We start from the raw sequence: 141,816 nt of genomic DNA on the forward strand, positions 1-141,816 counted from the left end.
ATGGTAGTTTCAGTAATCCCATGGTAATTGAGGACACAAGTTATCTAAATGACTAATGTCATCTTTATGGCTTTCAGAAAGGACAGGAGACCGACAGGTGACTATAGGACTAGCAGCAGCAGCAGCAGCAGCAGCAGCAGCAGGATGATGATGATGATGATGATGATGATGATGATGATGATGATGATGATGATGATGTTAAATGTGTTGTTTTAGGAACATCCATTGCAAATACATGGAATTCAATAAACATTGAATAGCATATCATGCAGTTTGTCTGTGCCTTTTCCTCCGTGTTGTCCTGGTTTGCTGTGCTGCCTCCTAGTCGCCACCATGGTTTGCTGTGCTGCCTGGGGATGCTCAAATCGCTCCGAGAAAGGAGTACAAATGCACAGCTTCCCCACTGACACAGAGCGGAGGAAAAATGGCTGGCTCAAGTCAGCAGGAGCAATTTCACGACCAACAGCAACAAAATATGTGAGGTAATTATATACAAACACTGCATTTGCACTTTTTCACAAAACGAACACCACACCATTGGGAAAGCTTAATGTTTTGTTTAATACAAAAAAACAGGGAAAGGCTTGAAAAACACTGAGAGTTGAGACTCAGGGTGCAGGGTGAGGGTCTCAGTGCAGGTATTCAGGCTCCATTGAATCCCCCTCTGGTTCTTGTGCTGAAAGAGGGAGTAACAGACAGGAGAAAGGGTTATACATATAGCACACCTATTGGATGGGAAATTGCCTTGGGGAGATAAGGTGTGGTCTTTGTTCCAAACTGAAGTTATGGAACTTTATTATTTGTGAGTTTAACAAAGTATGACAAATGGCATCAGTAACAGATGTGATATGAATTTCTATAAAGTTGTCTCACATTCTTGGTCATATTTTATATACAGTATGTAATGAGTATAACATGTCCAGTAAGTATAAAGTGTTTCCTAATACTGTGTATTCAACCACTATGGAATATGTATGTGGGCAGACAAAACTGATTTGTTCTGTCTGTGAAGTAACCTCAAGTCACTCCGCAGGCACATTTTGATGCAGACCAGTTTGTCACGACAAAAAAGGGCAAGACTAGGCTGAGAGCAGAGGCTATACCCACCATCTTCGTGCATTGCCCTGTGGTCAAAAAGAGAAGGGCCCCTGCACCACGATTCACCCCGGGACCTGTATCTACAAAGCCCATAGCTCATGATCGTAAAAAGATTAATACGGCTGAGGCTGAGAATTGAGGCCAAACAAATCAGAAATGACAGAAAAAATAAATAATTAAAAGATGGCCATTTTGGAAGCAAGAGCCAATCCAAAAAGGTTAAAAGGAACAACAGCAGCCAAGCTACCACATCCAGCAACCCCCAAACAGATCCACAGCTGCAATCATTTCCATTAGTCGTTGCAATGGAAATATTTGGACTAAACATTGCTCTTCCACCTGCCAGCACCCAGATAACATCACTGCCCCTCCACCCGTAACATCACTGCCCCTCCACCTGCCAACATCACTGCCCTCCACCTGCCAGCACCCAGCCAGAGGAGCGCAAACAACAAAAACAAGCAAGGTGTCCCGTCATGTACCTGGAAGTTTGGGTTGGCAAAATGGATTAAGAGAGGGACTTGAAAAACCTTGGTGGCTCTCTACTCATGTTGTTACAGTTGTCTTGGTTACAGCTCTCAAGTTTTTTTTTTGCCATTTCCACATCTTTAGAAAATATGAAATACAAAATTGAAGTGAAATCAACCTCTTCTCTGGAGAACACACTTTGATTTCTCTGTCTTGTGAGTTTGCAGTCTTGCAGTTTTGCTCCTCCACCTGTAACATCACTGCCCCTCCACCTGCCATACAGCAGGTTACTAACAAGATTACTTATATAATACAGTGATAGAATACATCTTTAGTATGCTTACTTTTATAAAACAGTAGTATTAAACTTACCTTGTGTTTTCACTCTCACTTAAGTCCCTCTCCCTTTGCCATCAATCCAAAATCAGCTGAGCTGCAACATTATACAGACAGGTAATAATCAACATAATCACAAGGACACAATATGGCTCTGCTAAAAACACTCACTCTTACACGCACCAAAGTTATATTTATCTAATATTTAACTCCCTCCAACCCCGCATACAATCCCGTTTAGAAGCCCCTCTTCTCTAATTCAACAACGTTGGACGAAATGACATTAAGAGAACGGAATTTACAATTAAAAGGCTTTTCAACGTGTGTTGCTAACTTGATCCGGTATCATAGCTTAATCTGTTATCTGTAAACGTTCCCTAAATCTACAAATTTAGGGATAAAAAGTGGTCCATTGGAGTGAACGGAGATGACGTAACTCTCAGTCTATATGGCGCTGACTAAAACCAGAGTCATAGAGATATAAGAGTTAGGACACTCCCATAGACCTCCGTTGTAAAAAATGTCGGCGCCTACTTCCGGGTCATGGACATCGAAATAGTTCCAAATATAGTCATTTGGGCGTTGGACCTCATTCACTTACATTACGGCGCCTCGATTAGTTCCAGAGGTAAGTTGCTGAAATATCGAACTCTTTTGAATTGTCAACTGTCTATATTGTCTCAGAGGCCCTTTATGATGCTTATACTGGTCTTCATTTGTATATGCACAGCGCAGTTATCTATATTTTATCTTGGTTGTTACAACCAATTTTGCTAGCATTGCCTGCTAGTTAGCTAGCGCGACTTTGTCAGCTTTGAAGGTAAGATTTCAGTAATGAATCGCTAGCAGCTTATATATCAATGATGCTGGGTAACTAACAAGCAGGATTTAGATTGATTATGTTTTTTTTTTGTTATTTTGGCTTTTATCTGCTGAACCTGACCGTGTCAGCCATCCTTAGACGGCTTTTTCTGTATGATATGGCTTAACTGCTAGCACTAGTAGAAATTAGGTGGCGTTTGTGATAAATATTTCATTTAATATTTAATGGAATTTTGGGATATACTAACATTTCATTACGTGACATGTTGACTTTACTTAGTTTTTTTTTGTACTGTTCTGTGTTAACTCATCTGTACTGTACAACTAGCCTAGCGCTACTTTTTAATGCTTGATGGCATGCTAGGATAGATTCCTTTGTATTGTAATATACACACTAGTTTAATGATTGTTCTTCAAAGGTATTATTCAGTCTTAAAAAAATAATAGCCTACTGAACAGGCTACTCTACAGCAGTGAATGAAGGATGAGCCTAAAACATGGTCATGCATCCAAAATGTGTATTTTTAACAAAATAAACACTTTAAAAAAAAGAATAAGCACTTTTTTTTATTCAGCCTCATATGTCAGCCATGGCTGTTGCTGCTGCTGCTGGCGGAGGCTGCTGCTGCTGAAGGAGGCTAGTGCTGGCAACGGCTGCAGTTGATGACTGCTGAAAGAAGAGGAGGTTGGAGGCTGCTGACGGTGGACCGGGAATGGAGATGTCAAGTACATCGATGGCAACGAGTAAGGTGTTTGGCAGTGGCCTAGATGTTATGACCTTCGGTGCAGAGGTCTGTTGGGTCTTCTTTGCCTTCTTACTCTGACTCTTGCTGCCAAGATACCCTTTATGTTTATCCTTCCTCTCAGCCCTGATGCACTTTGATGCAATCCTTAACCTCAGCCTGATGTATGCTTTGTTTTGTTCTAACACACATCACTTTTTCCATACACTGTTCTTAATACTTGTTCACACATTTGTTCGTCCCTTTTACTTTGTTCTTCCTGTTGTTATTGTTCAAACACATATATCAATTGTTCATCCACTGTTGTGGTAAAATGATATTCATAGTCTTAACATGATCATGCTACCCATGCTAACATGAACACAAGCGTTTCCCTCCAAAAATGTAAAACGTATCTAAGTAATAGGCTACCAAGCTTTCCGTTGTCACCCTGCCTCTCCAAATGCAAAACTGTCAATAAAAAATATGCAATAATGCAATTACAGCTGAAAAAGTACTTTGGTGTGTGTTTTTTTAATATATATTTACCATTCAATAACGCAATCGCTGCTGTCTGTCTGTGACAGTCGCAGTTTGATCTCAGTGTGTCTTATAAACTGTAGGGGCAGGGGAAAAGGTTAAGACATGTAGTTTAGAATGAAATGAAAAATCTATGATGCATGTGTATTATCCTCGCAACTACAGTCATTAAATGTCCACTTTTGTGTAAGGTTTGAGGGTGTGGTTCTGCAAGCCTCATTTGCAGATTCACCTGTCGCGGCGCGCCCGGAGGCTTTTTAGTGGGCGCGTCACCGGGATACTAGGGGTGGTTCTCACGGGAGGAGGAAGCGTATGTGTGGTGAATGCGGCTATTCAGCAGGATATTTAAGTTTCCTCAGCATGTCTATATATGCAGTGTGAGAAAAAGTTTTTAGAGAGTACTTGTCCATGGACAAGTGAGTTTGGCAATTTACTTGTCCGAATACATTTTCACTTGTCCAGAATGGACACAAATTGGGGCCACTGGAATCTTCTTCTTCGCCATCGTATTTCACATTTTCCCACGGTTTTTACGACACCGCTCACGTGAGTGAGCGGTAAGATTTTACTGCATCACACATAGGGCTGGGTATCGTTTAGATTTTAACGATTCCGGTTCTGCTTTTCGATTCCAGTTATTTTCGGTTCTCGATTCCGGTTCTTTGAGAGGGTAAAAATAAGTCCCATGACAAACTGGGAGAAAAATATATTTAAGAAAACATTAAGTCAAATCTGTATTCCTATTTACAAATCAGTTCATACTGTTAAATTTATTACGGTTATTGAATACAATTACATAATCTCTGCATTGTTTTGTTAGTTCTAAGTGGTGCAGTTTAAGAATGTACAATTGGCCCAGTCTCCTCTGATGTTACACTGCAACCTGCCTGTGAGACAGAGTCCAACCACACAATCTGTGTGTCCAACACATGTCCTGCAACACACATGCTGCAACCTGCCTGTGAGACAGAGTCCAACCACACATGTCCAACACATAGGCCTAATAATAATAATAATAATACATTATATTTATAGCCTATAGGCCTAGCGCTTTTCTAAAACTCAAAGACGCTTACACATGTCCTGCAATACACATGCTGCAGCTGCCCAGCTGTTCACTGTTTGTAAAAGTAAATAGATAGTATTTTAATTTCAATCATTTCTATACCCTGCCTTATAAACAATACTGACATCCCTGTGCTCCTCCGAGTATGGGGGTCCGGGGATATGATTACAGCGCGAGGACACAGGGAGGCTGCTTCACTTCATAAAGGAAATGGCGGTCAATATTAACAACAAAGGAGCTAAAAGTCCTAATAACCTTCATTACGTGTTAGAGAAAGAACATAAGAAAGTTTGACAAAGATGAGGCTGTTAAACGGGCAGTGAATCCGCTGTGTGTAGAAAGAGAGAGAGAGAGAGAGAGAGAGAGAGAGAGAGAGAGAGACGCTGAGCTGCACCATGCAGCGATCAGCTGATCCGGAGCAGAGAGAGGGAGCTGCGGTCCGCGGGGCTCGGCTTCGCCTCCTGTCCTCACAACTCTTATCAATCCCGGGAACGGACAATTGTTATTTGTTCCTACTCGGAACCGAGTTTTGCTTCCCAACCCTGCCACTGTGCTACACTTCCCGCCCCGCCCCTGCACAGAAAGCGGCGAGATGCATTTCATTAGGAATCGACAAACAGAACCGAAACTAACATTTCTAAACGAACAATGGCGGACACGTCCAATTTGCGAATGAGTTCTGCCTTTTGTAAACTGAATCTATCAATAATATAACAATAAATCCGGGCGAAAAACGTCACTTGTCCGCCGGACAAGTCAATTGAAAGATCTACTTGTCCGATATTGTAAATAACACGTCCCGGACGGTGGGACGTGTACTTTTTCGCACACTGAATTATGTTAAAATGCAACGGGGGAAGTAACTGAAAGTAACCGTATGTGGATATTGCATCGACCAACCTCGAAGCACGTCTCCCTGGAAAGGACACGCACAGTGAGAGAGATTCTCTCCAACACAGGGTGAGATCGCTCCTTTGTGCCACGCCGATCATCGTGTTTTCCTTTTTTGTGGATTATAGCCTGAAAAGGCCTACAAACATTTCTGTTTTTGCCGCCGACGGGCACAGGAGCAACAGCCTTTTTTTTGTATCAATGAACTACACTGTGGCATGGATTAGGCAGTAAAGACCATTTCAATGTATCGCGAGTGGACTTTTTGTTGGGTTTTATTTGTTCTGTTTGGCTCGAAAAACTGTGAATACATTTGAATAACGCAGAAAACCTGTCTTTGTTTATTTTGTTAATGTGTGCATATAGACTAGTTAATACATTTCCGTGGGGACTATTTTGTGGGAAGAGCAGATTATCCGTTTATTATTTCTGTTTACCTTTTTATAATATTATTTCATTCAAGAACCCCTTGTGCGTTTAATTAACACAACTATTTTTAGATAGTTGATCATTACATGTCTGTCCCATAGAAGAACATGACAGCGCAGCGCAACTATACTACGGACGTGACCGCCCTGGCAGTGACATCAACATAGCCTGCTCTCTACCCACCCTGGAACAACGAAACTTGGAAATAGTGCCAATCCATACAAAGTGTAACCACATCATGTAAATATGAAAGCAATCTTTAAAAAATAACAGCGTTGGTTTAATCTATGACTATTTTGACCATGTTCGTGCTGTTTTTGCCATAGAGAAGCATTGTCCCGGAAGTGTGTTTTGAACTATCCCGGCATACATAAACCACGTGACCGGCTGGTGGCGACATCAAAGAGTGTCGTAACTCTTTCTCTCTAGGGCTCTGACTAAAACGAGAGAGTAATGTCAAATGACAGTACAATTGACCAATCATATCTTCCCTCTAAATGGGTAGGTGTTATTATCGCAGACTTTATGACAAGTTCCGCCCGCTGTGCAACTTTTTTTGTTTCCATAGCAACAACAACTTCCTGTCAACAGCGTTAACTCGCCTTCAAAATAAAAGCATGCCAAATTACACTTAAGAGATACAACTGCAACGAAAGTAACAAACACAATGCAATATCCTTTTCAATTTCAAAGAACACAAATAGGGTTATTTACAGGTGTTGTTTTGTGTGGTAGAGGGTCGCTTTCATTTATACGTTTTGCGCCCCGGGCCTTGTTTTGATATTCCGCTGAAGTATTCGCTGCTGTGACATAACTCGAGGGAAGGGGTGGGGGTCAGAGGGCCTAGGTATAAAAGTCACGGCTCGCCACTGCAAATAGCCAATCACACAAAAAACATGTTGCTGTGACTGTGAGCATTAAACAATTAACATTAAACTAAACAAACACAACAGTACGTTATTGCCCTTATAAAATAAAAACATACATTTTGTCCACCAACATAAAACAGGCACCTTACCCTCAAGAGATCCTCACGTGCTATGAGAATCTCCCACAATCCATTGCCGTAATAAAGCTAATGAAGGCATACGTTTGTGACACTAGATGACGCAATTGTGTATGTGCGTGTGGGGAGTCTTGCAGTAGAAAATTCGACTGTAGCACCGCCACTGTGGGCTAAGCCCCGAATGTTTCCAGGTCCAGGCGACGCCCCTGATAGAGACAAGTCCTTTGTCTGAGGCTATTAGAATGTCATTTGTGACTTTAACCAGAGCTGTCTCTCTGCTATGATGTTTTCTAAAGCCAGACTGAAAATCTTCAAATAAATCATAGTTTTTTAAGTAATCACACAACTGTTTTGCGACTGCTTTCTCTCATGAATTAATGCTTGCATGATAGGATGGATGGGAGTACCCATAGAGTCCAGTAGAGGGCTCCGCCTTTGTTTATAAAACAAGGGTTACCATACGTAACCCCTCGTTGTGTGGGATTAAAAGCCGTTGTAATACTGGTCTCATCACCAATAACACGACGATGACCTCAGGTGATGTATAACAGTTACATAAGATTAATTTTTCTGTCTGTGCAAGAAAGGAGAGAATATTGCTCCAGACTTTACTCACTGGTCGGTTGTGAAGATGTATCCGAGGACATTTCTGGTACTGCTGGCGATGACTGAAACAAAACATGCAATGAAGACTGCCATGGGAAAGAAACAAAGAAAGTGGTTATAAATTGAACAGATTTTTTTTTTTGTTCACAGCTATGCTATTTGTCTCAAATTAAATGTCACTGGATTGATACCGTTATATACTCCTACAGCAGTACCCTAATACCCCTAATTCAGTGGTTCTCAAACTTTTTCTGTCTAGCCCCCCCTTGGAGGAAAAAATTGGAACTTTAAGTATATTTGGAACTTTAAGTATATTTGGAACTTTAAGTATTTTTGGAACTTTAAGTATATTTGGAACTCTAAGTATTTTTGGAATTTACGGTATATTTGGAACTTTAAGTATATTTGGAACTTTAACTATATTTGGAACTTTAAGTATTTTTGGAATTTACGGTATTTTGGGAATTTACGGTATTTTTGGAACTTTAAGTATTTTTGGAATTTAAGGTATTTTTGGAACTTTAAGCATTTTTGGAACTTTAAGCATTTTTTGGAACTTTAAGTATTTTTGGATCTTTAAGTATTTTTAGATCTTTGGACCGTTTCCATACATTTTAAGACCTCATCGCCACTCATCGAGTTCTAACCGGTCACATTGGCGACACACTTTACCTCACATTTATTTTCCAGTATTGATTGTCCTTCCTCCTTATCTTCCAACCATTGGACATTTTAACAACCGGCGTAAACGGACCTTTGCGCGCTATCAAGCAGTGAGCGCGCGATGTCCTGTTCAGATGATGTAAAATCCAACGGGATGCCACAAATAAACTACACAGAAACACACTACACACCTACTCAATGATTACATGCAGGCAGACTTTAGAATACAACCTCTTTGGACAATTTTATATACTTAATGAAAACAAGCTACAAAATGTAAAACCTTGGAAAATGCTGTTTAATACTTTTTAATAGCCTTCATTTTCGCTAAATTGATTGATCAACTTTTAATACTTTTTAAGACCCCGCAGACCCCTGATTCTGTACTTCGGGCAAATTATTTCTAGTTTTAAACAAATGGCTTCTCACAGCTCCGAACAAATTCAATAACTTAAAAGTAAAGCCTGACTTGAGGCAGCTGAGTCATCACAGTAACTTCTCCTCCAGAAAACATTACTCAGTTATAGAGTGTAACTAATCTTGTCAAACATTAAAATGTAGAAGCCGCACAATGAAAAACCAAGATGTGTGAAAGGGCGGAGACTTGCATGATGAAAGACGATGACATTACTGGACAGAACAAGAAAGTCCACAACGTAAAATATGTCAATGACAATGAGAAAACTACTGACCTCCCCATGTGGCCTTATGCAGACCCTTCCAGCAGATGTATACGTATAAGGCCAAAGACAGCACATACTGGGAGATGGCATTGGCTGCAGAGGAGCCGCTTCACAGCACAGGAAACATAGAAAGCATTATTATATTCACATTTTTGTTGACAGCTGCTCAAGGAAAGGAAACTACTGTAGAGTTCATACTACATTTTGTGTTCAAATGGTCATCAGATTAATATAAAAGACACTACTTTATATATATGTATATATATATTTATATATATATATGTATATATATCTATTCTTTATAAATGTCTCTGTTCAAGGCGATCCATTACAACAATCCAGTGATAAACACTAGATCGCAGTAACCACAATATGTATCAACTTGAATAACTTGGGTCGACCCATTGACCTTTTTGTAGATTAGCATCTGCACCTGATTTTGAAGATACCTCCCTTGCAGCTGGTACATAAAAGCAGCCTGAAGAAGGAAACGGAACATTTGAATCAGTGTCATTTGGCTGGTAATTGAGAGTCAGAGCAATGCCGTTATATCAGATGTATGTGTTGTGTCATTAGTTTAGAATGCACCACACTCACCGGCAGAGCGGGCATGAAGATCTTCACATAGAGCTGGGCGGGACTTCATGCAGGGAAAAAAAAGAAATATGCAAATGTCATTGTTGGGTTGAACCATAGGACTGTACATATCTTAGCTTTATAAAATAAAAGGTTATAAGTAATTCTCTGTTGACAAAGTTGGATCTGGATCTATACCAGTGCATACATCCAATTAAAAACGAGTTCAATCAAATTAATAAAACGGCCAAAAACACAACTCTGAATGTTGGTTTCTCCGTATCTCGTGGAAGAGTTTAAATCAACTATTTTTCTAGAATTTGCACTAACTATACGTAAAAGCTGACCATGTTGTACTTTGTTTTATCTTTGTTTCTGCTGCCACCAAGTGGCAAACAAAGTTTCTCTGATGTCCATTGAGGATCAAATGTAAATCAAAAAGGTTCCATGAAAGTGTGTATTATATTGTTTTAGCTTTCACAGGGTTTAGTTTTTAATCTTTGTTCCTGATTATCACCAGATAATATTCATTGATTTCAATATTTTTAACACATTTTAACTCAAACTGTTACACTAGGCAGGGCTGATCAAATATGATTTAAGATTCTGCAACTGTATTGTCTATTTAAATGTTTTCAAACAAGTATTTTAGTGTTTTGTTTGCTGTAAAAGTTAAAGAAAATCAAGCTCTGTCGACCATCCAGAGCAAAGACTTTGTTTCGAACAGTAACATTTGAGACAAGTTGTAGACAATACGGGAAAACAATTTTTTGAATGTAAAGTTCATACATAGAAACAAATTGGCGGGGGCGCACTTTGCACGTGCACACACAAAAAATGTCCACACGCTCAAATTATGCTGGGCCCACGTGCCTTAGCACCGCTGCTATGACTCCATCCTAGGGGAAACACTGGGGGCATATGACAAGCATGATCCTTTCTGATGTGTGCAAGGCAAGTTTATTTATATAGCACCTTTGAACACAAGGCAATTCAAAGTGCTTTACAATAATTGAAGATATTAAGAAAGAGTGCAGTTGTAACACATTATAAAAGGGCATTTAAAAACAGTCAAAGATAATAAACATAAAAATACATGAATAAAAGTTACAGTGCAGTATAAGATATTAATAGTTCAATTAAAAGCAGCGGAAACAGAAAAGCCTTCTGCCTGGATTTAAAAGTAGTAAGAGTAACATGTATGAAGAATCCTTTCAGGCTGGATCTCTCCCACCCTCACTCAGATTAGCAATGATAACTGTAATCTTGAAACCTGGCAAATCTCCTACAGAGCCTTCCTCCTATAGGCCTATCAGTTTAATCGGGGTGGACACAAAGATACTTTGTAAAGCATTTGCAAGGAGACTAGATTCCTATATCCCACAAATAGTTAATAACGATCAAAATTGTTTTGTGCAAAAACTCCAAGGGTTTCACAAAATTAGAATAGTCCTCAATATAGTTCATCAAAAATGTGATGCTAAAGATACAGCAATATTCTCACTCTATGCTCGTCAGGCCTTTGATAGAATATAGTGGCCATACCTATTAAATGTCCTGGCCAGATTTGGATTTGGAAATAATTGTCTTAAATGGATCCAGGTATTATACACAAACCCAACCGACTGTGTTTTAACAAATAGCATAGTTTCTGAACCAGTCACCTTGGAACGGTCTCGCCAGGGATGCCCGTTATCACCAATGCTGTTCATTCTGATTATAGAACCTTTGGCTATAACAATAAGAACGCAGACAGATCTGTTTGGGGTCCAGATCGGAGAACAGGAACATAACATCTCCTTGCACGCGGACGACGTAATAATTTTTTTAACAAGGCTGTCAGAAAGCATCCCACATGTAATGCAACAAATTGGAAAATGTGGGCATTTCTCTGGTTATAAAATGAATGAATCAAAATCATCAATACTGTGTCCAAACAAAAATGAAAGATTAAACCCTGTCATAAAAACCTAATTTAGTAATGCAAAGGATGGATTTACCTACCTTGGTGTTCAAATAACCCCCAAAATTAGCACTATTCTCCTGTTTTGATGCCTTGTGTTGCTTGTCCTTGGCAGAGGGAACAGATTGATGACGCATGCAGTTTCATACGTTAGAAATAAACAATTCTACTCCGTAAGATAACTTTATGTTAGGCTTGGTCAATGCAAGGCCAACCTGAACAATACTTTGCAAACATGACAAACAATGACATACAAGGATCTGACAAAGGCTATCGAAAAAACAGTACTTAAATACAAACTGGAAGGATCAAATGGACAAGATACAGCTTGAGAGGCATAAACACACAGGCAACAGTTTGATTACACATGTGAAAATGATCTGGGCAACAGACGGGAAAACACAAAGATAGGAAGTGAAAATGGACATGGCACAGGGTGAAAAAAATGTACGAAATAAAACAAGAAACACAAAAACTAAAATCACGACACACACAGTGGAGGAAATAAGTATTTGATCCCCTGCAGATTTTGTAAAATTGCCCACCTACAAATAAATTAACAGTCTATCATTTTGATGTTAGGTTTATATAAACAGTGAGAGTAAGAATATCAAAAAGAAAACTTACATTATATAAAAGATATACATTTATTTGCATTTAATTGTGGGAAATAAGTATTTGATCCCCTTGCAACCAACAAGAATTCTGGTTCCTTCAGACCGGTTAAATAAGTCATCCTATTTTAAAAAAGTACTCCTAATATCAACTTGTTACCTGTATAAAAGACACCTGTCCACAGAATCAATCAATCAGATTCCAACCTCTCCACCATGGTCAAGACTAGAGAGCTGTCTAAGGAACTCAGGGACAAGACTGTAGACCTGCACAAGGCTGGGATCGGCTACAAGACCACCAGAAAGCAGCTTGGTGAGAAGGCCACAACTGTTGGTGCCATTATTTGAAAATGGAAGAAAGACAAAATGAGCATCAATCGCCCTCGGTCTGGGGCTCCACACAAGATCTCGCCCGTGGGGTATTGATGATCATGAGAAAGGTGAGGGATCAGCCAAGAACTACACGGGAGGAACTTGTTAATGATCTCAAGGCAGCTGGGACCACAGTCACCAAGAAAACTATTGGTAACAATACACCATGATGGATCAAACCCTGCAGTGCCCGCAAGGTCCCCTGCTCAAGAAGAACATGTGAGGGCAGTCTGAAATGTGCCAATGAACATCTGAATGATTCACAGAAGGCTTGGGAGAAGGTGATGTGGTCACATGAGACCAACATCGAGATCTTTGGCATCAACTCGACACGCCGTGTTTGGAGGAAGAGAGGTGCTGACTATAACCCCCAGGACACCATCCCCACCTTCAAACATGGAGGTGGAAACATTTTGCTTTGGGGGTGTTCCCCTGCTCACTGCATCGAGGAGAGGATGTACGGGGCCATGTAGCATGAACATCTTGGCCGATAGCCTCCTTCAATCAGTCAGGACACTGAACATGGGTCATGGATGGGTCTTCCAGCAGGACAATGACCCTGAACATACGGCCAAGGCAACACAGGAGTTTACTTTTTGACATTCTTACTCTCACTGTTTATATAAACCTACCATTAAAATGACAGACTGTTAATTTCTTTGTAAGTGGGTAAACTTACAAAATCTGAAGGGGATCAAAGACTTATTTCAAGGGATGATCCGATCGATCGGTCACCGATTGAGATCGGCCGATACTCACAAAATACATAACACTTTTCTCTGTGCGCGGCAAAACAAGCTCGCCAAAATGGCTTCACCAGTCTGCCAGTATTTTTAGGTGTCCAAAAAAGACATTAAAATAGCGGTATGCAACGTGTGTGAAGCAGAAATCCTGCAACTCCGCCCGCCGGATCGGTGAGCGGAGCGAAACACACAAGAGTTAGACCTAACACACTTAGCTATTTGATCTACCTCTGGAACAAGCTAAACTAGTTATAATTAAGCAATAGCTCAAGACAGGCCGTGGTATATGTTCATTATATCACAGCTAAGGGGCGTGGTTCGGCCCGACGCGAAGCTTTGTAAGTTTGTTTCGTAACGGAAGAAATTTAAATATATTTATAAAACTGACAAGTCAAATCAAGCAATCTGATTGGTCGATAGCGTTTTTGCAGACCTCTTTGATTACAGATTTGAAAACATTGTTGCTTGCTTTAAAAGTAGCACAATTCATTATGTCAAACCTTGGAAAGCATCTACAGATGTAGCGATTCATTTCAGACAGTTTGAAACGCGAGAGCCGTGATTGGTACGTGATCTGCCCTCGCTCAAGGGAAAACCTCCAGCTTGACTTGAGACCGCCCCCGTGATAGATAAATGTAATTATAATGAAGCCAGCTGCAATGGATCATTGATCCACCAGGGGGTGCAGTGGGGTTCCACACTGGAGCTCATGTGAAATAAAGTGAGATACAGTATGCTGGATGTACAGCGGAACTTTGTTAAGATCCATATGTCACGGATATCATACTACTGTGCTAAATAAGAGACATGTAATCATTTACAAAACATCACCATGTTGTTATTTAACAAAATAATGTTGTTATTCGAAAAAAACGAACGGGAAGAAATGCAGCCCGGCTCTCGATTTTTAATCCTAATTTAATCATCATCTTCACCACGATCATTTATGTTTATGTTCGCCGAATTGACATGAAATCACTGACACATATGAATATACTGTATTCAACTTCATTAAAACGTTATTAACGTGCCTAAACTCAGTAATTCACCAAAAATATGTATATTTTAATGGAGTTTCGTCGGTCGATCAGGATCCCAAAGTGTAGCGGAGGGATCCTCATCTGGATGAAGGGTGTTATTTTCTCCATAAGGAACAAGTCGCTGCAAATTATCCCACTTATTACATGGCCACATTCTCAACAAAGTAACGAAATGACTCCCAATATTAATTTAAATGCTTTTATGGATTTAGAAAATGTTTTTATTGATTTAAAAAATAGTTGTATGTATTGATTTAAATTGACATGCATCCGCTAAGAAAAATAGTCCGTTGTTACAGTTTTTTAAACAGTCTGAATGAAACGGCAGCTCTCAGCTGTGTATTTACACAACGAATGGCCCATCAACCACAGCTCTCCCCCCTTCCCCCCCCCCTGATCTTTCTTCTCCAGCAGCTAAATTAACAGTAGGTTACTCTGAGTGACCATAGACTGTATGTGACAAGTTTACAGTTAGTGACGTAACAACACCATAAAAGCTGGTGGGTTGAAAGCAATACGGGAGGTAAAAATAACTAGAATAATTGTGATTTATTTATTGTGGCTTTTATGTTTTTAGGTATAAAATGTTATGTAATTCATGCTTATAGTTCACCCTTCTCTAAAAACCTTCAACAATGACAATATTCATTGTAATTTAATAAATCCTTCCAACACACATTGTAAAAAATAGCCTACTGTAAGTTAAGAAATCATTTCAATATGTACATCTTCTGATGTAACAACAATAACATTATAAATAGTAACATAGCTGAACATGGTATTGCACATTTAGCTTTGAGTGTTACTGACCTGAGATGTTTTTATTACATGAATTAAGGTGACTGAGGCTTTTTAACATACAGGGATGCAAACTCATCAGGTATGAAAAAGGTGACAAGGATCCAAGCCCCCGGCTCCCCCACCCCACGGAATGACAGAGGATTTTAGCAGTCAGAACAACTAAAGCAGCAGTGTTAATAATAACAGAAACGCCAAAGAGTCACATCTAATAGAAATATATAAAAGCATTTATTTTAAATTGTGTAGCAGTCAGTTTATAATTTTGGCAGCACTGTTGAGCATTTTGAAAATGTATTTTCGTGCCTCTGTGCAAGGCTTAAGTCTTTTTATCTTTATAGCCACATGGTGTAAAGTAACTAAGTTCATAAACTCAACAAGTACTATACTTGGGCACAATTTTGAGATACTTGTACTTTATTTAAGTATTTCAATGTTTTGCTACTTTGTTCTTCTACTCCACTACAGTTCAGAGGTACATGGTGTACTTTGACTCCACTACATGTATTTAATACCTTTAGTTACTTCACAGATCTGGATTAATTAATTGAAATATAATCAAGTGTTAAATCAGACTTTAGTTCCACCTGGAGTAAATCCACAAGCTACCCTGCAGTATACAAAGTCATTCAAACTAGCTGCACCTTTACCAGCTTTGAGAACACTTTCATGATCAATCATTATAAAACATATCATATATATTATTCTGAAATGGACCAATCTGCACAATGACTACTTTTACTGTCGCTACTTTCACTATATTTTGATGATAATACTTTTCTACTTCTACTTGAGGAACATTTTGAATGCAGGACTTTTACTGTAACAGAGTATTCCTACACTCTGGGACTATTACTTTTACTCAATTACAAGATCTGAGTACTTCTACTTTTACTCAAGTACAAGACCTGAGTACTTCTACTTTTACTCTAGTACAAGATCTGTGTGCTTCTACTTTTACTCAAGTACAAGACCTGAGTGCTTCTACTTTTACTCAAGTACAAGATTTGAGTACTTCTACTTTTACTCTAGTAGCCTACAAGATCTGTGTGCTTCTACTTTTACTCAAGTACAATATTTGAATACTTCCACTTTTACTCTAGTACAAGATCTGTGTGCTTCTACTTTTACTCAAGTACAAGATCTGAGTATTTCTACTTTTACTCAAGTACAAGACCTGTACCTCTAATAGTTTTTTCCATAGGCTATAAACAGAGGTGGTATAAGTATATTTATACCACCTCTGTTTATAGCCTATGAAAAAAACTATTAGAAATAGAAGGCTAAAGCTAACGTTAGCAGATAGTGACAATGTATGCTAGCTAGCTAGCTCAACGATTCCTTAAATAATATTGCCACAGAAAAACTTTTCAGTTCACATCACGCTCTGCCGCTCCGACAGGGAGCTCTGCTCTGAACACCTGAACGGCCCGTTCTAACAGCTGTTCACCAGCGGTCCAGTCTGTGCCACAGTGACTCCGGACGCACAGTTAATATTAACGAACGCACCCGTAGGTAATATTGCTGCTGAAGCTAGACCATCATCTCGGAGCAGCAGAGCCTTATTATACATCCATGAGCAGAGCCGACAGGCAGGAAGACTCGAGCACACAGCTCGTACTTCATTATAAAATATAAAAAAAGAACACCATGCGTGTCATGATGGCACATAACAGCTCACGGCCGCAGATTACTCCGGGTCCCAGCCCCCCCCATACCCCAACAATATTTGTATTGCAGATCTACATGAATCACACAAACGACTTATTTTGGATTCAAAACGGCGAATTTCGCCGAAAGGTGACAAGTTTGCATCACTGAACATAGACAGAGCACAACTGAAACATAACATCTGAGATGTAACAACATATTACACTTTTCGGGGATGCTTGGGATGTGAGGAGTGAGGGACACGGCTTAGAACGGGCGTGTCGCCTGGCAGGACAGGAGAGTGTGTGCACCAGTCTGCCTTGATCTATGAATTCATGTCCGTGACACTCACTGCTGCCCACAGCTGTTTTATAGAAGGAAATTCCTTCACTTCATGAAAGTGTTTTAACCACACACACCTCTACACACACATGACGGGTGTTATTTTCCCAGTAAGGAACAAGTCGCTGCAAATTATCCCGCTTATTACATGGCCACATTCTCAACAAAGTAACGACATGACTCCCAATATTAATTGAAATGCTTTTATGAATTTAGAAAATGTTTTTATTGATTTAAAAAATAGTTGTATGTATTGATTTAAAAAATAGTTGTATGTATTGATTTAAATTTTAAACAGTCTGAATGAAACGGCAGCTCTCAGCTGTGTATTTACACAACTAATGGCCCATCAACCACAGCTCTCTCCCCCCCTCCCCCTTGATCTTTCTTCTCCAGCAGCTAAATTAACGGTAGGTTACTCTGAGTGACAAGCTTACAGTTAGACACAACACTGTAATTGCAAGTGGCCCTCAGTTAGTTGACTTTTATGTTCAACTGCTAAATTCGTTACTGATAAAAAAGGGCTTCTACTGTACCTAATTACCTTAACACTAGAACCGCCAGAGGTTTTTGTATAGGCCTACCTAAACCCGTCAAATCCCGCTATTAGAATGCAATTTTTAACAACATAGGTTGCAACATAACACACTTTCAGGAAAAGTCACGGACTGGGAGACTTTAATATTTTATTGAAAAAAAGTTACATTGCACACACACAACACACATCACACAAATTGACCCGATTGGCGGTTCTAGTGTTAAATAAACTCACTAATTAATGAAACCAGTTCAATACGCATTATTCTTATTCTTATCATTCTTTATGAGCGCAGAAATAGTCTTAAAATCAGATCTGTTTTTTAAATGAAATCTGACGGCAGGCAGTTAGCTCTGATCACCTATGATAAATGCGCCGCACCTAATCGCTGGCCATTCAGCCACAGACACTGTTCGAAATGGGGGGAAGCTAGGGGGAGCTTGGCTCCCCCGAAGAGGGAGGGAGCTCCCCTGATGGCTGACTTTGAGATAAATAGGGGGAGCCCAAAACAATCGTGCATATTTGTGTCACACAGATTAGAAATGTTGAGTTTCTGTAAATAACAGTTCTTGAAATAAATAATAGTTATTGTTCATTACAGTTTCTGAATATTTGTTTTATATTTGTGAATATGTCTGGGTGTTGCCATCTGTACGTGGCGGCGCTGCATTCTTACTTACGTTGCTATGGTTATGGCGGTGATGCCGGCGCGGTATTTTAAATGTTCATATTGATATTTTTTTAACTCTGGCTGTGTAATAAAAAAATATGGCAAAACGAAAACAGCCAAGCGTCACAGCTTTTGGATTCACAAGTAAAGAAGCGAAGGAGTCTAAAAATGACAACGTGAACGGAAAACAACTTTTAGTTGGCCGGCTGTAAACGGCGTTAGGGTCGAGCTTGACAGCTCCACACCGAGGGAGAGGCCGGCCGATGCGGAGCCTGAAGAGGCTTCAACAACGGCCACATCCGCCGGCATAGTGACACCGTCTGTATTAGTAGAAGAGTGTTTTTATAGCAATTGATCGCATCCGCGCTGCTGCGCAAGTCAACAGAGCGTGCGTGTGACATATTTAGTAGCAGGATGTGCTCTGAAAAATAGGGCTCCCCGAAAGCAAATGGGTAATTCGAAAACTGACAGAGCTCCCTCTATACAAATCAAACTGTAGACGGTGTGAAAGCACCTATTGTTTTAAATAATGGTCGGAATGTGACCTGTGAGCCTTCTGAATTACCGTGGGACAGCACATTCTAAACTAAAATGTTCAATCAATAAAGTAACATCTGATCTTATCTTAATAATATCTTCATATTAATAATAAATCATACAGTATGTGTCCGAAAGGGAGCAGGAGGAAGCAAACACAAAAATATACTGCATATTAAAGCAAACGATTGTAAAGGTTAAAGTATGAGCATAACAAATAAAGAAGTGTAATGTAAACATTTACATTATGATTATTTAATATATAAAGACTATATATTATTGAATTACAAGATTAGATATACTTTAGTTGATCTAAAATATTGATGTGTTCAAATGCTCTTCAAAACACAACTGAAAGTCCATGAAACTTGTCTTTCTGTATTTGTGAATGAAGCGCCATCTCCTGGTTAAAACCTGAAATTGAAAATCTGGCAACGCCCTCTTGGAAAATAGTGGGAGGGCTTAACATTCCTCTATACTGGTATTTGGCAGGTAGTAGGCAGGAAGCTGTAAGCTGGAGTCCGAAATTCAGTGCTACATCTGTAGATATCCCTGCCCTAATGCCAAAGGAACTGCACACTGAATATGTTTTGCCGTTTGATGTCTATGTCTGGACCGCTGTGTAAAAAGGAGGGTTTCTGCCCCGTTACTTCTCCGCTGCTTTCTTGTTCCAGTTCAAAGCCCTACTGTATACTGTTTTTCTCAGGCGCGTAGGGATACTGACTTGTTGTGAAAAGTAACTTACAATTCTACCCGTGGTATACGCCCAGTATATCACGGCTCAGAGTCAATCAGATTGCTTGGTTTGACTTGTCCGTTTTATAAATATATTTATTCTTCACTGTCGGGTCATTCATTACTGGATCAGTGAGACGCATGAGATACTGACAGGCTGTCAGGAGAGGGAGAGAGGGGGAGAGAGAGAGGGAGAGAGGAAAAGAGAGCGCTTCTGATCATTTCTCCCGTGTTATTATCCAAAGTGAATGTAAACTTGAATAATGTACATCATTTGAATGTAATAATTAAGTTGATTGTTGTTTGTGGAAGCTCCAGTGAATAAGCCCCATTAACTGAGTTTTAAACATCACTTTAAATGGAAGATTTAAAGTGATGTTTAAATCTTCCATTTAGGCCTCGCCCACTCGATATGATCGGCGATCGGCCGATACTGATTCCGGCGATCGGCCCCAAAATTGGCGATCGGAGCATCCCTACTTATTTCCTCCACTGTATGGCAACCTTCAGATATAGAGTAAAGAAAATGGAAGCATCTTTAATGCGTCAGCAAGGCCGATTGTTAGGGCTGCTATTGCACATTGAACAAAACTGAAGGGAGACCTTCACCATTTAAAGGTGGGGTAGGTCATTTTGGAGAAACCCGCTTGAGTGCGCTAGAATTTGAAAATACACAACCAGAAAAAGTCTGCCACTTCCTTACAGAGCCCCTCCTCCAACACACACGAACACGCACATGACCAATGAGGGCACGAGATAAGTTTGTGCACAAATGGAAAGCTGACAGGCAGGTAGGCCATCCAGTTACTTTAGCCGGGCCGGCTTAGATGATTGGTCGTGCTTTTTACAGTACTACGGCTTCCACAGATGACATTTTTTTATGGATTTTTTATCAAAGCACTTCAGATATTCATTGCTATCGGGATGTTAAGAGCATTCCATTGAATATAACAACAAGTTTATCTCGAGCCGGTTTCTCGTCCCCACCTTTAACCTTTACAAATAACACAGACATATAAAATACAGGAAACACAACTAAGTAAACAAAAATACCAAAAGCAGTCACTACACATTTGGGACATTAAGGTACACTACAACAGCAGCTGATGGTTGGACAATATGTTAACAGTAGGCACTAACCTCAGACAACTTCAATTTAAAACAGGCTATAGTTTGAGGCTTGATTGAAAAACATTAATTACAAAATAAATCATACTATCAAAATACTACAACGAATGAAAATAAGCTTGGAATAATTGAAACTGTGGTTTAAATTAGTTCTAATAGACTATTGTTGTTTTTAGATATAGAAACGAAAATACTTTTTTTATTATTTCTGGCGTTGCTAATTACGACCTTACTACCCACGAACGATTAGCGAACGTTGCAAGCAAGCTAAAGAATGAAGAAAGCTGAATGATGTTAAAAACGTGGTTCAAAATGGGAGGTATTCGGAAGAGAGGTACAGAGGAGAATATTACCAGCGAAAGTGAACAAGTGAGTGAGGAGGAGGACAGTCATCAACCAAGCATAAGCGCAGGTTCCGCCAGCAACACAAAAGTGATATGCACAGCCGCTGTGATGGAGTAGAGAAGTGACTCAAAAAGAAGGCATTTGCTCAAAGGATGGAGAGAAGGCTGTGACCGAGGTCAAAAGCTGAACAAGCACATACTTGTCCTTAATTTTTATCTTTTTCCTTATCTTTTTTACTTTGCCACTACAGAAATGGCAATAGCAAACATCAGCAGACTGAAGATGAGCTATTAGCCCTTAGGCTCATCTGCTCCTGGAGACTTCATTATTATTGTGGAACTGAATTCCCAATAGGACATTTTCTGTTACAATGTAGGTTGTTGCAGGAGGCCTACATTCACACTTTGGTATAGGTCCAGGAAATGACATGTGTGTACAGTTGACATTTGTTGTGTGAGAATAAGTTATTATTTTGTTCTTTATATTCTCACTTGTTGTGTGTGAGTGAGTGAGTGAGTGAGTGAGAGAGAGATGGAGAGAGAGAGAGACAGAGAGACAGAGAGAGAGACAGAGAGACAGAGAACAATAAATCATGTTATTATGAATACATTTGCCTCCGAGTCCTGCATGAACTGTGCATAGACTGTATTTTAACATTGGTCATATGGTGTTACTTGGAGAGCCAACTATTTTCTCAGGTCGTACTTGGTGTAAATAGGTTGAGAACCACTGGTCTACGTGATACGCTGATATACGCCGTATACCCACTAGAAAATGCCAGTGATTTCCGTATGCCCTCTTAAAAATGAGCGACGATACGTAACAACATCATTTTGTGACTGCACTTTCACGCTTTCGCCCCTTCTGTGTTAATACTTTAGGACGTCTGGGGCTTCCGTCGCCTGTGGCCTGTTGCTAAGCAACAGCAACACACTTTGTTCGGCTCTGACAAACCCCACGTTTCTCTAACGTTATCAGAATTTCATCTGTCCACCATTCAAGTTTGCGGAGCGCTAAACAGGAAGCAAACATGAAACGAAAACAGACGACAATATTTTAATGTTTTCCGAAGTTTTCCCCTATTACCACTACAGAAGAAGAGCCAGGTCAGGCGGCTGTCCTAAAGGTGACAGAGAACGAGCCCGGTGTTGCAGTATAAGTTGAGTCATGACAACTGGCGACATTCTATTATTTTCGTCATAGGAATCCGGGGCGTGTACATTGAGGACCCATTGTTGACTTACAAGCAAAGAAACATCGTTTGTCGTTTACGTTCATCTTTTGCTATATCTGCCTTCCTAAGATCACTTTGCTGCACATTCAGTACTCGTATATGAGCTTGTGGGTGAGAGGCCGATATCGTGACGCTTACAGGGAGGTATCGAACATTACAAAGTAGGTGACTGTGTGGATGCCTGTTCAAAACATTGCAAACTTCAATAAATCATTTAAATTATATATTTGTGTCCGACTTTCATTTGTTCATCATTCTTAATGTGATGTATATTAGCTTTGATAGCTGTCCATACCTTCAGACAGCCTAAAAGTAAAACACAAGTTGTTTATTCACAGCCCGAACGCTCATCGAGATGACTGGATCAGTCATGTCAACTTGTGATCAGCTCCGATTAAATTGTGATATCAATTCTGTAGCTAACCTCCAGGGAGCACGTTTATTTTATGAAATACCTGTATCCCTCTCATCACAACAAGACTCTACACTGTGCAGGAAAAACAATTACATACATGAAAATAACCTTGATGCATGGGAATTAAACACACAAACTATCTTCCGTGGCTATACTGATATGTCACAGTAACGGTAAACCACAGAAAAGTAAGTCCAGCGGGGCACAAGTTGAATACTACGGTAGTTCTATTATGCCTTTAAGCCTATACGTTTAACCCATAAGAACCCGGACCCATTTCTACTTTTGGGGAAATTAAGGGGAACGTTATTTAGACTAAATAGACACATTTCTGACAAGTAACCCCCCTCGTGTCAAATATCTGGGCTTTAATGATAAAGTAACTCTTATTTATAACTTAATTAACAAGGATGATGTTTTGGTTTGCATTTGTTTGAACATACTATGAATTGAAGAATAAAGCATATGTTAACTAAATATAATTGAATCAGCTAAATTAACTGACCAGACCATAATCATATTTCTAATTGTTTTGGTTTACTGTGAATGTTTAGAGTTAAAGTCCCGATGTGACACCATGTGTCACAGCAATATTTATGGCATTTGTTTCATATCAATTTCATCAAGAAATGTTTCCACAACAGGTTAAATGTAATCAGAATCAGAATACCTTTATTCGTCCCACAGAGGGGACATTTACATTTGTTACAGCAGAAAAGAGTCGAAGACAGCTTAATGTTTAACAAATGACATGTCATGTAAGCATTTTTATTCTTAAATGGCTTGAATATTAACTTTAGCAACAAAAAACCTTTCCAAATCTAGCTAGTTCTGTCACATGTTTTAGCCTGACACATGGACATCTTGGACATGTTGTTATGGGAAGACAAAAGCAAATGACAAGGACCATGACCCCAGACTGTTCAGTGTGTGTCACTTAGGGACTTCATGAGATAAAAAAGGCGAAAGCTGTATAAGGAACTTTCCAGAACATTAACATTTCATGTGACACCCGTGTCTAAGCAATTCTGTCTGCCTTCCGTGTTCCTGTTGTTATTTACTTCCTCTCTGCCTTCTTCTGATGATTTATCTGTTAGTTTGTGTGTTTAATTCCCATGCATCAAGGTTATTTTCATGTATGTAATTGTTTTTCCTGCACAGTGTAGAGTCTTGTTGTGATGAGAGGGATACAGGTATTTCATAAAATAAACGTGCTCCCTGGAGGTTAGCTACAGAATTGATATCACAATTTAATCGGAGCTGATCACAAGTTGTCATGACTGATCCAGTCATCTCGATGAGCGTTCGGGCTGTGAATAAACAACTTGTGTTTTACTTTTAGGCTGTCTGAAGGTATGGACAGCTATCAAAGCTACTATACATCACATTAAGAACGATGAACAAATGAAAGTCGGACACAAATATATAATTTAAATGATTTATTGAAGTTTGCGATGTTTTGAACAGGCATCCACACAGTCATTTACTTTGTAATGTTCGATACCTCCCTGTAAGCGTCACGATATCGGCCTCTCACCCACAACCTCACATACGAGTACTGAATGTGCAGCAAAGTGATCTTAGGAAGGCAGATATAGCAAAAGATGAACGTAAACGACAAACGATGTTTCTTTCCTGGTAAGTCAACAATGGGTCCTCAATGTACACGCCCCGGATTCCTATGACGAAAATAATAGAATGTCGCCAGTTGTCATGACTCAACTTATACTGCAACACCGGCGCTACCGCAAATTTACCCGGTAAGTGAAATTAGCATGGTTATCATTAACGTAACAGTAGCTAACGAGCTAACTTGGTAGCTAACTTAATAAACGGTAGTGTGGTGGATCAATGGAAGAGAAAGGGAGCGGGATACTGTGTGTGTGTGTGTGTGTGTGTGTGTGTGTGTGTGTGTGTGTGTGTGTGTGTGTGTGTGTGTGTGTGTGTGTGTGTGTGTGTGTGTGTGTGTGTGTGTGTGTGTGTGTGTGTGTGTGTGTGTGTGTGTGTGTGTGTGTGTGTGTGTGTGTGTGTGTGTGTGTGTGTGTGTGTGTGTGTGTGTGTGTGTGTGTGTGTGTGGCTGTAGCTGTGTGTGGCTGTAGCTGTGTGTGTGTGTGCAGTCATAAACAGAACACAATGTTTATATTATCTCCTTGTTTCAGACACAGATGAGAGCTCCTGGCCAGCCTTGTGGAACAGGCATCCTTGGTTAGAGTGGAGGGACAGAAAGTTAGGTAAATGTCAGCACACATGCAAAGGAAAGCTGATCTAAACAACATAAATTCATAAAGTCAATGACTATGCAAATGAGAGTTAATTCATGGTCATGTTAAAAGTGCAATTAAAACATTTGCAACATCAATCAATCAATCAATCAATCAATCAATCAATCAATCAATGTTTATTTATATAGCCCAATATCACAAATGTTACAGTTGTCTCATTGGACTTCACAGTTTGTACAGAATATCAGTATGACAATACAACACCCTCTGTCCTTAGAACCTCACATCGTACAAGAAAAAACTTCCAGAGAAAACCCACAGTTTAAAGGGAAAAATGGGAGAAACCTCAGGGAGAGCAACAGAGGAGGGATCCCTCTCCCAGGACGGACAGACGTGCAATAGATGCCGTGTGTAAATTGAAAAGATAATACATTTGGAACATAGGTAGTCCAAATGTTTGGAAATGCATGTGTGTATAATAGGAAGATGAATCCACTCCGGATCCCGGCGTATATAGACACCAAAAAGAAAGAAATTTGGGGAAGCTGGGTTAATCGGAACATGAGAGTACACAGGTAAAAACAGAGAGAAGTAAGAAGTAAGATGTCCCCCGACAAACTAAGCCTATATCAGCAAAACTAGGGGCTGAATCTAATCAGCCCTAACTATAAGCTTTATCAAAAAGGAAGGTCTTAAGCACACTCTTAAAAACGGAAAGGGTGTCTGCCGCCCGAACACAAACTGGAAGCTGAATCCACAAAAGTCGAGCTTGATAAGAAAAGGCCCTGGCTCCCATTGTACTTTTAGAGAATCTAGGAACAACCAAGAACCCTGCATTCTTGGAACGCAATGCCCTAGTAGGACAGTAGGGTATAATGAGTTCTTTAAGGTAAGATGGCACCTGCCCATTAAGGGCTTTGTAGACGAGAAGAAGAATTTTAAATTATATCCTGTGTTCTATAGGGAGCCAGTGTAAGGCAGCCAGAACAGGAGTAATATGGTCCCTTTTCCTAACTCTGGTTAGTACACGAGCTGCAGCATTTTGAATCTGCTGAAGCGACTTGACTGACTTCTTGGTACACCCTGATAATAAGGAGTTACGATAATCCAGCCTTGAAGTAACAAATGCATGGACTAGTTTCTCTGCATCGTTTTGAGGCAAGATATGCCTGATTTTTGCAATTTTACGTAGATGGAAGTAGGCGGTCCTTGAAATTGATTTTATGTGGGTGTTAAAGGATAAATCCTGATCAAATATAAAACCAAGATTCCTTACAGTCTCACTGGAGGCCAAATTAATGCCATCCATAGTTAGTATATCTTTAGATAATTTGTTTCGTAGATTCTTCGGGCCAAGTACAATAACTTCAGTTTTGGTCGTGTTTAACATAAAAAAATGTAAGGTCATCCACTTTTTTAAGTCCTTGAGGCAGTCTTGAATTTTATTTAGATGATTAATTTCATCAGGCTTGATTGATAAATATAGTTGAGTATCATCCGCATAACAATGAAAGTTTACAGAATGATTCCTTATAATATTGCCTAACGGAAGCATATATAGTGTGAACAAAATAGGTCCAAGCACTGAGCCCTGTGGCACTCCATGGCTAACTTTGGTTTGCATGGAAGATTCATCGTTGACACGTACAAACTGAGAGCGTTCAGATAGATAGGACCTAAACCAGCCTAAAGCAGTTCCCTGTATGCCAACTAAGTGCTCTAGTCTTTGCAATAGGATATCATGGTCGATAGTATCAAATGCAGCACTAAGATCGAGCAAGACAAGAATAGAGACAAGTCCCTTGTCTGAGGCTATTAGAATGTCATTTGTGACTTTAACCAGAGCTGTCTCTGTGCTATGTTGTGTTCTAAAGCCAGACTGAAAATCTTCAAATAAATCATAGTTTTTTAAGTAATCACACAGCTGTTTTGCGACTGCTTTCTCAAGAATTTTTGAGAGGAACGGAAGATTAGTAATAGGTCTATAGTTGGCTAAAACCTCTGGTTCGAGGATGTGCGTTTTAAGAAGCGGTTTTATCACTGCTACTTTGAATGATTGTGGAACATAGCCTGATAATAAAGACATATTCATAATATTTAATAAAGAAGTGCTAATTAATGGAAAAACTTCTTTTAACAGCTTAGTTGGAATCGGGTCTAAGATACACGTTGATGGTTTAGAAGAGAGAATCATTGAATTTAATTGTTCAAGGTTTATGGCTGAAAAGCATTCTAGTTTACTATCTAGTGTAATATTAGAACTTACGTTTCCGGGAGCTGTTGATAACACTATACTGGTCAAAGGCAAGAGGTCATTAATTTTGTTTCTGAGAGTAACAATTTTATCGTTAAAGAAGCACACAAAATCATTACTACTGAGTGCTATGGGAATAGAAGGCTCAATCGAGCTGTGGCTCTCTGTCAGCCTGGCTACAGTGCTGAAAAGAAATCTTGCATTATTCTTATTCCCATCTATTAATGAACAGTAGTAGGCTGCTCTCGCTTTACGCAGTGCTTTCTTATATTCATTGAGAGTAATATGCCAAATTAAACGAGATTCTTCAAGTTTAGTGGAACGCCATATCCTTTCAAGTTGTCTCGACTTTTGCTTTATTTTGCGGGTTTCGGCATTATGCCATGGAGCTAATCTATGTTGTTTTATTTTCTTCTTTTTCAAAGGAGCAACAGAGTCTAATTTTATTCGCAGCGCATCTGTAGCACTATCAACAACATGATCAATTTGGGGTGGTGTACATTTTGTATAAGTTTCCTCCCTTACATGCAGACATGCTATCGAGTTAAGTATTGGTGGAATCTCTTCCTTAAATTTGGCTATAGACCCTTTTACAGCCGACGTCATCAAAAAGTTGCGCGCGCATGTGGGCAACGGAAGTGGTGTTGATTTCAAGCAGTTCTGAATGACAAAGACGAGGTAGCAACTGCTTAGTAAGCATTTACAAACTGTACCCAGCATCAACATGTCTGGTTGTTGCGTATACGGTTGTACGAATCGCTATTCCACCGGGGGACTAAAGTTTTATAGGATTCCGAGAGGACCACGACCATTTCAGAGCAACCCGCGGCGTCTGTGGCTGCAGGCGATTAAATGTGTGGACTGGAATGAGGACATAATCAAAAATGCTCACGTCTGCAGCGCCCACTTTATATCAGGTAATGAGGTTATCTAGCCTACTCTTTGATTTTACGGGAGAGCCTTGTTTACATTTGTGATTGTCTGTATGATGTAGAACAATAATCAAATGCAGCTAAAGTTTGATAAGCTGGCGTTAGATTTGCCTAGTAGCTTGCTAGGCTAAACACACGTGTTTGTGTTTTATTTTTGCAGGCGAGGCATCATTGGACTCTAGTAGTCCTGATTTTGTGCCATCTGTGTTCATGTACACAAAACAAAGCCAGAACCCAAATGCAAAGATGGACAGGTAAGATTAGAGTTGACATCCTCTGAGTCGTTTTTTGTTTTGTTTTCCTCTCTTGCATAAGCTTTGGTGCCTACAGCTGCTGTTTTGAGATATGGATTAGTCTAACTATGAATTTCTGCTGTTACTGTAGGTACCATAGGAAAAGGAGGAGAGCTGACACTGCAGCAAATCAACGTGTTACTTCTGAAACTCCAGAACAAGAATGCAGCATGGATCCAGAACAAGAATGCGGCATGGATCATTGTCCTGGTATGAATATATGAATATATCATCTTACAATTAACTGATTGATTGTCAGGGTTCCCACCCTCACTGAAAGAGTCAATGTGCTCCTAGTGTGTGTGTGCTCCTGCCAGGCCCACTGCTCCAATTGCTATGTATGTCTGTGTGTGACGTGTACACTGGCCCCTGGATGGGTCAAATGCAGAGGAAAAATCTCCCCCTGGGATCGATAATGTATCTTCTCTTCTGTCATGGAAAAGTTTTGAAAATTCATTGGTAAAAATGTGTGAGAACCCCTGAATTGTGAACTTGTTTGCATTGGTTGCAGCACATGCTAATTTTTCACTTATCTATATTAAAGCTGAAGAGGATATCCCATTTCCAAAGAGAGAGTACGACGATCTGAACCTGAGATACAGTCAACTTCAGGAGGAATATGTCAACCTGCGACAGGAGTTTGATACACTACGAGCAGAAAATGTAAAGCTGAAAGAGGAGCTGCAAAAAACTACATTCTCCTACACCACTGTTAAGTGCAACATTGGACAATTGATTTTTCTCACAGGACTGACCTCTGTGGTCTTTGAGTGGCTGATTACAAAAATGATGGGCAGCATAGAAAGAATATATACAACAATACAACAAACTTACAGTAGAGGACCACCTATTGATTATCCATCCATCCATCCATCCATCTTCTCCCGCTTATCCGTGGTCGGGTCGCGGAGGTAGCAGTTCCAGCAGAGAGCCCCAAACTTTCTTTTCCCTGGCCACATCAACCAGCTCTGACTGGGGGATCCCAAGGCGCTCCCAGGCCAGAGAAGAGATATAATCCCTCCATCTGGTTCTAGGTCTACCCCTTGGTCTCTTCCCAGCTGGACGTGCCTGGAACACCTCCCTAGGGAGGCGCCCAGGTGGCATCCTAACTAGGTGCCCGAACCACCTCAACTGGCTCCTTTCGACGCGAAGGAGGAGCGGTTCAACTCCGAGTCCCTCCCGGATGACCGAACTTCTCACCTTATCCCTAAGGGAGACACCAGCCACCCTGCGGAGAAAACCCATCTCGGCCGCTTGTACCCGCGATCTCGTTCTTTCGGTCATGACCCATCCTTCATGACCATAGGTGAGGGTAGGAACGAAAATGGCCCGGTAGACAGAGAGCTTTGCCTTTTGGCTCAGCTCCCTTTTCGTCACAACGGTGCGGTAAAGAGACTGCAGTACCGCTCCCACTGCTCCGATTCTCCGACCCATCTCACGCTCCATTGTTCCCTCACTCGAGAACAAGACCCCGAGATACTTGAACTCCTTCACTTGGGGTAAGGACTCATTCCCTACTTGGAGTGGACAGTCCATCGGTTTCCTGCTGAGAACCATGGCCTCAGATTTGGAGGTGCTGATCCTCATCCCAGCCGCTTCACACTCGGTTGCGAACCGATCCAGTGAGTGCTGAAGGTCGCAGACCGATGAAGCCATCAGAACCACATCATCTGCAAAAAGCAGTGGTGCAATCCTTAGTCCACCGAACTGCAGACCCCCTCCCCCACGACTACGCCTCGAAATCCGATCCATGTATATTACAAACAGGATTGGTGACAAAGCACAGCCCTGGCGGAGGCCAACCCTCACCTGAAATGGGTCCGACTTACTGCCGAGGACCCGGACACAGCTCTCGCTTTGGGAGTACAGAGATTGGATGGCCCTGAGTAGAGACCCCCTCACCCCATACTCCCGCAGCACCTCCCACAGTGACTCCCTTGGAACCCGGTCATATGCCTTCTCCAAGTCTACAAAACACATGTAGACTGGATAAGCATACTCCCAGGCACCCTCCAGGATCCTTGCGAGAGTAAAAAGCTGATCCGTCGTTCCACGACCAGGACGGAATCCGCATTGTTCCTCCTCAATCTGAGGTTCGACAATCGGCCTGACCCTCCTTTCGAGTACCTTAGAGTAAACTTTCCCGGGGAGGCTGAGTAATGTGATGCCTCGGTAATTGGCACACACCCTCTGATCCCCCTTTTTGAAAAGGGGAACCACCACTCCGGTCTGCCACTCCTTCGGTACTGTTTCCGACTTCCACGCAACGTTGATGAGACGTGTCAACCATGACAGTCCCTCAACACCCAGAGCCTTCAGCATTTCTGGGCGGATCTCATCCACCCCCGGGGCTTTGCCACTGTGAAGTTGTTTGACGATCTCAGTGACCTCCCCCCGGGAGATTGGTGTCGATCCCCCTTCATACTCCAGCTCTGCCTCTAACATAGAGGGCGGAGTTGTCGGGTTCAGGAGTTCCTCAAAGTGCTCCTTCCAACGCCCTAACACTCCATCAGTTGAGGTCAACAACGTCCCATCCTTACTGTACACAGCTTGGATGGTTCCCTGCTTCCCCCTCCTGAGGTGTCGGACAGTTTTCCAGAACAACTTTGGTGCCGCCCGAAAGTCTTTTTCCATGTCTTCTCCGAACTTCTCCCACACCCGCTGCTTTGCCTCGGCCACGGCTGAGGCTGCTGCCCTTCGGGCCTGTCGGTACCTTGCAACTGCCTCGGGAGTCCCCCGGGATAACAAATCCCTGAAGGCCTCCTTCTTCAGTCGGACGGCTTCCCTGACCACCGGTGTCCACCAGGAGGTTCGAGGGTTACCGCCCCTTGAGGCACCTAGGACCTTGAGACCACAGCTCCCCGCCGCGGCTTCGGCAATAGAGGCTTTGAACACCGACCACTCTGGTTCAATGTCCCCAACCTCCACAGGAATGCCCGAAAAGCTCCGCCGGAGGTGTGAGTTGAAGGCCTCCTGAACTTGGGCCTCCTCCAGACGTTCCCAGTTCACCCGAACTACACGTTTGGGCTTACCAGGTCTATCCAAAGGCTTCCCCCGCCACTCGACCCAACTCACCACCAGATGGTGATCAGTTGACAACTCCGCCCCTCTCTTTACCCGAGTGTCCAAAACATACGGCCTCAGGTCCGATGATACGATAACCAAATCGATCATGGACCTTCTGCCTAGGGTGCTCTGGTACCACGTACACTTATGAGCATCCTTATGTTCGAACATGGTGTTTGTTATGGCCAATCCATGACTAGCACAGAAGTCCAGTAACAAACCACCACTCCGGTTCAGATCAGGGGGGCCGTTCCTCCCAATCACTCCCCTCCAAGTGTCTCCATCATTGCCCACATGTGCGTTGAAGTCTCCCAGCAAGATTAAAGAGTCCCCTTCAGGAGCCCCATACAGGACTCTTTCCAGGGTCTCCAAGAAGGCCGTATACTCTGAACTGCTGTTGGGTGCATAAGCACACACAACAGTCAGAGTTTTCCCCCCCATAACCCGCAGGCGTAGGGAGGCAACCCTCTCGTCCACTGGGGTAGACTCCAACAACGAAGCACCCAACCGGGGACTTGTGAGTATCCCCACACCCGCCCGGCGCCTCACACCTTGAGCAACTCCGGAGAAGAATAGAGTCCAACCCCTATCCAGAAGTAAGGTTCCAGAGCCGACGCTGTGCGTAGAGGTGAGCCCAACCAGATCCAACTGGTACCGCTCCACCTCCCGCACAAGCTCCGACTCCTTCCCCCCCAGAGAGGTGACGTTCCACGTCCCCAAAGCCAGCTTCTGTCGCCCGGGTCTGGTCCGTCGAGACCCTCTGCCTTCACTGCCACCCTTCTGGCAGCGCACCCGACCCCATTGCTGTTTCCCGTAGGTGGTGGGCCCGCGGGACGGAGAAGCGGAGGTGTTGCCCACGTTGCCTTTTCGGGCTGTGCCCGGCCGGGCTCCGTGGCAAGCCCGGCCACCAGACGCTCGCCGACGAGTCCTCCTTCTGGCTATTGATTATATTGATGAAATTAAGGTTGGGCCTATGTAATACTGACTTGGCTTATAGATTTCAGGTATCAAAAACCACCTTATCAAATATTTTGCAGAGCTGGGTCCCTGCTATGGCCTTGGTCCTCAAGCCACTCATTAAATGGCCAAGTAAGGGTGCAGTACTTAAAAATATGCCAAAAATATTCACGCGCAACTTTAGAAGATGCCGGTGCATAATAGATTGCACAGAAATGTTTATAGCTAGACCCAGTAATCTGACTTCCAGGGCCCAGACATGGTCAAACTATAAACACAACAACACCATTAAATATTTGATCGGCATCACTCCAGCTGGTGCAATTTCCTTTCTGTCTCCTGGGTGGGGTGGACGGGTTTCAGACAAGCATATCACTAAGGAGTCAGGTTTCCTCAAACTTTTGGAGCCTAGGGATGAGGTTTTAGCAGACAGAGGATTTCTCATCAGAGATGAGCTTGCGGCCTATGGTGCAACCCTTCGTATCCCTCATTTCACAAAAGGAAAGAAGCAGCTTTCTGCACAGGAAGTGGACACATCTAGACAACTTTCTCGTGTGAGGATCCATGTAGAGCGAGTTATTGGTCGGTGGAAAAACTTTAAGATTTTACAAACAGTTATTCCTTTGTCGCAGGTTGACATACTAGATGATGTTGTCATTGTATGTGGTGCCCTCACAAACCTCTGTAAGAGTGTTGTTCCCAAATGAGTTACACATAACCATGTATGACTTATAAAGTGATTTTACATTTGTAAAACATGTATATAGGCCTACTGTACTTAAAACTTAATGCATTTTAATAAACCTCCCCACATTGGCTGCCACTGGTGTGTCTAATGGTCCTTTCCCCCCCAGATTATCTCAACAATTCAGAGTGCAGTATCACATTTATTTGTAATGTTGTTACTAACAGAGTTTCATTCCATTCAGGTGCCATTAAAGTGCCACTAAACATTAACAACATAAAAAGTAGGAGTATGTACAATATATTAGAATCAAACTGGTTCTGTATGTTGTAAACAGTAAATAATAATTTTAGGTCGCAAATTATCTCTATGGATACATATATAGCATTACAGAATAAAACTTAAAATATCTTGTTGCACTGAAGTGCATCTAGACACAGCTGTCAATAACAACATCAAATGTAAAGAAAAGGCTGATGATGAATTCATTGTTTCAACTGTAATGCAACTTTAACAACCAGGGAAAGACAATCCATAACCGACATCTAACACCATATCTGGTCTCCTATCACAATACAATACATTATATTGCCCACTCCTACATGAAGGCATTCAAGCCTCAACTCTCAGACATTCCCTACATAACCATGTTGCTGGCTTCCTTTTTATGTGTGCACAACTGTAGTGAATGTGGTTGTTGCATTTGACACAGATTATCATTTTACCAAAATCTGGTCTTTCACAGTATTCGCAGGCTCTCTGTGACACCAAGACAGGATCATGTCTTCTTGTCAGTAATTCAGGCAACACACTCGAGCTAAAGAACTCATGTGCTTTTGGCAAAGCCTCCTGCAGAAACTCTTCATTTCTTAGGATACGTTGCACAATGAACTTCTCCTTAGTCCACAACACAAAGTCACAGTAGCTAACACCACACACAAACATGTGAAGTTGAGTTTGATAGTAGTGCGTGTGTGAATGTTTCAAAGAGAATGACTTGTCCAGACAAAACTGCTTGTCTTCTGTACATCCTTGAAGGCTATTCCTGTATTTGTAGGGACATTTGATCTTTGCCACAGCAGGTACATCTTGCTATCCCATCTGGCGATGATCCAAGGTGTGGCTCAGAAGGTTGCACTACTAAGCCACATGAGCTGATGCTGAAATCTGGATGGCTTTGGGACATAAATGCAGTGTAGGCTTGTCTTGCCGTTTCCTCCATGTTTTGACCCCAGAGCACAGATGGGACATTTAACTCTGTTTTGTTGTACTGCATTATATCATTTAGGTATGTTTTGCTGATCTTGTCAGTTGTGGCTGCATGGTGAAATTTGGTGCTTGTGATCCGACCAGCCCTATAGGTCTGCCACTCATTTGACCTTGACTGTTTCTGTGACACAAATTCCAGTTTCTCACATTGTTGAGGTTGTAGTGTAGTTTTTAGTTCGTGAAATGTATCCTCACATTTCACCTTCATTTCCTGTGGTGAGAGTTCCCGGAGTGTTGCATCAAATAAAGCAGTCAAGGGCTCAGGTAAGTCTGGATGCTCCTTTGAATCAGTGTCAGACGATGCAGTGTCCGTGTCACTGTTTTCCAGGCTCGTCAGCACTGCAGCACCTGGGTACACATTCAGCAGTTCCCGGATGTCATCATCTGTCAACACTGATAATAGAGCAACAAAAAGACACAATTAGTGTGCGGCATAATGTTCACATTTTAAGAATAATGACTGAATTATTCTAAAACCAGACCAGTTAAGCTGAAGATAACAAACAATCGAATTTCTAGAATCAGTAATCTGAAGACAAAAGGACAGACATATTCAAACTAACATAACAAATGATACTGAAACTATTCAAACTGAGCGTGTATGTTTACAAAAAGTCATGATGCCACGTTGGTCTGTAGGCCTTTTCATCTCTGCATCACCAAGTAACACCTTTCTCAGGCTACATTATGGTGTCAAGACACTGAGGAGAAATCCTGAGAATTAATTAAATGCACTATGGCAAAAGGAAACTTATCTAGGCTCTGTCAACTATTACATGCCTCTGGGTGTGATACTATTCTTCCTAGCAGATGTTGAAGCTGCTGGAAGTTGCCTGCCAAGCCTCTTTGGTTTGTGGAAGCTGATTTCCCTCAATGGAGCTGGTCTGACTTCTTTCCTGCTGATGTCTTTCCACATGCACACTCCAGAAGTAACCGCTGCTTTCTCTGTCCTTCCCATCCTAACATAGAGCTCAACTTTGAATAATATTGCAGCTGCATGGCTGCAGCATGACCCAAGCCTGAAATTTCACAAAATCATAATAAACATACTGGGCTTGAAAGTAACATTTGCTCTCAGACAAATCTCGGCTCTGGCTATGAAGTAGGTAAACATCTAACTTACTAGACATGTGAGTATCCTAAGCTTAATCAGGTTTTGAATGTAACTGAATGATATTGGCTGCTGACATTTTGAACCCTGTTGTCACTGTGTTGTTGTTCATGAACATGTTAGTTTCAAACCCTGGTTATGATGAGAAAGTTACAGGGCAAGGCATACGATTTTTGATATGGAAAGGAGAGTAATAGCCAGCTGAAAGGACAGTAACACACCCCTGAACTGTTACCTACAAGCCCACAACACCAAATAATAGGCTACTTACCCGGCCATACAGGTGCAATTCGCTGTGAGGACGTAGTTTTCTCGTTGGTTGATTATGACCCAAGCCTCATACATCGTTGTCTTGTGTCCTTGTCTTTGACTAGGGAGAATTTCTGATCTCAAAATACAAAACTCTGAGTCTATGTCATGGTATTTGACGTTCTGTACATGACCACAGACAACGTATTCGTAAGCATCCACTGACTTATAGGCTCGTAATTTCTCTCTGGTGTACACGCTCGGTTTCTCAATTAAATAGGTATATATATCTGGCCACTGTATATTCGGCCACTTGCTAACGTCTTCAACCCACTCATCAATAGAACATGGATCTGGAAGTCGGACACCATTTGTCAAAGTCAACTTGTTAAGGTAACATTCACGATCTTTAGTTGATAATCCCCTTGCGTAGCTTGACAAGCTGTTTATCTCTGCCATCCTTCTGTTGCCACAATGCGCGCGCATACGTTCTACGTCATCATTGTGTACAAACACAAAAAGGGTCTATAGCACTAACAGATAGGTTTCTGCTGCAGGAGCTTTTGAATAATGCTTTGTAGTCTAGTAACAGTACTTCAAAAGTTACTAAGAAATGGTCGGATAAAGCAGGATTATGCGGTTCGACTAATAATTGCTAAATTTCATATCATCGTCAACATGAATATTAAAGTCACCTACGATAATTACTTTATCTGTTGCACGGTACACTGTAACAAATAAGATTGGCTGCAAAGTTTTCCAGGTCGGATGCGTAAGACTAAAAACGAGGCTTTCAAGGGAGGTATAATTTAGTTTTTGTTTAGTATTGATAAGTAAACTTGAGTCAAAGATTGCTGCAACTCCACCTCCTCGGCCCGTGCCTCGGGCAATATGAGTATTGATATGGTTGGGTGGAATGGCCTCATTTATGCTGACATATTCTTCATGTCTCAACCAAGTTTCAGTGAGACAGCATATATCAATATTATAATCTGATATTAAATCATTTACCAATATTGCTTTAGATGCTAGAGATCTTATGTTTAAGAGACCACATTTAATCTTCCTGTTTTGTTGCACTGTAGTAGTTGTTACATTTACTTTTATTAGGTTATTATGTATGACACCTCTATTAGGTTTTACCTTAAATTGTCCTTGGGCAGACACACACACCGTTAATATTGGGTATTTTATCGGGTTCGGGATCCCTATGGATGACTGCCTAGGAGAGAGCGCAGAGAAGCGTGTAAGACTGCGACTCTGCCTCCTGGTCTCAACTCCAGTTTGTCATGGATTAAGTCCACAAAGCCCTGAAGTGTTGCCGAAATGAGATTTGCACCTTCCAAAGTAGGATGAATGCCGTCTCTCTTAATCAGACCAGGTTTTCCCCAGAAGGCTGTCCAATTATTTACGAAGCCCGCATTGTTTGCTGGGCACCACCAAGACAACCAGCGCTGAAATGATGACATGCGGCTATACATGTCATCATTGATCAGATTGGGGAGGGGACCAGAGAAGATTACGGTGTCCGACATTGTTTTAGCATAACTACACACCGACGCCACATTAAGTTTGGTGCATTCTGATTGGCGTAAACGAACATCATTACCACCGACGTGAATAACAATCCTACTGTATTTACGTTTATTTTTAGCCAGCAGTTTAAGATGCGCCTCAACGTCGCCCGCTCTGGCCCCCGGAATGCATGTGACTGTGGACGCTTCGGTCTCTAAATTCACGTGTCTCATAATAGAGCTACCAATAACCAGAGTTGGCTTCTCAGCGGGTGTCTCGCTGAGTGGGGAATATCTGTTAGATACGTGAACGGGTTGGTGGGGACCTGCGGGTTTTGCGTTATGCCCCTTCTGAACAGTCACCCAATCTCCCTGCTGCTCAGGAGTTGCCGGGGGACGGCTAAGAGGAGCTACCTTTTGCCGGTCCGCACCGGCTAACATGGGCTTTACTGTAGCTGAGTTATTTTCTTAGATGCGGAGCCGGGCTTCTATGGCTATGATTCCCGCCTCCAACCTAACAACTATACTACATTTAACACATGTATCGGTACCAGTAAAGGAGGTAGGGAAGTAACCAAACATGAAACAGTTAGAGCAGGAAATAGCACCCGAGGGTGGGGAAAGAGCCATGGCTAGCTATCAAGCTAAAGTAGCTACCGTTAGCAAACCCGAAAAGAGTGTAGGCAACTGTGGAGTTACAGTCGCTAAGAGAAGGAGAGTTGTGAGTGCTTAAGCTGTAGTAACGTGTGATTACAACGTCAGGCAGTTGCCGTGATCAAGAGTTTTAAAACGATCGATTAAGTTAAGATAATAAGCTATCAGCAACAGAACAGGCACACGGGATACCCGGAGATGACAACAACAACCGGAAGTTACAACATGCTTACCGCAATAGTGGTCCGTGTAGAAACAACATTACTATATGTTAGTTATCAGTAGTTGTCAAATAATTAGCTATTGAAAAAGTGGAACATTTTTCTCCTTTTATCTGCTTTTCATGCATTTGTTAGCCATGATGTAAATATTGTAAGCAGTTTATTAAATACTTTTGAGTAAATCTTGGCTCTTTTCTGCAGATATTATTGGTAAAAACGTGTATTATGCTAATTAGTCATGTTTTTTTTTATTTACAGGTTGTGCTCTTTGCAGCGCTACAAAATCAACAGGTGTCCTCAAAAAACAACGAGTTTCTATGTCTGAGGAGTGGGTGCACTTTAAGATCCAGTCCTCAGATTCAAGCAGATCAACATCTCTGGCCTCTTTGAGAAACAAGATTAGACGACATGACACGTCCAGAGCACACAAAATAGCACAGGAGCTCACGGAGAAGGGTGGACAGGATTTAGTTGGAAATTTGGTGAGAGCTGTGTCAGAGACTGTGTTTGCAGTAGGCCATATTGAGATTTTGATAAAATGTCGATTAATTGTTCAACCCTAGAAGATAAGTGGGCTTTTTCCATCATTGTTCATTCTTTTATTTTTTTATTGTTAATGTCACTGGCAGTTAAAAGTCACACAAAAATGCTTATAATACATTGACATGTTGATAACACATAGCCAGTCTCAAGATAGTCTATTAGACACTCCAGAGAAACGCGGGCAAAAATCCTTGATTATGCGGGCTAAATTCCTTGATTTTGTGGGCTAAAATCCTTTATTATGCGATTAAACATGCGGGGTTTTTATGTGATTTTATGCGGTGAAATTGCGAAATATGCGGAAAGTTGCAAAGTATGCGGGGGAAAAGAATAACAATTTTTTTAAATATTGGGCTGTCTTATTTATTCTTTCTCACACACAACCTGCCACTAACGTTAAACCCCTGTACTATTCAATTAAACACATTCAATGTTTATTTATTGTAAAAGCAATTGGGCTATTTTAATCTCACACACACACATGATCCTGTTACAGCGTAATATAAGTACATAACGATTGATGTGCACATTAGCATAATTACTAGCTAGCTGCTAACTGCCGCCTCGTTAATATAAAATCCATCATAATAAAAAATCATTACCATGCTGTCATGAACGCGCGGTGCTGTTACGTGTACTCAAATTGACGTGCTTGATGTGAACAAGCAAGTTGGTTAAAGTTGCGCATGCGCTATGAGCGCACATAAGGGTACTTCTCAGGCATGCCGGGTAATCTGTGACGTTTCGCTCTCTCAAAAGTTGGGCCATTTTATCATCATGCGCCAATGAGCAACTCTCATAGGAATTAGTGAGGCCCCGCCTCCCACGCTGTATCCAGTTCTTATTATACATCCATGAGTACTACAGCTTCCACAGATGACATTTTTTTTAATGTATTTATTGTCAAAGCATTTAATATATTCATTGCTATCGGGATGTTAAGAGCATTCCATGGAATATAACAAAAAGTGTTTCTGAAATAAATTGCATACCCCACCTTTAAGTGTCCTGTATTTCGAGAGGGGTCTGCCTGCAGGCCTGCACTCTCAGGACAGTTCCGGTGTAGGCTGCATTCTCAGGACACATGCACTGTCAGTACAGGAAGTGACGATTCTGACGAACACATTTTTTCCCCGCCCCCCGAAAGACTCGTTTGATGGAAGTTTTCAAATCCCAATGGAGACTCATCACGGAGGTGATGAGTCGGTTACATTGGCACACAAAGTGAAGCTGAGTGGTGTTGGCAACACTGGACTGTGACTGGACGAGAGATGGCAGAGGGAAGTGACGAGGCAGGAAGCGAGTCAGGAGACATGGACGCAACAGGTGGGAGTTGTGAAAATGGAAAATGGGATATAGTGAGGAGAAATAAACGTAAAAAGGGAAGAAATACTAATTCGGATGAGAGCAATAGTGAGGATGAAAGGAGAGAAGGAGTAGTCGGAAATAGGCAACAGGAGTTCATGGTGGTTGTGAAACTTGCGCAAGAGGGAGCTTTGTTCGGCGTGTGGAACCCTATACGGTTAACTAAATCCATTAGTAAAGAAATCGGGGAGGTAATGAGTGCTAAAGTATTGAGGAATGGATCAATGTTGATCAAATGTAGGGATAGAGAGCAACAGGGGAGAGCAATAAAGATGAGTGCCGTGGAGGGTAAGAAAGTGGAATGTTCACTGTTCACTGTTCAGTGGTAGAAAGCTAGTCAGGGGAGTTGTGACAGGAATCCCCGTCAGAATATCAGCTGATGATGTGAAAGGGAATATAACAAACGCAAAAATAAGTGATGTCAAACGCATGAAAGCAAACCGCAATGGGATTAAAGAAGATAGTCTTTCGGTTCTGATAACCTTTGATGAAAAAAGGCTTCCGGAAAAGATACTTATTGGATATATGTGTTATTATGTGAAACCGTAGGTTCCACCACCGCTAAGATGTTTTAAATGTCAGAGATCTGGACATGTGGCGGCAGTGGGCAAGGGAAAACAAAGGTGTGGCAGATGTGGTGGAGATCATGAATACGGCAAATGTGAAGAAGGGGCAAAGCTGAAATGTTGCAATTGCGGAGGGGAGCATAGCTCAGCGTACCGTGGATGTGAGGTTAGCAAGAAAGCAGAAGAGGTGCAGCGAGTCAGGTTGACGCAGGGAGTTAGCTATGCAGAGGCAGCCAAGACAGTTTCTGGAGGAATGAAGGTTACAATGGGAAACAACAATAAGAGCAAAGAAACAGAAAAAGTCCACAACTGTGTTAAGTTGAAAGAGGACACTGATAGTGAGTAAAAGAGAGTTTGTACTGTTTATGGCAGAGATTGTCAACTGTTCAGCGCAGACTAAAAGCCGGAATGAAAGAATCAAAAATAATTGTCAAATCAGCTGAAAAGTACCTTGATGTGAAAGGGATGCACTGGGAAAATGTGAAAGATATCCTAAATGATGACGTCCAACAACCTCAGACATGGACTGGATCATCCTGATGGTGTTAATTGTACTGCAGTGGAATGCTAGAAGTTTAATTGCAAATGGACAAGAGTTCAACAAATATATTGACAACCTGGGAGAGAAACCTAATGTTCTTTGTATTCAGGAAACATGGCTGAAACCACAACTGGATTTTATTGTGAAGGGATATACAGCAGTTAGACGAGATAGGGACTCTGGCAGAGGGGGAGGAGTTGCAACATAGAGTGGTATAAGTTACAAAGTTATGCATGTAAGTACAGATCATGAAGCAATAGTTATAAGGGTATGGAATGATAGAGGACCTATAGATATAGTAAATTATTATAATCCATGCGGGAAATTAGATCAAAGTATATTAGAGGATGCTGGGGGTTCACTGCAAGACAAAGTAATATGGTGTGGGGATTTTAATTCACATAACTCGCTATGGGGAAGCAGTAGCACAGATGCAAATGGTGCAGTAGTTGAGGAATTTATAGATGACCTCGGGCTAGTGTGTATTAACTCTGGAGAAGGAACACAATATAATTGCACGAAGAATATAGAAACAGTACTCGATCTGACATTTGTATCTAGTGCTTTAGCAGGTATAAGTACATGGAATGTGGTAAAGCATACTACAGTGGGCAGCAATCATTATCTGGTAATGACTAAAGATGGGACTAACATAAGGTTTGAAAAGGAAAAGAAAATTCCTAGATGGAAATTGGGAAAGGCTATTTGGGATGCCTTACAAGTTGTAAGTACGAATAGATGTAAAACACTTCAAGAGGAAAATTATGATGATATAAATAAATTCAATGATGAGCTGGTTAAGGTTATCATACATTCAGCTAAAGAAACAATTCCTGAAATTGCAGGAGTTAGGCGTACCAAGAGTGTACCCTGGTGGACTGGTGAATGTAGTAAATCCATTAAAGACAGGAATAAAGCATTCAGGCAACTCAAAAAACTCAATTCCCAGGAAGCTTTGAATCAGTATAAAAGGGCCCAGGCTATAGTAAGGAGAACAATAAGAACGCAAAAAATCTCTTTTTGCAGGCAATATTGCAATAGTATTGGAAGAGAAGTACAGCTTGCAGATGTTTGGGGCATGATTAGGAGAATGGGGGGAATTCGAAGGAATTATGAGTTGCCAGTTTTGAGCAGAGGGGACATATTGGCTGCCACAAACTTAGGAAAGGCGGAACTTCTAGCTCAAACATTTAGGAAAGTTCATAGTTCAGATAACCTTACAGAGGAAGCCAGGCAGTGCAGGAATAATACACTAATGGAAACCCCGAGAATATTGGATAGAGTAGAAGCGTTAGGAGATCAGTTGGACCTGCATTTTAGTATGTTTGAGTTGAGAAGAGCAATTATTAGTGCTCGTCAAACCACTCCTGGGAAAGATGTTGTTTGTTACAAAATGTTGGAACACATGACAGATAACACTAGTCATTGTGTTAAGGTTGTTTAATAGGGTGTGGGATTCTGGCCAACTTCCTTCGGTGTGGAAACAAGCGATAATAGTGCCCATCCTAAAGCCAGGGAAAGACCCTTCAGATCCATCTAGCTACAGGCCTATTGCCCTGACATCTCATTTATGCAAAATCATGGAAAGAATGGTTACAGAAAGGTTAACATATATCTTAGAAAGTAAAGCTCTGTTGTCCCCATATCAAAGTGGGTTCCGTAGGGGTCGGAATACAATGGATTCTATATTGTGCTTAGAATCAGACATTAGGAAAGCACAGACCAACAAGGAAGTAGTGATTGCAGTATTCTTTGATATTGAAAAGGCTTATGACATGCTCTGGAAGGAATGACTACTAATCAAGTTAAAATCATTGGGAATTGGTGGTAAAGCATATAATTGGGTTATGAATTTTTTACTGGACAGGAAAATACAAGTAAGAGTAGGTGCAGAATATTCAAGTGTTTATGCTGTGGAAAATGGTACTCCGCAAGGTAGTGTTTATTAGTCCGTTGCTGTTCAATATAATGACATGACATTTTAATCAAGTTCATCCAAGTGTGGGAATATCTTTGTATGCAGATGATGGGGCTTTGTGGGCAAAAGGCTGCAATGTAGCACATGTTGGAAAGAAAATACAAGCTGCAATAGTTGAAGTGGAGAAATGGACAAATAAATGGGAATTCAAACTGTCAGTAGCTAAGACCCAGGTCATTTGTTTTACAAAACGGCATAACATTGCTCCTATATCGTTAAAATTGTATGAGCAACCTCTTGAACAGGTTAATACAATAAGATTTCTTGGTGTTTGGTTTGACAGAAAGCTAACATGGAGCAATCATATAGGAAAAGTTCAAAATAAATGTAAAAAAGTCAACAATGTACTTCGGTGTTTGGCGGGACAGGAGTGGGGAGCGAGTAGGTCATCACTTCTGAATATATATTGGGCACTCATGAAACCTGTATTCGATTATGGGTGTATGGCGTTCAAGGCAGCAGCAGAATCAAACCTTAAAAAACTGGATGTCCTACAAGCTCAGGCCCTGAGGATCTGTAGTGGAGCTTTTAAAACATCTCCAGTATCAGCAATACAGGTGGAAATGGGAGAAATGCCTTTAAGGATAAGAAGAGTGAAGTTAATGTTGGCATACTGGGTAAACCTTCAGAGGCACAGTGATAGTCATCCTGCGAAAAGTATTTTGAAAGACTGCTGGGAGCACAATGAGTCACATTTAACAAGTTTTGGATGGATTGGTGATGTTAAAGCAGCAAGTATAGGTTTGAATCAAATACAGTATTGCCCCACAGTTCCAATCTCGTCCATTCCACCCTGGTTATTCCCAATGCCAAGTGTAGACCTCAATATACAAAGGGAGTTAAAGGAAAATAAAGAACTACCAGTATGGCGCATAGTCCAGAATTATTTTGCAAGATATCACTCAGACTCAACAATCATATTTACAGATGGCTCCAAAGATCCAGAGACAGGGCGTGCAGGGGCAGCAGTTTATATCCCAGTGAGTAATAAACATAAGAAAAGGATAACAGACCATGAGTCAGTACCACAGAGTTGTTGGCATTGGTATTGGCATTGGAATGGATAGAGGAGAAAGAAATACATAATAGTGTAATTGTATCTGACAGCTTTTCGGCATTATCGAGTATACGATCACGTAGATCTTCATCTAGAATGGACATAATAAATGAAATATTTCTAATTTTATATCAAATGCAAATCAAAGGCATAGCGACTCGTTTCATCTGGGTTCCTGCTCATGTTGGTGTGAAGGGTAATGAACAGGTGGATATTCTGGCCAAACAAACACTCAGAAGTATGAACATAGACATAGAAGTTCCACTCAGTAAAGCAGAAACATTCATACAGAAATATGCACAAACAACATGGCAAGATCATTGGGACCTTAGTGATACAGGAAGACATCTTTATAAAAAAGTATGTGGGGGATGGAAGGAAGGTGGGGTTTAAAAGAAGGGAGGAAAAAATGTCATTTCTCAGATGAGAATAAGTCATACATGCTTGTTTTGTTTCTTTTGTTTATTATTTTCTGCTTAGTCTCTTGTCCACACTCCAGTCCAGTTGGTGGCGGTAATACACCTACAAGTTGGTTTGCCAACCGCCAATAAACACGAAAGAAGAAGAAGAAGAGGTGATGAGTCCGCCCACCGTGCACTTTGGGTTGGCCTTGGTCAAGTCCTGTTGACCCCCCCAGCCTGGTTCTCGTAAAAGTTGACTTAGCCATTTTTCGCTCAAATGACACCATGGAGGAATGTAACGAGAGTTGACACGGGACTCTGCCCGCCTCACGACTGCCTATTTTCGGACACATTTTTTCTCACTTTTCCCCGTTTTTTTTTTGTGGCTATTTCACCCGGTTTCTACCGGGGACACTGCCCGGTCTCGGGTGTCCCCCCCACGGCCTGTGTCCAGCCCCCCCCCCACTCATCCATATATTAACGGATTTTGACAATTTTTCTTCTCTCCTCTCACTGATCGAATGGCAAACGCGACCCACCGTCGGAGGGCCTCCGTGCCGGCCCGGTGCCGGTGCTCTGGTGGTCGGTTCCTCCGAACTGCGGGTTCGACTCTGATGGCCGAGAGGGTTTGCTGCGTTGGGGTAGGGGACTTCCCCCACTCTGCATGTCTCTTCCTTCCCGGGCCGGCCGATATGAAGCGTGACCAAGACGCACCGTCTGAATCACCCCCAGTTTCCACTGGGTCCGTCTGCGCCGCGCCGCGGCGGTCTAGCGCCATAACCCACCGGACGCGTCCCAGAAGCGTAGCGTCTTGCGTGCAGGCTCGCAGATTTGTTATTGATTCAGGTTTAATTCGGGTATTAATTAACTTTAAAACATTAATATGTAGTTGTTACCTTCCATTCCACAAACTGCAGTGACTAAAAACCAGGCCTTGCCCTTTCTGATTTTGTCCATGTAGTAAGCATTGGTTACATCATATAAAAGTGTTTTTCCACTTCCATGATGAAACCTCGTCGTCCATTGTGCGTATCGTGGTGGAGGTGTTGTGATGAAGGAGGTGGGTCTGCTAAATTAGTATATGTGGGGGGGTGGGCCTGGCCCGGATGCTCAACTTTCCACTTCCTGCGAGGGAGGCTGCCTGCCCGACCTTACGTTAAAGCTGCGCCGCGGCAAAAATAGGATTCATCCTAATTTTAGAGAAGCGCTGCGGCGAGCCGCTTCTGGGCCGCTTCTGGGACGCGTCTGAGCCGTAACGCGGCGCGTGTGGTGGAATAGCACCCATTGACTAGAGTGGCCACGATCCTTATGACCGCCGCGGCGCAGCCGTAACACGGCGCAGACAGACCCGGTGGAAACTGGGGGTCAGGGGTCCCACGGGTCCCGCAGCGGGGTGGAGGTTCCCAGCTGGAACCTCCCCACCTCCGCCGCGGTGCACCCGGAAAACACGGTTGTTTTTCGAACAGTCCACTGTTGTCTAGCTAGTGTAACTAAAATACAAGATGTCTTATTTATATATATATAAATATATATATATATATCTATATATAATAAGTGTCAGTGCGATTTTATGTTGTATTAGCGTGCATTTCCTGTTCGGAAAGTGGCGCTGCGGCTGTACTGATAGTCTACAAAAGGTGTCCGTATATATCTATATATATACACATATGTATATAATACGTGTCACGATACGATTTTATTTTGTATTTGCGTGCATTTCCTGTTTGGAAAGTGGCGCTGTACTGATAGTGGCGATTTTATTTTGGAATTCTTAGCGTGCACTTCCTGTCCTGAGAGTGGAGGTGTCCTTTGAGTGCAGGTGTCCTGAGACTGCTGCCTGCAGGCAGGCTCCCATGTGTATTTCTGACAAGGTCGTAGTGTGAAGGTGTCATTTGATATTGTGGGTGCTAGGCATGTGATGGCTCTGGATTCATATCTGGCTGTGGGGTGGTAGATGATTTTGGAGGCAGAATGTGTGATATGTTTTTGTTGGAGGTATTTTACATGGTGGAAAAGTAGCGGGAACCGTAGTGGTGCTCTGAGTTCAGAGTCTTTGTCTTTGGATGTCACTGATGTGCTGGCAGTTCAAGATATTTGAAGTTGCTCATCTGTTCAGCTGTCTTGCCATTAATAGAGGCGGTAATTGAGGCAGTGTGGGGTTCTGTTAATTCTAAGCTAACACTTTTTTTTTTTGTTGAGAAGTTGCATTCTTTCCATCATGGAAGTAGTATTATCCAAACACAGAACAACCAAAGATCATGGTTTGAGTAGTACATAAGCTAACAGTACATGCACGTGCAATGGCGTAGTGGCTCCTTCATGTGCCCAGTGTTAAAAGGTCACAAAGGCAGAGGACTGGCCACATTAGCTAAATAAACGTGGTTTTAAAAGCAAATATAAGTCTATATGTTCAACATTTGTACTCTTTTGTGGCAAATCCATTTAGTTTTGGAAACAAACAAAGGGCATGACCTCGGTGGCCTCCATTGTAGCTGGGACCATGAATGTGTTCTGTACTCTGATCCTCCCGTCCTGCAGAACATGGAACCAGCTCTCTCCCAAACTCTGGAGGTTACATGGTCAGTTTGCTCACCCTTGTTACACTTGCTCTGTAGCTTTGCTCTCCTGTGTGACAGTGTTGCCTAATCACATGGCTTTTGTATTTTAATTTGAAAGACACACACACACACACACACACACACACACACACACACACACACACACACACACACACACACACACACACACACACACACACACACACACACACACACACACACACACACACACACACACACACACACACACACACACACACACACACACACACACACACACACACACACACACACACACACACACACACTTTATTTTTATATTATGAGATGACAATTCCAATATTACTCATTGTAGAAAACTGTGCTTATATAACTTTTTTTTTTGTATAGCTGACTTTCACTTTGGTTACTGTGTTTGGCATTAAACCAATATTATTGCTAAGATAAAACCATTATTCATGTGCATAATAAACCATGTACTGATTGAGGAACATCTACATCTATCTTACATGTATATAGTGTATATACTGCAGGAACTGACCACAACAACAACAACAGCAACAAAGAAACTTCAATGACAAAATGCTACAATTTTCACATTATTTTACACTCATCTTTCACACGTTCCTTGCGTTTGGATATGTGATGTTACTATTTACTAATTCCTAGTGTTTTACTATGGTGCTATGTTCCTTACCCTTATACAGCCCGCATACTTGTCCAATACCATATGAGGTTACAGCTCAGACTTGACCATTTTATAAAAACCCATCAATAACACTCAAAAAACCCAATGCAGTGTTAGACCTCACAACTCACCATATGTTGTTCCTAAAGTCAGGTAATGTTTGGCCATGGGGTTGTCTACCAGAAACATAATTACCTGCAAACAGCCACATTCTGTCATTATTACTTATTACACTTGTGTTCTGTTAAAACACTGCTATTTAATGAAAGAAAACATACACTTACGTCCTGTAGTGGCTGCTAGCGGACATGGCTGTGCTCTTGTTTTGTTTTTGTACAAGTCTATGGCGCATGCGCTTACCAAACTCCTGCAGGGCCAAGCGAGGTCGGGGGCAATGTACTACCTTGGGTCCTCAGCAGCACACACCTTAAGGGTAGAGTCCCTCTGGTCAGTGTTAGGGGCTCAAATGACCTGGTAAACTACAGATGCAAAACATTTTTCAAGAGACCTTCAAAATGGTATCACTTATATCGCTGCTTTTAGGCCTTCTTCGAATAAAAAAGCTAGGTAATATGTATGAAATATTTGAACGTAAATTGGCACAATTTTCACCCAATACGATGTGGGTTAATGTGTGAAAAAAGAAAATGGATCCAAGCAATTCTTAACTTAAAAACTATAAAAATACAGTTCATTTTCATTTCAACCCAAGGCACAGTGTGTAAACTCATGTCACATGATCCATTAAAGTCAAAACATCGTCAACACATTTCCCTTTTTCCTTCCTCCTACCTTACTTTGGCATGTTCCACTGTGATACATAACACAGCCTTTTACTCATGGTGCTTGTTATGGCTATTCAAACACGGCATACCTCAAGAAATGCGTGAGTTGCATCAATCATTTTTCATCCTTTATGTGCCATATTAGGTGAAGTTTCCCATTGCTGTCCTACAAAAAAAATCAATCTCGGCCTCTTTATTCCACGCCTTAGACCTTGTTTAGTTCAGCCATAGAGCTGTTGTCCAGTTACATGAGAGGGTTGTTGGCCAAACGCTGTGCAAAGCTAGATCCTCGGTATCCACAGCACCAGTAACCCTTTCACCACAAGGTGAAAATATTGTGTAATGCACCTTGTTCATGGGACAGCCATCAGGATTGATCTTAAATCACGCGACGACTCATTTCAGCAGCCTGGTGAAGAGTTCACTTGCAAAGACCCCGACCACGAGGATGACGATCATTAGCAGCAGTGTGAGTCCACGGCGTAAAACCAGCTGCTGGACTGACAGAACGTTTCCCACTGTGGTGGTGGTGGATTTGTTCTGGCCTGGGACACTCGGATCCTGAGGTGTTCCGCCCTCCTCAGAACTCTCACAATGGAAAGTAGCAGTGCAGACCTCGTACTGGTTCTGATCCGAGTCTGAGGGTTTAAGGGAGAAACTTCAGTTTTACCAAAATAATGTCACACAAAGAAGTATCATTAAATGTGTCAGAACTAACCTGGATTTTCTATCCTCACCACCTCCTTTTCTTCTTTGATCTGGACTCCTGATCTCACAAGAGCCTGATGAAAAGAGTTCACAGCATGTTTTAAAGGCATAGTGTGCAGGCTTGTGGAGAAACGGATTACATGTAACTGGATTACGTTTTCAGGATGCAAACAACGTAACTGTATTTTTTTTACATAAAACAAATACATAAGATTGCATTTCTAAAAATGGATTATTAGCAGGATAACAATGTTATTAAAAAACTAAAAAGAGCATATCTTTTTTTTGCAAAAGGATAAGATGTTATCTCTGTAAACTGTACTGTAGGCTAATACTTTAAGTGTGAATCTAGACGCCTACTGCCTGAATCTGCTTTATGGTTTTCACTTTCTTTGCTTCATTTGTTCTTTTTTTTATTCAGTAGGTTTGTGTTCGTAAAATAGTGTGTGTGAGCTTACATGTAACTGTGTGATTTAACTAAAACGGAGCATTTTTCTGTCAGCTGAGATTTTATTTGGGGACTGGTCTACCGTTGCCGTAATCTGTTACACTAGGGGTGTGCTGACTGCCATCTAATGTAGGTATACACTCACTATGGATGCACCTCATGGTACCACTTTACAATAAGACTACCCTTATAAAGGGTTTACAAATAGTTTGTAATTCATTTATTAATTAGGTTGTGAACACTTTATAAATCATTAATAAGCTTGTATAAGACATGAGATCAACAGGGCAACTGTGACCGGTTGCTTGCCAAATAGTGAGCCCACATTTATCTGTACTGCTAAGCCTTATTAGAAGTAGTAGTAACTCATTAATAAATGGGAATGTGTTTTACACTTTACAATAAGGCTCCCTTTTGGCAGTTATAAATGTTAGTAACTCGTAAATAAATGGTCATAAAGAGATGCCAAGAAACATCAAGATGGATGGGGGGAATCAACTCATTGAACAACCGACACCAAGGATGCTGGCTGATGAAGAAGACGAAGTAAGCTAAGTAGCCAATATAAGGCTTAGTCATCTTGCCAAATAGTGAGCCTGTGTTGATGTATGAAAACTATGTTAGTACTGGTTTATAAATGGTTCTTAATAATTAATAAAGTGTTTACAACCTAATTAATAGCCTAATTATAAACCCTTTATGAATCCTTTATAAAGGTAGTCTTATTGTAAAGTGGTACCCACCTCATTAATCCCCACTTTGAATAGGTTAAGCGGTGTAGGTACGCACCTCGTCAGCAGCCTTCTTCCAATCAAGTTTGCTCAAATATGTGACAAAGAATATCGCCTGCATTAGCACACAAATGGTGAGTCCTGTCCACAGCCCTTTGACACAGAGGAGAGAAGAGTTTAAATTGTCTTCCTGAACATTAACTGACGAGCAGCAGATAAGACTGCGCACAGCATTCATCTCAGAGTTGAATACAAATGGTGTAATCTTACCTTCAATGCCCATATTTGCTGCAAACATTAGGGACGCACCGATAGGGAAACCAATGAAGTAGTATCCCACCAGGTTACACAGAGCTCCAATCGCCTGTTTTCCTGCTCCTCTGAGAACGCCTCCAGCCACACCCTGTCCGTATCAACCAGGGAGTTGCTCAGATCACATTCAGAAAATGTCTGTGTTAGGTCTGAAATCATGAATTGCATGTTTTTCTTACCGCTACAGCATCAGCAAGATGCATGAAGGTAAATATGATCATGACGTCAGCAACCCTTTGTAAAATCTCTCTAAAAAACAGAAAAACACAGATTGTTGATGGATGCTAGTAACGTTTAGGGCGAGAGGGCAGGCCCAGAGTTGAAACTAGCTCAACTTTTAGACACAGCAGCGTTCACTGCTTGTGATTGTACATGCTTAAAGTGCTCTCATTATGACATTTCTTTGTGCACGCTATATTTCCGAACATTTAAAAAATATTACTAAAAAGAGGTGGGGGCAGGTCCCAGGCTCCTGCAGGGTAAATTAGGCTTTTCCATTTTGGCATCTCCATCTGACAGACAAATACATTGAACCGACTAACTTTGTTTAGTCGAGACAAACAGATGTTGTGTGGCAGACTCTGAAAATGTGGGATTAAGAGCCGTTGTAATACTGGTCCCATCACCAATAACACGACGATGACCTCAGGTGATGTATAACAGTTACATAAGATGAATTTTCTGTCAGTGCAAGAAAGTAGAGAATATTGTTCAAGACTTTACTCACTGGTCGGTTGTGAAGATGTATCCGACAACATTTCTGGTACTGATGGCGATGACTGAAACAAAACATGCAATGAAGACTGCCATGGGAAAGAAACAAAGAAAGTGGTTATAAATTGAAGAGATTTTCTTTTTTGTTCACAGCTATGCTCTTTGTCTCAAATTAAATGTTACTGGATTGATAACGTTATATATTCCTACAGCAGTACCCTAATACCCCTAATGCAGTGGTTCTCAAACTTTTTCTGTCTAGCCATCCCTTGGAGGAAAAAAGAAAGTCGGGCCCCCCCAAAACAAATAGTCACGTAATGGGCCAAGTTAACATTTATTAAAATAAATCAATATGAACATGAGCATTCCTTTGAGCCTGTTTTGCACTGCACATTTGTTCAAGACGGGGTTGCAGGCTTGATCTTCCATCCTCATCATGTACATTACACACCTGTGTCCTACAGCGCCCTCATAGGTTTCTAAGTGTAACTACGTGTACTACATGGCTAAATCTTTCCTACTGTTCTCTCTTGCCCCCCCCTGTCATGCCTCTGTGCCCCCCACCTTGAGAAACACTCCCTAATGTAAGGAATCTGAAAGGTGGCACAATAACACTTCCTAAAATATGGAGATAAAACTTTAGTTATGATTATTTTGGGAGAAGAAATAAGTCTAAAATTGCAAATATCGCACCCATAAATTAATAATTCAATTAATTAATTATCTGAAGTGTATATATTAAATACATTTAATAATATGTTTGTTTATGTTTTAGATTCTTACTTTGTCCCTTGACATATGTTATACATGAAAATAATGATTTAAAAAAACTAAGATTTGAGAGATAAATAGCATGGACGTACATGAACAGACGATGGGGATCTTGCAGGACAGCTTGGCCTGCTCTAGGTTTCCTGCTCCAAGAGCGTTCCCAACACGAACACTGGCAGCAGCAGCAAATCCTAATGGGAACTGTTGGAACAAAATAGACAAGTAATCACCAAGGGAGAATTAAAGCTATGTTTTTTTAAGCCAGAGTCGTGGCCTTTTCTTTCATATAATGAAACTACATTGCATTCAGAAGGAAGAGTGCATGTACTCAGCCAAGGAGGACGCCATTAATGTTTACATCTCATGCTGTCAGGACAGTCCATAAGTCATGAAAACTTCTCTCTGCCCAGTGATACAGTAGGCAGGTGTAGTTAGCTAAAAAGAAAATAGTTCCAACATAAAACTCTTCAAAACAAAGTTGGTGGATGTGTTGAATAACCTGGTCATGACTTCTGGAAAGAGATATTGCTGTTGATTAGTTACATTATATAGAGAAGGAAAACTTTACAGCCGATATCTCTTACACTTTTCACTCACAGCTAAACAATCTAGGTTGATAAATACCACTGGTGGTAAGAGGAAAAATAAGAATTTGAGATTTTAATTTAAAATTGATATTGATTGTTGTCCATTGTTGCCAGCTGTGAGCTAGGTATCAACATCACATGTTACTTGTTAGACTTTTTATCCAAAGCGACTTACATACTCAATACTGTGGGCAATCCCCACAGGAGTAATTTGGGGAGAAGTTTCTCAGGGACACAACGACATGCTGACTGCAGTGGGACTCGAACTTGCTATCCTGATTCGAAGATCAGCGCATTAACCCACTGCGCCACACGCCTCACATAAAGAATTTCGTAAACACAGTAAAAGAAGATTAACTAACTGTTAGAAATTTAAAATCCATGTTTTGATGGTATAATTTAGTTTAAACATACTGTCAAGTTAAATGCTCTTTTATACTGAAAAACCAGAAATTCTTGTGCACAAGCAGTTAAGCTTTTATTCTGAAAATCCTTCATCTACGGTTAGCATTTAGCATGTGGCTAATATACGATTTCCTAAAGAGGTGAATTGAGTAGCGAAATGACGTGGTGTGGTGAAAACCGAAGCCTACTGATTTAACACTACAACTATAGATGTCGAGATACTACCATGCTGAATATTAAATGAAAGTACAGTTTATTTGAATACACTATTGTTTACAGACGAGAGTAGCATGTGACAACATCCGGAATGACCGGAAACCAAACCAGCCGTGAAGTATTTTCTGTATGTTTTAGAGTATTGATTACAGCGTTTAGAATGTGTTACATGAAAAGTGATGAAAGAGAATATGAGGAGAAAAGGCGTGTTAAGCATATATTGAAGGTGAAAAGTACCAATCCTCTGTTTAAATGCAACAACGGACATTAGAGGCGAGGCGAGCCGGCTGGCGGGGAGGAGCCAGCAGAGGATATATAACGGCACCGAACGGGGGATTCGCGCTTCTCTTCTTGCTCAGGAGAGCCAGATCACAGCTGTTTTCTGCCGGAACAATATTCTGTCTGTAACACTACCGCTCCTTTTTTAATTAAAGTATCCCATTTGAATCTTTTCAGAGACTCCATTTAGTCTCATTTTAAAGCTTCTCTCCTGGACGCGAGAATCAAAAACATATTTAACATAACCTAGCTTGACATTTCTTACACTACTAATTAAAGGGGCCCTATTATGGTCATTTTCAGATTGATATTAGTATGTTATGCCTCTACTGTGACATGTCTCTATGCTTTAATGTTCACAAAGCTCTTTATTTTTTTTGCTGCAGCACCTCTTTTCTCCCTCTGTCTGAAACAAGAGTGCAGTCTGCTCTCATTGGGTAGCTGGCCGGCACTGTTGTGATTGGTCAACCGCGTAGAGATGTCCCACCCCTTAGCCTATCACGTACAATGCGCTGGCCAATAGAGGCGCGAGTGTTAGTTGCTGTGGAATAAACAAAGGAGTCCAATAAAGGCGTTTCAGGCAGGGGGGAAGTGTGGGAGAGGAACCCATAGAACACACTACAGCAAAGAGAAAACCCCCAAAAAGCATTAAAGGGCCCTTAGCTATTATTTAATAAGAGCAATGACCAACACACAATCAGCAGTTAGCACTAACGATTACTATGTATTAAATGAGAGGAATACCATTCAGAGCAGTTACCATGTAAGCCACCACGGACAGCTCATAGACGATGGACTGGGCTCCCAGCTCAGCCTCACTGATCAACCCAGCCAGGAACCCTCCGATTTCAAACATCCACCACTCCAGACACAGCATGAGCATGCTGGGGATGGCCAGCTTGACGAAAGGACCCCACTCCTGCAGACACTCCATGGTCCAACCTGAGGGTCAAAGGTCGACTGTTAAGCTGCTGTTTGTCTTTTAGTCTCTCACAGGGTATATGCAGGAATCCTGAAGTCAAATTTAATACCTTTTAAGACCTTTTTTAAGACCCTTTCCATACATTTTAAGACCTCATCGCAACTTTGAGTTCTAACCGGTTACATTGGCAACACACTTTACCTCACATTTACTATATTGATTGTAAGATAGCAAAACTAAACAGAGTGCAGACAGACTACTGAAGCCTTCTCTCCACATGAACTTCAACCTCTCTGTGAAGGTCAGGTTTAATGCAGTATGCTGCTTTGTTGCTTCTGTACTCTGTGCTCTTTCATTCCAGTAAAACTCCTCAGAAAACATTAGAAACCAGTATTTGACCAATAAACAAAACAATTGACAAAACTTTGAACTATGAAATATGTTAAACTTTGGTGAGCTTCAGCGGGGTAATGCCATATAGGAGCTCCCTCACAAATACCCAGGGGTTAAATTGGGCTGGGGCTGTCCGGGGCTAAGCCCTGGCACATAAGACGATGCTCTGACGTCATCACCCTCACACATTTGTCATATGTTTACAAAAAAGGATATATATGTTAAGACTTTTCTCGTTCTTAATATAGACTATATTCAGGGTCTATATGTGTTGACTTTACTTTAAAATAGCAGATCTCTGTGACCGTATATAGTTCGGCTTAGACCCCGGCCCCACACGGTAAAACGCATACGCAAGCGCAAAAAAGGCTTCCTTTCACACGCATTCGATTCATTAACGTGTCCGTTCACACTAGACCGCTGCAAATGCTGGAAACGATGTAGTACATATGTCATGCCTGTAAGTGGCGCTGCTGCCGCCCGAAATACACCAAAAGCAGCGAAGAAGAACCCGGAGCATGGTTGCCATGGTTGCCCTTCTGTTTATTCTCCTCGGTGGACGGCGTGTTCTCCTGCTGTATCTCTCAGGTAGTCCACCAGCAGATGAAAAACACCCACCTCTCCGCCTTTTCCAAGGAACGAGGGGACCGTGCGGCAGTTTCCGTAAAAAAAATGTTCCGCCGGTCAACATGTCCGTTAAAGTTTAAATCTTCCGTACAAAATTAGGAAAGTGCCGGTCAGAGGTCTTCTTTGTTATTTTTTGAGCTTTAAAACAAATTGATAACGACTCTGTTCTCTGTATAATAATATAATAATATTTAATAAACGGTGACTGCCTCTCTTTTCCTCCCCCTCTTCTGACAGCCCAGCAGCAGCAGGAGACGTGGGGAGAGGGAGGCGGGCTCTTTCATCGTTATCAGAAAATGATCATATAGGGCACACACGGAGCCGTTGGACCCCCAGAGCGTTGCGTATGCCGGTCTTCCCACCTTGGGACCCGTTACCGTAGTCGTTTATTCCCCCCCCCCCCACACACACACACACACACACAGAGCGGAGCAAGGCAACGAAACGGCGCGCTATGCATGGAGGATGGACGTATGCTGATGTGAGATGTATGCTCGATGTTTTTCATCTGAGTGAGTTTATTTTTTGAAAATATCAAATACTGCAGATATAAAGTAATAAAGTGGGCTGAAAGCTTCACAGAGCCAGGTTGAAATGGTACATTCTGTACTTCTGTTAAATTATTTCTAGTTTTAAACAAATGGCTTCTCACAGCTCCTAACGTATTCAATAACTTAAAAGTAAAGCCTGACTTGAGGCAGCTGAGTCATCACAGTAACTTCTCCTCCAGAAAACATTACTCAGTTATAGAGTGTAACTAATGTTGTCAAACATTAAAAAGTAGAAGCCGCACAATGAAAAACCAAGATGTGTGAAAGGGCAGAAACTTGCATGATGAAAGACGATGACATTACTGGACAGAACAAGAAAGTCCACAACGTAAAATATGTCGATGACAATGAGAAAATGACTGACCTCCCCATGTGGCCTTATGCAGACCCTTCCAGCAGATGTAGACGTATAAGGCCACAGACAGCACATACTGGGAGATAGCATTGGCTGCAGAGGAGCCGCTTCACAGCACAGGAAACATAGAAAGCATTACATTATTACATTACATGTTACTCGTTAGACGCTTTTATCCAAAGCGACTTACATACTCAATACTGTGGACAATCACCACAGGATCAATTTCGGGTGAAGTGTCTTGCCCAGGGACACAACGACATGCTGACTGCAGTGGGGTTTTAACCTGATCCGAACACCAACGCACTACCCACTGCACCACACACGCCTCCCGAAAGCATTCACATTTTTGTTGACAGCTGCTCAAGGATAGGAAACTAGAGTTCATAATACATTTTGTGTTCAAATGGTCACCAGATTCATATAAAAGACATTACTTTATATATTTATATATATATATATATATATATATTCTTTATAAATGTTCAAGGTGATCCATTACAACAATCCAGTGATAAACACTAGATCGCAGTAAGCACAATATTTGGTAAAGGCAAAATATGTGAAAGATATCTGCATGAAGTATTATGGTGCTGCAGAAAAGTCCTGCTATTCTACAGATTTAATGGAAACCCCTTGTTTGGTACAGAAAAATATGATTTAATTATATTTTTAAATGTGAGTGTGAAAATGTTTTTTAAATGTATTTGAATGTTTTGGTACCTGGTACAATGGCAATAAGGTGATGTGGAAAAACTCACGCAACGCCCAAATCCAGTGGGTAAAGGAAGACGTATTGGGTGATTGCATTGAAGATATTTGCAACCACTCCAGTCACCACCTGAGGCCAAATAATCCCCTGTAAATCAAAGCACCTGGTGTCAGTATCAACTTGAATAACTTGGGTCGACCCATTGAACTTTTTGTAGATTAGCATCTGCACCTGATTTTGAAGATACCTCCCTTGCAGCTGGTACATAAAAGCAGCCTGAAGAAGGAAACGGAACATTTGAATCAGTGTCATTTGGCTGGTAATTGAGAGTCAGAGCAATGCCTGTATATCAGATGTATGTGTTGTGTCATTAGTTTAGAATGCACCACACTCACCGGCAGAGCGGGCATGAAGATCTTCACATAGAGCTGGGCGAGACTTCATGCAGGGAAAAAAAAGAAATATGCAAATGTCATTGTTGGGTTGAACCATAGGACTGTACATATCTTAGCTTTATAAAATAAAAGGTTATAAGTAATTCTCTGTTGACAAAGTTGGATCTATATCAGTGCATACATCCAATTAAAAACGAGTTCAATCAAATTAATAAAACGGCTAAAAACACAACTCTGAATGTTGGTTCCTCCGTATCTCTTGTAAGAGTTTAAATCAACTATTTTTCTAGAATTTTTCACTAACTATACGTAAAAGCTGACCATGTTGTACTTTGTTGTATCTTTGTTTCTGTTGCACAAATTACACATAATCACTTGCTTCCTGTGCAATGTTTTAGGGCGGAACAAATCAATACACTTCGCCAACAACGAAGCTCCACAATCCGTAACGGAGGCCGAGATCTATGGCCCCAAAGATCACCTCCGTTAAGCCCCTGTCACACTGTCCCAAAATCAACACCCGATGGACACACGATAAAGGAAATGTTCAAATTCGGCTCTGATCCTAACAACATCGGGCCATTCGTGAGGGCATCTTAAGCCATCGTATGACAGCCAGTGGAGTTTCTCAGGCTCCGGCAGCAACTTCGTGAGCGGCAACTTCGTAAGGCACTCGTGAGGGCATCTTGTCAAATCGTGAGGGCATCTTGTCATCATCGATGCCATCGGGCATTCGCCCTCACTCTGATCAGGCCCAATGCCCAATGGCACCGATGATAACAAGATGCTCTCACGATGGCCTAACGAAGGGCAAAATTGACAGACGAATTCAACACGAAAATGAACCTTCGCAAGGTCCTTTGGCAATTTTTTGGCATGCCAAAGATTTTGCCACTGATCACGAAGTTGCTGCCGGAGCCTGAGAAATATGTAAACATATTATGTAAATAACCCAATTTGTGTTCTGTGAAACTGAAAAGGATATAATATATTATTTTGAAGGCAAGTTGACAGGAAGTTGTTGCTGCTATTGAAACAACATTACGGAGAAAACTTAATATCTTCTACATATAAAGACGGATAAAGTAAAGAACAAAGTCTGAAAATATCAGTACAGTATCATAGCACTTTAACACAATAGTTTTTGTTACTTTCGTTATAGTTGTATGTCTTAAATGTAATGTAAATGTTGCCTTCGTGTGTGGTTCGGGGCCATGTTCATGCGAAATTCACAATTCCATATTCGTGTGTCCATCGGGTGTCAATTTCTGGACGGTGTGACGCCAGCATTACATAGACCCTCCAGAAAAACGTGATCCTACGATCGCAGAATTTACCGCATAATCAGCAAAATGGCGCATATTTTTAAAAGGCCGCATATTTATCAAAAGGCCGCATAATCCCCGCATTTTTCCACACAAAGTTGAGAAAAAAAAAAGTTAACTCGTCTTGACGTGAAGTAGTGATGATGATGACGTGACGTCATGAGCTCGCGCATCACAGAAGGTAAACAACACCGTAGAGTGAACGTGTGGAACTCACACGACGAACATTTCTGCTAAAGACCGGGCAAAGCAGTACCCCGATGTCTTTCACGAAAGTGGGGGGAAACTATTCTGCACCCCGTGCAACTGTGTGTTGGAGCATATGTCTTAGAGAAAGTCGACTGTGACGACCCACTTTGATTCATTCAAACATTCGAAAATGCTTTCTGCTGCTGCGGACAAGAAAACCAAACAACTCACGTTCACCGAGGCATCAACCTCCAAAACCCTTTCGAGGGCTACAAGAAACGAAGTGAGTAGCCTACAAGATTGAAGCTGGTCAGATAATGAACGAGTAAATGAAAACAGAATGAGGCGGAGAAGTGTGTGTGTGTGTGTGTGTGTGAGTGAGAGAGAGAGAGAGTGTGATTAAAATAGCCCCATTGCTTTTCCAATAAATAAACATTGAATGTGTTTAATTGAATAGGAAAGGGGTTTAACGTTAGTGGCAGGTTGTGTGTGAGAGAGAATAAATAAGACAGCTCAATATAAAATAAAAAAATCTATTCTTTTTCGTAACTTTCCGCACATTTCGCAACTTCCCGCAATTTCACCGCATAAAATCACATAAAAACCCTGCATGTTTAATCGCATAATCAAGGATTTTAGCCCGCATAATCAAGGATTTTTGCCCGCGTTTTTCTTGAGGGTCTAATTACAGGTGACCATGTTGTACTTGGTTGTATCTTTGTTTCTGCTGCCACCAAGTAGCAAACAAAGTTTCTCTGATGTCCATTGAGGATAAAATGTAAATCAAAAAGGTTCCATAAAAGTGTGTATTATATTGTTATCGCTTTCACAGGGTTTAGTTTTTAATCTTTGTTCCTGATTATCACTAGAAAATATTGTTTCTGGGAGTCCCAGCAGCTTCTACTGAAGCCAGTCCCCAACTCCGGGGACTTCTGGCTGGGGACTTCGGGTGGCAGTATACGCCGTGAAGTTGTTTGCGGCCTGCCAGTAAACCCAAAGCAGAAGAAGAAGAAGTGATGTCAGCGGCTTCATTTGCCTAATCCTCCCCCAGGAACTTATTCCGGAGTGAACACGATCTGTACTCAGTTCATGAGAACTAAAGAGTTCTCATGAACTAAGTTCTCATGAACCTTTGTGGGAAAAGTACTGCGGTGTGAATGCGCCAAATATAAGGTCACATGTCCATGACAAAATAAAATGCTGTAGGTGTTTGTTGTTTAGAGGAGAGGTTAGGATTTAAAGGCCGCTTAGAGTTTGTTGGGTCATGTCTAGACAATGAATTGAGGGCTTAGCACATTTATGATACCAAAGCTTGATACACACTGCAGGGTCCAAACATGATTTAACAAGAAAACCGAGTTCATATAGTCTAGATAAGATCACATCTACTGGATAAGAGTGTCACTGAAGGGAAGAAGCTAAAATATGTGTTTTTAGGGGGTTGAGTAATGTCTAACCTGGCCACCTCTGGGCTCTGTTTGACAGCGAGGAGAAGAGGTTCAGTGTTGATGAGGATGGCCCAGCAGGGGAAACAGGCCAGCAGCAAAATCAGAATCCCCCTCTGGAGAATCACCCCCACACGCTTCAGGTTACCGCTCCCATACGTCTGCGGGACACAGGTAGGCGGATATTCAGTAAACCACAGTTGGAAAACACCAAATCACACCAAGGGTATGACTGGTCAAAGAAAACTAACATGATACAAGAGCTCATTGTTTTAAGTCGTTTTAAAAGAGGGGCCCCCAGGACAGCCTGGGAACCCAGCTGTATTGGTTCTGTTTGTTTTGGTTGGACAAATGAAAGGGGGGGGACACTACCTGAGATATGAGGGTATCACAAGTTAACGACAAACCAGTGCCAATGGAAATACCGGTGACGTTAACCACCTGCCAAAGCAAAACATGATCATTAAAAGATAAATATTGCCGGTACTGGAAGGTAGGCCAAAAACAGATTCGAATTCGAGAAGGTCTGCTCACCGCAATTGATAAAGCTACCCCAGCTAGTTCTGTTTTGCCCAGATGACCACAGAACACCGTGCTGACGAAGCTGATCATAAACACCATCAACTGGGAAATGATCTGTAGAGCAAAACAAAACAATTAATAGCTTTCCTTATGTTCTCGTTTATACAAATGGCAGAGATACATAAATACAAAAAAACATGAGACACTGCAGAAAATGTAAGCCTTACTGTATAAAATGTAACACAAGGGTAGGGTGGCATGTGTTGTTGTGATGTCATCTTTAGAAGTGATACCATGATACAAGATTAGATGTTTTCTTCAAGAAACCGTTTTAAAACATTTTCACAGACTTGAAAATCAGATTGGAACTAGAGTGATGCAGGAATAAGAGTCCTAAAATCTGAAAGGAGTTTTTTTACCCCTCTGGTTTCATTGTCCCAACTCAATGTTTTTGGTAATGCCTCGGGGCTCCGGTGGGCATGTAAACAAATGCATAATGCTGCGCTATACTTTGTGGCCTTACCCGGTTGCATAGCGACGCTTATCGTTTAGGTGTCTTTTGATAAGCAGGTAGTCATATCATTAGCTAGAACTAGTTAGATCTGATCGATATGGACATAAACGCGAGTGAAGTCTAATCTGACGGGAGAGAGAGATCAGCTGCTGCTGGCGAGTCAACACGCAGCTCTGCATGATCCCCTGCAGCTGTGAGTGGAACAAAACACACACTTCAGGTTAGTATATCTCTCAAACTACCAAAACGAGTTATAGTCAGATATATTTAGTTTTACTGTCGAGTCACTCGTCATTACTGATCCGCGAGCTGCACGATATTGACAGGCTGTCAGGGGAGAGGGAGAGCACTCCATTTATTATTCCCGTGTTATGAGGCGTGTTCACACCGCAGTACTTTTCCCACTTTAGTTCCGATACAGTTCCGAAATGTCGCGTTCACACCAAGCGGCAAACTCTGGGGAAGAGCCGGGACGCCAATACGGAAGTGTGCCACACACTGCAGTTCATATATTGGCCGATAGGGACTGACTGCAGATAGGAGCAATTTCCATAGAATAGACCCTCCAGAAAAACGCGATTCTGCGATCGCAGAATTTACCGCATAATCAGCAAAATGGCGCAGATTTTTAAAAGGCCGCATATTTATTAAAAGGCCACATAATCCCCGCATTTTTTCACACAAAGTTGAGGGAAAAAAAAGTTAACTCGTCTTGACGTGAAGTGATGATGATGATGATGATGATGATGATGATGACACGACGTCATCAGCTCGCGCATCACAGAAGGTAATAAAGACCGGGCAAAGCAGTACCCCGATGTCTTGCACGAAAGTGGGGGGAAACTATTCTGCACTCAGTGCAACTGTGTGATGGAGCATAAGAGAACATCGACGTGACGACCCACTTTGATTCATTCAAACATTCGAAAATGCTTTCTGCTGCTGCGGACAAGAAAGCCAAACAACTCACGTTCACCGAGGCATCAACCTCCAAAACCCTTTCGAGGGCTACAAGAAACGAGGTGAGTAGCCTACAAGATTGAAGCTGGTCAGATAACGAACGAGTAAATGAAAACTGAATGAGGCGGAGAACTGTGTGTGTGTGTGTGTGTGTGTGTGCGTGTGTGCGTGTGTGTGAGTGAGAGAGAGTGTGATTAAAATATTCCAATTGCTTTTACAATAAATAAACATTGAATGTGTTTAATTGAATAGTAAAGGGGTTTAACATTAGTGGCAGGTTGTGTGTGAGAGAGAATAAATAAATAAGACAGCCCAATATTTATTTTTTCCGCATATTTAGAAACTTTCCGCATATTTCGCAACTTCCCGCAATTTTACCGCATAAAATCACATAAAACCCCGCATGTTTGATCGTATAATCAAGGATTTTAGCCCGCATAATCAAGGATTTTTGCCCGCGTCTTTCTGGAGGGTCTAATAGACCCCCATGTTAAAATGCCCAACTTTACAGCATAAAAAAACATGTTTCTACCCATGGATTAAATAAATATTATTATGTATATATTTAGATTCCACCTTCATGATTATGAATCTGTAAGTGAATTTTTTTCTAAGACGACCCTTTTATTTATATTAGGTCTTAACGTTTTTGCATAAATTAGGGCGTGGTCACATTGAGTGGCGGCTCTGTGAAGTGACTGCTGCTGCTAGCTTCTTGTGTCTCTGCTAGCTGCTCCGTGAAGCTAGCTACAGTGACTCTGCCTGGTCAGTTCATCCAGGAAACACTACTTGACCCCGGCCGTGTTTGTTTGTTCTTCATGCTTATATATCGGACTATTGTGACTCGCTCTGCGGATGAAACAGACGGTGCATGAATGCGTTTTTTGCGGTAAGTGAAATTGGAGTACTTATTGATGTGTTTATGATTTGAATTAGCTACGTAATGAATGTTAAGGCTTGGGTTAGCGTGTAAGCGAGTGGTAGCTACATCGGTGCTAACGATGCTAATCGTAGCCTCCAAGTTAAAATGATAGACTGTATATATAAAGGTTAAAACGAAATAGACAAGTGTTAAGCGTTAAGTGGGATAATACTGTAGATAGAACAAACGGCTTCTGTTTGAGGTTGATAAAATAATGTCATCCTTGTAACTTAGAGAGATATTTTATTATGTAGGTAGGAACTGTATGCATCGCTAAGGTTAATTTAAATTGGCTATGCTCAAGTATGTAGACAAGCTAACGTCGAAGTAGTGTATGTGAAATCAACCTCACAATAAGATGTGTATATTACAATTATTAATGTCATATTTCAAGATGATTACTTAGATATTACAATATGGTTGGTTGAGCTGGAGTTCATTATTGAGCTTACACGTTAACATCTGAAGAACAAACCCAAACCTTGTTGTTTTTATTAATTGCATTACCAAATTGGTATCAAATAAACAGACACACAACTTCCAAAGATACAGTAAAATAAAAAGGACACTGACTCGGACAATACACAATCCAACATGTTCAACAGAAGAGAATAAGTTATATTGTTTGTACACATGGTACTTTACATATATATCTGTTTGTTTAAGGTGTCCAGGTGATGCAGACAGGCTGGACCAGAGAGTGAGAGACAGAACTGGACTCCTCACAGCAGTGAACTTCAGCACAGGTACAAAGACTCTATTTTTCATACTTTACAAAGAATCAAGAAATGTATTGGTTTAAACTTTAAATTAATGAAGTATTGACTTGAATACACTGATATACATTCCATTAAACAATAATAAATACTAGATCACCTACACATCAGTTAAGTTGAGGGTTTTTTCCATGCAAAAGGTCACATTTAGATGTTAACAAGCAAAATGATTTTGTCAGCTTTCTAATTTCATGTATTGAAGGCAAAGATATTGAACACACAGTGAGAACTGCTACTATTTATCTCTCAATATTGTCTGTAAAAAAAAGTGGGAAAAGTTATTCTTTCAGTGAGACAACAGAGCAAGCTTCTACAGTTGCACTACGTTTTGATAAAAGCTAAATATTATTTTAATAATAAAATATGTTTCAATGTTGATGAACTTCATACTTTTCATTCATAATCTGATTGTCTTTGTAGCTCACTGTTGAAATTTAAAAAAAAGAAATTACAATTACAAAATAATTATATCTACAGCCCCTAAACCAGTGGTTCTCAAAGTGGGGGGCGCGCCCCCCCTGGTGGGCGCAGAGGCATGCCAGGGGGGGCGCGAGAGACCAGGAGGAAAAATGGTTATAAAAAAAAAAAAAAAAAGATAAAAAAAATAAATAAAATAAAAATCATAATTTGAAAAATTATTGATTCGAAAATAATATGATGCAGTACAGTACTATTACGTCTGGGTCTCTGTTTCATTAAAGCTCGGCTCTGTTTGTGTGTGTGGAACGAGCCATTTTGTGTGCGCGTGAGAGAGAGAGAGAGCGCACCGGTACTGGAGATCGTTGTTGTTAGCTTCTGGTGCTAGCGAGCTACGCTAACGGATATAAGGAGTTTTTTCAACAACAAAGTGGAGGAGAGTCCTCTCCTGTCAGACTGAGAGCTAAAGGACTCTCTCAGTGTTATCTCAGTGGGTCTCAAATGTTTTGGTCACCATTAATGTAAATAATTATTTCCGAGGCACACGTTTATATGATCATTATAGTTATAAAAAAATAAGAGAATAAATGAAAAACAGGTATGAAATACTATATGACAGTAAAACAAGAATAAAGTTTAAAAGGGTGATTTGTAAAATATCCATCAAGAAAAAGTAAATCTGTTTACATTTCTGTTTCATATGGGTGTTGAGAGATGTATCCATAGATCTCTTCCTTTCGCTCTCAAAGTGCACCAGATTGATGCTTTTAACTTCAATATTTAAAAATAAATCTTCCCGGGGAAGCTTGCCCCCGGACCCCCCTATGTGACGTCCACACATCACCTATAAAAATAGCACTTTATCCCTGCTTACACCTATATGCCGTGAGCTGAATATTGAGCCTTCATTGTAACAGTCGCGGGTACGTTGTGTATTTGCGTGGGGATTGTTGCAGTAGAAAATTCCACTGTAGCGACCGGTACATTAATGGGAAACCCTAAATGTTTGAGCACCCTCTATGAAACGTCAAGCTACCCCACAGCACCCCCAAAATAAATCTCTGGCGCCGCCACTGAGCCTGATTATTCGTTTTGGGGGGGCCCGACTTTTTTTTTTCTCCAAAGGGGGGGCCTGACAGAAAAAGTTTGAGAACCACTGCCCTAAACACAGAAACACACCGCTGTCATAAATAACACACTTGTTCTACAATAATATGTTTTATGTTTCCTGTCATTTTTGTTCAGAAAGGACATGCCTGAAAGACACAAGAGACCAGTACAGGACATTCACTAAGAAACTACTTTTATTGTGAAAACACAGTCAGCTGTTGAATGCACCTATTTCTACATCTACACTCCATCAGCTGATTATTTCTATTTGCCTCACTTTATGAGCTTCACATCACTTGTGCCTTGTACTGCAGAGTTTGCAACGTTACAAATAAACAGTGTTGTGCTAGTTACTGAAAACCAGTAACTAGTTACATTACTAGTTACTTCATTTCAAAAGTAACTCAGTTACTTTACTGGTTACTTACAACAAAAGTGATGCGTTACTGTGAAAAGTAACGTTTTAGTTACTTAAAAAAGGGGTCCCAAAAAAAAAATGCTCCCATTAATGCCCTTATAGCCTTCATTTAAGTACTGTTATTGCATTGGAGAATAATACAATCTGTTGATCAACTTGACATGCATTTGCATCACTGAACTCTGCTAAGCAATGTGGTCTATACAAAAACAAAGATATGTTTCAAAGTGCCAATTTATCGTCGTCAGAGAGCGATTCCGGTTGATACATGGCAAAGGCTTTCACAAAGTTAGAGCCGTTATCAGTAACCGTGGAGGTAACTTTTGTTGACACTCCATACAAAGAGTGAATGTGGTCAATCTCACTAGCAATAAGATCGTACGTGTGCCTACCCTTTATCCTTTTACAGGCCAACGCAGCTTTCTGGCGTTGTAAAGTGGTGGGGTCTATCCAGTGAGATGTTATCCCGAGGAAGCTTCTGTTGTGGACAGACCAAATGTCTGCGGTGGTCGAGATGTATTCCGGCCCCTCAAATGTTTTCTTTAGCTCGCTATCCATTTTGGTATATTCTTTCTCCAGGTAGTTGGAAAACGTTTTGCGTCCCGTGTGCCGCCCGGACATGGTATCATGCTTACTAGCTCCCTGAAAGCGGGTGACTCCACTGTAGAAATAGCCTGCACGTGTTCAACAACATACCGTGCAATGGCTTTATCCACTTTCACCTGACTAGCAGTCCCTCGGTTGAAATCCAGCCGCTGTTGCTTGGGTGGAGGTGGAGGTGGGGTGGCGTCGGATGGCTCTGGGTCTGTGGTCTTAACTAATAGCTTCGTCCCAGCATGTTGTTTTTGCAGATGTTTTAACAGATTGGAATTGCTGTTTTGAGCAGTAGATAGGATCTTTGACCCGCCAAGACACAACTTACACTTAACTAACACATTATTTTCTTTATGCTCGAGAAAAGTAAAATAGTGAGCATATCTCCATGCGAAGAAACTCGACTTGTGCTCCGCCGTCGCCATGATAGTATTGTTAGTAGGCTAACTAAACACAAACACGCCCACAAAGCGTCTCCGCATGTGACACAGGAAGTATCTAAGTACATTTACTCAAGTACTTAAGTACAGTTCTCATCTCTGTTCGCCTCGCTGTTGGCGCCGCTCACCAACGTCTGGGAGCCGAGACTATATACAAAAAATAACGGAGTAACGCACCATGTAGTAACGGTAACTGAGTTACTGAATTAAAAAAATAACGCGTTAGAGTACTAGTTACTGCCAAAAATAACGGCGTTACAGTAACGCGTTACTTTGTAACGCGTTAGTCCCAACACTGCAAATAAATGGGGCCAATCTTCAGTCAGATGTGAATGTGTAATCTAACATTTTCAGTAAGAATAATGGACGAAAGGAGTTCAAATACAATGTATTGAAATGTGAACCAAAAGTTAATCAAACATGTTTTAAAACAAAAGCACATATGGACAGAACGTGTTTACCTATTAAATGTATAAGTAAACACATTTACTCAAATAACGTGACAGACTAGGCCTGTGCAGTTGGTATCAGCTATGCCCATTGCCCAGCATGGGCTCCTCCATCAGGCCTGGTCCTCCTCGCTGAGGAAAGACCCTCAGTCCTCTCCAAACCAACAGACAGGAAGTCCATCACACAGAGGTTTCTCCCCGAAGTCTCAGCAGCTCTCTGGACACCACGCTGTCTCTATCCGTCCGCACTGAATATGAGAGGCGGAAAATGAAAATAATAAATGCTTTAGAGTAGACAATAAGAAATATAAAGTTGACTGTTGAGTTCCTCAGTTTTTTTAGATTGTCAATACTATTACTGTATAACTAATATATCAGGTTAAGAGGCACCTTCAAATAAAGATTGGTCTTTAAATATATTTTGTCTTTTGAATTGTTTGTCTAAAGTCAAGGATCTAGATCTGGTACTTAGTTTTATTGATACAGTCTGGTTATTATGCTGTTTGGAGGAGGCCTCACAGGTAAGAGCACTAACTAGTTACCATCACATGTACCTTAGCTTGACTTAAATGTATTAAACGTATAATTAAGTGATATCAAAATATAAATAACTAGTGTCATGCAAACATATTAATATTTGCTTGATTCCAGTGTTGAATTTAGCACAATTGCACACAAACGTTAAGGGATTTTAAGATTCTGAAGTATTATGCTAAAAACTCAATAACTTAGATTATTATTTATAATTTTGCTGAATAGTTCCATGTCTGCTTACCTTAGAAACGTAAAATGTGACGGCAGTGTGCAGATGGGGAGCATGTTAGCTTAGCTTGGTAGCTTCAGCTAGCTCTGGAACTTCCAGCTCGGTGGCAGGAGGTCCCGCCTTGGCTCAGCCTCTTTGCCCTTATTTGGAGCAGGCGGGAGCAGACGGGAGTTGAACTCTAACGTCACTGTCGAGCCGTTAGTGGCCGACTCCGTCTACTAAGGGCTTCTCGGCAAATCTGCAGAATCCTATGGGTGAAGTCACGGACCCTACGTCCATTTATATATACAGTCTACAGCAGAGGTCTTCAACAGGGGGTCGACGACCCCCAGGGGGTCCGCGGAGGTACTGCAGGGGGGGTCGCAAAATCTTTGGTTGATTAGACCATTTTTTATATTTCTTAAACATTTTTTTTTTCCCACATTTTTTTTCCCACAAATTGAAATGTCTTTCAATTTACATTAACATGAATCCGACATATTGTAGCGAACGGAGAAATGGAGGCAGAAGACGTTATCTTTCAGTCAGCAATGCACGCATTCAGCTACACACAGTAGCTATCTCAAGCTAGGCGCCGGTTCACTCGTAGCAGGAGACTACCCCGGATCTGTCCCACCAAGCTTCCTGTACACAAAGGGGAGGACCCGCCCCTATCGCTGCTGTGCCAATCACGAGGCTGCATGACACACGCTGGCTCTGTCAGGTTCCCCCTGATTGGCCGAGAGCCTATTCAGTCCCCAGTTTACCCAGACACAAGGACGCACGCTGCGATATTATTGAGAAGACCATACCTTTATATATAAATGGATCGTTTTGTAACTCGACCAAAAAAATCCACAAGCACAAGAGAGATACCATCCACCTCAGAAACCACCAGTGAACATACAAGTGGCGAGGCGGAACCTGCTGCTGATGTAGCAGCTAATAAGGGTAAACGCAAACGAGGGAAGACCCGAAAATATGCAGATAATTATCTGAAGTTTGGTTTTACCTTTAAGGAGACAGATGGCATTGAATTTCCAATGTGTGTCATTTGCTCTACTGTTCTTTCAAATGAATCTATGAAGCCATCAAAGCTGCATCGTCACTTGGAGACAACACACAGCCACTTAAAAGACAAACCTGTTGAATACTTCCAAGCTAGCCTCAAATCCCTCCAAGGTCAACAGATATTGATCAGAAAATCAGCCAAAGTTGGTGAGCTAGCTTTGAAATGCTCTTATCAAATTGCTCTTCGGATTGCCCAGAAGAAACAACCATACACACTTGCAGAGGATTTAATATTGCCTTCAGCAACCGATATGTGTAAAACAATGTATGGGAATGATATTGACATTAACAAACTGAAAACCATTCCAGTGTCGGACACAACCATAGCTCGCCGTATAGACGAGATGGCATCTGATGTGAGGGTGCAACTGATAGAGAAGCTGAGGTTGGCAGATGCATTTGCATTACAATTAGACGAGTCAACAGATGTGTCTAAGGACGCCCAGCTTCTGGCGTTTGTGCGCTTTGTCGATGATAAGGAAATGCAGGAGGACTTTTTGTTTTGTAAGTGCCTCCCTCAACGCACAACTAGTTCTGAAATCTTCAAAGTGATTGATATCTTTTTCAGAGAAAATGACATTCCTTGGACAAAATGTATTGCGCTGTGCACTGACGGTGCAAGAGCCATGGCTGGTTTAAAAAGTGGACTAATCACGCTTGTAAGGGATGTGTCGCCGCAAGTGATTTGGACGCACTGCATGCTACACAGGGAGTAACTTGTTGCCAAAGATATGAGCGCTGAATTGGCAGATGTCATGGACTCGGTAGTGAAAGTAGTCAATCTAGTCAAGAAGAGCGCATTGCAAACGCGTCTCTTCTCTAATCTCTGTGCTGCTGAGGGAGAAGAACACACTGCGCTACTGTACCATTCCGAGGTTCGATGGCTTTCACGTGGAAAATTGTTGTCACGTGTGTTGGAATTGCGCAAGTCTATTCGGGAGTTTTTACTTCTCCAAAAGCGCACAGAGCTGGCTGCACTTTTCAGTGACAATGTTTGGGTCACCAAACTTGCCTATCTTGCTGATGTTTTTGCTGAGCTGAACAAACTGAACAGTTCAATGCAAGGCCCCAATACACATGCCATTCATCTGTATGACAAAATGGAAGGCTTTCTAAAAAAAATCAAAAGATGGAGGGAGCGCATTGGGGAGGAAATATTTTCCATGTTTCCATCAGTGGGGAGACTCTGCTGTGCTCTCGCCCCCCGTAACACGCGCAATTCTTGTGCATTTGGAGGCGCTTGAGGGACAATTTGGGCACTACTTTTCTGAGGCTGACTCCTGGCGCAGGGACAAGACATGGATACTGTTTCCATTCACAGACAACGCAGCAGACGGCACACGCCTGACAGTGACAGAGGAGGATCAGCTAATCGAACTATCCACGGACAGTACGTTCAGACACATACAGGACTGTCTCAGAAAATTAGAATATTGTGATAAAGTTCTTTATTTTCTGTAATGCAATTAAAAAAACAAAAATGTCATACATTCTGGATTCATTACAAATCAACTGAAATATTGCAAGCCTTTTATTATTTTAATATTGCTGATTATGGCATACAGCTTAAGAAAACTCAAATATCCTATCTCTAAATATTAGAATATCATGAAAAAGTATACTAGTAGGGTGTTCAACGAATCACTTGAATCGTCTAATTAACTCGAAACACCTGCAAGGGTTTCCTGAGCCTTGAAAAACACTCAGCTTGGTTCAGTAAACTAAATCACAAGTATGGGGAAGACTGCTGATCTGACTGCTGTCCAGAGGACCGTCATTGACACCCTCCATCAGGAGGGTAAGACACAAAAAGAAATTTCTCAAAGAGCAAGCTGTTCACAGAGTGCAGTTTCAAAGCACATCCACAAAAAGTCTGTTGGAAGGGGGAAATGTGGCAGGAAATGCTGCACAACCAAGAGAGATGACCGCAGCCTTAACAGCATTGTGAAGAAGAGTCGCTTCCAGAATTTGGGGGAGCTTCAAAGACAGTGGACTGAAGCTGGAGTCCAGGTATCAAAAGTCACTGTTCACAGACGTGTCCGGGAAATGGGCTACAATAGCCGTATTCCCATGGTCAAGCCACTTCTGAACTCAAGACAACGGAAGAGGCGTCTGACTTGGGCTAAGGAAAAGAAGCACTGGACAGTTGCACAGTGGTCCAAAGTCCTCTTTTCAGACGAAAGCAAGTTTTGTATTTCATTTGGAAGTCAAGGCGCCAGAGTCTGGAGAAAGGCTGGAGAGGAGCAAAATCCAAGTTGCTTGAAATCCAGTGTGAAGTTCCCACAGTCAGCGATGGTTTGGGGAGCCATGTCAGCTGCTGGTGTTGGTCCACTGTGTTTCATCAAGCCCAGAGTAAATGCAGCTGTGTACCAAGAGATTTTAGAGCACTACATGCTTCCGTCTGCTGAAAAGCTCTATGGAGATGAGGAATTCATTTTCCAGCATGATCTGGCACCTGCCCACAGTGCCAAAACCACCAGTAACTGGTGTACTGACCATGGCATTACTGTCCTCGATTGGCCTGCAAATTCCCCTGACCTGAACCCCATAGAGAATATGTGGGGTATTGTGAAGAAGAAGCTGAAAGACACCAGACCCAACAATGCTAATGAGCTAAAGGCCGCTATTGAAGCATCCTGGGCATCCATAACACCTCAGCAATGCCACAGGCTGATTGCCTCCATGCCACGCCGCATTGATGCAGTAATCCGTGCAAAAGGATTCCCAACCAAGTACTGAGTGCATTAATGGACATTTTCAAATGTTTGATTGTGTTTTGCTGTTATAAATCTTTTTTTTTTTACTTGGTCTGAGGAACTATTCTAATTTTTTGAGATAGGATTTTTGAGTTTTCTTAAGCTGTATGCCATAATCAGCAATATTAAAATAATAAAAGGCTTGCAATATTTCAGTTGATTTGTAATGAATCCAGAATGTATGACATTTTTGTGTTTTTAATTGCATTAAAGAAAATAAAGAACTTTATCACAATATTCTAATTTTCTGAGACAGTCCTGTATATGACACAAAACCACTCACCCAGTTCTGGATCTCTTGACAGAAAGACTTTCCGCAATTGGCAGGAAAAGCTATGATGAGCCTTTTGCCCTTTGCAACAACTTATCTTTGCGAAAGTGGATTTTCCTCACTCAATTACTTGAAAAACAAATACAGGTCAAGGCTGCAGCCTGAGGCTGATATGACCCTCTGCCTGACAACCTCCATCCGTCCAAGGTTAGATAAGCTGTGTGCTACTCATCAGGGTCAGACATCTCACTAATGTGGGAGTACGTGTGCCATCCACAGATGGTTTGAGGATTCACTGTCCCTTCTACATGTATGTTTAAAGTTAAAATCTGTGAATTATTTTAATAGCTCTGTGTTCCGTGCAAGATGTATTTTTATAAATGGCAGTGGCATGGCCACCCTGTACCTTGCACTTGTTTGAAGTTAAAACTTGAATCTGTGACTTATTTTAATAGCTCTGTGTTGTGTTCCAGATGTATGTTTATAAATGGCAGTGGCACGGCCACCCTGTACCTTGCACATGTTTAAAATAAAAACATGAATATATTAACCTGTGTATTATTTGAATAGCTTAGTATTGAATGTACAATAACAGAGTAGCTATGTTTATACACGGCACTAGGCCCCATTTAATATAAAACACAATTGTATGCCATACATATAGTAGGGGGGTCCCTGCTCCAGCTCTCCATCAGTTTGGGGGTCCCTGGCCTGAAAAATGTTGAAGACCCCTGGTCTACAGTGTTTCCCCTAGGATGGAGTCATAGCAGAGGTGCTAAGGTACATGGGCCCAGCATAATGTGAGCGCGGAGCGCGTGGGATATTTTAGTGTGTGGGCTTGCAAAGTGCGCCCTGCCAATTTGTTTATATGTGTCAGCACAAGAAAGGCTCTTGAGGCCTAGTACCAGGACCGGTTCTAGACAATTTGCTGCCCTAGGTGAGATTTTAGGCGACATTTTATGTGTAAAGAATAAATGAAAAAAAGACAAATACACTGGAAAAACAGAAACTTATTGACATAGGTAATAGACGTCAAAATGGCTTCAAATGTATTCAGTATTGTATGAACATGTTTGAATTGGGGGGTGGACATCACATCCTCTAGGGGGGTCCGGACGTATGTCCCCCCGGGAAGATTTGTTTTTTAACATTTTACAGTAAAATGCTTCAATCTGGTGCACTTTGAGCACACAATTACTAGAGACCTGATCTAGGGGGCATAACTCTAAAACGTCCATATGAAAAAAGATCGGTTTACATTTTAATAACTCTAAAACGTCCATACGAAAAAGATCGGTTTACATTTTAATAACCAAATAAGTATGTGAACATAACCAATAACCTACCATAGTCAATAACAAATAAATGTAGCTTATTTTATTTTTGTTGTTCATTCATATCTTATTTTACCTAGTTAACATTTATTTATTTATGCATATTTTTGTATCTCTCCAACTTTAAACAATATTTTTGGTTAACTGTCCTATAGTATACATTGGAATGATTTAAAACCTGTTTTTATTTCTCCTAATAATTATAAAGGAGTGCCTTGGAAATATGTGTTTACATAATTTGGGGTCAAAACGTTTGAGACCCACTGAGATAACTTAGACTAAAATTAACTATCTAAACACAGAGTCCTTTACCTCACTGAGCCTCTCAGTCTGACAGGAGAGCTCTCCTCCACCCTGGTTGTAGAAACATCTACTTCTTATCTCCGTTAGCGCAGCTAGCACCAGATTCTAATAACAACAGCGCCGGTAGCGGTGCACCCTCTCCCTTGCTCGCTCTCTCGCTACCACGCTCGCACTTTGGCTGTGAGCTGCGGGCGCCTGATAAGCCAACATCCCCCACTTTCATCACTTACAGCGCCCACCGTACAGGGCAAATTAAAGGTGTAACCGGGGTGAAGAGGGTGTTACATTTACTTAATATGAATGTTGTTACATCAAGGCCGAACATTTGGATGAGCGCCAACGGTCAAAAATGTTTTTTCCCTCCCAGAGCTACCAGCGCAGCGCCCCCCAGATCTGGCGCCCTAGGCGGCCGCCTGTGTCGCCTATGCCAGTAACAAATACTACAAATCCACATAACAAACAATCAAAAATGAGTTAATGAGAACCTTTTTACCCCCTTTTTTAACCCTGCTAGAGAGCAGGTACTTTCGTGGGAGAAAAAGGTTCCTATGTCTGATTGGCTGGGCGGAATGCAAACCACGCCCCGTAAAACTCCCAAAAGGTTTTGTGAAGCCGCCATTTTATTATCCTCGCATTAGAATTATTAGCATTAGCATTAGCCCAGCGCACAAACGCAGAGAGACTAACTTATGGCAACACAAAAGAAAACCTGGGAGCGGCTGAGATGAGGAGGTGTCGGCGTTCTGGCGATTTACTCGGAAGGCTTCAGTAGAAGCTGCTGGGAGTCCCAGCAGCTTCTACTGAAGCCAGTCCCCAACTCCGGGGACTTCGGCTGGCAGTATACGCCGTGAAGTTGTTTGCGGCCTGCCAGTAAACCCAAAGCAGAAGAAGAAGAAGTGACGTCAGCGGCTTCATTTGCTTAATCTTCCCCCAGGGACGTATTCCGGTGTGAACGTGATCTGTACTTAGTTCATAAGAGAACTAAAGAGTTCTCATGAACTAAGTTCTGATGAACCTATGTGGGGAAAGTACTGCGGTGTGAAAGCGCCTCATAAGTTACTGTACACTTTTGAATAGTTCATCTACTATAATTAGTTTGTTTAATATCGAATCATATCAATTTGCTTTAAAGCTCAATAAATAATAAAGAAGAGCTTTGACCGGCACTTTTCCAATTTTGTCCGGAAGATTTAAACTTTAACGGAGATTTTGACCGGCAAAAAAATATTCTAACGGGAACTCTGACGTCATCACACCAAATATAATACCTTTAGCTTAGCGGTCGGAACCTTAAGTCATGTGATCGTGATATGGTTTGTTTATAGCCTAACATTGGCTTTTTTCTATTCAACATCTATCAACAAACGTGTATATTAAAGATGTGTGTGGAGGTTTTCCTGCTGAACAAAACGTATTGTGTCATAACTGTGTGTTAGCCACAGATCTTATTTTCTTACATTTTCCAAAATACAATGGAGAAAGCCAAATAGTTTTTAGTTGAGGCAGCCAGTGAGATGCTTACTTCGAAGTTGGTCTACAAAAATATGTCATTCCTGTACTACCTTAATATTGCAAGTGTTTTCCTATTGTGGATCCGAAAGAACGAGATTGCGGATACAAGCGGCCGAGATGGGTTTTCTCCGCAGGGTGGCTGGTGTCTCTCTTAGGGATAAGGTGAGAAGTTCAGTCATCCGGAGGGAGGGACTCGGAGTTGAACCGCTCCTCCTTCGCGTCGAAAGGAGCCAGTTGAGGTGGTTCGGGCACCTAGTAAGGATGCCACCTGGGCGCCTCCCTGGGAAGAGACCAAGGGGTAGACCTAGGACCAGGTGGAGGGATTATATCTCTTCGCTGGCCTGGGAGCGCCTTGGGATCCCCCAGTCAGAGCTGGTTGATGTGGCCAGGGAAAAGACAGTTTGGGGATCTCTGTTGGAACTGCTACCCCCGCGACCCGACCACGGATAAGCGGGAGAAGATGGATGGATGGATGGATGGACCCGGAAATGTTGAGTACCCCCTTTAATTAGCATAATTAGCATATGCAGACAATATCTTAAAAATTGCTTGGACGATTTGGACCATTTTGGAGGTTATTGAGGATGTTTAATCAATTTCTGACCTTTTTGGGATTAAGAAAATAGCAGTTTTAACCAGCAAGTGGCCATATGTGTACTCCCGGATTTCTGATTTTGATGAATTTTGGGTCGATTTTAAAGTTATAGGTGAATCAAAACTGAAATATTGATCCTTCATATGTCTGAAATTGATTCAACATCCTCAATACCCTCGAAAAAAACACTCAAACAGTTCAAAAGCACTCTAAAATCTGATTTTTTTTTTATTTTAATATCTCTAAAAGTTACATGAATAATGTCAGAAAGATGTGTAACATTTTAAAGTTGGAATGAAGTTTCTGAGTGAAAGTATGAAGGAACAGTTAGCAGTTGAAGTTGCATGAAGATTTTTCAAATCTGAAGAGTTTTTCCATTGACTTCCATTTTAAAAATGTGATGAATTATGGGATATATCTCAGGAATTATGAAAGTCGAAAAGTAATAGCCATCGATTCCCGACCGAGCTGAACGTTTTGATGTTTGAACTGAGTTTCTGCGATGTGGAATGTGGGAGCAGAAGAGGCGCAAAATAACCCGGCGGAATAATAAAGACTTTCGTGCGTTGAAGAACAAGTAGTTGGAATGCTGTATCAGCATTCCCACTAAATTACAGTTAAAAGGGGAGTAACATGTGCATAAAGAAAAAGAAAATATTACTATATCCTAATAATTTTTTGATTATTGAAAAGTATACAGTTCTTTTTCATATGGGTGTTGAGATATGTATGTATCCTAGGGGTGTAACGGTACACGTACCCCTACCAAAATTATTAGGTACGGGCCCTTCGGTTCGGTACACGTGTGTACCGAACGAATATAACGTTAAACGTAAAAAATTGAGAACGTGAACAACTTTTTGGAAGTAATCTCAGGTGCTGCATCGCAGCATTCAGAGTAATTTGCTCACATTGGGTTCAGTGCGTCATAGAGCGAGAAAGTCATTTCATTGGACGAGAGGCATACTATGAGAGCTGGGGCCTCATTTATAAAAGGGATATATGCTCAAAAAATGGCGTACGCCAGTTTCTACGCAATGTTTGCGATTTATAAAATACTAACTTGACGGGAAAATGTGCGGTCCTCCAACCAAACTCTAACCCATGCGTACGCACTAAGCACAAAAACGGGAGAGACAAGAAACTGCGACACCATTGGCAGAAGGAAGAATGGAGAGAAATATGTGGAAATAATACCATAAATAAAACGTTACCTCTCATTTATCATATATGAAGAATTCATTTTCACAAATTGATTAAAGACAATCTTAAAATGATTTAACAAACGCCTGTTTGAGACTCCTCAGTGCACGGAAAAACATGCACAGGCTGCAGTGGAGACTGATTGACAGCTGGGACACAAGCCACCAAATACAAAAACATAATTCAGATCCATTTGCCATGACTCCACTCCGGAGGGATTCCCCGATCATTTATTATAGTTTCTCATCAAGGGGGTGTCTCCTGTCCCCGGTACAAACACACTGCCTGAAGAAGGCTATGTGTATTTTTTTTGTCATTAACCGTTTTCGGACCACTTATTTATGTATTTTGGTGACGATCCGACCTCCATGCTGCTACTCTGGTTCAAACTGCATCCACCAAACAATATGATTTATCTCGACCTCCCCAAAATAACCAAAATCTGACACGGTGTGAGATGTCTTTTTTAGCTGTTCTGTCGTCATTTCCTGCGATCTTCTTCATAAAGTCAGTCAAAATGAATGAATGAATGGGCGTTTCTTTGACTATTTGTCGGCAAATATGGGCGTTACGTGAAGCCTGCAAAAGCTGCACCGCATTTCGAGTCGATTTTGATTTATAAAAGGGAAACCGGCGTAGGAAGTGCCGTATGCACTTTCCTCGCCGGTACGCAATGTTAGGTGAATTGGAAAATGTCTGTACCTATTTTTTGGATTTCTACTACGTAAGCAACTAGGGATGCACCGAAAATTATCGGCCGACGAAAATTATCGGCCAAATATGGTTAAAAAGGCCCTTTCGGCCGAAAGGGTTTTAGCACCGAAAAGATATCACCGAATGTCAGGGAACAGGGTTACGTTGGTAAGCTAACGTGTTGTTGTGATGACGTAATCAAAACGCGGCGACAAGCACGGCGCGCGACCATGCTCGCGGCTGGCTCACAGCCAACATGTCTGGCGCTTGGAGATATTTAAAAATATCAGAGAAAGAGGCGCGGATTGCGATTTGTAAAACGTGTTCAGCTGACATTTCTCGAGGGAGTGTAACTGCAAAGACTTTCACCACTTCGGGATTACTCGACCACTTGAAATCAAAACACCCGGACAAATATGCGGAGTAAGATCAAATCACAAGCACTGACAGCGAGAGACTGTTCAGCGCTGCCTCTCATGTGCTTGATGAGAAGAGGAACAGACTTATGGCTGATAAAGCAGAGAAGCTACTGTTCATTAAAAAGAACCTCCCACTTTTCCTTAATAAGTAGACAAGGCTGGCTTATCATAAGCTTATCTAGTTCTACATGTCTACTCTATACCCACTTTCCTGAACAATTTTCATTGTGAGTTATAATTCACCATCTCAGGTTATCATTAGGGGGAAATGACAGCAGCACAGTGTTCAATATATTGTACTTTCGGTATCTAAATGATACAATGTTGTTTACATTGCTCATGAGGACAGACCACCTTATTTGCAGATTCTTGAAATTGTAATTTAATTTGTAATTGATTGTGGATTTTGTATCCAGTTTTCACTTTATGTATCTTTATACAATGTTTACTACTTTGCTTATGAGGACAGACAGCCTTATTTACAGATTCTTGAAATTGAATAGTAATTTCATTTGTAAATAGTTACATTCATGTGGATTTATCCAGTTTGCACATTTGTATGCATGCACTTATAGGTGCATTTGTTGTTGTTGAAGGCCTGGCTGTTACAGTCTTTATTTACACTATTTTGTTGTAGGCCTACTGGCCTAGATGTTTATGCAGTTTTAAAACACCTTGGCTTTGTTCTGAATGCACTTTGTTGTAGTTATCCTACAGAGAAAAGAAAATGCACTTGACTTGGAATTAATGTACTGTATGCATTCAAAAGTGCTGAATAAATGTTTTATGGACCCATAATAGTGATTATTATTTAAGTTAAGTTTTGCCATAATCATGTCTTTTTCCATAATCAGGTAGCTGAACAACATTGGTAAAAAGTGTATACATTATATATACTGTATATATATATTTCTATTAATCATTTTCGGCCTTTCGGCATTCGGTTTTCGGCCAACTGTCTCCTATTTTCGGTATCGGTTTCGGCCAAGAATTTCCCATTCGGTGCACCCCTATAAGCAACCTTCCCACGTGAATCTTATGCACAGTTATAAATGAGGCCCCTGGTCACAGGGATGCGTTCAAATGTAGTCAGTAATTTGAGGAACTGTCGAAATTGCGAACGCAGATAAAGTCAATAGTATGAAGCTCGAAAATCCTCCAGCATCATTGAAGTCTCCGGTTTGGGAACATTTTGGTTTCGCAGTTACGTACAAGGATGACGGACAAAGACAGGTGGACTGAACCAAAGCTGTTTACCGGCATTGTTCAACTAAAGTTGGTTACGCGGCTGGCAATACATCAAACTTGCACACTCATTTGAAAAGGCATCACCCGAACGTGAATATCACCGGTACCAAAAGAAAAAAGACTGAAGTGCAAACCCAACTCCCAATAGCATTTAAGCCTCCACCACTCGCAAAAAGTTCAGACCGAGCCAAAGCTATTACAAACGCCAAATATCCTTATGTTGCCATGTTAGCAAAGCGCTACCTGGCTGTATCTGCTACCTCTGTCCCTAGGAAGAGGGTGTTCTCCACAGCAGGAGACATTGTTAGTGCCAGCAGATCTGCCCTTTCGGCAAGCAATGTGGACAAGTTAATTTTTCTTTAAAAAAACATGAAAATACAATGACAAGCAAGTCATAATGTCAAACTGGCTGCTTCGGTACTAGTATACAGTACAGTTGAAATACAGATTATTTCAGTTCATCGAAATGCTGCACCTTAACCCTTTCATGCATAGAGGTCACTACAGTGGACAGCTATTCAAAAGGTTTTTTCTTGTATATGCATTGTTTTGTTTTGCATAGTTGCACCATCAGCCACTACGATAGGACCCTATTGCATCATCCCATACACTGCTACTCAGAGCCAAGTCAGTGTAAGTGCATGATACATGTCTCTAAACCAAGATGGACGACAGAAAGCCACATGGACCAAGTCACCCATCTATATCTTGCCAATCGTTTTATGGAAAGCGTCCCCTGCAGGTATAAAAAATGTGGTGACATCAAGTAACAACTAAGGACTCATATAATTCATAAATTATCAAAGTATTGATTGTATGTTTGCAGGAAATCATGATTAACCACCTGTCCACTACAGTGGACGTCATGCATCACTGGCTATATTTCAACTACAATGAATACTGGTACTGCTGCTGCTGTACCCAGGGCCGTCCCTCCCTACAGGCAGATCATGCAGACTGTGTGGGGCCTCACCTTGTGGAGGGGGCCACACCTTGCGGAGGGGGGCCTCATCTGAGGCGCACCTATGCGCTTATGTTGCGCAATTAGGGTGGCGCGGCACGGTTTCGCCGCTGCGAGGCCTCACTAGCACTCATCAAATAACTGTGCGTGGGGCCTCAAATTGGCCCCTGGCCCTGGTTATTCTTGAAAATACTTCATCTTCAATATCTTTTTGGGCCGTAAATCAATATACTTATGTCATTATAATGTGATTTGAAGTTTGCACATCTTTATTTTATAATTTTTTCAAAATGTACATCTCTTCAGTTCAAACCCTGAACGCATACTGTCCACCTGAGTGGACATATAAAAATGTCTTTGAAAAAACTAGATTTAAAAAAAAAAAACAGTTAAAATCTTGTTTTTCATGCCCCAAGAGCAATAATAACACTTGGTAAAAAAATCCTGACTGAGGCTTTCATAATTCATGCATGAAAGGGTTGTTTATTTTATTGTATTTTGTATTTATTTGAGAGAATATTCACAGTTTAATAACAATTAAAACTCAAAACTAATAGTTTATGTTTTGGGAGTAGTACTAGTACAGTAAAGTTAAAATACAGATTATTTCAGTTCATCGAACTGCTGCACCTTAATGTTTATTTTATTATATTTTGTATTTATTTGAGTGAATACATTATTCACAGTTTAATAATAATACAAATATATATATATATATTTTATGTTTTGTGATAATTTAGTGGGAATGCTGTTAACAGCATCGATGGCTATTACTTTTCTCATTCATAACTTTCATAATTCCAGAGATACATTCCATAATACATCACATTTTTAACCATTGAAGTCAATGGAGAAATTCTTTAACTTCAACAAATCTTCATGCGACTTCAACTGCTAACTGTTCATTCGTACTTTCACTCAGAAACCTCATTCTAACTTTAAAATGTTACACATCTTTCTGACATTATTCGTGTAAAACAACTTTTAAATCTGATTCTTACTTTTAGAGATATTAAACATTGTTCAGACCTTGTTTTAGAGGTTTTCTTCAGATTTTAACATTAACTAGAGTGCGTGATGTCACAGCTAGAGGGTAGAAAATCTTGAAATTTGCCTTCATATATTTTTTTAAAACGGGCATAATTCCCAAACCCTACATTCCTGAGACATAATGTATCATGACAAACGTAGGAAAACATCTCGTAGCGTGAAAAATGACAAATAATTAAGCAAAATAATTAAACAAAATGCATGAAGTGACAACAACTTTCAACATTCCTCCATTAAACCCCATTGTAATTTCAGGCAGATATTTCCTCACGGTAGCAGCCGCACACCTTTAGTTAAACTGCCAAAAAGGCCATATTATTAACCCGAAACTACACAAAAATTACACTTCAGATACTCAACTTCCTTGACACGCATCCCTCGCCTTAAAACATGATGTCGCTATAAGTCCAATGGACACCAATAATCCCCCAATCTTCACTTGTATATCACCGGTCCATGCCTCAACAGCTCTACGCAAAATTTGAGATCTCACCATATGCCGTTTCCATGGAAACGCATCCCTCGCCATAAAACATGATGTCGCTATATGCAAATGTTCAAAAAGTGCTCAAACTTCACATGTATACTAACAGTCCAGCCGTGAAGACATCTACGGGACAGTTTTGAGATTTCTTCAAATGCCGTTGCCATGGCAACACAATGTTCGCCTTGAAACACGGTTTTCTCATAACTTCAGTGAAAATACTCCAAACAGCCCAAAACTTCACAGGTTTGGTAACATTGCAGCCATCAACGCATTTAAGCGTATTATGAGGTGTCATCAAATGCCGCTGCCATGGCGACAGATCTTTCGCCATTAAGTTAGTTCAGAAGTTTGCGGTTCAAATATTCTGCTGCTATTCCAAGCCTTTTCACTTTCTTTTCTTCTCTCATCACACATTCAAGCCCCCAGTGTTCATGTATCATTTCAATCTAAATTATTCACTTTTTTTCTTACACATTACATTTCAACAGTTTAGCGTCAGATTTTCAGCATAAAGAACAAGCAATTTCTTCAGGAATTGCATTCTCTAGTTTTTTCTGCTGTACCGAAAACGTACAGAACCGAACCGTGACCTAAAAACCGAGGTACATACAGAACCGAAATGTTTGTGAACCGTTATACCCCTAATGTATCCATACATCTATTCTCTTAATTTTGCCTTCAAAGTGCACCAGATTGATGCTTTTAACTAAAACAATTAAAAACAAATTATTCCTGGGGGAGCATGCCCCGGACCCAGTGGCGGCGCCAGGGTATGGCTGGGGTAGGCTACAGCCATACCAAGAAATGGCTTAGCCCCACCTTAGCCCCACCATGAAAAATGATGTTAAAGTAAGCCAAATAAAGTCCGCCAACTCGCGCGGAATAAATTGCACAGACAGACAGCAGCTAGTAAGATTGATTTCAGTCGCCACTTGTCTGGAAATACCGAAGACTAGCAACAGTTTTGAAATTTTTTGTCACGTAGTGATCGTCTTCTCAATAAAACATCTTTGATAATGTCTTCTGGCCAATCAGAATCACGATAACGGCCTGGTGTTGTTGCAGGAAGTCCCGACGGAGAATACTTTTGCGGTAGCACACCTCTGTACATCGATACAACATTACGTGTTGATAGAAATCAACACGTAATGAAATAAGACCCCACGGTTTGATGATTGATAGGTGTGTGTGCTGTCTTTCATTTTGACACACAGAACAATGGGGGCTATCAACCCTTATCCACAATGTAAAGTAATTCACACAGCCTCTCTCCTCTCCGCAGCAAGTTCAGCTTTCAGAACAAAGTAACAAAAAACTAAAATGGCATTCATTTTTTAGAATATGTCGTGTAGTAATAGATTTTTTTTTTTTTTTCTCTAGAGAGTACCAGAATGTGTATTTTATGTTAGTATTTCAAAAAATCTCCTGGGGGAGGATCCCCCCAGACCCCCCTGCAGGGGTTGGGTTGTCAGCATGTCAACTCTTTCACTTGTGGGGAAATTGCAGGAGTGGCTCCAGGTCGCCCTTTTTATTTACTACAAGACAAATGTGCCTTTTTATTTCATACAGTTCAATTTGGATTGAGACAGGGAAATAATCTAAACCTCACGCGTGGCATTTCACTCCCAAGGGGGGCGATATAGCGTGTATGTAATTACATTGCAAATACTTACTTGAACCCCACCACTGCATGGGTTAGCCCTACCATAGATTACCCAATAAAAATAATCTGGAGCCGCCACTGCCCAGACCACCCAGGTCCAGCCCCCAATTAAAACGTCCACATGAATAGTATACATTTGTACAGGTTTTATATAGTACCCTATAAGAATATGTTTCTGTATTAATTCATCATATACATTTCATATTGTGTGTTCTTTGGATACTCTATTGAGATCAGTGAACTTGTAAACACTACTACACCCCTCGTTCACACTGCTGGCAGCCAAACTATTAAAGTCTGCTTACACATAGACAAGGCACATACATGCTAAAAACATATCCCGATATTTTAATTAACACCTACAAATCAGTTAAAGTTAGTGATTTATTTAAAGGTGAGTGAATTTACCACTGGTCCCGCTAGTTTGACAAGCTGAAGGAGCTCGTGCCGGTAGTGCGCTGGGATGAAGAGTCGCACGCGCTTCAGACAGGACCCCCAGCAGTCACCGGAGCCCGGGACAGAGGCTGCCGCTTCGCCCGGTTTTAAATCCTCCTTTACGCTCTCGCAATATTTAACTGGAGTTTTACTAGAGCCGTCCATGACTGAGGTGTTCTTAACAGACAGACGCTGCTAATTTCTGTCACCGTGTACCCTTTTACAACTACAAGTAACTGACAATGTCAAACTGCTTGTTACGTTTGTGTATGCCCGTTAGGAGGAAGAGTTACACACGTGCTGCAGGACTGCCCTCCAAGCCAATCTCCTCCTGCAGGAGCTGTAGGCCATCCTCCCATTGGGTAGACCCTATGTTGCATTCAAGTGCACATTATGAGGCTCAGTTTACTTTCACTCGTCATTTGAGTGCAACGTATAACTCCATAGAAAATCGTCTAGATAAAGTATCTTTCACGATTCAAATAAAATGTGTCACTTAGGTGAATTTGACCATTATGTTGATGTGATGCAAACTGACTGATAGTGAACTGGTAAATTGAATACAAAGTAGGCCTATAGCTCCATTCATACGTGTGTGTGTGTGTGTGTGTGTGTGTGTGTGTGTGTGTGTGTGTGTGTGTGTGTGTGTGTGTGTGTGTGTGTGTGTGTGTGTGTGTGTGTGTGTGTGTGTGTGTGTGTGTGTGTGTGTGTGTGTGTGTGTGTGTGTGTGTGTGTGTGTGTGTGTGTGTGTGTGTGTGTGTGTGTGTGTCCGGTGGTGGTAGATAAACAAAAAGTATTTGATTCAATTAAATAAGAAATAGCAAAGTCAAATTCAAAATGTTACTTTGGTAAAATAACAAATACTTAAATACTTGGCAATGTTTAAAAGCAGAGGTGGGAGTAAGTCCTACATGTGCAAGTCATGAGTAAGTCTCAAGTCTTAACCTCCAAGTCTCAAGCAAGTCCCAAGTCACTGTGGTGAGAGTCAAGCAAGTCAAGTCATTGCTCACGCTCAGGTCAAGCAAGTCACAAGTCAAGTCATACGAAATTCTGATTAATAATCCCAGTTTCCACATTTAAATCAGTTAAAATATTGTGGTTATGAAAAGTTTAGTTTTATTTTCAACAATGGGGAGTGGGGTGCTGAAATTATAACACTAAAAGTTCTAAAAGGGCTCTGAAGTGATAATAAAACAAATATTGTGCATCAACATGTTAAGCCTCCTGCCCTGGCTCCCTTTCATCAGGGTCACAGTATTTCTCCTGTCTAAGGTGCTCCCATAGACACTGTCTCATTGTTTTCCTAACTGTGTCCGTGCACAAAGAAATATTGCATCAAAGCCAATACAACGGAATAGTGTACCAGGATGCATGATATGTGTGTGTGTGTTTGTGTGCAGACAGTGCGACATTAAGATTAAACGAATTTATTTCCTTTGGGAACACCCACATATCTATATATGGAGTTGGCCAGATGTGTGTAAATTATTGTTCATGGTAATTTGAAAACAAATCCGGTTGTCATACACACACAAACACACCGAACACACAGAGCAGAGCAGAGCACAGACACACACACACACATATCTTAGCGACCGGACATCTCCTTCATAAAAGGAGTAATAGGGGGATTAATCGGGCAGTAGAGGTGTGGTTAAAAAGTAGCAGCCTGCGGTCGCTCTTTAGCTGTTTTAATAACACAGTGAAGGCGTTGCGTAAAAGGCACAGCTCTTTGCGCGCTGGTGCTGCACTTCTCAGAGGCGGAGTTACACGTCCCGCTGCCTCCTGGTGCTGTAGCGATTTCATGTGAAAGTGAATGAGAATCCGAGCTCGAAATATATCTAAAATAATGTATGGACTGCCATTTCCCAACATAAATATAACAGTCTGCAATGAAACGGCTGTCTCCTGTGTGGTCCACTTCTTACTTGGCGCATCGGTAACTTTCTCGTGCGAACGAGATACCGTATCTTTTTTTTTTTCATTGCACAATACAAAAACAAATGAAAATATTTAATTTGAAAAGTAAAGTCCTTTCGAGTCATCTGTCTCAAGTCAAGTCAAGTCTCAAGTCATGAATACCAAGTCAAAGTCAAGTCAAGTCTTTTATCAATGTTAGTCGAGAAAGTCTCAAGTCCAAAAATATGCGACTCGAGTGTGACTCGAGAGTCAAGTCATGTCCCCCACCTCTGGCTAAAAGTGTTATTATAGTCAAATATGTATCAGTTATTAATACATGTAAGAGCATTTTAATGTTTAATGTAGTTTGTTATTGTGGTGGCATTATTGGATCATTTGTAAAGAGCGGACCACTTATCAGATTAGTAAAACGGTGTTGTGCTAAATGTTTTTTCTTATGTGACTGAAAGTGACAAAAGTATGGAGTAAAAAGTATGTTTGCCTCTAAATGATTGTGGATTAAAAGAATAGAGTAGAATAAAAATGTAAACACTTGTATAGTAGAGTATATAGTACTGTACTGTAGTGTACAGTAGCTCAGTAAATATACTATAAACTATTATAGTTACTTTATGCCACTGTGTGTGCCAGAGCTTTAGTTTGTGTCTCTCATGTACTTTTACAAATGAATAGATACACAACCCATAAATATCCATGGTAAATGTAGGTAAAACAATTAAAGTATGTTTTAAAAAAAGTGTCAGTTAAGGAAGGCCTATTTGCAGCAAACTAATCAGGGTTGAATAGGTTTGATAACATGTAAAGTTGAAACTAGTTCAGACCACTCCTAGTTTCATAATGATAAAGTCTCAATTTCAGGCTTACACAATCCACCTTTTCTTTTCTTTCTCTTCAAAGCTGCAGGGAGGAAGTAACAAATCAGAATACAGCACATGCCAAGTAATCATAGTCCAACACACAGTCACTCACTCACACACACTCCTAAGTGTAGAGCTCAGATATGTAAGCATCTTCAAAGTGTTACAGTGGAAACACGTGCGTCTAGATGCACTGAAACATGTAGCTTTCACAGTAAACTGCTTGAGTAATGAGTAACTGAAAAACATTTCACATTTGAATACAGTTCAAGAAAATAAAACTAAGTAAAGCAACCAAGTGCATTTACTCAAAATATTATATAAAGTAGAAATTCAAGGTACGGTACTTTTCTTGAGTATTCCCATTTTATGCAAATTACACTTTTACTCCAATAAATCTCAGAGATAAATATTGTAGTTTTACTTCACTACATTAGACGTCTTAAATTACTTTTAACAGTATAACTTGTCATCCCCTGCCTGTCCAGTAAAACATGGATCTGTGTACCTTTGATGAGATTATCCTCCTGCCTTCAAGCTAAATAAACTTTCTAAAAAGCCTCTTGGATCAGCTGGAAAATGCTTTGTCACAAAGCTAATAACAGTGATTTTGTACTGAGAAACTCATGAAAAGTTGACTTTTTAGAGATGCTTTTCACATCAACATCGCTACAAACATATGATGATTAAGAGAATATGATGCATTGCTGTAGAGTTGCCCATGAGTATATAAAGGAGTTAAAATGAGCGCAGGACTTTTTTTACAAGTAAAGGATCTTAATAATTTCTCATCATTTACTGAAAGAACAAAATTAGCATTTTAATTTCAAGAACATGGAGTCTGCTTTGTCACTTGTAAAGACCGAGGAGCTTATCAAACTCACAGACTTCAAGTTGTTGGAACAATTTTAAATTTAATATGTAACTTGTTTTCCTAATGCCCCATTAATACTCGATTTTGTTAAGACTTGTTACATACATAACTGAGGTTCATACATAACTGAGGTTTATTAGCTAACGTTCCCAGTTCAGTGTATGACTCACATACGTTTGATTAACTTTGCTTACCTTCAGAATGGCATTACAAAACCACTCCTTCTATGGCACGCTCACTAATACTTAAGATGTACTAAGTTCATTTGAGTTTCTTTAGGGCAAAAAGGTGAAGGTTATTGTGCAACAGAAGTTTCCAAGAATGGTCCCAATACAATGAAATGGCTTTCAAAGTGACAAATGAGGACAATTCATAGCCTATTGGATCCACAACATTCTCAGCTGAACACTTATGTGTGGTTTTCATTAATCAGAAAACACATTGGAAAACGTTTTGAATATACATTTTATATTTGCACGTCACTTTGGATTCATGATGGCTACATTTCCCTGCAGTAAGAAAAAGAAAAAGAGAGCAAGAAAAGGAAAGATGTTAAAAGACAGAGTGCTGGACGCCAGAGAACTCAGCAGGAGAAGATAGACAGGAAGTAAACACTGACAGGAATATTAGAAGAAGACAAACAGGAAGTAAACATGTTGGTACGCACTAGAACGGATGGCTCCCACAGGATTGTTGACAAAAAAATAGCCACATTTTACCACTTTCATTCAGTAATCTTCGGACGAGGGGTCAAGGGACCCCTTTTAATATGGCCCTGTCAGTTTTTTTGTCATTTAATTGGCATGTTATTGGTATCTTCTCTCAAGCTTTAAACGTGAGCCCACGACAGCCTTTCAAAGAACGTAGAGTCAGTTTGTGCCCCCAGTGATGTTCTTAGAGATGAAAAGTCAACAAATAGGATCCTAGCATGTGTTAAACTACATTTTAGCTGTTATAATAACAGGTGGGAGTAGCATCTCCATCTCATGCTAGGCCCTTTAAGCAAACAGCAGCGTAATATAGGGCAACCCACCACTGGGATAACTGTAGAAGGTTTTTTTGGCGGGTCGGCTTCAAAATGTAATAAAAAATGAGATATGGATGCTCTGGACAGGAAATATGCAGGAGGCTGCTTTATTGTCTGGCCCCAGGCTTTTGCTAACTCCGGACTTTTCAAACATATTGACCCCAGACGTAGGATCAGTGGCAGATACAGTGGGTGTTTTTTTCTGCTCCAGAATGACACTCCTGTAATAAGAGGCATCACACTCCAGGTAAAACTTAATAAACTCTTTGGCAAGCTGTTGACAGAAACCCTCCGGGACAAATTTAGAGTTCCCTTAGCTCTTTGTGCCAATACAAGTTTTTCATGTCCCAGGACGAACCTAGATTCTTCCTTTCAAGCTCCCTCTGTCCTTTCTTTGTAACTCATTTTTGTTCTTTTTTTACATTCCCTGTCATCCTGTTAAGTTCTAAGAAGTAGCCCACTGGTCAGTTGTTTTGTGTGCTGCCTTGATCAGAAAACATGTGATTCAGCAAGCTAAAGATTTGGCTCTCCTTCCTACAGTACGTCATATACGGGTTCATCAGACTATATCAACCTAATTTAAGTAATCTCCATCCAACGCATGAGAACAACCTTTGTAAAGCCAATTAGGGCAGAATTTTTTTTGAACATTTTTGAACATTAAAGCATCCAAACATGTTCAAGTGAAACCAAAAATGGCATTGTTGTGCCCATTTGCATGTTTTTGTTGTTTGTACAGGGTATTTAGGTGACCTCACCGGCACAGGTGCGGGTGCGGGTGATTAAGGAGAGAGAGCATACAGTTTTGACCATGATGCAACACGCTGTTTGTGGGATTCATAAATGGCATTAATAAGTCAATGTTTCAGTTTTTTAGCGTAGCTTACATTCGGTTTAAAGATTTTGATCTCATCTATGTCTCCACATTAAGAAACGAGACCATTGTCAACATCAGAGAGATGATCAATGTCATAACATGTCAGAACTCCCTAACATATCCCAGTCAGTTCATAACTGTAAGGGAAACCTCTGTGTAGCAATGCAGTGGGAGTCACCGACTCATGAAGGAGACACGGGAAGAGCAGGAGCTTTGATGTCAAACACTGATGGTTTATTATAGGAGCTTCGGCCGGAGGATTCACATCACAAGTCACAGCAGTCACGGTTTGACTGCATGGGAGAGTTGCCACGTCAATTCTGAAGAACTCTACCCCAGACCCATGTATTTAGCTAGTTCAGAGAGAATAATCAACATGCATCATAACAAGATAGAATCATAACACCTCTATCAGCTAGGGCTGTGCAATTAATCATATTTTAATCGCGATTACGATTATGGCTTGCAACGATTATGAAAAAAAGCATAATTGACAAAACACGATTATTTTGCTGGGTGCGCTTTCGCCTCGACCAAAAAGCAGATGCCCGCTCGACTTCATCCACCACATCATCACAGTCATCGATTCAGGACGCATTGTACAGAGCAACGGCCTACACGACGAGCTCGCAGAGACACAGAGATATTACAGGAGCCATTACATTTCACATCGCTAAAGATATGTGCCCAGTTAGCACTGTTAGCAACCAGGGCTTTAAGCAACTTGTCAACACGTTGGACAAGCGTTACGCGATGCCGTCTCGGTATTATTCCAGCAGGTCTGCGCTGCCTGCGCTATATGACAAATGTCGTGGGGAAGTTGAGAGAGATGTGGCTTCAGCTGACTACTTTGCCACCACAACGGACCTATGGTCTAGCCCAGGGTTGCCCAACCAGTCGATCGTGGGGAGATTTCCAGTCGATCGCAAGATGTGTCTAAAAATAGAACAACAATATTCTGTGTTACCGTTAATGTCCTGTAACATAATCTTCCTGTGCCAGAATAATGCACTTGAACGAATCAAAGCTTTGTGATTGGCCGGCGTCACCCCATGTGTCCAGAGCCCTAGAGAGATAAGAGTTACGAAACTCTTTGATGTCGCCGCCAGCCGGTCACGTGGTTTATGTATGCCGGGATAGTTCCAAACGCACTTCCGTGGCAATGCTTCTCTATGGCAAAAACAGCACGAACATGGTCAAAATAGTCATAGATTAAACCAACGCTGTTATTTTTTAAAGATTGCTTTCATATTTACATGATGTGGTTACACTTTGTATGGATTGGCACTATTTCCAAGTTTCGTTATTTAACGATATTTTGAGGGGAAAGTGTGGTAGCACAAGCAGGCTATGTTGATGTCACTGCCAGGGCAGTCACGTCCGTAGTATAGTTGCGCTGCGCTGTCATGTTCTTCTATGGGACAGACAGACAGCAGCGATTGCGTTATTGAATGGTAAATATACAGTATATATTAAAAAAACACATACACCCAAGTACTTTTTCAGCTGTAATTGCATTATTGCATACTTTTTATTGATAGTTTTGCATTTGTAGAGGCAGGGTGACAACGGAAAGCTTGGTAGCCTATTACTTAGATACGTTTTACATTTTTGGAGGGAAACGCTTGTGCTCATGTTAGCATGGGTAGCAGGATCATGTTAAGACTATGAATATCATTTTACCACAACAGTGGATGAACAAATTGATATATGTGTTTGAACAAGAACAACAGGAAGAACAAAGTAAAAAGGGACGAACAAATGGGTAAACAAGTATTAAGAACAGTGTATGGAAAAAGTGATGTGTGTTCGAACAAAACAAAGTAAAATGAATGAGAAGGAGAACAAAGAGGGTTAGGGTTAAACAGAAAAATATTAATTCAGGCAAAAAACACAATTTGATTAATCTAAATTGTAAAACAATCTTCAACACAGACCAAATTAGTGCCATTGGACAACAAAACATATGGTGGGGCAAAGAAACGATAAATTAAATTGAGACAGAGTGGGAGACTGAAAATGATTACTATGATAAATATTAAAACTATTTACAAAACTATTTACAGAAGCTCCTGTTGAACCATAGTTCAACAGAGCAACAAAAACAGGTTTGTCAACCATAAAAATAAAAATGACGAGGCCACTTTGCCAGGGGGAGGTGATCCAGCGACGAGACAATAAAAAGAAAAAAGAGAAACTGAAAAAAGCCATTCATATCACTTTTACAAATATTTACAAACAACTATTTACAAAAAAGCAATACTATTTACAAAAAAGCAATACAGAACTCTAGGGCATCCAGGAGCCAAACCATTTTGAAAAAAAAAAAAAGGTTCCTTTGTGCAAGGGTCATCCTCTTCATCTGTTTCCTGGGCCCTAAAAAGCAGAGCAAGACTAGGAACAGTGGTGAATAAGGGGAGAGAATACAGTTGGGAGCGGACTGAACAGAGGACCAAGCAATATTCATGTTAAAATGTTTGCACAACAAATATTATGGCACTTTCGTTTATATTGCATTTTAATAGATCAGTTGTCATACCATGGTTGGATGTGCAGCATTTGGATGCTCTAATCGATCCGAGAAGGGGTTCCAGATGTATGGCTTCCCTAAGGACGTAGAGCGAAGGAAGAGATGGATGGCAATGGTCAACAGACAAAACCTGTGTCTGTCAGACAACAACAGCAGAAAACTGTAATGTAAGTAATGTTCACAGAGGTGACATGACTTGTTAACATTTTAAAGGGCATCATATTTCCAAGTGTAGATAATTATGACTCTTCAATGACATTTGAAGTGTGCAGTGGAAACTGATCAAACCTACAGTACCTACCTACAGGTATATTTTGAAGACGACCAATATATTGGCAACAAATCAGGAGGAAATTTCAGGTTGAGGCCAGATGCTGTTCCAACAGTATTCATACATCGGCCTAAGCCGAAAAGGAGGAAATCCACGTCAAGGAGTATGCCTCCAGCTGTTAATGTCAGGAATGATGACCACACCTATTATGGCAAATCAAACATTGGTATGATATATGAAGCTAACAATGTTTCCCATGTTATATAATTCAATGATAGACCACACTCCTAATGCAACCTTCAGATTATGCAGCTTCAAAACTACCAGGGTTCAGGGATTCTCTGAAGATTCATATACCACATGTAGATAATCTACAGATTTCTTCATACTTTAACATTGCCAATAGACGAACTTAGATGAATGTCACTATAGGAGTGTAGTGTACCCTTAACCCTTAGCCATCAGCTTCCTCCGGGACTCCATCCATCTGTTTCAGGGCCTGAAGATCGGTCCCAAGGGCAGCTGGAAACCAGTCCAGACAGGACTGGTGATGGCCACAACAACAATCCTGGAGGTCCAGCATGACCTGTTGAGACAAGGGCACAAATTTGTTCTCACAAGCCGCTTCCCTCAAGACTGCCTGGAAATTTTTTTTTTCGTCCATTCGTCTGAGGAACTCTGTCCCAACACCTGTAGAGTTCCAATATGCACTGCGCGCTGTCACCGTGGGCCAGTTCCTATCGCCAGTGCATACTGGCAGTTACGTGGAGGATGGATCAGACCACTTGGCAGACTTCCTGGACACGCAGAACAGCAGCTGCAGTCCTCCTGACGTTCTGAGAGTGGAGCAGCTGGTAGACCTGACAACACCACCTGACATCACTAAAACCGAGTCCTGTGTGCTATACCACCTTGCAGGATACATCGTGAAAAGGGTCATCAGCTTCTCACTTTGTGACAAATGCCAGTGTGCCCTAGTGAAAAATGTCAGTGATGGGGAAAATGAGAGAGCTGGTCTGCTGGTATTTAAATAATTTAAAAGGGGTGCACTTTACCCTCCGTCTGATGAGGTTTTCACCCTTGTTCAGAACGTGGAGCAGCTGTTCCGTGTGAGGACGAGCGATTCCCTCATGGAGTCCTCAAATGCAGTGTCACAGCTGGAACAAGAAAATAAGAAATATATCTGAGTGCAAGCGTACAGTTTGAGCAGAAGCAGAGCAAATCTAAGTGCAAGCAGGCACTATTTGAGTGTGAGGACAGGGTTTGAGGGACAGAAATACATATTCTGGATGTGAAATCAATAAAGTATGCTCTCAAATTTAAAGACCACGCTCTTGAATAAAGATAGGGAATAACCCCCATATGTATTCCTATGTGCATCACACTGCAGCAGTCACGTCCGTGCGGCTGATACTTTCTCTTGCTTTCCTTCTCATACTGCCTGTCACTTTCCCTCTAATCTTCCTGTGGTTATTGTTTCTCTGTTTTTCTCCCGGCCGTTTTAAAAACATTTCAGGCTAGTAAAAGTTGAAACACCGCTCTATGCCGCTGCAGAATGTAGTCAACTCGCGGGAGCGAGTAGAGGACGCGTGAGAGCGCGCAGCTGGCGGTCCGCTCCGGGGCTCAGTCTGCATTTCATCCAACTTTGCATCTACGAAACAATTTCACAACAGACCCTGACAAACTCACAAAAACACAAAACATATGAGTAAAATGAGTGACTTACTTTTCCGCTGTCAAAACACTGCTTCTTGAAAGACTCTTCTTTGCAGACGAAAAAATCCTTCGATTTGTCCCGATGCAGAGGATGTTTTGTTTGGAGATGCGGTCCAATTTATTCATTTTCAAGCTTTCGTTAATGAGCACCTCTCCACATAAAACACACTGAGGCCGCTCCTCTCCATTTCTAACAGCTTTTGTGAAGCCAACGTTTAAAAACTCCTCTTTGTATCGTTTTTTTGCCATCATGTACGATCGGGATTAATCAACAGACAATAAACAGTCTTTATAAGGGATACATGTGTGTGTAGTCTTTCATATTAAATATGATCGCTGGTAGATAGCCACAGTAGTCGTCACAGTTTACCCTGGGCGGGTCCCAGTTCCCTGGGCGGGTCACAGTTTAACACAGATGAGGGACTTTTCCACGCTGCTTTCAAACTGTGAGTAAACACTGTGTTCTTCACTGGGAGGCTGTCTGAAGGTGTGGACAGGTCTCAGATGGACTTAGTATCACATTAGGAACGATATTCAGTGATAAATCGGGCAACAATAGCTGGTTTTAATGATTTATTGGAGCTCGTAATGTTTTGAACAGACATCCCCTGTCAACTCGTTTTTCTTTTTGTAGTCCTCGCTGTTCACGTCCGGATATCGCCATCGTAACCACAACCTCACACACTGGTACTGAATGTGCATCAAAGTCTTCCTACCGAGCCAAATATACCAAAAGATGTATGTAAACTGTACCCCAGTTGATCGGGAAACCAGTTAACGGGAAACCAGTTAATCCGGAACACCGGCTCTTCTTCTGATGTACATCCCAACTGTGTTGACCCGGTAGCTGCATCAGGGACCGTGAGTGCCTGTGTGAGCCCTGGAGGAACTGCGGTAAATTCACAGATATGGAGTCAAGTTGTGAAACAGGGCCGAGGTCGGAGGAATAAGGCAGAGGGCCAGTCTGCCTTATCTAAACAGCTTGTTGGGAAACCTGAACGGAGGATGCCAAGCCTATTGTTGGCACTGCTGCACAAGGGAATATAAAAGTGGTCTGTAAGAAGTTGGTGAGTGTGTTTTGCTACCAAATTCTCGCCAGACCTTAATTCTGAGACACTGTCCGAATATCTAAGTGAAAAACTTGGCCGTGACGTCGGCCGTGAAATCGGCATTCGAGTCCGACTCGAGTACCGATTTTAAAGTGTGCCGATCCAGGGCTCGAGTACTCCATCTCTGGATTCTACAGATGGCCACTCCGCCCCTGCCAATGGATAATGTAATGTTTAGATGGATTTTAGGAACTTCCCCTCGATTCTATTGGCTCTAACTAGGGATGCTCCGATCGATAGGCCGCCGATCGATATCGGCCGATACTCACTCTCTACCGATCGATCGGTGCTCTCTAAAAATACCGATCGCAAGAGCCGATCGCATGACGTAAAAGCATGACGTAAAATACATGACACTTTTTCTGTGCGCAGCAAAATAAGCCCGCCGAAATGGCTTCACCAATCTGGCAGTATTTTAAGGTGTCCGAAAATGACAATAAAATAGCGGTATGCAACGTGTGTGATGCAGAAATCCTGCAGCTCCCCCCACTGTGACGGACCAGTGAGCGGAGCAAAACACATGAAGTGTGAACAGTGTCGTTTAAAGTAAAAATGCTCCGTCAACTACATAAAAGTAAGAAAACCTGTCGTCGGTGAAACGCCCCTCCTGACTGCAGAACGTCTCTCATTATGTTATAATGTTTTTTAACGGACGTTGTCTGATTATATAATCATATGCGCGGGCAGCTAGTGTCTGTTGATCTCCAGATTAACAGCATTATGAGAATAACCTGCCGAAAATGCCGATGTTCCATGGCGGAGGCTCCGGTAGAAATGGCCGGGATTTGCGTTTTTACCCCCTTAATGTCTCACCAATATTTGAACAGCATTTCCGTGCACATGTCTTGTGTTTAAAGTTTATAGTCCGTTTGAGTTTTGCCCGTGTGAACGCAAACCGAACCTTCTGAAAAATGAAACAATGCAACAAACTGTGGTCTGGTGCGCACCAGAGGAGCGGACTATTAGGTGTGAATGCAAGACTAAAGTGAACTATCTAAACACTCAGAGAGTCCTTTAGCTCACCTGAGTCTCTCAGCCTGTCAGGAGATCACCTGAGTCTCTCAGTCTGTCAGGAGAGCTCTCCTCCAGCTTGTTGTGGAACAAACAGCTCCTTATGTCCGTTAGTGCAGCTAGCTAACCAGATGCTAACAACACGGTCCCTGCTGGCACCGGTCCCTCTCTCTCCCTCTCGATCACACTAAATGTGCTATTGCACACAAACACACACACACACACACACACACACACACACACACACACACACACACACACACACACACACACACACACACACACACACACACACACACACACACACACACACACACACACACACACACACACACACACACACACACACACACACACACACACACACACACACACACACACACACACACACACACACAGAGCTTGAATGACACAAGCACACTGTACTGTCTATCTCCCGACAGTATGGGTGGAATCAAGATGGACGTAAACAACTCCTAGGTTTGATAATTTAATCAAATCCAAATAGGTTGTTAACCTTAGAAGAAAAAAGGACAACAACAATACAACAATTAGGATCACACATATCCCATACAACTTAAATCAAATTCAATATAATAATCACACTTACTAGTGGCCTCTCCTGATTCCTCAATCTCAATGACGTTCATTTATGTATCCCCTCTACACATCAATAAACCCTGCGAAGCTCCACCCAGATTTACAGTATCACACACATAAACTGAACCCCATTAATTGAACCCTCATACACCCAGCACAAACATGAGTTTACAGCACACCTCCCACTTGGCACCCTGGTCGGATGACCCAAGGAGGCCACCAACCTAAATAACCTTGCTCTGGTGGTGGTGTCTGAGGAGGTTCTTCTCCTTAGTTCTCTACTTCGGAATCTTCCACGACCCCGAAGCCAGGTCCCCCCGCAGAGGCACAGGTTTGCCTTTTCTTTTGTCCAGGACTCTTGCCTCCCACTTTGCTTGACCCGTCGCTCGGCCTCTTCTAGTCAGCCATTTCTCTGCAGCTCGCCGGACCCATGCGACCACTCCACATAGCCTAGCCAGACTGCTGAACCTCTCTGGTTTTACCAGGTTCACAACAGCAATGCTTCTAAACTTTCCTTCCGGTCTTCTCTCTGTCAAGACTGAAGCTTCTTCCCTTTCGGAGGTTTCTGGAGATCCACCAACCTTAACTAGGGACTCCTCAGCCTCTGCGTCCTTTCCACTGGTTTCGTCAGGGATAGGGGTTTTGGTTGACTGGGCTCTGGTGAGTATTGCCGAGAATGCTTTTCTTTGAAGCTTGCCCACACTCTCTCTGGCACCAGTTGCCACCTCAGCGGCCGACTTCATGGGCCATTCTTCTAGCGGCCTCACCAGGAACTCTGGTCCCCTCTGCCACTCTGAGCCCTCTCCCAGGTCTTCAGGAGTTGCTCCTTTTGTTACGATGTCGGCGATGTTAAGTGGCCCTGGGATCCACCACCAGTCTGCTACTGCTCCAGCTTGGACCTGCTCTGCAGTCCTCTGCCTCCCACTTTGGCCTGACCTGACCCATGGTTTGAGGGAGAAGCCTCCGGCGCTCAGGATCTCTTCTACCCCCTCTGTGATTTCCTCCAGTCTCTTTTGGTCATTGTGGGATGTTAAGATATCGTCCACATAACTGTCCTCCTCCAGGACCCTGCGTTCTTCCACCATATGCGCGAACCTGGGCAGCCGAGCAGTCTCCCTCATTGCCAACTGTGCGATGCACCCAGCGGGTCGGTCGCCAATATTTACCCTGGTGATGGCGTACTCACCGATGTCCTCTTCTGGGGTGTCTCTCCAGAGGAACCTGTGCAGGTGGACTTCGCGCTCTTTTAGCCAGACTGAGTTGTACATCTTTCGGATGTCTCCTAGGACTGCATGCTCTCCCGCCCTGAATCGGAGTAAGACCGATCTGATGGGGTTCAGCACATCCGGCCCCTTAAGCAGAAGGTCGTTCATGCTGACCCTCCTGAACTGTTGACTGCTGTTCCAGACCAGTCTCACTGGTGTCGTCACTGAGTGGGGGTTCGGCGCGACCATGTGGCTCACGTACCACACTGGTCCTCTCCAGCCGTCTATCATCTCCGTGGTGAGTTTTACTGCCGCGCCTCTCTCCACCATCTCGTGAATCTGACCTTTGTAGGCGGACTGCCACTCAGTTTCCTTCCTGAGCTGCTTCTCTGTTTTCAGGAAGGTGGCCTCCACTCCCTTCTGTTATTTGGAAGTGAGGCTGGGTCCTCGGTCCATGGGTAAGATGCGTCCCAGTGCGGAGTCAGGCAGTGTTCATCTTTGGCCATGTAGGACAGCCCCTCTTTAATCACTTCCAGCTCCCTTTCTTCTGCCAGGGTCATTTCCTTTCCTCCTGGCTGGCATGTCCCGCAGCGACACCCACCACACCTGGGTTCACAGGCCGCACCGATGCTGTCCCACTTCCACCGCTCGAGAACTTCTCTCCTTGTTGCAGTTGTATTCCTGGTCTCCGCCTTTACTTCCTGAGTCAGGCTCTTGGTCTCCTCTTCCCTCAGAATCTCAGGACTCTCAACTACTTCTCTGTACCCCACTGCAGCTGTCCTCATCGAGCGAGCGAAGTGCGTCTCAGACTGGTGCATTGCCACTTTTACATCCTCGAACAGACTGGGATGTGCTCCGCCCACGGTTTTACCCAGTGGGCCCTCCCATAAGACGAGGTCTCCAACTATCCTCAGTCTTTGTGGAGCGAGTCTCCCCTCTCTGTGACTGATGAGAAGCTCGACATGGTCTGGTCTCTTCAGTTCCTCCGTTGCAACCTCCGGAAAGAACCTCTTTAGCTGTTCAGGTCTGACGCTCCGATGCACTTTAGCGATCTCCTCCAGGCCATAACAAACCAGCTTGTGAGCCCTCACAGTACCTTTGGGGGTCTTGACTCTTACTCGCAGGAGGTACCTCTTCGTCTTGACTGTCACGGTCATTCCTCCAACTCCATGCACAATCAGAGTGACTTCTTCTCTGCTAAGACCGAGCCTGTCAGCCGCTGCATGAGTGATGTAGTTGGTGTCTGATGCGAGGTCAATCAGAGCTCCGATCTTTTGCCCCGCGTTGGCAGTGACTTCCAACAGCATCATGATGACAGGGTGCTCGGTCAGTCTATTTTCTTCCAGAAGTCCACCTTCATCCTTCCTAGCGCTCCTTGTCACTGAAGTCTTGTTGCTGTTACTGAAAGCTTTCATGATCTCCGCCGCCGCCTCTGGGGAACATTTGGACAAGGCTAGCTTTTGTTCTTCTGTTAGCTCCCTTACCCTCTCACTGCCTTTTCCAAGTTTCCCCTTTGGTAGCTGTTCCCATTTTGGACAGAGGAGGTAGTGGTGGTCCGAGGAGGTCTCCTCTTGGCAGTCTTCCCTGTTGCAGAGGAACCTGTCTGTGCACTCTTCTACCACGTCGTGACATCCAAGACAAACGCGGCATGCTCCTACCTTCTTCACAGCAGTCTTTCTCTCAGCCAAGCCAAACCCCTTGAACTTCTTGCAGAAGAATAATTTGTTATTGTGTTTCTCCTCTCCACACACGACGCACTCCCCTTCTGGAGTGTCCCTTCTGGTGGCTTTTGTGTAGGCATACTTCCTCTCGAACCTGTTTTGTGGCTTTTCCATTTTTTCAGATGTCTCTGTTATTTTCAGTTGTTCCAAGCTCTCTAGAATTTCTTCTTGCTCCTTCAGGAACTTCAGAAGCGCATTGAAATGGTTGACTGGGGTGACACCGTTTTCGGGCTTAGCCTTGAAGATGACCCACTCTCGCTTCACCTGGTCGGGCAGCTTGCTTTCTATAGACCTAATCATCAGCGGGTGGTTGATGGCTCCAGGGTTCCCGAGGTCTGTGAGGTCTGCCAAAGCCTTTTCCACAGCTTGGATGAGGTCTATCACCTTCCTCGGCTGGTCTCCTTTCACAGCTGGTATCTTCTCCAGTTCTGCGACGATCTGCAGTGCAATCGTGGACCTGTTCCCGTAACGGTTCTCCAGTACTCTGAACATGTCTTCGACTGTACTGTAGCTGGCCAATGTGACATCCTTTTTTACCTTCTCTTCCATGCTGTCTAGAAGCTGGAACTTCTTGACTTCAGGCGACCCGGACGGTTCTCCCTGCTTCTGCAAAGATTCCCAGTCCTTTTTCCAGCGGTGAAACTCCCTGATACTGCCACTGAACTTGGGAAGGCTTACCGGCTTGAGTCGTATCTTTGATATCGCTCCCATCGGGTTGTCTCTGGGTTCCGTGCCTGCCACGCCAGTAGTGTGCGCCTCTTCCACTGCTTTGTGCTGCGCTTTCATGAGTTCAAACCGTGCTTCTTCTGCTGCAATCTGAGCCTCGGCCAATTTAGAGCGTTGGGCCTGGTCTTGTATTAGCTGAGCCAGGGCGAACTGGGCGCGCTCATCCTCTGCTGCGGTGCGTGCCAACTCTGCTGCACCGCGTGCTTTGTTAAACTCAGCTTCCTTTTGACGCTTGAGTGCATTTTTCCTTGTCTCCAGCTGGCGCACTATCTCTTCCACATCTGTTTTAGCAGTCTCAGGAGCCCATCCCCTCCAGGTGCTGTGCACTTCTTTTAATTCCTTAATGAGTATTTCTAAATTATTTAGCTGCTTTTCGTAACTCTCATAGCTTACTAGGTCAATTTGTGTCGCTTCTGCCTCCTCATAGACCTTTTCAGCTTCCCCGACAGCAAACATCACTTTCCTTTCTCCATGCCTAGACCAAAGGTTTGCTTTAATCACTTCACTGATCTCTTCAAGCCTTTGGCTGGTTTCTCCATCCGTCTTTTCCACGTCTGCCCTCAGCTCTTCTGATACTTGGTCCTCGTCGCTATCAGCGTTCAGAATTAATTTCATCAGGTATTCACTGTTGGCCTCTGTGACTTTGGTGGCGGCCTTGTGGACTTCACCATATTCTTTCATCAACTCCTCCTCTGACATAGTGTTCACCATCTTTGTTACTGAGTTCACCTTACGACCTAGAGCCACCTTCGCCCTCGTCCGCAGGTCTTTCAGATGCTTCACTGTTTCCTCCCCCTTAATCATCTCTCTGAATTTAAGGCTGAGTTTAGCTCAATCTGTCTTATCCTGGCTAGCTAGCTGGATACCTAGCTGGTTGGCTTCGTTTTCTAGCCAATAGCTTGGTGTCTTTGACTTGGATAGCTAGCTTGGTTTTGTATGCTAGCACCCTTCAGTGTGCTAGCTAGCTAGTTATTGTCTTCTTACTGGTTAGCTTTGTTTCCTGGCAACCTTCAGTCTGCTGTCTAGCTACTGCTTCGTCTTTGCTATGCTACCGCTAGCTTCTTTGGCTAGATAGCGCCGAAAATAGCCTTGTCACTCACGTGTTCCGACCACGTTAGCTCCGCTAGCTTTGCTAGACTCGGGCCTTCCCTTTCCGCCGACCGTTGCGACCACGGGGTTTCCTTGTCGTCCGGTCGTCAGCTCTACTTGCGGACCGGCGTCCCTCGGTGCTTCGCGAGCTCCGCTAGCTTCGTTAGCTCCGCTAGCTTCGCTAGCTCCGCTAGCTTCGTTAGCTCCGCTCCGCTAGCTTCGACGGTCCTTGCTAGCTTTGCTAGCCTCGGGCATTCACTTCCCGCCGACCGTTGCTGTAGTCTATCTTCCTAGCTGTCTCTCGCCATCGGTTGAAACCTTTATTCCTCCCGATGCTGTTAGTTAACAACTGTACTGTCTATCTCCCGACAGTATGGGTGGAATCAAGATGGACGTAAACAACTCCTAGGTTTGATAATTTAATCAAATCCAAATAGGTTGTTAACCTTAGAAGAAAAAAGGACAACAACAATACAACAATTAGGATCACACATATCCCATACAACTTAAATCAAATTCAATATAATAATCACACTTACTAGTGGCCTCTCCTGATTCCTCAATCTCAATGACGTTCATTTATGTATCCCCTCTACACATCAATAAACCCTGCGAAGCTCCACCCAGATTTACAGTATCACACACATAAACTGAACCCCATTAATTGAACCCTCATACACCCAGCACAAACATGAGTTTACAGCACACACACCTTTATTTCCATGCAACTCTCTGATTGGTCTGGTGTCATGCCTCTGTTACATTCACTGAACACGGGAAATTACATTCCTGCCGTCCTCTCTTGGTGTCATATTTTTATATAACATTACAAGACTGATTCTTATTGTTACATTATATGCTTATTGTGCTAACGAGAATGCTATGACTATAAAATAAATAGACACAACCACTAATCCCAGGTTGTGATGGGTTGGATACCAACGAAGGGAAAAGTCACATGAGAAAGTGTTTAGCTTGCAAAATTGAAAGTAGCAAGGTCAGGTGCAGAGACTGAGAGAATACAAAGAGGTAGTCAGAACAGCACATCAAACCGGCCTTGAATTGTATGGGAGCCGCGTTCCCACGCAGAGCTAGGAAGCAACATTATGGTTTTCCACTATACCTGAAGAAACGTTAGCGAAAACAAATTACAGAGTAGGGAGGGACTTCCACCGGCCAACCGAATGCTGATTGGAAGGTTGTGTTGCCAAGAGACTCTGTCTGAGTCTGCGCACTAACCAAAGAGAACCAAGTCTAAACCATGGTATCTCTTCAGCTATTCTTGAACAATCATAAATGTACGGGCAACGCCCTGTGTAATAGGGAGGCTGTGGCTCAGTGGATAGTGTGCTGGACTTCAAATCAGGGGCTAGCAAGTTCGAGTCCAACTGCAGTCAACATGTCGTTGTGTCCCTAGGCAAGATACTTCACCCCAAATTGCTCCTGTGGGGATTGTCCACAGAACTGAATGTATGAAAGTAGGGATGCAGAATATTGTTTTTTTGAAACCGATACCGATAACTTCCTGCTTCTCAAGACCGATACCGATACCGATAACCGATAATAATATAATATATATATATATACATTAAATGTACCTGTCGTTTTTTCCTCGTTTTAGCCCTGGGGTCGTCTCTGGCAAACTTCTTGCCTTTTTCAAAAGCCTCGTCGATAGGTAAAAGCCCCGGTGCCTTTGCAGCTGGCTTTGGATTCGCCGCTAGTTTAGCAGCGCAGGCGTCTTCGTACGCTTTTAACACACCATCGTAGCGATGGCGATGTTTCAGGTGACTAATCAGGTTGGAAGTATTATAGCTTGTTGCTTTTTTCCCTCCTCGTGGAACTTCTGCATTGCATTTGTTAATACAAATAGCAAGCAAACTATCTAACTCTGAAACTTTGAAATAGTCCCATACTACCGACGAAATAACTTAAAAACAATATTTAACCTAAATCGTTGTTCACTTCAAAGCATGTCACATGACCACGTGACGTACAAAGCAAGGTGATGTCAAGATTTGCTGCAGCCACCATTACATCGCTACCCACTGGCCGTTTCTCAATCGTGAGGAAACTGGCTTCCAAGCCAATATTTCAAGGATACTACGTCATCGAGTGCCACCGAAGGACTGTTCCAATCTTCCAGAATACTTGGAATTCCACCTAGGCCGCGTCCTTGGTTTGGGGGTAATTTCAAGGCTGCACATGGGTAGACTTCGCATCCTTCAAATCCCCACAATGCTTTGCGCACGGACCAATTTCTCCAAATCTGTGGCGGAAAATGTAAGTCGGAGCCTCTCATATGATGCACACCTGCACACTTGCTAGCCTGTTCCACTCTTCGTTTTCCGATTGCCAGGAAGGATTCTGGCCTAGCTTCTGAAGGAAGTGACTGGGAAGACATGTGCTACCAAGCAAGTATCCTCACGATTGAGAAACGGCCACTGTCTGTGAGAGTGTCTGACCCAAAAACACTTTTAATTAAGTTAAGGATTTGAAATGGTTGCTATTTTTTTGTTTTAAACTATGTTTAAATGTTTATCCATTTAGTGTCGTGTCAAGATAAACAACTAATTTACCATCTGTCTTTGTATTTGGCTATGTGTTAGCTAGCAACGGTTAACCACGTGTAACCATTTTTTAAGGATGGCTTAATAACCAGATAATTTTCCTACATTTATCATGCAAGTGGCGATTTTTTGTTGTGTCGGTTTGACTAGTGAAAAGTTTAAATAGTTGCAAATGTTATATTGGTTTCACACATAAGGTATTTTATATGGGGCTATGCAAGTTTAGCTACGTGCTAGCTAGTTTTTAAGCTGTTAAACCAGGTCATTTGTCACATGCTCCGCTCATAAAACCCCCCCGCAGCATATTAAATACACTAACAGCCAGACCCCAGCCAGCGTTAGAGATGTTTATACTTTTGGCGAGCCGTTATTAAAGCTCCGGGACCGCTATAGTTATGTGGCTGAAGGTGTATCTCTGCTCTGAAGCAACCCGCACTCGGACCACGCCGCTCCGGAGAGGGGACTGTAAACAGTGGGGAGGGGGAAACAACCCGATTCTCCTTGTAACACACGGGTGTGTGATTTATGCTGGGTTAAGATTTTTTAAATACACCTTGTTTATTTATTTATTTCCTTTGTGTTTACAGGTTTGCTGTTTCCACTGAAGGTCACAATGTATGCTGATTTGGTAAGTTCCAAAATGAACTGCAAGTAGTTTTCATTTACGTTTAAAAATAATTGAAAAACCCAAAATGGAGACTTACGGCCCGTCCACACGGCAGCGTGCATTGAAGCCAGGGTTCGAGTTATGTGGGAGCCAACGGACGCAGTGAAATCATACATCTGTGTGGGTCGCTAATACATTACCAACAACCATTATTTTGATCAAATATAATGCATGTAATCAATGTAATCAGTATTATGTATGCTAACGAGGTGAATAAGCTAAACTGAAAACATTTTTTCCAATCGAACTACGCATCTCTTGAATGACAATATGCCTGCACTGCACTTCAAACGATGCGCAATCTATGCCTGTGAGCGTGCTGCAAGATGATGTGTGTGCAGCTGAACCTTTTCATATTTAAGTTTGTGTGTGTGTTGTTGTTGTTGTTGTTTAAAGACCCCATAGAGCTCAGTTTATAACTTGAACGCTTCCCATTCACGTCACGCTTTGCCGAACTGCATTGTGCTTCCGCCGCTTCTCTTTGCCTCCGTTGCTCGCTTCAAAAGTTGAGAAAAGTTCAACTTTTCAAGCTTTGACGGAAGCGTCAGCCAATCAAATTATATGCCAGTACAAGCTCTAGCCAATCAAACCGCATGCTTGTGTGTCCGGGGCGGGAGATTGATATGATTGAATTTAGCTTCAACGCATGCTGCCGTGTGGACGCTGCGTTACTCTAATCTCAAGTGATAACATACCTAGTTAGGTACCCAAATGTTAAGTAAGGTAATTTAAAATATTAAAGTTAATTGAGAAAAAGTATGTATTGTACAAGTAAATTCAAAATACAAGACTGCACTTCATTAATATTGTTGCATGTAAAGTCAATCCTCACATCTGTATGTTTATTGAGAGCTACTGGTGGCAATAATTTGCTCTGTCATTCCAGGCATGTCACTATTATGAGACATACACTGACATTCAGTCGTCAGTGTATCATTGCACTATTACTCATTGTTTATGTTCTTGTTTTTTCTAGTTTCTTTTGGGTTGCCTGACGTGACCGTGAAAAGGCCAGCCAAGTTACAAATTCTTCTGAATCCCGATGACACCAGGAAGCTAGTTCTGCCTAATGGAATTCCAGAGACAATGGCACAGCTTATTGATGAAGTCAGGAAAGTGTGTGAAATAGAGTGCCACAGTGATGCGTCCTAAAACCCGGAAGTAAACTCCTTCCGGTTCCCTCGACAAAAAAGCAATGCAATTTCTCCATAGAATTTTGGAAAATAGATGGAAATAAGGTCTGTGGTTGACACACATTTAAGAGACGGATCACGTTTCGTTCAGTCGGATCATAAATCTAATTGATAGATTTATGATCAATAGATTTATGATTCAAAAATTATAAAAGTAGGGTAGACATGTGGATATTATCCGGCTGAACAAAACGTGATCCGTCTCTTAAACGTGTGTCAACCACAGACCTTATTTCCAGCTATTTTCAAAAATCCTATGGTAAAATGCTGACTTACTTCCAGGTTTTAGGATCTATAGGTGGACGTTTTAGAATGCAATATCAAGACAGAGACATTGGGGATGCACTAGTCAACCTGACATCCACTGCTGACCTTGAAGATTTGACAACTATCAAGTTTATCCCAATACCTGATGGTTTCCAAGAATACAGCTTTACCGTCTGTGAAGAAGCAGCGTCTGCTCAATCAGACGATACTGACATCTTGTCCACACCCTCCAGCTCAGTCTCTACAAGAACTCATATCTGGTTGAAATGATTGAACTGACACAAGAGGCCAACCTACAAGGCTACAGGAGAGTTTTGTAAAAAAAAAGTCAGTGATCTTGATTTACTTTTATTTATTTTTTACATAAGTGCAAATTGGTTGCATAATTTACTCAATTAATTGTATTAATTTATTGATGTATTTATATTTTATAAAACAGAATAGGTGATGCATATTTTAAAGACATCCCAATAAATGTTAAGGTCTTTTGAAGAGAATATTCCTGTCTTTATGCGAACTGAGCTAAACAAAGTGTTATAAGTCAAATGTAATTTGTTTACAGTAAACAAAAGACAGTATTGTATTGATGTACATTAAAGTTTTTGCTTTGTAATAAAAGAAAAATATTTTAAGCTATAATAAAAAATATTGCCTGCAACAAAATGAAGTACTTTTTTTAATTTGTTTTCACAAACTTAAAAACTCTTAGATCTAATATAAATATGAGGTTATTCCAAAAGGAAAAATTAAGTTATAACAAAGTAATAAATGTTGTGCGGTCTTCAGAATGAATCATCTTATTACTTTGTGTGAATGTAAATATATATCTTAGACAGGACCAATATTTTTTACTTGACTCAAATTAATTTCTTTAGGTAAAAAAATTAAGTTGGAATAAACAAAAAAGATTAGCTTTAACAAATTAGCGAATTTTTTTAAAGTTAGTCCAAAGTATCAATTTTTTCAGTGTAGATTTACAGATTATAGCTTTGCTACCTGTGATTTCCGTGATGTGACGAGTCCTTGGCCAAGTGAAAATATATCTTTTGCTCTCTTTACAATAAATAGTTCAACTTAGAAGTTGTCTTTCTTTTCTGGAATTCTGAACCCAACAAGAGAGAGAGAGGGGGAGAGAGGAAAAGAGAGCGCTTCCGCTCATTTCTCTCTTGTTATTATCCAAAGTTAATGTAAACTTGAATAATGTACTTCATTTGAATGTAATAATTATGTGTGTTGTTGTTTGTGGAAGCCCCAGTGAATGAACCCCAGAGTTTTAAACATAACTTTAAATGGAAGATCCCCATAGGCCCCGCCCACTCGATCGGATCGGCAATCGGTATCAGCCAGTATCGACACTGATACTGGCCCAAAATTGGCGATTGGAGCATCCCTAGCTCTAACGGTTAAAAAGAGACATCAAAATCGACCGATGGGTTCCAGAGATATGAAAAATCCACCCAAATGACCCCAAAAGTGTCTAAATCTCTCTAAAAAGGTCAAATTTAACTTGTGTTGCATCAATCTTGATACAGTGTACTTATTATATGTTACGGCCCCTACACACGGCGGCGTACGTTGCCGCTTCAACGCTTCTGCCCATTCACTTTGATTGGGGTGACGTCACGATTCGCCAAACTGCATTGTGGGAGTAAAGCGTAGCTTCTCTCGCGGTGCTCGCTGCAAAAGTAGAGCAATGTTCTACTTTTGACGCCTCGACGGAGGCATCAGCCAATCGAATCATATGCCAGTGCAAGCTCTAGCCAATCAAACCGCGTGCTTGTGTGTCTGGGGCGGGAGATTCATGTGATTGGTTGTTGGTCGAGTTTCAGCCCCCCCCGCCGGCAAGCGACAACGCACGCCGCCGTGTGTAGGGGCCATTATAGTTTGGATTCCTAAAGCTTTTAGTCTACTATCCCATCATTCAAGGGTGGTTTTCACTATAAGTCATTTTAAAACATACCAACAGGGAAGTGTAAAAAAGTCAACACCTTACCTGTCACGCACTGATCTTTCTAGCCAATGCATTCAGTGTGAAACATCCCCAAAACCAGCAAACTAAAAGCCAAACATGACTTGCTGTAGGTTGCTGAGACTGCCACCGATTTTGAAGAGGCCCTATCATGCTTTTAGAGTTTTCCCTTTCCCGTAGTGTGTTATATAGGCTTTTGTGCATGTCAATGGTCAGCAAAGGCTAAAGTCCAAAAGTAGTGTTTCTCTCCCACACAGTGACATCACTACGTAACACTCGCACTTCTGTTGGTAAACACTCCAACATATTGTATTTAATAGGCTGAGGGGCGGGACATCTTTTTGGATTCACCAATCACAGCAGAGCCGGCCAGCTAGCTAACCAATCAGAGCAGACTGGGCTCTGTTTTCAGACAGAGGGTGAAAAGAGGTGCTGCAGCACAGGCAGTATGAGAAAAATAAAGAGCTTTCTGAACATTAAAGCATGGAGACATGTCCCAGTAGAGGAATTACATACTAATATGAACCTGAAAATTAGTATAGATTATCTCCTTTTTAAAGATACTTTCCTAGCAGCTGAAAAAAAAAGCTACATGCCAAAGTAGCTCATTTCAATACTGAGACCCTCCAGAAAAACGCGGGCAAAAATCCTTGATTATGCGGGCTAAAATCCTTGATTATGCGGGCTAAATTCCTTGATTATGCGCGCTAAAATCCTTGATTTTGCGATTAAACATGCAGGGTTTTTATGTGATTTTATGCGGTGAAATTGCGGGAAGTTGCGAAATATGCGGAAAGTTGCGAAAAATAATAGATTTTCTTTTTAAATATTGGGCTGTCTTATTTATTCTCTCTCACACACAACCTGCCACTAACGTTAACACTAGAACCGCCAACGGGTAAATTTTACCCGCAGCTGTTTTTTGATTGTATATAACTTTTGTTCAATAACATATTAAAGTCTCCCAGTCCGTGACTTTTCCTGAAAGTGTGTTATGTAGCACCCTCTGTTGTTAACAATTGTCAATATAAAGTCAGATTTAAAAATCGCCAAAAAAAATGCCATTTATACCTATATCCGCCAGCGGGTAATATTTACCTCATAGAAATGCAGCGTAAACATGACGTGTTGCTATAGCAACGCCTTTTGTCTACTGCGGTTCCTTATAGATAGAGAGATAGATTGAGAGAGAGAGATAGATAGATAGATAGATATATTGATAGATGGATAGAGAGAGAGAGAGATAGACAGATAGATAGTTATAGATAGTGTAACATCTTGGAGAATACAAGATCTTGGATGACTGAGCTCACGTTGAGGACATAATGTAGACCCTCCAGAAAAACGCGATTCTGCGATCGCAGGATTTACCGCATAATCAGCAAAATGGCGCAGATTTCTAAAAGGCCGCATATTTATCAAAAGGCCGCATAATCCCCGCATTTTTCCACACAAAATTGAGGGAAAAAAAAGTTAACTCGTCTTGACATGACGTCATCAGCTCGCACATCACAGAATGTAAACAACACTGTATAGAGTCAACGTGTGGAGCACGATAGAGAAAACACCAAGATGAAAATATCTAATCCATCTCATTTACCGACGAACATTTCTACTAAAGACCGGGCAAAAAGTGGGGGGAAACTATTCTGCACCCCGTGCAACTGTGTGTTGGAGCATAAGAGAAAATCGACGGTGACGACCCAAGTTGATTCATTCAAACATTCGAAAATGCTTTCTGCTGCTGCGGACAAGAAAGCCAAACAACTCATGTTCACGAGGCATCAATCTCCAAAACCCTTTCGAGGGCTACAAGAAACGAGGTGAGTAGCCTACAAGATTGAAGCTGCAGATAACGAACGAGTAAATGAAAACAGAATGAGGCGGAGAAGTTTGTGTGTGTGTGTGCGTGAGATTAAAATAGCCCAATTGCTTTTACAATAAATAAACATTGAATGTGTTTAATTGAATAGTAAAGGGGTTTAACGTTAGTGGCAGGTTGTGTGTGAGAGAGAATAAATAAGACAGCCCAATATTTTAAAAAAAAATCGATAATTTTTCCCGCATATTTAGCATATTTCGCAACTTTCCGCATATTTTGCAACTTCCCGCAGTTTCACCGCATAAAATCACATAAAACCCCGCATGTTTAATCGCATAATCAAGGAATTTAGCCCGCATAATCAAGGAATTTAGCCCGCATAATCAAGGATTTTTGCCCGCTTTTTTCTGGAGGGTCTAATAATTTATGTGTGCAGGTTACGGGCCAGTTGAATAAATATGGACACTCGGACTGAGAGAAGTAGTCCGCGTCATCTATTTTTGAAGACAATTATATGTTCATAGAACAGAACATTACAGATATATCGATAGAGAGAGATAGAGAGATTTGTACCTAAACAAAACACAAGTCTAACACCAAGCGTTTAAATCAGCACTCTAAGCGATATTTTAAACTTCATGCTATCTGCACAACCTATACCATATGAAAAGCTGAGAGTCCACAGAATGTATTGGTATAAGTTTCATCCCTGTGCGATCAAAACTCACTGTTCTGTATGATAAATAAAAGAACATTGTACCTTTAAAATCTATAGCGAGTACATTTTACCCGTTGGCGGTTTTAGGTATACAGCGACCTCTGGCGGTCCTAGTGTTAAACCCCTTTCCTATTCAATTAAACACATTCAATGTTTATTTATTGTAAAAGCAATTGGGCTATTTTAATCACACACACACACACACACACACACACACACACACACACACACACACACACACACACACACACACACACACACACACACACACACACACACACACACACACACACACACACACACACACACACACACACACACACACACTTCTCCGCCTCATTCTGTTTTCATTTACTCGTTCGTTATCTGACCAGCTTCAATCTTGTAGGCTACTCACTTCGTTTCTTGTAGCCCTCGAAAGGGTTTTGGAGGTTGATGCCTCGGTGAACGTGAGTGGTTTGGCTTTCTTGTCCGCCGCAGCAGAAAGCATTTTCGAATGTTTGAATGAATCAAAGTGGGTCGTCACCGTCGATTTTCTCTTATGCTCCAACACACAGTTGCACGGGGTGCAGAATAGTTTCCCCCCACTTTCGGGCAAGACATCGGGGTACTGCTTTGCCCGGTCTTTAGCAGAAATGTTCGTCGGTAAAGTAGATGGATCAGATTTTTTCATCTTGGTGTTTTCTCTCTTGTGTGAGTTCCACACGTTCACTCTACGGTGTTGTTTACCTTCTGTGATGCGCGAGCTGATGACGTCACGTCATCATCATCACTACTTCAGGTCAAGACGAGTTAACTTTTTATTTTTTCAACTTTGTGTGGAAAAATGCGGGGATTATGCGGCCTTTTGATAAATATGCGGCCTTTTAAAAATTTGCGCCATTTTGCTGGTTATGCGGTAAATTCTGCGATCGCAGGTTCGCGTTATTCTGGAGGGTCTAAATACTATAGTATTGCAATACAAATAGATAGAATATTGCATCACACACTATTACCTAAACAGAAAGAAGAGGTTTACCTACCTTACACAGCAGACAAGAAGATATTAAGATACTTCAGAAAGACATGTTATGTTAAAAACATGTGGAATAATACTAAAGAATAAATGTTACAATGTAACATATCAACTTATTAGTGAAAAGCACACTCTAAAAATGAATTCAGGCGACCTTTCACCTCCACTTAATTAAATGCATGGTTGCAAGATACAAATGTGAGTTAATTGATTTAGATAAACATTTTAAGTTGCACACATTCATTTATAAGTTGTGTTGACGTAATAATGTTGGTAATTAACTCAACTTAATATTGTGTGTAATTTGAACTCTGATTTCTGCGTTAATTGACTCAAAACAAAATTCAAGTTGTAGTAAGTAATGCTATTACACACCTTGAGTTAAGGATTTCGAGTCCACTCCCACTTAACGTGCCTGGACAAGTTCCGACAGTTAGGACAAATATAAATATACAAAGGACATTTTAAGTCGAGTGTCATCTTTTGTCATTCAAATACAGTAGCCTTGTTGTTGCACTGGCAAATTGCTGTTTGACCAAAATTAGCAGCCTTTGAACTGTGAATAGTTCTGTGAGAGGATACAAAGTAGTAGAGGCTACTGTGAGAGTAAAAATACTTTGTTTACTATTGTGATATCGCTTTTTATTAAAAATGAATCTCATGAAGCAGATCAAGGACATGCTTCTTGAGGTAGGATCGCTATTTAGAGTTGTCATTGAAATGCAAGTTGTTGGCAGTCACTCATTCAGTATTTATTAATTTCTCTTTTTTTCCTTTTTCAAAAATAGCACAATGCAATTGAAGTATGCAGAGAACTATAGCCACCCGCTGCCTTGTCGTGTACCTTGGAGAAAAGGAGGAGGACCTTTTCAAGGAGTTTAGCGAAGTAATTAAAAATCTTGAAATCAAATACAATCCATGGGCACACTGCTCTCTATCAGTTACATTTTGAAGCATATTGCACTTTTGGCCACACCCCAATCAATAATATCTTAGCAACGTTCAGCATGGATAGGTGTTGACAGCAATGGCATGGGAAAAGGATTGTGTGCAATGTGAAAAGTGGCTTCTGCTCTTCACTTAACCAGTTCAAATATTGTATGGAAACTGCTAAAAAGATGAGAAGGTACACTAAAACTTGCACGGTTGTGATTGACAAAATCTGTCCACATGCATTTAAACACTAGGCAAAGTACTCAAATCCACCTCTGTGTGTCTTCAGGACCACATTGCCATGGTGACACACACATGCAGACTCAATAGCTGAAAACTAAAGGTTACTTACGTAACCCCAGTTCTCAGAGTAACATGAAGTGAGATGTCTCACTATGGGATGTGCCTCATCGCGGAGCAAACAGAAGCATCAATCTCATTACGCCAATCCTGATTGGCTGGTGATCTTGACGTCAGCGTCAGGGAATCTACCCCCTATAAGTAGCTTGCGCTACGCCGCATGCATCATTCAAAATAAGCACCTCTTCTCGCTTCACCATAGCAAGGAGGGCCGTCTGGTGAGACATCTCACTTCATGTTACTCTGAGAACTGGGGTTACGTAAGTAACCTATAGTTCTCATTCGTAACACTCCGTTCGATGTCTCACTATGGGATATTGTAGCTCCCGTATTGCCAGACGAGCTTATCTCAAAAATCACCAAACCCAACCAGAATTTAACAGTTAGAGCTCTAACTCAGCAGGGGGCCCAGCACTGCATGGGCCACACTGGGAGCAGAGACGTCTAATCTGTAAAAGCGGACAAAAGTGAGCGGCGAGGACCAGCTCGCCGCTGCACAAATGTCTTGGATGGAAACACCCCTTAACAAAGCCCAGGATGTAGCCAGACCATGAGTCGAATGAGCACGCAAACCCGAAGGTGCCTGCAGACCCTGACTCGTGTAAGCCAAAGCAATTGCCTCCACAATCCAGTGAGAGAGCCGTTTCTTAGTAACAGGCTTGCCCTTCTGAGGGTTAGCCCAGGACACAAAGAGTTGGTCATTATTACGAAATTCTTTTGATCTGCCCATATAAGTGCGTAAAGCACGGACTGGACATAGCAAATTCGGCTGCTGTTCCCCGGAGGGACACAGCGGCGGAGGAAATGCCTCAATGTCAATGGGGGTACATGAACCAACCACCTTAGGTATAAAGGCAGGGTTGGGCTTCCGCAACACTCTCGTTAACCCTCGGGCGAACTGAGTGCATGAAGGATGTACAGATAGCGCATGAATGTCACTGACTCGCTTGGCGGATGCCAGGGCCAGTAACAGCACTGTCTTGAGTGACAGGTGCTTCATGTCAGCTTCTTCCAGGGGTTCAAATGGGGCTCGAGTGAGCCCATCTAAAACCACTGTCAAGTCCCATAAGGGTACCAGTGACCTGGAAACAGGAAGGAGCCTGCGAGCTCCCTTCATAAAACGGCAGACCAGAGGATGTTGGCCGGCCGTCTTACCCTCAAAACCCACATGGCATGCAGCAATAGCAGCCAGGTAGACTTTGATCGTGGAGAAAGCTCTGTGTTTATCAATTAGGTCCTGTAGAAATGATAAAATCACTCCCACAGGGCATTGAAAAGAGGTGTGCCCTTTTTGAAGGCACCATTCCTCAAACACCCTCCACTTACAGTCATAAAGACACCTAGTGGAGGAAGCTCTCGCACTCTGAATAGTGTTTATCACCTTCTGCGGGAGACCCACTGCATTCAGATTATACCACTCACGGGCCAGGCCCATAGGGCCATGCGCTCCGGGTGTGGGTGAAAGATCGTCCCCCCCGCCTGAGACAGTATGTCTCTGCGTACGGGGAGCTGCCACGGCTGACCGCACAGCAGCTGATATATCTCCGCCAGCCAGTACATTGCAGGCCAGTGCGGAGCTATCAGGATCATTGTGTGTCACCGTTCCCTCACTCTGGCCAGAGTTGGGGGTATCAGCGCCAGGGGTGGAAACGCGTACAGGAGGACCGGAGTCCAAATGTGCGCGAGCGCGTCCACGCCTAATGGTGCGTTTTGATCGCGCATTGAAAAGAAAAGCTGACAGTGAGCATTTTCTTTTGATGCGAACAGATCTACCGCGGCTCGGCCGTAACGCACCCACAGCTGGCTCACAACCATTGGATGTAGAGTCCAGTCTGCATACAGTGGTACACCTCTGGACAGCAGATCTGCCCCGAGGTTCATCACACCAGGTACGTGCGTCGCTCTCAGAGAGAGGAGACGGCCGCAGCTCCACAAGATCAGTTTGCGTGCCAGCATGTGTAACTGGAGAGAGCGCAAACCCCCTTGTCGGTTTATATACGATATTGTGGTCGTATTGTCCGTCCTCACGAGGACATGGTGTCCTCTGAGAAAAGGCAGAAAGCGTTTTAGGGTGAGGAACACCGCTAAAGGCTCCAGGTAATTTATGTGCGACCGCTGGAGGTCTCTGCTCCAGAGACCCCTCACCGGACGACCTTCGTAAATACCTCCCCATCCTGTCAGACATGCGTCTGTGGTGACCACCTTCCATGAAAGGACAGCACCCATAGGCAAGCCCCGTACCAGAAAAGTTGGGTGCAGCCAGTGGCGCAGTGCCATTACGCATTTCATGGTAACCATCACTCTCCGCGCTCCATAATGCGTGGGGTTTAGTTTTAGAGCGGCTACCCAGCGCTGAAATTCCCTCATGTGTAACCGTCCCAGTCGTACCACCAGGATGGCTGACGCCATGAGCCCCAGTAACCGCAGGCATGATCTGAAAAGAACATGTTTGCGCAGCTGGAAATGAGCGAGGCAAGCTCTGAAAGCTTTCACTCTTTCCGCTGACAGGCGGGCTGTAAAAGGCACCGAGTTCAGGTGTAAACCCAGGAAGACTACAGTCTGTGCCGGGCACAACATGTTCTTTTCTGTGTTTATTATGAAACCCAGGTTGAGCAGGTGCTTTACGAGGACATTTGTCTGCGTAATAGCCTCCTGTTCCGACTGTGCGAGAAGCAGCCAGTCGTCTAGGTAGGTTGCCAGGCGAATACCCTGTTGTCTTAACGGGGCTATCGCGGCTTCCGTACATCGTATAAACACTCTTGGACTGAGAGACAGACCGAAGGGAAGTACTCTGTATTCGTAACAGATCCCCTGAAATGCGAACCTCAGATATTTCCTGTGTGGGTAATATACTGGGATGTGGAAATACGCATCTTTCAGGTCGACTGATGTAAACCAGTCGTTTTGTCGCACGAGACGCAGCAGAGATGTGTGAGTGAGCATTCTGAATTTGTATCTTTTTAGATATTTGTTCAGAGCCCTCAAATCTAGTATCGGCCTAATTCCGTTCCCTCCCCGTTTGGGAACGAGGAAATACTTGGAATAAAAGCCGCTCTGACTCTGCTCGGCGGGTATTATAGATATAGCCTTCTTTTCTAGAAGTGAGAGAATCTCTCTCTCCAGAATATGGGCTGACTCTCCTCGGGCTTGTGAATAAAGAACGCCCGAGAAGCGAGGGGGGGTGACAGCGAGTCTGTAGCCCCGTGTTACTGTCTTGAAAACCCAAGCAGACGCTGTGAGCATCTCCCACTGTTTGCTCCTTAGAGCCAGCGGAGATGTCACGTCTCTTACCCTCTGAGTCTCTATTTGTTGTGTTATGGGGCCCTCTAGTGTCTGAACACGATGGTACCCCATTTCGACAATCCCCACCGAGACTGCGCATGCACGTGACGGTGGTGCCTTCACAACCCCAGCCGGCACTGCGCATGCGCGTTTCGTTAGCGGCTCTATAACCCCAGTCGTCACTGCGCATGCGCATGGCGGTGTTGCCTTCACAGACCCGTCTATTATCCGCCTTTGGAGAGAGGCCGTAGCTGCTCTCAAAAGAGGGACAGGTGACAGACTGTTTATTGTTTTTATTGTCTTTCTTTTCATTTTTTTGGACTGCGCCCTCGGCTTGAAGCCTGGATGCGAAAGTGAAAAATGTTTTATTTGAAAACAACAACAATTGTGACATGTGTTTTTGTGACTTAGGCAGATAGCAGAACTCGCTGTCTCTGGTATTAAGTCTGTTTCCCTTCTGGCGTGAACTTGAGGATGGCGTTGCGGCATCACTCGAGGCGGCGGGAAGATGGAGGCCTGGTGGCACCCCGAAAACACATCTGGAGCTGGGGAACAGGGAACTTCCAGCTCTGTCATCGAGGAGAGGAGAGGAGAGGAGGCTGTCAGGCCGCCCGCTTCTTTTTCCTCGTCTGGTGACTGAAAATCTGAGTCGGCTGTGCCTGAACATCAGCTGCCGAAACCGGAGATTTCCTTGGCCAGCTCGTCCTCGTCTCCTGCCTGGGCTGGGGACTTGGGGCGGGCTGTGGCCTCTGCTGCCTCGGTACCTTGAACCGGGCAGAACGTGAGGCAACTTGGGCGAAGGACTGCCGCGAGACCGTCGCAGGTAGCGGCTGGACCCTTCGGGGGAGACAGAGGTGCAGGGCCTCGTCTTCCTTCTTTTTCGACTCACATCTCCGCCGCATCGAGACTAAAGCGGAGCCGAAAATACCCTCGGGAACGATAGGCATGTCAAGAACATCCTCCTTTTCCCGGTCTGGGAGGTTGGTCAGGTTGAGCCGGCCCAGGTTTGCTCGATAGGTCATCGCAGAGCTCCGCCTGGTAGGCGGTCAGCAGTGAGGAGACATTGAGTGCCCTGGCGGACAACGCTGCGGCTTTATAGGCCCGTTCCGTCATCGCTGACTGGAACCGGTCTGCCTTCACCGGTAGCGTGGGGTTCCTTCTTGGTGTCAGAGCTAGCCTCGGTTGGAGGTGGGCTGCCACCAGCGGTTCCATGGGCGGCATGCGGATCAGGCCGAGCCTTTCCATACCGTCACAGTCCAGGGAGGAGGCACCCTGGATTGGGGCCTTATTACTGAAGGGGCGGTCTCTCCACGAGACCGACACCTCGTCCAGCATCTCCGGGAAGACTGGAAGGAGCTGCCTCTTTGTCCTCGCTGCGTGGGGCAAAGTCTTCCCCTCGTAGCGAGACCTGGAGGTCTCCTTGGCCATTTCAGGCCATGGGATGTCCAGCCTGGACACGGCATGTTGACACACGGCCTGCAGGTCCATGCTCAGACAGGGCGAAGCTGGTGCGCTATCGCCCGGGAGAGCAGCCATCGCTCCCGGCTTTGCAGCCTGAGCTGATGACACGAAGACATCATCGTCTTGCTCATCCGAGTCGGACAGGAGGAACTCAGAGGTATCCTCTTCGTCCTCCATGTAGTCCAACTCCAGGACATCATCCGCGGGCGAGACCATGGTGAGGTCCAGTTGGGAGCCCCAGCTTGACACAGCGCGGGGCTCCGCTCTCGCGGCTGTTGCCGCCACCGGATCCCAGCCTGACACGGCGCGGGGCTCCGGTTCAGCAGCTGCCGCTGTTATTGAGCCCCAGCCTGACACAGCGTGGGGCTCAATCACCGCGGCGGACGCCTCCATGTCTTGATTGCCGGCCGGCGAAACAGCGGACATGAGGGGGTCCTGTCCCGACAAGCTAGCTTGGCGTGCTAGCCGTCGGCGGAGGCTCTTGATGGTGAAGCGGGCACAATGCCCGCACGAGCCGGGGTTGTCGATAGCCTCCTGGGCGTATTCCAGCCCGAGGCAGGACGAGCAGACCTGGTGTGAGTCTGTGCCTGATATCTTCAACCCGCAGCCGCAGAGCCGAGCCTCCGAGTCCCTGACTCCTCTGGTGTGAGGGAGAGAAGCGTCCATCTCGTTCGCCGTGGTGAAGGCGTGGAGAGGACCCGCTCGTAACAGGTACGTTACTGAGAAAAAATCCTTCCCCACCTGTCGTTAATCCGGAGAAAAAATCGACGGTGTAGAATTTTATTCTCAAAGAATATTAACTGGTGTGTTAATACCCTTCTTATCTTCCCCTCCTCTGGTGTGAGAGAAAAAACCGTCCCCGCTACCTTGGTGTTGGTAGTGAGGAAAGGCAAGCTAGTAAGAGGTGTGTTACCAGCTCGAAAAATCAAAACCTTACCTTTAATTCCGAAGAAATAAACGGCGAGGTAGATTGCAACACTAACTGGTGTGTTAGTATTAACAGTCTTCTTGCAGAAGTATATATAAAAGTAGCCGGCGAGCGCGCGTCGACCGAAGTTAGCTTGGATAGCTTGGTTCCGTCTGTGGACTGTGTGAGCTAGCCCGGCTACCAATAGAGATGTGCTCTGAAGCGAGAAGAGGTGTTTGAATGATGCATGCGGCGTAGCGCAAGCTACTTATAGGGGATAGATTCCCTGACGCTGACGTCAAGATCACCAGCCAATCAGGATTGGCGTAATGAGATTGATGCTTCTGTTTGCTCCGCGATGATGCGCATCCCATAGTGAGACATCGAACGGAGTGTTACGAATGAGAACAATACCAGTGTTGCTTTAGCAGCTGTTAATAATGGCTCTGAATTCGCTAAGAGTGACAGTTTAAAAAGTATGCAATTACCTAATTAATTATCTCTTATGCGCTAACCTATTATTTAATGTGCTTCAAAAGGACATGAATATCGCCTTCATCAGTGACCGGTCCACCCCAGGATCTGACCATACGATGGCAACCATCGTGGTCGAGAGAAAAAAATGAATGAGCAAGCAATCTGCGTTAAATGTGTTCATACTGTTTGAAACAATGACTGTCGGCAGTGTAAACATCTTTGTTACATCTTTTGTAAAATTGATGTATGTGATCTGCAGATTGGTGGCCATTGAGAGTTTGTTACTGTAGTTTTACAAAAACTTTACAGATTTTACATATTTGGCACTGGTTTTAAATATGCAATGGCCTCTAACTTCGAAGTGATGGCAGCATTTATTTGCTAATATATGGTAATATGGCTAATGTGTTTATTTATTATTTGTGGGGCAATTTAATTTTTTTGTTATTTATCTTTTTTTTCTCAAGATTTAAATGAAGCTCAGCGCAAGTTCTTTCAGGAAGACTGGGTGTATATTAGAGATGTTAAGATTCACCGATTCGCATCGGTGCACCGGCATAAACGTTCAAGATGCGAGTGCACCGGTTGAAAGAGTGCACATCGGCTACAGTTTGGGTTGAACTCGCGATGCATCGATTGCGTAGCGTCTTTGCATCGGTAAAAAACCGATTCATTCATATAAAATCCCCTTATCTTGTCAACGTTCAGCAGAGACGATCTTTGATATTTGCTTCGCCACTACGGAGAACGAGAGTCTCAGTTATCAACACACACGGAAGTTGAGGAGAAAGAGAAACACAGCGCAGCGAAAAATACCTACAAATCAAACGTTTGGCAACACTTCGGATTGTTCAAGAAAGACGGTGTAATAGTCATTTATGCTATATAGTTGACCGCAGGTCATGGAGAGTAATAAGGTATCCGTAGACCTTTGTATGAGGTATCTTTATTACTTAACAGGTCTACAGCCATGATACATAGATCCGTCCTAGATGCGGACTTGCATACACACAGTATCACTCCGCAGCCGCACCCCATCAGTAACGTCCTGATGGTATATGTGCGCGGCACTATTACTACAGACGGTCAACTTGAAAAATCACTCGCAAATTGTTAACGATGCCGAGCCGCTTTAAAGTACACAAGTAGTACGAGGAACTTAGCGACGCACATAAAGAGGCGACATGGGGTCTGCGGCTGAAAAGAGAAACCTGAAAGTGAGACATATGAGTTAAATCACTCAGTGAGGTGTTCTGTCAGAGAGAGGTGTTTAGCTTACAGCAGCCTGTGACGGCCAATAATAATTTAAATGTCTTCCTTACTGTAAGCAGTTATGAAATACCTGTTTGTGAAAGGTTATTTGTTTTCTTTATTGTTCAGATAGAAACCAATGCTTTCTGCTCACTGGTGTGTTAGCCTCTGAGTGTTAAGCACATCAGGCTGGCAGCTGTATGGGCATTGCTCTATGGTAGCTGTTATTTGCACATTGTTAATCATGAGCAATGCATCCTTACATTGTTTAACTGTGAGGTGTTATACAATTGTACTCTGGAGAGCTTTTAAAGGTAAAAAAATAAACGGCATGATGGGATGTGCAGTACCAAATATGTAAAGCACTTTTTTGTTAATGTATGATTTGCTGCATATAAGGAATAAAACAAAAATCCTCTGTCGTACCATATTGAAGTATCATTATTTTTGCATCGTGTTGAATCGCATCGTATCGCCCCGAATCGCATAATGTTGAATCAAATCGTATCGAACTGTATCGCAACAGGGGTGAATCGTATCGTATCGCATCGCCTGGTGTTTCAAAGGTATCGTTAATGTATCGTATCGTGGTAACGTATCGAGATGCGCATCGCATCGGCCTCAGTGATGGAGATGCACATCCCTAGTGTATATACATTCACTCCGCAGCTGCATATAATCCTTTCATCACAGGCGTTCTCTTTAACCTATTACATTTCACCTCATTCCCCAGCAACCAATCAACGTGCTGCAGCCAAACTATAAAATGGTTCTCCTCTCTCCTGCAGTCAGCTGTGATTTCAGGTGTTCATGCACCTTATCATATGGCATGTGTCAATACATGTTCAAACTAAAAGAATTCTCTCCTGATTGAAACATCATGTGTTGAAATAAACAACTGCAGTTCAAATTAAAAAGTGAATTGCCTAATATTTTTGTTGTGGAATCAATTAATTTCTTTCTTTGAAAGCAAAAACATGAAAAAGCTAAAGAAAAAAATGATTGAATACAATATATTTGGAGCAACTTAATTTATAAATGGTTGTCAACTTAAAAACATGTGTTCACAATGATGGTAATTAAGTACATACAACTTAAAATTCCTTTAAAATAATATGGTAAAACAAGTTGGAACAACTTAATTTTTGGAGTAATCAACTTAAAAACTTGTATCCCGAATGAGGATAATTAAGTACATACAACTTAAAATTCCTTTTAAATCATGTGGTAAAACTAGTCAGAATAACTTAATCTTTTGAGTAATCAACTTCAAAACATGTGTTTATGCTACCAATTATTAAGTAAGTGGTAATTAAAAACACCTCTGATTGTAGAGGAAAAGCCTTCTCCCCTAACTCAAATAACTTTGTTGCTTTAAGACAATTTCGTTAGAAGTTGCAACACGATTCAGATTACCGCTCCCATGTGTGCATGAAACAGGTAGATAAATAAGGGAAGTTTAAAACACCCATCACACTGCTAAGTAAATGTTTGGACAGGACAAGAACAGAAACTTGATATGAGAGCTCATTGTGAGGCAGAGAAAAAACACTAGCTGAGATATAAGGGGATCACAAGTGGATGACAGACCGCTACCAAACACTTTTTAGAAGTGGTAAAAGACAACTCTTTTTTGCTATAACTCATTATTACAAAGTGCTTAAAGTGTTCCCTATTTGTCTGGCTCTCAATCTACAATTCGGTCTGGTCCTTGGGAAATTTAAGGCCTATTCACAACCCAAAAAGGAAGTGGATAGAGCTTGAGTTGTACATATATACATATGAAGGTATTTTACTGATAACAAGTAGATTCCCATGTACAGTTTAAATCAAGACTGTCAACTCTGTATTCGTCTCACACTGTCACAATCATCAGTTATTTGTCATCGATAGAAAATATGTTTGGACTGTCAGCGGCATTCACAATAATACCACAAGGAAATGCTTTGGGAGGAGGACATGGATGTTTAAAGAAAACTGGATGCAGCGTTGGAGGCGGGGCCCCAATCATCTTTTGCGTTGTGACCATGAAGCATGCGCACTTGAGTTTCCCTTAAGCCCCGCCTCTGATCGGCCAGTCCTGGCTCAGTTAAATGAATGGATAAGGATATACGTATGAGAGCCATAGGTTTTGAGCAGAGGAAGACAGGTAGTGTGAGTCCACAGGGGAAATATTTAGTCCAGAGAGTGATCCAGGAGGGCAGGATGAATGCAGGCACAGGAAACATTTCATTTCATTTCATCGTTTATTTGAATAGGGACAATGCACATTAATGAGAACTTTAGACCAGGGGTGGGGAACCTTTTTCCTCTCAAGGGCCATATCAATTTTTTCAACATCCTCCGAGGGCCGTACAAATTATTGACCTCTACTTAAAAATACTAAAATCACAGCCCATTAATTTCGCCTTTCTTTCATGCCGTGCAAAGAAAAAGCAACCTCTTAATCCAGATATCTTACCATGACTCGTGCATGCATGCACGTGCACGGTGTGGCATGACCACCAAAACAGAAAGTATATTGGACACAAGATGTGTGCAAATGTGTTTAGTTTCCTATCCATGTGGACATTATTTAAGTGGGGGGGGGACCTAACCTCCTCTAGGGGGGTCCTCACCTCCTCCAGGAGGGTCTGGGGGGCATGCTCCCCCTGGAAGATTTTTATTAAAATGTTGAAGTTGTAAGCATCAATCTGGTGCACTTTGAGAGCAACATTAGGAGATCTGTGGATACATCTCTCAACATCCATATGAAACAGAACTGTAAGCAGATTTATTTTTCTTTATGGATATTTAAAAAATCATTCCCCTTTCAAACTGTATTCTTCTTTATTAATAACAACTTGTATTTATTCTCATATAGTATTTTATATCTGTTTACTTTATTCTCTTATTTTTTTATAACTATAATGATCATATAAAGATGTGCCTTTACCTCACTGGTTGGAGAAAAAGCTTCTTATATTCGTTAGCATAGCTAGCTAACCAGATGCTAATAACAACAAAGTTATTGACTGTATGATCAGTATGACAGATGAACAGATCGCCACTGGGCTTTCAACTAAAGACACAGCCACGCAAAAAATCGGCATGTGTACGGCTCCTCGTGGGTACTGCGACGTTCTGGTGCTCTCCGTCAGAACTGCACCCCTGTCAGACGAGACATATACCATGTGATGACATGTTAGGCTCGTGTTGTGTTCAAGGACCCTGACCTTGGCCAGGAAAAGCAGGCACTCGCTTGTTTAATTTTTTTGCGGTCTAGATTTCTTTAATTTTTTTCTTTTTTACGTGTGTTTATAAATTACTTCGAGGGCCGTACCAAATGGTCTCGCGGGCCGTATACGGCCCGGGGGCCGGAGGTTCCCCACCCCTGCTTTAGACAAACTAGAGAATGCAATTCCTGAAGAAATTGCTTGTGGGAATGCTTTATGCGGAAAATCTAACGCTAAACTGCTATGCTGAAATGTAATGTGTAAGAAGAAAGTGAAGAATTTAGATTGAAATTATACATGAACACTTGGGGCTTGAATGTGTGATGAGAGAAGAAAAGAAAGTAAAAAGGCTTGGGAAAGCAGCAGAATATTCGAACTGCAAACTTCTGAACTAACTTGATGGCGAATGATCTGCCGCCATGGCAACGGCATTTGATGACACCCCATAATACGCGCTGATGGCTGCATCGTTACCAAACCTGTGAAGTTTTGGGGCGTTTGGAGCAGTTTCACTGAAATTATGAGAAAGCCATGTTTCATGGCGAGCATTGTGTTGCCATGGCAACGACATTTGAAGAAATCTCAAAACTGTCCCGTAAATGTGTTCACGGCTGGACTGCTAGCACACATGTGAAGTTTGAGCACTTTTTTAACATTTTCATAGGAGTTATAGCGACATCATGTTTTATGGCGAGGGATGGAAACGGCATATGGTGAGATCTCAGATTTGGCATAGAGCAGTTGAGGCATGGACCGGTGATATACAAGTGAAGATTGTGGGACTATTGGACCGTATCGATTGGACTTACAGCCACATCGTGTTTCATGGCGAGTGGTCTGTCGCCATGGCAACGGCATTTGATGACACCCCATAGTACGCTTACATGCGTTGATGGCTGCATCGTTACCAAACCTGGGAAGTTTTGGGGAGTTTGGAGCAGTTTCACTGAACTTATGAGAGAGCCGTGTTTCATGGTGAGCATTGTGTTGCCATGGCAACGACATTTGAAGAAATCTCAAAACTGTCCCGTAGATCTGTTCAGCACACTGGACTGTTAGCACACTGCTATCTGAAGTCTGCAGCTCTGAGCATGTCAGTTGGAGTGATGACATCATCGTGTTCCATGACACAGGTGTTTATATTTGAACTAACGAGGTGTGCAGAGATCACAGGTTTCTATTGTTCTGAATGAGAGATAAACCTCTTACATGTGAACGTTTTGTGGAATAACCGTAACAGATATCTGTGAAATTTCAAAACGTGAAGCATGTCAAGGAAGTTGAGTATCTGAAGTGTAATTTTTGTGTAGTTTCGGGTTAATAATGTGGCCTTTTTGTCAGTTTAACTAAAGGTGTGCGGCAGCCTGAAATTAGAATGAGTTTTAATGGAGGAATGTTGAACGTTGTTGTCACTTCATGCCCTCAAAAAGCATTTTGTTTAATTATTTTTGCTTAATTATTTGTCATTTTTCAAGCAACGAGATGTTTTCCTACGTTTGTCATGAAAATTATGTATCATGTAGGGTTTGGGAATTATCGCAGTTTAAAAAGAAAATATGAAGGCAAATTTCAAGATGTCCTACCCTCTAGCTGTGACATCACGCACTCTAGTTAATGTTAAAATCTGAAGAAAACCTCTAAAACAGGTCTGAACAATTTTTAATATCTCTAAAAGTAAGAATCAGATTTAAAAGTTGTTTTACACGAATAATCTCAGAAAGATGTGTAACATTTTAAAGTTAGAATGAGGTTTCTGAGTGAAAGTATGAATGAACAGTTAGCAGTTGAAGTCGCATGAAGATTTGTTGAAGTTGAAGAATTTCTCCATTGACTTCAATGGTTAAAAATGTTATGTATTATGGGATGTATCTCTGGAATTATGAAAGTTATGAATGAGAAAAGTAATAGCCATTGATTCCCGATCGAGCTGAACGTTTTGATGTTTGAACGGACTTTCTGCGATGTTCAGTGCGGGAGGAGAAGAGGGCCAAAATAAGTCGGCGGAATAATAAACTTTTCGTCCGTAGAATAACAGTTAGATGGAATGCTGTTAACAGCATTCCCACTAAATAATGCTTCAAGTGTAAAAATTAGCTTTGAGCTAATTTCCATCCGTAGTCCCTGACATACGACATATAAGAACATGAAACGGGGTCAACTAACCTGGGTTAACAACAAGAGAACATCAAAGAGGCTGGAACGAGACCAGCTAACAGATTTGATAAACATAGTTGAGTTGAAGTCCAGTTTTTAAGGCCTATCTGATTTAAACGAACAGGAGACTCTCTCTCTCACTCTCTCTCTCACTCTCACTCACTCACTCACTCACTCACTCACTCACTCTCTCTCTCACTCTCTCTCACTCACTCTCTCTCACTCTCTCTCTCTCTCACTCACTCACTCACTCTCTCACTCACTCTCTCTCACTCACTCACTGTCTCACTCACTCTCTCTCTCTCACTCACTCACTCACTGTCTCACTCACTCTCTCTCTCTCTCTCACTCACTCACTCACTCTCTCTCTCTCACTCACTCACTCACTGTCTCACTCACTCTCTCTCTCTCTCTCACTCACTCACTCACTCTCTCACTCTCTCTCTCACTCACTCTCTCTCTCACTCACTCACTCACTCACTCACTCACTCACTCACTCACTCTCTCACTCACTCAGGCCCAATCCCAAACCACTCCCTCGACCCTACCCCTCTGTGATGGAGTGAACTCCGTCTGTAGCCACACTCGCAGCTCAACGAGGCTCCCTCCTGTCAGATGGAGGGAGTAAATACAGCGGCAAGCTTTGGGACGGCCTCCCCTCTCTCCGGCAGAAACAGGAAATGCCGTAACTGTATGTAACAACGGTTTCAAATCAGCATCTCTCTTAGACAAAAAATGTAAATTAATAACTCAAATAAAACTCCAAACATATTTCATTGTGTTCTTTTAGTTTTAAACCTGATGTTTATAAGCTTCTTAGTTTTTGCAACAGTCTATAAATATACACAACTTTATAATAAAATGCACACATTTACCTTTTTCTAGACTAAACACAGGTATCATCCTAAGTTAAAAACATATTAGGTTATCATGAGGTTGTTAAAATCGCAGTTTATCAGTGGATGTTTGTTGGAACTACTTGTAAACAGCGTGTTTCCTGACGGACACACACAGCGTGACTCCGGTCAGGTAGAGACCGGTCTCAAGTCAGCACCGCTGCAGACTCGCTGTTTGAGGGCTTGATAACCCACTCCCCCTCCACACCGCTCCACACTCGTTGGTTTGGAACAGCCCTCAATATGGCGGACCCTCCGCGTGAACGCGCAAACGGAGGGGTAGGGTGTAGGGGTAGGGTGTAGGGGTTGGGTGTAGGGGGCGGTTTGGGAATGGGCCTCACTCTCTCACTCACTCTCTCAATTCAATTCAATTCAATTCAAAAGCTTTATTAGCATGACCATATTTACATACAGTATTGCCAAAGCTATGTATAGTTGTAACATCTATACAAAAATACACACAAATAAACAAATAAACAGTTATAAACAAACCGCTAAGAACATGTTATTTTTTTTACAAGGAATACAGATTCATTTCATTCATATAATACATGAATACAAAACATAACATGATACTTAAAATGTGAGACCTGGTGTATCTGCTCATTCCGGTTCCCTCAGACTGTGGCATGCAGAAACAAACTGTCCTGCCACAATGCAGCTCTCTTTATATTCCCCGAGAAGTATTTTTAGTTTTTCATTTTCATTTTTAAATATTTGAGGATGCTTATGTTTGAGTTTTGGGAAGAATTGTTTCCGTACAGGTTCAAAAGTTGGGCATTGTGTGAGGAAGTGCTGCTCTGTCTCCACAGCAGTTCCTCCACATTGTTGGCATGATCGCTCCTCTTTGGTCGTTTTCTTGTACCTGCCTGTTTTTATGGCCAGGCTGTGAGCAATCAGTCTGTACTTTGTCAAAAACTTCCTGTGTTTAACATCAGTCACTGTGGTCAGGTAGGCTGCCAAAGTGTACTGTCTTTTTAGGGCCAGATAGCATTGCATTTTACTTTGTGTTTGGGATTTAGTGAGTAGTAGTAAGGATGCCATATCCATCACATTAGTATGCATACAAAGTGACAGGTCCCACCTCTCCCTACTTATGCAAATGAGCTAAGTCCCGCCTCCCCTTTGTTCGAGGTGTGATATCCCAAGTAGATGTGATATCCCAAGTAGGTGTGAGATCTGTCGATAGGAGGGGGTGATGTGTATTCACAGGTGTGAAATGCCCCCACTGTAGCGCCATATCGTGCCTAATCAAAGAAACTGCTGTTTCAATTACATTAGTATGCATAAAAAGTGACAGGTGGGCCCGCCCCCAAGTCTATTAAAAAAAATGCTGCATCCATCACATTAGTATGCATAAAAAGTGACAGGAGGGCCCGCCCCCAATTAAGTGATGTCAGAAGACAGTCAGTGGGGGTGGAGTTAGATAAAAAAAAAAAAATCTGTGCAGCCTAAATAAAAAGCCAGTCATTTCCACTCATCAAGTCACCTTTCAAAAAAGAAAAATGGCCAAGAGACGCCTCGATATGGGTTTAATCAGCGAGACGCCTCTGACAACTTACAGCCATCCGGTGGGAGCGCCAATCAAGAAACGGATGCAGTATATGTGCCGGGTTCAAACACCTCCGGTCGAGGACCTTGAAGAGAAATGGCTTCTGGAAAATGAAAAATGTTTGGGGGTACGTTTTCAATTATATGGCGAATGAACTGCATTTCCACAATCTGAAGAATGGAGAAACGTATGGACCCCACAGTGTTAAAGCGACGTTGACCTCAACAGATTGGGCTGTGTTAACTCTGGTGTCTTCCAAAGATCTCCACGCAAACATTGTATCGGAAGAAGTAGTGCATCAAGAAACCACGGTGGAACCATTGGTGTACAAGATATGTGCAACAAAAAGCAAAGAAACGCAAACAGAAAGCGAGGAACCAGCGATGTATAAGATATTTGCAAAGAAACGCAAAGAAACGCAAACAAAAAGCGAGATCAAAGAAGAGTTTTCACCGCTACCGCTCAATGCGCCGCAAGAAGTGAGAAGAGTCCTGACAAGCAACGTCTGGGAAACTAAAAGCGGACCATCTGGGCGATGGTATTACCGCGCAAGCCGTTTGGTGACGCTGGGGAAGGACCCCTCTGATGATTTTGTTTTGGAGTATTTCAACTCTACATGTGGGGTTTTTCAAACATCCTTGCGGGTGCCTCTGACTGCTTGGCTGAAAATGATTGATGAAAAATCTACAAAGCTTAAAGAACTTTTTAAACAGAGTCAGACATTGATGGACATTATACTGGTGAAAAAGACTCTCACTTTTGCAGATGACTCCTCCTCCCACTCAGCATAATAAGTCACACCCCCCTCACCAGATCATATAAAACTAAGGACCCCTCAAAGAAAAGCATTGTGTTTTCTACCTATGTAAAAGAGCGTCTGGGTTGTCTTACGAAAATGTGTTATCTCTGTATCAAGATGATGTGATAAAAAATGATGCTGCTGTAACACATTTTGTGAAAAATACCAACGGTGTGAGAGACGTCATAAAGACACTCATTTTAACCACAGTGTTTGTTCTCTACAAATGTTTAAAGATTGTTACAAAATGTAAAAAATAAAAAGGTCTGGAGACAAAATTATTTCAGGTGACTGTCTTTATTAGGAAAACAAAAATATAATACAAATGGTTTAGGGGGTAACATGTAACCATCTTGGACTTAATATTCTAACTCTCCTTATTCTTTTCGTCGTATGCGGGGCACTCGGAGGTTCTTCCTCTTCTGTGGATATCACTGGCTGTGCATAATGTGCAATACCTCGTTTCTTCAACAAGGCTTGAAAAACTTTGTGAAAGAATTCTTTCCCTGCGTCTGTTTGTATCTTTTTAGGAATCTGACTTTTGTGAACTAATGTTTTAATTATTTTATTAGCTACAAAGAAGTCTCTTTGAAGAGGGTATTAATAGTTTACAGATCTTAATGCCCCCTTGATCATGTCTTTTTTTTTAAAGACTGTTTCTCTAAAAGGCAAGTTTGTGATTTTAACACTTTCTACTGACACTCGGCAGATTTGTGTGTAATTCTCTCACAAAGGAACAGTAAGTCTCTTACTTTTTGGATAGAGTTGTTATGTATGACAACTTTACAACTGGTAGAAAGTTAAGTACTTTTTCTGAATAGATTTTCTTTAAGACTGTGACTCTTATCACACCATCCCCCCGAGAGCCAGACATACTCATCCCCTTTTCAACACCCCCTGCAGCAGCCCAGGTGTGAAACCTCCATACAGAATTTCAGTCACTGTGTAAAACTTTTATTTTCTTAAAGGCTGTGACTCTAAAAGGCAAATTTGAAATTATTTACTGACACTAGGCAGATTTTGGCTTTTTTCTCGTGTTACTAAGATACTTTTAGACACACTTTGATGTATGCAACACTTAACAACTGGTAGAATATGAAGTACTTTGTAAGGAATTCGATTTCTTTTTAATGGCCTTGGCAGACTTTGGCTTTTTTCTCTTGCCAAGATACTTTTAGACACACTTTGAGGTATGCAAAACCTTAAAACTAGAAAATGAAGTACATTGTCTGATTGGATTTTTTCTTAAAGACTGTTTATCTAAAAGGCAAGTGTATGATTTTAACATTGTTTCGATGAAACAATGCAGTCTTGATAACTTGACTTGACTAACATTACTTTTTTAAATATATGTTTTTTAGATGCTTTACTTTGATTTCTTTCATGTTATTTTAACACAACATTACTTTTTAGATTTGTGTGTGTAATTCTCTCACAAATGAACTGTAGGATACACTTTTATGTATGCAAAACCTTAAACATTTTTGAAAATAAAATACTTTGTCTGAATACATTTTCTTTAAAGGCACTTTTGATTTTAACGCTATTTCAATGGAGCAATCCAGTTTTGTTGACATCAATGCGTTATTCTCTTCTTGTGTTACTAAGATACTTTTAGTTACACTTTAATGGATGCAAAACTTTATAACCTGGTAAAATATTCATTAATTTGGAAGGAATTTGGTTTCTTTTTAATAGCCAAGGCAAACTTTGGCTTTTTTCTCTTGACAAGATACTTTTAGACACACGTTGAGGTATGTAACACCTTAAAACTCGAAAATGAAGTACATTGTCTGATTAGATTTTTTCTTAAAGACTGTTTCTCTAAAAGGCAAGTTTGTGATTTTAACACTGTTTCGACGAAACAATGCAGTCTTGATAACTTGACTTGAATAACATTACTTTTTAAATATATGTTTTTTAGATGCTTTACTTTGATTTCTTTCATGTTATTTTAACACAACATTACTTTTTAGATTTGTGTGTGTAATCCTCTCACAAAGGAACTGTAGGATACACTTTTATGTATGCAAAACCTTAAACATTTTAGAAAATAAAATACTTTGTCTGAATACATTTTCTTTAAAGGCACTTTTGATTTTAACGCTATTTCGATGGAGCAATCCAGTTTTGTTGACATCAATACTTTATTCTCTTTTCTTGTGTTACTAAGATACTTTTAGTTACACTTTAATGGATGCAACACTTTATAACCTGGTAAAATATTCATTAATATGTAGCACACAAGGCTGTTTTTTTGTGTTTTCAGTGTTTTCAGTGTTTCTCTGTGTCGGTGTTTCAGTGTTTCAGTGTTTTTGTGTTTTTGTGTTTCTGTGTTTCTGTGTTTTCTGTGTTTCTGTGTTTTTGTGTTTCTGTGTTTCCCTGTTTCTGTGGTTCTGTGTCTCTGTGTTTCGGTGTTTCTGTGTGTCGGTGTTTCAGTTTTTCTGTGTTTTTTCAGTGTTTCTGTGTTTTCTGTGTTTCTGTGTTTCTGTGTTTTTGTGTTTCTGTGTTTCAGTGTTTTTGTGTTTCTGTGTTTTTGTGTTTTTGTGTTTTTGTGTTTCAGTGTTTTTTGTGTTTTTGTGTTTCTGTGTCTGGGTTTTTTGTGTTTTTGTGTTTTTGTGTTTTTGTGTTTTTGTGTTTCTGTGTTTTTGTGTTTTTGTGTTTCAGTGTTTTTTGTGTTTTTGTGTTTCTGTGGCTGGGTTTTTTGTGTTTTTGTGTTTCTGTGTTTCCGTGTTTCTGTGGTTCTGTGTCTGGGTTTTTTGTGTTTTTGTGTCTCTGTGTTTCGGTGTTTCTGTGTGTTGGTGTTTCAGTGTTTTTTCAGTGTTTCAATACGCACGTTTCAATACACATGTATCATACATCTTCCCTGTTACCCTCAGTGCATGTGAAAGATTTTAATACACATGTATCAGACACGCTCCCCTTGCTATAATGAAGACAACATTTTTTAAAATGTAAAAAACACTTTTTTGTAAAATGTCCTATTTACATTTTTATTTATTCACACACAAAATCAAATAGTTATACTGATTGTAACATCCCCAGGACCGTCTCCAGCTTAGAATTCCCCAGATTACTGGAAATATCATGATGGAGTTTTTTAACTTCAGTCAAAATATTCATGTGTATGCTGTTTTTGACACAAAGATGCAAACAGAGCATACAATGAGAGCACATGATACACTTTTGATGTTTGTTTCATTTCTTCAGTAATGTTACAGAATGTTTCGGAAAAAGAAGATTCCAGGACCACTTTAAATGTTTAGTTTACAATCGTTTCCCAATGACCCGGAATAGTACTGCCAGAACGAAAGATATCCAAAATGTCTTCTAGTTTACAAACTTCAGCCATTCTGTTTACACGGGGGTCACTATTCATTCTGTTTTCAATCGTCCTCATCACCACACTTATTAGAAGGGTATTGACTACATTCTGATCAATATATACGGAGCGTTTTGCATAGTAGTTCCCCATTTTTATTTTACTTTAAAGTTGTGCAGAAAAGCTAAAAAATCATATTCCTCTTTTGTCCTAAAGACCTTACATGGATATGATATAGAGGAGAGCTCTTCTTCGGGAACATCCTCTCCCCTACTTTGTAACATCCAGTCATTAAGCCCATATCCGTTATCCTGGTGATAATAAGGGTAGGCTACATCAGACTTGGTTTTTCTCAGATCCATGGCTAGTTTTCAACGGTCGTCTTAGTGGAGTCCTTCGTTTTAGATGATTTGCTGAGTGGAGGGAGGGACTTATTGCGTTGAGTGGGGGGAGTCATCTGTAGAATTGAGAGTTTTTTCACCAGTATAATGTCCCTCGCTGTTTGACTCTTTTTAAAAAGTTATTTTTCATCTATCATTTTCAACCAAGTAGCAAGAGGTCAAATTTAAGAATAAGTAATAGTTTGTCACGATTTTACAGGAAATAGTCAGAGCGCGATGTCACATCTTAAAGACAGCTTGAACTGGATAAATGGTTAGTCTTTTTCAAACATACCGTACGTTCTGCATGTTAGTTTATCTGGCCAATCGGTTTAGACCCTACTGCCCTAGACGCATGCCCTCAATAGGGAAGTCACGCTTTGGGAAGAGGTGTTTCATTTCACAGATCCACCTTGATTGTTGTTGTGCTGGCTGAAGGAAGAGGGACGGGGGAGGAAAATTCAGAGGATGAAGAAGCAGAAAAATAACTTGTTTTGTAAAGCACGTCAGTTTCAAGAAAGATGACACCGTGTTTATGCATGACATGCAAAATATCTTGAAGCCCTACAAAAAAAAAAAGGTACAAGTATATTGTGTTGAAAATATCGCAAAAAGTCGTAATATTATTTAATGTATTAGTTGCATGTTGTATTGCTAAAAATCACTATGTAGTTTTTCAAAAATATAATGGAAAAAGGAGAGAAAGACAAAAACAAAATATCACAGTATGTTAAAAAAATATGAAAAAAGTAATGTTGTGTTAAAATAACATGAAAGAAATCAAAGTAAAGCATCTAAAAAACATATATTTAAAAAAGTAATTTTAGTCAAGTCAAGTTATCAAGACTGCATTGTTTCGTCGAAACAGTGTTAAAATCACAAACTTGCCTTTTAGAGAAACAGTCTTTAAGAAAAAAAATAATCAGACAATGTACTTCATTTTCTAGTTTTAAGGTGTTGCATACCTGAACGTGTGTCTAAAAGTATCTTGGCAAGAGAAAAAAGCCAAAGGCCAGTGGTTCTCAACCTTTTTACACCAAGTACCACCTGAGAAAATAGTTGGCTCTCCAAGTACCACCATATGACCAATGTTAAAATACAGTCTATGCACAGTTCATGCAGGACTCGGAGGCAAATGTATTCATAATAACATGATTTATTGTGCTCTCTCTCTCTCTGTCTCTCTGTCTCTCTCTCTGTCTCTCTGTCTCTCTCTCTCTCTCTCTCTCTCTCTCTCTTTCTCTCTATCTCTCTCTCTCTCACTCACTCACTCACTCACACACACACAACAAGTGAGAATATAAAGAACAAAATAATAACGTATTCTCACACAACAAATGTCAACTGTACACACATGTCATTTCCTGGACCTATACCAAAGTGTGAATGTAGGCCTCCTGCAACAACCTACATTGTAACAGAAAATGTCCTATTGGGAATTCAGTTCCACAATAATAATGAAGTCTCCAGGAGCAGATGAGCCTAAGGGCTAATAGCTCCTCTTCAGTCTGCTGATGTTTGCTATTGCCATTTCTGTGGTGGCAAAGTAAAAAAGATAAGGAAAAAGATAAAAATTAAGGACAAGTATGTGCTTGTTCAGCTTTTGACCTCGGTCACAGCCTTCTCTCCATCCTTTGAGCAAATGCCTTCTTTTTGAGTCACTTCTCTACTCCATCACAGCGGCTGTGCATATCACTTTTGTGTTGCTGGCGGAACCTGCGCTTATGCTTGGTTGATGACTGTCCTCCTCCTCACTCACTTGTTCACTTTCGCTGGTAATATTCTCCTCTGTACCTCTCTTCCGAATACCTCCCATTTGGAACCACGTTTTTAACATCATTCAGCTTTCTTCATTCTTTGGCTTGCTTGCAACGTTCGCTAATCGTTCGTGGGTAGTAAGGTCGTAATTAGCAACGCCAGAAATAATAAAAAAAGTATTTTCGTTTCTATATCTAAAAACAACAATAGTCTATTAGAACTAATTTAAACCACAGTTTCAATTATCTCAAGCTTATTTTCATTCGTTGTAGTATTTTTGATAGTATGATTTATTTTGTAATTAATGTTTTTCAATCAAGCCTCAAACTATAGCCTGTTTTAAATTGAAGTTGTCTGAGGTTAGTGCCTACTGTTAACATATTGTCCAACCATCAGCTGCTGTTGCAGTAATAAGTAGTGTACGTTAATGTCCCAAATGTGCACAATGTAGTGACTGCTTTTTGTATTTTTGTTTACTTAGTTGTGTTTCCTGTATTTTATATGTCTGTGTGATGTGTAAAGGTTAAAGGTGGGGCCGAGAAACCGGCTCGAGATAAACTTGTTGTTATATTCCATGGAATGCTCTTAACATCTCGATAGCAATGAATATCTGAAGTGCTTTGACAAAAAATCCATAAAAAAATGTCCTTTGTGGAAGCCGTAGTACTGTAAAAAGCACGACCAATCATCTAAGCCGGCCCGGCTAAAGTAACTGGATGGCCTACCTGCCTGTCAGCCTTCCATTTTTGCACAAACTTATCTCGTGCCCTCATTGGTCATTTGCGCGTTCGTGTGTGTTGGAGGATGGGCTCTGTAAGGAAGTGGCAGATTTTTTCCGGTTGTGTATTTTCAAATTCTAGCGCACTCGAGCTGGTTTCTCCAAAATTACCCACCCCACCTTTAAATAAAATTAAAAAAATTAAAAAATATTCTTTTTAATAATATATATCTTTTAAAAATATTTGTTATGTCAGATTCCGTACCACTAGCGGGAGCTGGCGTACCACCAGTGGTATGCTTACCACAGGTTGAGAACCACTGGCCTAAGCCATTAAAAAGAAACCAAATTCCTTACAAATTAATGAATATTTTACCAGGTTATAAAGTTTTGCATCCATTAAAGTGTAACTAAAAGTATCTTAGTAACACGAAGAAAAGAGAATAAAGCATTGATGTCAACAAAACTGGATTGCTCCATCGAAATAGCGTTAAAATCAAAAGTGACTTTAAAGAAAATGTATTCAGACAAAGTATTTTATTTTCAAAAATGTTTAAGGTTTTGCATACATAAAAGTGTATCCTACAGTTCCTTTGTGAGAGAATTACACAAACACACATCTAAAAAGTAATGTTGTGTTAAAATAATATGAAAGAAATCAAAGTAAAGCATCTAAAAAACATATATTTAAAAAAGCAATGTTAGTCAAGTCAAGTTATCAAGACTGCATTGTTTCATCGAAACAGTGTTAAAATCACACACTTGCCTTTTAGATAAACAGTCGTTAAGAAAAAAAAATCTAATCAGACAATGTGCTTCATTTTCTAGTTTTAAGGTTTTGCATACCTCAAAGTGTGTCTAAAAATATCTTGGCAAGAGAAAAAAGCCAAAGTCTGCCTAGGCCATTAAAAAAAAACCGAATTCCTTACAAAGTACTTCATATTCTACCAGTTGTTAAGTGTTGCATACATCAAAGTGTGTCTAAAAGTATCTTAGTAACACGAGAAAAGAGAAAAAAGCCAAAATCTGCCTAGTGTCAGTAAATAAGTTCAAATTTGCCTTTTAGAGTCACAGCCTTTAAGAAAATAAAAGTTTTACACAGTGACTGAAATTCTGTGTGGGGGTTTCACACCTGGGCTGCTGCAGGGGGCGTTGAAAAGGGGATGAGTATGTCTGGCTCTCGGGGGGATGGTGTGTTAAGAGTCACAGTCTTAAAGAAAATCTATTCAGAAAAAGTACTTAACTTTCTACCAGTTGTAAAGTTGTCATACATAACAACTCTATCCAAAAAGTAAGACACTTACTGTTCCTTTGTGAGAGAATTACACACAAATCTGCCGAGTGTCAGTAGAAAGTGTTAAAATCACAAACTTGCCTTTTAGAGAAACAGTCTTTAAAAAAAAGACATGATCAAGGGGGCATTAAGATCTGTAAACTATTAATACCCTCTTCAAAGAGACTTCTTTGTAGCTAATAAAATAATTAAAACATTAGTTCACAAAAGTCAGATTCCTAAAAAGATACAAACAGACGCAGGGAAAGAATTATTTACAAAGTTTTTCAAGCCTTGTTGAAGAAACGAGGTATTGCACATTATGCAACAGCCAGTGATATCCACAGAAGAGGAAGAACCTCCGAGTGCCCCGCATACGACGAAAAGAATAAGGAGAGTTAGAATATTAAGTCCAAGATGGTTACATGTTACCCCCTAAACCATTTGTATTATATTTTTGTTTTCCTAATAAAGACAGTCACCTGAAATAATTTTGTCTCCAGACCTTTTTATTTTTATTTTTTACATTTTGTAACAATCTTTAAACATTTGTAGAGAACAAACACTGTGGTTAAAATGAGTGTCTTTATGACGTCTCTCACACCGTTGGTATTTTTCACAAAATGTGTTACAGCAGCATCATTTTTTATCACATCATCTTGATACAGAGATAACACATTTTCGTAAGACAACCCAGACGCTCTTTTACATAGGTAGAAAACACAATGCTTTTCTTTGAGGGGTCCTTAGTTTTATATGATCTGGTGAGGGGGGTGTGACTTATTATGCTGAGTGGGAGGATGAGTCATCTGCAAAAGTGAGAGTCTTTTTCACCAGTATAATGTCCATCAATGTCTGACTCTGTTTAAAAAGTTCTTTAAGCTTTGTAGATTTTTCATCAATCATTTTCAGCCAAGCAGTCAGAGGCACCCGCAAGGATGTTTGAAAAACCCCACATGTAGAGTTGAAATACTCCAAAACAAAATCATCAGAGGGGTCCTTCCCCAGCGTCACCAAACGGCTTGCGCGGTAATACCATCGCCCAGATGGTCCGCTTTTAGTTTCCCAGACGTTGCTTGTCAGGACTCTTCTCACTTCTTGCGGCGGGGAAATATATCCTTCTTCTTCCTCCACATTGAGCGGTAGCGGTGAAAACTCTTCTTTGATCTCGCTTTTTGTTTGCGTTTCTTTGCAAATATCTTGTACACCGCTGGTTCCTCGCTTTCTGTTTGCGTTTCTTTGCTTTTTGTTGCACATATCTTGTACACCAATGGTTCCACCGTGGTTTCTTGATGCACTACTTCTTCCAATACAATGTTTGCGTGGAGATCTCTGGAAGACACCAGAGTTAACACAGCCCAATCTGTTGAGGTCAACGTCGCTTTAACACTGTGGGGTCCATACGTTTCTCCATTCTTCAGATTGTAGAAATGCAGTTCATTCGCCATATAGTTGAACACGTACCCCCAAACATTTTCATTTTCCAGAAGCCATTTCTCTTCAAGGTCCTCGACCGGAGGTGTTGTAACCCGGCACATATACTGCATCTGTTTCTTGATTGGCGCTCCCGCCGGATGGCTGTAAGTTGTCACAGGCGTCTCGCTGATTAAACCCATATTGAGGCGTCTCTTGGCCATTTTTCTTTTTTGAAAGGTGACTTGATGAGTGGAAATGACTGGCTTTTTATTTAGGCTGCACAGATTCTTTAAAAAAAAATGTTTATCTAACTCCACCCCCACTGTCTTCTGACATCATTTAATTGGGGGCGGGCCCTCCTGTCACTTTTTATGCATACTAATGTGATGGATGCGGAATTTTTTTTAATAGACGTGGGGGCGGGCCCACCTGTCACTTTTTATGCATACTAATGTGATTGAAACAGCATTTTCTTTGATTAGGCACCATATGGCGCTACAGTGGGGGCATTTCACACCTGTGAATACACATCACCCCCTCCTATCGACGGATCTCACACCTACTTGGGATATCACACCTACTTGGGATATCACACCTCGAACAAAGGAGAGGCAGGACTTAGCTCATTTGCATAAGTAGGGAGAGGTGTGACCTGTCACTTGTTATGCATACTAATGTGATGGACGCGGCATCCTTACTACTACTTTAGTGTTCCAATAAGTGAGGTAGTTTTGTCTGTGTTTTGTTATAATCTGGTTGACTCTAATTGATGTGGGCTCAGCCTGGCCCTGATCACAGTTTGAACCGGTTTGTGAACAGAGTGTCAGGACCAGCTGAGAGAGGGGACTCTTGTTCATCTCTTGATGCTGCAGGGCTTTGTGGTGGTTGGAGTGTGGCTCACTTTCTTTTAGATGTAGCCAATATTTAATTGATCGTTTCGGTATTTGTATTAATAATGGAAATGTGCCTAATTCCGCTCTGCAGGCGTTGTTAGTTGTTCTCCTGTGAACCTGGAGGATGTGTTTGCAAAACTCATTGTGAGCATTTTCTATTGGATGATTTTCCCATTTGTCAAATGTTTGGTTTGTTTGTGGGCCCCACACTTCGCTTCCATAGAGTAGGATGGGTTGAGAAATGAAGGCTGTTCTCTTGTGTCCGATCTTAATGCTGCACATGTTGTTTGTGTACATAGATTTGATTAGGTCAAATGTTTTTCCCCCTATACCGCTTTGAAGGAGTTTGTTGAATAGACCAACGTGCCAAATCGAGTCAAATGCTTTTTGGAAATCAATGAAACAGGCAAATATTTAGCTTTTATTTTGATTAACATAGTTGTCAATTAGGGTGTGTCTGGTGTAAATGTGGTCTGATGTGCGGTGATTTCGTAAGAATCCAATTTGGCTTTTGTTCAGGACATTGTGTTTCGTAAGGATGTCTATAAGCCGGGAATTTATAATACTACAAAAGACCCTTCCCAGGTTACTGTTCACACAAATACCTCTGTAATTATTAGGGTCAGATTTATCGCCGTTTTTAAAAATGGGTGTTATGAGACCACGATTCCAGCTGTCAGGAAAGTAACCTACAATCAGGATCAAATTGAATAGTTTGAGTATAGCCAATCTGATCTTTTTACTTGAGTGTTTTAGCATCTCGTTCAATATGCCGTCAAGCCCACTTGCTTTTTTTGGTTCTAGGTTAATCAACTTTTTGTCCAGTTCCTGTCCAGTAATTAGAAAGTCCAAAGGGTTCTGGGAGTCCTTGATGACCGATTCTAATTTGTTGAGCTTTTCAGTTATTTGTGTTTGTTCTGAGTCAGAATTGAGAGGAATGTTACCATACAGATGTTTGAAGTGATCGGTCCAGATGTCTCCATTCTGTATAACTGGGTCATCGTGTTTACTTTTATTTAGATTTTTCCAATTTTCCCAGAATCTGTTTGTGTTTAAAGAATCCTCGATTATTGTTAGTTGTTTTTGTTTGTACTGAGCCTTCTTGATTTTGATTGTACGTTTGTATTGTTTGAGCATGTCGCAGTAAAGGAAGCGTACGTCTGCGTTGCTAGGATCTCTATGTTTTTGGTTCGATATTTTCCAAAGTTCTTTCCTTTTTTGTTGGCATTCTTTATCAAACCAGTTGATTTATTTTTGTTTTGGGGGCTTGTTTCTGCATTTCTTCAGTTGGGATCTATGAGCTGTTCTCATGAAGATTTGGTTAATTGTTCTAACTGCCAGGTCTATGCCTTCTTTATTGTGGTCATATGTGGTGTCCAGAGAGTTGTCTAAGAGTCTTTGAATGTGTTTGTTTCACATTCACAGAGCTTTCTGGAACTCTTGTGCACTGTTTGGAGCCCATTTGTATTTTCTTTTAATGTTAAACATATTATTGGGTTCAGATTGCGGACTGTTAGTTTCTGTTCTTTTCATGAACACAGTCATTTGGCTGTGATCAGATAGAGGTGTTAGAGGTTTGACTATAAATGAACTGAGAGAGAGCGGGTCCAAATCAGTTATCATGTAATCTACGGTACTCGTGCCAAGAGATGAGCAGAAGGTGGGTCTTCCCAAGGAGTCACCTCTAAACCTACCGTTAACAATGTAAAGACCGAGGCTTTGACAGAGTTGGAGCAGGTCTTTCCCATTCTTGTTTATCTGAGGGTCAGAATTATGGCGAGGGAGATTTGTGGTGTTGCGGGGAAAGATTTGTCCAAATATATGTTTGTTACCACTCTCTGAGTATGAGTCTGGATGGGTTCCAGTACGTGCGTTGAGGTCTCCACAGATCAACACTTTTCCTTAGGCCTGAACTCTGCAGATTTGGGTGTGGAGGTGTGGGAATATTTCCTCGCTGTAGTAAGGAGAGTCACTCGGAGGAACATATATTGTACATAAAAACAAATCATTTTCTGCTTTTGGATAGTTTAATCCAGATGTGGGAGGGCTCAGATTTTATTTGTTATATATTTTGAGAGTTCGAATTTGTGACAAATTATAACGCCTCCTGAGTCTCTCCCTTTTTTAAT

At 41.7% G+C, this 141,816-nt stretch overlaps 2 protein-coding genes and 2 long non-coding RNA genes across 11 annotated transcripts; 2 read left to right on the top strand and 2 right to left on the bottom strand.

The window, feature by feature from the left end:
* Positions 1–24,540: 24,540 nt before the first annotated feature.
* Positions 24,541–29,646, top strand: LOC307019077 (uncharacterized protein; the record flags this gene model as incomplete). Its single annotated transcript, XM_079649694.1, has 5 exons — positions 24,541–24,790; positions 25,190–28,423; positions 28,599–28,692; positions 28,823–28,941; positions 29,276–29,646. Exons 2-5 carry the CDS (start codon positions 28,231–28,233, stop codon positions 29,644–29,646), a joined length of 777 nt encoding a protein of 258 aa, XP_079505820.1. The 5' UTR covers positions 24,541–24,790; positions 25,190–28,230.
* Positions 29,647–48,019: 18,373 nt separating this feature from the next.
* LOC307038102 (multidrug and toxin extrusion protein 1-like) lies at positions 48,020–85,213 on the bottom strand. Of its 2 annotated transcripts, none has more exons than XM_079679396.1 (16): positions 84,863–85,213; positions 61,559–61,660; positions 61,397–61,465; positions 61,037–61,185; positions 58,066–58,108; positions 57,902–57,946; positions 57,720–57,817; positions 56,968–57,065; positions 54,871–55,052; positions 52,716–52,824; positions 51,866–51,941; positions 51,318–51,387; positions 51,097–51,229; positions 50,885–50,979; positions 49,658–49,721; positions 48,020–49,577 (listed from the first exon to the last, which is right to left on the bottom strand). In XM_079679396.1, the coding sequence occupies exons 1-16, from the start codon at positions 85,052–85,054 to the stop codon at positions 49,336–49,338; spliced, it is 1,767 nt and encodes a 588-aa protein (XP_079535522.1). In that variant the 5' UTR covers positions 85,055–85,213; the 3' UTR covers positions 48,020–49,335. The 2 variants fall into 2 exon arrangements, 1 of the variants encoding a protein (XP_079535522.1); XR_013807885.1 differs by having other exon boundaries at positions 49,503–49,577; positions 50,839–50,979.
* Positions 85,214–91,870: 6,657 nt separating this feature from the next.
* On the bottom strand, positions 91,871–97,477 carry LOC307024659. 7 transcript variants are annotated; one of them, XR_013803950.1, is made up of 4 exons: positions 94,972–97,477; positions 94,301–94,402; positions 93,276–94,219; positions 91,871–93,051 (listed from the first exon to the last, which is right to left on the bottom strand). It is a non-coding gene; the product is annotated as an uncharacterized lncRNA (long non-coding RNA). The 7 variants fall into 7 exon arrangements; XR_013803951.1 differs by having other exon boundaries at positions 93,276–93,831; positions 93,936–94,402; XR_013803952.1 differs by having other exon boundaries at positions 93,276–93,448; positions 93,691–94,402.
* LOC307024681 lies at positions 95,930–106,901 on the top strand. Its single transcript, XR_013803959.1, has 3 exons — positions 95,930–96,028; positions 105,577–105,617; positions 106,633–106,901. It is a non-coding gene; the product is annotated as an uncharacterized lncRNA (long non-coding RNA).
* Positions 106,902–141,816: the final 34,915 nt, after the last annotated feature.

This window comes from Notothenia rossii, assembly GCF_949606895.1.
Source record: "Notothenia rossii genome assembly, chromosome: 1".
NCBI lineage: Eukaryota > Metazoa > Chordata > Actinopteri > Perciformes > Nototheniidae > Notothenia > Notothenia rossii.

What these genes read in the sequence shown, in the direction of transcription:
- LOC307038102 (XM_079679396.1), bottom strand. Translation starts at nt 85,054, where the DNA reads ATGGACGGCTCTAGTAAAACTCCAGTTAAATATTGCGAGAGCGTAAAG. An exon ending in GTGATACCCTCATATCTCAG is followed by an intron (nt 61,186 to 61,396) that starts GTAGTGTCCCCC and finishes TGTGTCCCGCAG; the next exon opens with ACGTATGGGAGCGGTAACCT. An exon ending in GATCCCCATCGTCTGTTCAT is followed by an intron (nt 51,942 to 52,715) that starts GTACGTCCATGC and finishes TTCCCATGGCAG; the next exon opens with TCTTCATTGCATGTTTTGTT.